Below are 129,158 nucleotides of genomic sequence, written 5' to 3'. Positions count from 1 at the left end.
AACTAATGTGAAACATTGAAACTAAAGTGCTTCAGATGTGCAGATTTACAATACTAAGTGGAAGATGATGTGTGAGGAAGATACAGATCTAGGCTAAGCGAACTATCTCTTCTGCTGAATATCTTCAGAGATGTGGTCCCTGCTGATGAGATGGAAAATGCTAATGTACGTATTGTCCATGAAGAAGTCCTTCATTATTAAGGACATTTTTGAAATTTTTTAAGAAATTAAAGGACTACTCCCTAACCAATTATGAAGTGTGATATAAATAAATATTCATTTATTGCTAATACAGCAGCAAGCCCAGCACAGCACATGGCTAGGGCAGATAATAATACAAAGGAAGTGACATAAAATAATCGAATATATGTACATAACAGATTTCATACAGACATTAACAATGACTAGGACTTATAGTTATGAGTTAAAAAGAATTTGCAGAACAGAACATTTGGCTTTCAGTTGCAATTACTAGGTTGGATTATTTTTTTTCATTTTATCAGAGATATGATGACTCCTGTAGGCTTCAGAGTTGATTAACCTGTTGCAGTCAATGTTGTGATGATTTATGAGGTGAAAGGATGCATTGGGGAACATTCTGTCCATTTGTTTGAGTCTGGAGAGGCTGGATTTGAATCGCTGGTTTCTTGAATTTTCCCTGTTGGGAGCAGCTATTATATTGGCTAAGTTTGGTGAGTCACATGCAGAAGGGATTTAACTTTGCAAGAAGCATGACTCCAGACTCGATCATCTGTTGCAGAGGCTTTGTTTTTAGGTTTTCATAAAGCTGTTGCCTGGATATTGTATGAGAAAACGAAGATTACTATTGAGCCATCTAAGAACCCAATATTCTAGGGCAAGGAATTTCTTTACAATTACTTGAGGAGCACCAGACCAGATTTCAGAAGCATAGGACAGAATGGGAAAGATACATCTTTGAACAGGCTTAATGACTGTTTTTCTGTCTTGAATCACTGCTGTTTCTTGTTTGATTAACCATTTTGCTTTTTGAATTTTTTGAGCAACATATAGTGGGCATTAAAGGAGAGATTTTTATCAAAAACAACTCCAAGGTCTTTGTGAGCATAAACATTTGGCGCCTCCGTAGCCAGGTGGGAAGGAGCAGCAGTGCGTAGCACACGCTTCTTGATTAGACTGGGGTTCGAGCCCGTCACCACCAAATATGGAGGATGCGGAAAGATCAGGGAATGACCACCGCATATCCCCGGAGCAATATGGCTGTAGTTGCTAATGCTCCTAAAAATCAAATAACAACAACAGCATAAATATTTGGGATTGGAACATCTGCAATTTTTATTTCTGTGTGGTTGGATTATTTCTGAAGGGAATAAGTAATTTGAGCAGATTTGCTTGCATTTATAGTCAGATTGAGATCTTTCAGACACTTAATGATTTCACAAATCTGTGAATTCACATCATTGATAACTTTGCGAATATCATCACTGGCTTTGGAGATTATAAATAACTTTAAATCATCGGCATATTCCAGTAGATTTGGATTTTCTTGTAGAAGTGGTTGAAGAGATGCTGAAAATATAGTACTGGAGAGAGAGAGAGAGAGAGAGAACGGCTCCTTGAGGAATGCCTGTTCAAGTTGTGATGAGAATATTGTTAGTACTAGTGGGGAAAAGAAGTCTGCAATTTAGGCTGTATTGAAGATAGGAAATAATCATTGTGTCAACGAGAAAATGATTTTTTAGTATTTCAAAAGCTTTTTTGAGATCTATGTTGTCGAAAGCACCTTTGAGGTCAAAATAAAATACATCGCATTGTGCCTTATCTTGAAATGCAGTTTGGATACGCACAATGGTGTCAGTTAGGCTTGTTGTGGAGCGCCCTCTAGGACCAAAATGCATATTGACAGGTGCATTAGTGAAGATTGCATGTTGAAGATATGGTAGCATGATTTTTTCAATAATTTTAGTAATTATTGACGAAACAGCAATTGGCCGATGGCCGGGATGGTTATTTCTGCAAGCTTTTTTAGGAATCAGCATAATCCTGAAAGTTTTCCACTGTCTTAGAAGGAATGGCTGGGAGATGCACCTGGAAATGATATGCACTAACGAATCAATGATATATATACACTGGACAAACTAATAATAAAACCAGGGATGCCGTCAGGACCTTCATTACTATCAGGGCATAATTGGTTAACTGCACGCTGAACTGTATTCTTGTTCACAAGTTGGTTAATTAGCAGGGCTTGACCCAGAGACACATGTTGCCTGCTTGTTCATAAGAATTAAATGCTATAAATCTCTTTTGTATACCTTCAGAGTAAATGTCAGAATTGCTTGTTTCCATATTGCATCTGATCCATTCAAAAAACTAGATCATGCTGTAAGGTAGCTGTTGTTTTTGTAGAAAGTGCTCTTTTATTTTGCTTTAGCGTGGACATAACATAATTTTTGTATGACTGAATTTTTTTTGTTTTTATATTTTGTGTGCTGATGAAGTGCTGTACTTCTTCCACTGTCTGTGGTATTTTTGCTTATGGTTTCAGGTGGAATTTGAACCAAGGTTTGGAGTGAGAAGATATTCTAACAAGTTTGGATGCTGACTCTGTTTTCAGTTGATTCAGCCATTTTATAAGAAGAAAGGTAGCATCCTGTATAGGAATATTTTTAAGAGAATCCCATGGGTAGTATTTTAAGAGCTGCAAAAACTTTTCTTTCTGAAGGAATTTAATTGATGATATTCTTTTAGAGTTATTTCCAGACGGGGGGGGGGGGGGGATTCTCGCAGCAAATTGTTGCTTGCAGTTCTATACTTTTGTGGTCAGATTTAAATGTAATGTTGCTGCTAAGTTTTTCTTGCAGTGGAAAATTAGAGTATACAAGATCAAGCGCTTGATTACCTCTTGTAACAGGGCTGTTTATTTTTTTAGCTCCTAGAACTAAAAACGAGTCGGACAGCAGCTTCATTTAAATTATGTTTGGGCAGGAGAAGGTTAAAGTCACCCACTATAATGATGTTAGTTTGAGGCTTAAGAACAGTAGTGATCCAGGTTATTACTTCATTAATAATGTCATCAGTAGATCCAGGCGGAATATAAATATTATAAATTTGAAGCAGAGAATCCTTAACTTGGATTAGTAGGGAAATTCCCTCAAAGTTGAAGGTATTAGAGTTGTATGTGTTCAAAACTTTAATACTGGATTTTAAAATTATTGCTGTCCCACCATCTCTACGATTAATTCTTGATGTCATGTAGCTGAGATTCTTCGGCAGTAGGAAAACATCCTGTAGAGATTCTTGCATCCACGTTTCAACTAAACATATGATGTCATGCAATTCTTCAACCATTAATGAAATAAGCATAGACAGTTTATTTTTTATGCTTCTTACATTTTGAAGAAAAATGCTGAGATGGACATGTGTTGAAAGGATGTTTGCAAACAGATGTATTAGGTGGCAGGTTAAATGATGGATTAGGATGAGAATCGGGAATATTATTCTCTAGCTATGCAGAGAGTTCAGCTGATTGAGAATTAGTTGGTACCTTTTCACTAGAGTTGTTGACTGATCCTCCAATAGCTCCATAAAATGGCATGACGAGTAGACCATTTGGCCAGATATCAGGATTTAGATATTGTTGTAGGTCACAATTCTAGCTCAATTCTAAATGATGAATATGTGAGATGTTTGGTTTTTATTTTGAAAGCTCTACCTAGAATTTTTAGCTCTAATAGTAGCTGGTCCATCTGCTGGGTGGTAGTATTGGGGTCTAGCCTGCTAACAAAAATATTACTCCTAAGCGTCGAAATATTTCTGTTTCTAATTTTAATACAAGACTGCATATTTCTTGTTCCTATTATGCTTGCATATCTGTTGTTTCTGCAGGGGAAACTTAAAACTTGGGGGATTTGTAGGCAAGCTATTATGGGAAGCACTTCAGACATTTTGACAGTGCATATACAAATTGCTCGGTTTCTGTTGATTACTAATAGTGGTGGATATCGGTTGTCTGCCTGTGTCAACACATTGCGAGGAAGCACAATTGTGTTCTCGGAAAGAAGCCGAGCTAGAGCTTGATTTTTGGGATCGCGCAGCTGTTTTTTCTGGAACAAATTCTTCAGCATCTGGACTGAGGACTGGAACTGCAGAAGCCTGACGAATAGAAGGGTGAGGCATTGGAGGGCTTTTGACCATAGCCTTTAGTTCGAGAAGCAAGTGGTAGAATTTACATTGCTGATCTTCTATTCGAAAAAGATGCTGTTTAATATCTTCATTTTCTCTAAACTGCTTCCTCAGCATTTGTTCAAGGGAAGCAAATGAGCAATCATTGTTTGGGGCTGTTGAAGGCAAGGGGGGGACGGATAGGAAGAGTCATCTGTTTGGACAGAGACATCTTTAGTTGACTTACTTTCATGGTTTGAGGGCTTAGGGGACTATAGTATATTGACGGGGGGGGGTGAAGGATGGTCAGCGTTGCGAAGATCAGCATCTGTTGGGGTATCCTGGCAATTCAGCTGATGCTGACTAGGAGACTGTAAATTTACACTTCCCTTTTTAGCACTTGCATGAAGGGCATCTGAAATTGTTTTTTAAATTACTTGATTTAGAAAAGTTCTTTATTAATGAACACGCATCACAAAAAACCATACTGCAAATTCTCTTGCAGATAACCCAATTCCATACTGTTTTGTGACATGCATGAAACCGCTGGCATGTTGAAGAGTTGAGAATGGCTTTAAATATCAACAAACAGAATGTAACAAATAAGCAGGTGAGCCATTATTGACACAGCAGGGAATCAAAGAGAAGAGTAGTAAGTCTGAAGAAATAAGACGACAGTTCAGACGTGTGGGAGTGGCTAACTCCATTTTCCTCTAATAAAAGGCAACTTCCATTTCCTTCTACAGGTGTACGAAAGCTATTACAGCTGCACGTGACTTGACGTATTAGTAACGGCAGTACGGTGCAAGGAAGCCTTGGCTTATGCTGCACCAACCAGAAAAAAAAAGAAAGTAAAATGACTAGGGGTGGGGGGCTTCTCCCTCTGCTCGCTTCTTTTGATAAAATAAAATAAAATACAGAAGCTTTCGACTTTGTGTGTATCTCTTTCTCAGCTATAAATACGTTACTATATCTATATAATATCAGTGTAGATACACCATAGACAACTCTTAAAGAAAAATTATTGAGCTTAAAGATCGTAGTGTGAAAGGCATCATTTAATCTGTATCATATTGTGCTCATACTTCATGAGTTACCATGCATTGCACTACCTCAAATAAGTAATGCTTCACTAATAGAGAAGATTATCATCACTTATTCTTGGTGGGTACCACCACCCAGACAGCACCATTTCGAAGCTAGTTGGCTTTTCATCAGTGGGTGCCTTTCACACTACAATCGTAGTTTTTCTTTAAGAGTTGTCTGTGGTGTATCTACACTGATATTATATAGATATAGAATCTTAAATTCTTAAAATATACCTTGTTGCATTTAGTTTATTTAAATAAATACCTTACATATGGAAATCAAGAATGGTACCGCGTAGTCATGTTAGATAAAGTGTGTGATCACGCTTAAACAGAAGTTTGCTTTACCATGGTAAAACAAGCTTCTGTTACGTATTGCCACGTAACGCTCATTTCTCTTCTCCCATTGGCTGAATAAATATCATTAGGAGGAAAATTATTTTAATGTATAGACTGCTGAATGCACCGGTTCTCGTCCGATCACCGAAGTTAAGCAGCATTAGGCCCGGCTAGTACTTGGGAGGGTGCCACCTGGGAATACAGGGTGTAATTGGCTTTTGACCCCAGGGGCTCACATCTGGTGAGTATGGGCTTGGCACACCCAGGGTCCTGAGCTAGATATCATCATTCTTCTCTTGGTGATTCACTTCTATTTCTGACCCCCCCCCTCTCTCTCAGGGTAATTCAGAATTTTTTTTTTGGCTGGTGCAGCATAAGCCTTAGACTTCCTTGCACCATATGGCTAATAATAATAATAAAAGATGAAAATTAAATCAAATAATAAATGATAAAAGGAAATAGACAACCTATGCACTTCCCTCCCATAGGTGATTTAATTTTATTATCTTTCCATACATTAAAATAATTTTCCTTCTAATGATATTTATTCAGCCAATGGGAGAAGAGAAGAGAAATGCGGGTTATGTGGTAATACATAACAAATACAAAAATACGTAACAGAAGCTTGTTTTACTGTGACAAAACAAACTTCTATTTAACTATCCGTGTGACCTCTGAATTTCCCCAAACTGTCAGCCTCAACCACCCATGTACGTATTCCAGTAATTTATAACTTGCTGGCTAAAATAAAACTTCCTGCAATCCAGTCTCCCACCATAACTTGAATTTATGGTCCCTAGTTCTATAGGCGCCTCCGTAGCCAGGTGGGCAGGAACAGCAGTGCGTAGCACATGCTTCTTGATTAGACCTGGGTTCGAGCCCATGACCACCAAATACGGAGGATACGGAAAGGTCAGGGAATGACCACCGCATATCCCCGGAGCAATATGGCCTTAGTTGCTAATGCTCCTAAAAAAAAACCAAATAATAATCTAGTTCTAGAATCATTTATAACCGTGAAAATTTTGTCCTCATTCATTTTACTTTTGCCTCTCAGAGCCTGAAACACCTCGATCAAGTTTCCTCTAAGGTGTCTAGTTTCCAAGCTGTACAACCCACATATTCGAAGTCTTTCCTCATATGGATGCCCTTTTGCCAATCTCATCAGGAGAGTTACCCGTCTTTGGACCCTTTCAAGAAGCTCTATATCTTCTTTATGTGCGGTCTCCACCCTTGAATACAGTATTCCGAGTGTGGTCTAACAATAGCCTTATATATTGGGATTATGATGTCCTTTATATTAAAAATGTTCAATAAATCATAATAGGTGGCCAACAAGACACATACACGTGTACTTGGTCCCTCCATGGGGCAGAGTGTGGGTAACATTGGGGTCCCAGTGGCCAAATGACCAGAGGAACAATGATACACGACACTACACATATACAAGATCCATACACTTTTAAACCTCTGGCATTGACAGTGTTCTGTTTCACACCTGCAATGTATACTACTCGGAGATGGGAGAAACCCGTGCTGTTGTTTGACACTAAACACACTCATCTTACCTTCATTTGAGGTATCTTTAAAAATCATTAAGGAATGTCAGATTATAGTGTTTTTTTCCCATGTTTCAATTCAGTTTTTCCCATTAAAAATTCTGATATTACGGTTACTTTTGTTTTATGAAAAACAACACATCTTATTTAATGTTATTTAAAGATAAATTCAACTAAATGTGGTATTAAAATTTTTATTCTTTTTATAAACCAGAAATATGAACAGAATATTTAAACATAAAAAAGAAAAAGTACTGTTAAAAGTACTTCTTGAAATGTATACAGTTATTTGGATGACAAAGAATCACTTGCATATGTATTATATTCCTACATATAAAAATACATACTAGACAAGCATTTTATACAAGTTTCTAGTATACAGAAACATTATTCTTAAACAATAACATAGTGTGCTCTAACTATAAAATTTTTACCATCCATTGTCATATAACACTAATTACAATTAGGCCCTTTTAGATGCCAGTTTTGAGGTATGCAACAGAAAGTTGTAGAGTAACTTGTGCCATAAGTTAGGATCATCAAGGTAAGCAGGATGGCGGCCCTTGGGAATTTCTGCACATTGACTCCAGGGAATCAAGTTTAACAAGGCAGAGTTGCGACCACGGTCTTTTTCCCCATAAACAATCATGACAGGAACCTAAAAATAAGATCCCACAGTGTGTCAGAAGGTAACTAAATAAATGGGTAGGATTTCTCTGTATGAAACTATACCCTTTGAGAACAATAACATAATAAAACATAAAATAGTGTTATTTATAAATTTTGGAAATAGCATTATCAGAAATGAGTTAGTCTTAACGTAAGGTTTCTAGTTACTAACTAGAAAGGTTATACATATGAATCTGAAGGAGCTGACCTAGTGATGTTGGGGAAGTGCAACACATTCCTGTATGTATAATTTATTTCAATATATTCAACACTAAGAAGTTATCACATATTGGAGAATGCCAGGCTATGCATAAGGTAAGATTGAACTTAAGTTTGTATATTAATCAGCAATGAAATTTGAAAAAAGATAATTCTAAAATCATTCACAGAGGAGCATTTTGTTATTTTGTACACGAAACTTGGAATAAATTAAAAGATGTAATAAATGACTCCCCTCACCACCACAAGCAAGCCACACTTAATTTCTCAAGGCAATATAAATATGTTTGACAAAAATCACTAAATCTTAAACCACATGATTAAGAATTGATTTAATGGAAAAACAGGTATTCATCATTTGGGAAAAAATCGTTACTATTTTTGGAATTCTATGTGCATTCAGCATGAACTGCAAACCTGCCATCCTGAATAATACGCAGAGTATTAGAATAAGAGGTGGAGTAACCAGAAACATGCTGGGGAAAATTGATAAGCACCCTCTTTTTTGTGTGAAAATGTTCTAATTAATAGTGCATGGAAATAGTTTAACTAAATCATACACACAGTGTCTTTGTGTGAATTCTGGTGGAATTTGCTTGGCATCATAGGTAAACATTTATCAGATTTTGTTAATTATATATATATATATAATTTATTATATACTATAAATTATATTATCATAAAATATATATAACATATTTTATTATAAATATGTAGTTTTTTATATTTTATTTCAGCAGAAGCTATGATTAACCAGTAGTGAGAACTGGTAGTTTATAATATCAATTCTATATCTAAAATTGTAGTGAAGGATATGTTAAGATGTATTGAGTACATCACTTTATAATACAATATAGTATATTGAAATATTTTGAAAAGCTATTATACATTATCAAAATTGTTACTGAATATACAATGTTTACGGCCAAAACTTGGTCTCAAGTTTTGCATCTATAAAGATAAATCGGGCAGGTGCGGCAGTGCGTAGCACATGTTTCTTGATTAGACCGGGGTTCAAGCCCGTGACCACCAAATACAGAGGATGCGGAAAGGTCAGAGAATGACCACCGCATATCCCCGGAGCAATATGGCCTTAGTTGCTAATGCTCCTAAAAAAAAAAAAAAAAACCGAAACCAAAAAACAAAGATAAATTGTATATTATTTGAAAAGTCTCAACTAGGAATCAAGATTACAATATTAACCTGGTTGTGATAAGCACTGCACCAGACAGGTGTAGCTTCAAAATAATGATCCTGCATTATCCTTCAATGATTAAAAATCTGAAATTTTTTGTAGCTTCCTAAATATAGACAAACTTTTACTGCAGTAGTTTCTGAAGTGATTTTTTATGGCTTTTGCAGAGTAATTAAATGCACATACCCATCTGGTGCACTGCCAGTGTCTTTGCAATTATTTTGCTTGAAGAGTGGTATGGAGCTAATGGATGAAGATGTTAATAAATTTAGAAATGTGTATTTGTTTACAGTTCAAGGTTACTTGCTTGTTGGTTGCTCACAGCCCACTGTTATTAAGGTGTACAAAGAATGGTACAAGATCACCTCCTGCCAACAGAATTGTAAAGAATTATGCAAGGTGAATGTTGATGGGGACAAAACAGTAGTGTGTTTTATGGACTCAGTGGCAGGTCACTGTACGACACTTGACATTGCAATACAATATCCCAAATGATGCACCACACACTCAGACATATGGGGTTCCACAGCAGATGACCCAAGAAACACCCTTACCTCAATGCTGATCATCATTGATGGCAAATGCTGTAGTTGGAAGACTGGAAACGAGTGTACGGATCAGATTACAGGTGACCCCCGCTTAACGCTGATAATTTGTTCCCGAAAAACAAGAGCACTAAGTGACTCAGCACTACGCAAGTGCCATATTCCCGTAATGTAACATGTATTTGTGAGTTGCGATCTATGCCATAGGATATTTCTTAATCAATAACAAAGTAGCGAAAAGACGCACAAATGTCAGTCAAAATATTTAATATTAAAAATTTGTACATATAAAATATTCTCCATTACATACGTATATAATTATGTGGTAAGTAACTACATTACGTATCAAAATTAAAATGCCAATTAAAATCATGACTTTATTAATCCGATGGCCATGGGCTGTTGAGTTTTCATAACTTTGGTAAATTTTGGGTTGGCCATCTTCCTGGTAAACTAAAAGGGGTTTTACTTTAAAATCACCACAGCATTACCACCCAACAATAAAGTCAACCGATCCTTCACCACTTTGAAGCCTGGCATGTTTTTTTTTTTTTCTTCTTTCGATATGAAACTTCTTTTAGACATTTGTTTCCAAATAAGTCCTGTTTCACATATGTTAAAAAGTTTAACACCACTCTTCGATAATTTTTAGAAGTTCTTTTTTGAAAGTTTCGGCTCCTTCTTGATCTGCACTTGCGGCTTCTACCTGGATTTTAAATCTACTTTACCAGCCCTTTAGCTTTAAATGATTCCACATTTTTTTTTTTTTTTTTTTTTTTTTTAAGGTGAGCTTTCTTCAGATTATCATATAGGCTAATCACTTTTTCTTTAATGATATTTAACTTAACGGAATTGTGCATTAGATATTATCTTCAATAAAATTAAGTAGAAGTCTCTCCATTTCAATTATAATAGCCGGCCTAGTTGCTTGCAGTGGTAAGCTGTCTTTCCCACTGCTAAAATTAATTCTTTATTTTTTATAATTGTTCTTACAGTTGAACCTGCCAGTCCTAAATTATTGCACACATCCACTTGTCGTTGAATGGAATCGTTTTGCTTCAAAATGTATAATTTAATTTTCAAATTTAGTATTTTTCTTACTTTAGTAGGCTTCGTACTGCATCCAGACATTCCTTTTTAATTCTTATTGCCATTATTAATCTTCGAAAATGTAACTGCATTGCATTAATTATGATACAAATGTTCAAGTAAACATTTGTATTATATGATACAAATGTTCAAGTAAACGTTAGACATCGTCCGTTACAGACGATGTCTAACGCTGTACCGAGTGATGACTAGACTTTGGATAAATGCATATAACACAAATATTACAAGCAATATTCTTGATAATTTTTTAAAATGCTGATCTCGGAACTACGTAACGAGTCACCATAGTGCAATTAAATTAGCGTGGGAGAACATTTCACTGAGTGTGGGAAACTTTGCTATTCATTTTCAAGCTATCGACTACATCAAATGAAACGTTTTCATTAAACATGCCAAAAATTCAATCTGTACGCTAGTAAAAGAGTGTTATAGTGAGTTGTGACAGCAGTAGAGTGAGATATGGGCTGTAATATAAGAACAGCATTATAGCGAATCAGCGTAGAACGAACCACGTTATAGCGAATCAGCGTAGAACGAACCACGTTATAGCGAATCAGCGTAGAGCAAACCGCATTATAACGAGAGCCTGCTGTAGTCCAAATACCTTGTGCAACACATCAACAGACACTGTTTTTTTGTGTAGTGCAAGCAATACAAGGCCATGGACTCATCATGCATGGTGCCCACTATCCAGGTAGGTGGCTGTAGTTGCTTTTTTTTAATTTTTATGAAACCACAAACACAAAAGGTATCAAAACCTACAGTACTTAGTACTGTGCATGGGTTGTAGGAAATAGGAAGGGAGGAAATGCTGGAAACCTTGCTCTGGCGACTAAACATGGGTTTCGCCACTTCAGGCCTGCAATAAGCACAGTGGTGGTGGTATTGCACCAGTTGTGAGAGTCATCTACCACCTAGTATTAGTACACATTAGTATTGTATTATTAGTGCTGTTTTATATTAGTAGTGGTACTACTAGCATTGTGCATGAGTTGAGGGAGAGGGGGGATGCCGGAAACTTTGCTCTAGAGACTAGTTGCTTAATATGGGGCATGTTTTGCTGGCAAGAACTAGGATCCCTGGTGTATACGAACCAATATTTCACTGGTGAGGTCTACCAGCAGCCCTTAGGAGGCCATGTTGCATTCTTTTCCAGACAGAAACAGGATCTTCCAAGACAATGTGCCGTGTCATCGGGGCCATGCTGTGCAATAGTGGTTCAAGGAACACATTGAATATACCATCCATCTTGATTGGCCTCCAAATTCACCTAATCTCATCCAAATCCAATTGAACAGCTATGGGATGTTTTGAAATTGGAAGTGAGGCATACGGACATGCAACCATCATCTATTCTGCTTGAAACCCTTGCAGGCAGCATTGACTACAGATCCCTATAAGCATCTTCAGACATCTAGTGGAGTCAATGCCTAGGTGAATAGCAGCTGTTATCAGTGCAAAAAGTGGCCCACCAGAGTATAACCCATTTTAAATACTCAAAACTTTTTTTGCAGACATTAAAAATAAATTTGGACACCCACCACGTTTGCAATATGGGGTATTTGAAAAGTTTGCAGCCTGAGTATGAAGGGGAATCTGGTAACATGTTGCTTTTCCACATAGTCCCCTTTGGAGGTCAATACACTTTTTCCACTGATACTGCAATGCATGTGATTCCAGCTGCAAAGAAAGTTTCCTCTTGGGCCTCCAGGAATGCAGCATTGATGTCAATGTTGGTGGGAAAATGCCAACCTGGTATTTTTTCAAATTAGGAAATAGGTGAATGTCTGATGATGCTAGGTCTGGTAAATATGGTGGATGGACTAATATTTCAAAGCTGTACTCATTCAGTGCAATGACAGTCTTGTGAGCCAGTAAGTTGTCTTAGTGGAACAAGACTGCTTTGCTGAATTTTCCTTAGCATTCATCTTTGATGTTTTCACACAAATGTTTCATAAGGTCTGCACTCCTGCTATTGTCTGGTATTTCTGGAGGCAATCCACTAACAAAACTCCACCAGCATCCCAAAAAACTGTGATGCCATCACTTTGCCAGCAGATGGAAGCAACTTGGCTTTCTTTGGAGAAAGAAAAGGGCCGACCGGGCTAGCCGGGTGGGTAAAGTGCCTGCTTGGCAACCCAAAGGTCGCGGGTTCGAATCCCGCCTTGGGCTTGGATCAAAGTACTGCAAAAACCTTGGGAGGTGCATTATGGCCACAGAAGCCGATGCACCAACAACTACCCAAAAAAAAAAAAAAAAAAAAAAAAAAGGAAGAGAAGAGCTATGTTTTCACCGTTTGGACTGCTCCTTTATCTGTGGCTGAAAGTGTTTAAATTTTGTTGCCCACTTCTTAAATATGGAATAGGAAGGGTTGCCCTCCAACATGTAACCACTCACAAATTGCCTTTGGTATCCCTTTTTTTTTTTTTCCTCCCAAATAGTGGATGAATGCCGTGTGACTGATTTTGTCCATCTTTCCTCATTCACACAACTTTGTTGATTTCAGGACCTTTAAAAAGAATTGTTATAATTTTTATCTTATCTGAATGTTTTTTTTTTATGAAAACCCCAAGAACAAATGGTATTAGAACCTAGAGTACTTATTACCATGTGTGGACTGAAGATACTTGTTAAAATTAGACTTGAATTCGTGTCGAGTTTGAAGTTGGACAGTAAAAGGATGTTGACTGGTTGCAGCATGTGTTCAGAGTGGTTTGGAAGAGAGAATGGTAATTATAGAAGTCTATTCAGAAAAACAGCATTTTTACCTGAAGCAAAAATTAATAATAATGTAAAAATAATATTTTTAAGGGCAGAAAAGCTGGTAATTGTTATAAGTATGATGCTAATGCCATTAAACAGACAATGTGAGATTTTAGTTCATAATAATGAAGATGGTAAGAAACACTGGGTTAGAGCTTAATGTGAAAGTGTATGAAGTTTAGCATAAGAGTCAATCATTTCCAGCCTAGAAAGGCTGTGCAAGGTTTGTGGGGACAAAATTTTTCTCAGAATGACTCACACTTATTGATAAAAAGGGAACATTCTTGAACAGAAGGTGTGTAGGGACATACCTAATGCTACCGAGGTGATGATAAGTGTTTTGGGAACTGCTCATCTGGATCGGAGGGGAGGAAATAGACAGACCAATAATTTTGTCTTAAATCATAAGCAGATTCAATTTTTACACTACTTTGAACTATCCTGGTAATATGGAAAGGAGTAGGATAGTACAGGGTCTAGAGGCTTCTTATAACACTAAATTCATTGAGAGCTAGAACTGGTTATAAGAGTGTAAAGTATTTGATGCCTAACAGCACTAGGGGTTTCCCCCATCTCTGCACTGTGTTTGTGTAACACAGAAACTCTGTGAAGGCCAGAGGTTTTCAAAAAGTGTAAGGAGAATGATTATGTTGTGTAATGTCATGTTATGTTGTTCCTCTGACCTTTTAGCTGTTGGGCCTCTAGTGGGACCCCACACTTTGCCCAGAGAAGGCAGGTCAGGCAGTAGAGGGATTGATCACATTTTATTCTGGCAGGCCCTGCCACCTAGTTTCTGAAGATTTTAGTGGCTAGGGCCTATAAAATAAATTAAAAAAAATAAAAAAAGAAGATTTATTGTTGGGGGTTAAGTTAAGGTGTGGAGTTAAGAAATTTGGATGCTAGTTAAGTTAGGTTATGTTTAGATTAGGGGCATATGCTGTAGGTTTGGTAAGAGTGGGGGAAAGACTGAGGGCTGGGGGAGAAGATAGAAATATGGAGACGATAGGGAAGGCAACCCCAGAATGTCAGTGAGGATGGGCACCACTAGAGAAAAGAGGGGGGCAGAGGGAACAGAAGCCTATCTCCCCCTCTCTGCCTTGGGGTGGGGATTTAAAGTGTACCAGGCAAGAGTACCCAGTATAGATTGCCAATAGCACAGTCGAGTCAGGTTAGTTATCCAATTTGTGTGTTGCCTCTATATTGGTGCATCAATGTCCAGTGTTGTCATTCATGAAGTGCGGCTCCATCCAGCAGGATATCTAGCTCTGCTCAGGTTGGAGTTCCAGGATACTCCTCATCCCTTCTTGTTATGATGCTTAGTGATTGACTTGGGCATTGTTCCCTTGCGGTTGTCTATCATTGTTGCATGAGAATGATCTTCTTGTGAAGAGTTCAGTTGCAAAGCTTCGTATTCCTCCTTGCTATTAGCATTAGCAGAGGCATATGATGCAAGAAAGCAAGCTTATGCAGCATCAGCCAAAAAAAAAAAACCACTCCCATTTCACCCCTCTGTTTGTTCAAAATACCTGTCCAGCTGAACCTTAAATTTATTTAGGCTATCAACTTCCACAACAAGGGATGGAAGTCTGTTCCACCAACCAACTACCCGCTGGCTAAAGGCAAATTTCTGCACATCTATCCTACATCTGTCTTTCCTCAATTTGAATTTATGCCCTCTCAGGTTATTATTCTGAGCAAGAGGAAGAATCCCATCAGTATTGAGCATGCTCAAACCATTCAAGGCTTTATACACCTCTATCAGATCACCTCGCCGGTGCCTAGTCTCCAGACACTGTAATTTGCAAAATTTAAGCCTTTCTTCATAAGAGCAACCCTTTGTTCCATTCACTAATCTTGTTGCCCTTCTCTGTACTCGTTCCAGCAGCTCTACATCCTTCTTGAAATGAGGCCTCCAGACCTGTATACAGTACTCAAGGTGTGGCCTGACCATTGCCTTATCCCTGCTAGAAAAATTCCTGTATATCATTGACTATCTAAAAGGTGGGGTTCTTGCCATTTTGTTAAGTATGCTATTGTGGTGATGAGTCTATTGCGTAGGTTGTCATACAATGTGCAGTGGTGCATGAAGTTATAAAAGTGTAAAGTATTTGATATGGGACCACAGAAAATTAACTACATATTACTGAACAGTTGTTCAACAAGTGCTAAACTAACCAAAGATCCAACTGGAAAGTATTGCCATAAACAACCATATGAGATAGGCTAGGGATGTTATATAAGCAATTTCCTTGCATCATTCCATTTTAACTCTGAGCTGGGTGCAGGCAAGTGATAAGACCACAGACAAATTTCCAGTGATTTGTACTCTTCAGCTACTTCAGCTCTAGCCACACAACTGAAACTCCTAACAGCTGTTTCTGTTGATTTCTCCACTGAAAATTTCAGAAATCTCTAATCAACATGCAAACAGAAAAAAATGCAGGAATCAGGTTATGCCTAATTATGTGAAAGTGTTGAGTAATGTCTGTCACATACAACTACTGACAGCAAGCTGGCTTCATTGATGCACATTCTCCTCCAATTGGTAACACTGTCTTGGGTTTGTGACATTGAAGTATCATCTGGAATCAAATTGTTGACAAGCGTTTTTCATTCTATGCAGCAGTATTTGTTATTGACAGGCAACTGTCAAATTAAATATGTTCATTGAAGTGTGTGGGTTTTTAAATTTGCATTTTGCTGACATGTCTAAAGGGGAGTTTTATTTTCAAAAATTTATTTTAAATGTTTTTAATAAATAAAAAATTTCACAGCTGTGTTCAGAAAAGACTGAAAAAAAAAAAAAGGTGAATTATTTTTTGCTAATTTTTGAAACCATGTGTGGGTTCACTTAAACTACAGCACCAAGAGAAGTAACAATTCTTTGCACAACCAGTTATGCAAAGAAAAACATTGTGATCACTATTTCTGAAATGAATTGCATTGTTAAAGGTAAGCACTAGGTCTCAAACCATAAACTATATATTGGGCCTGCAAGTTACCTGAATTCTAGACTGGTTTATATAAGTGGAGAGGAGAATCTTTCACTTGAAACAAGCTAACTACAGCACCCCCCCCCAAAGTGACAGAAAGTTCTTTCTTTCACTGTAGTTAGCCTCTCCCCCCCCCCTGGAGATTCAGTGTCAGTGTCAAAGCCAGGACTATAAAGGAGGCATTTCTCAAATGACACTGATGTAAACTAATAGCATGAAGATCAAACCAAATTTTTACTTGGGAAGGTTATCAGCCTTGAAAGAAAAGTAAAATAAGTAAATTAGGCAAAATGGAAGAGAGGATTACAATGAAATTAAAAACTCAAATGTAAGAATTTTTGTCATAAAAATACATACTTTTATAGAACTCAAATCTGGTACTGGTAGCTTGAGCAGTCCTTGAAGATTTTCATCTACATCATAAAGATCTCTATCATTTTTTGAAGGTGGTTGTTTATCTAATATATCTATGCCAACAGGAGCTACTGGCACATAACCACCCATTTTGTTCCAGTATTTCAACAGATATGGAAGACTATATGATCCACTCATACTAGGACTTATAATAACAGGATTTTTTAAGTCAAATGATTCAATCAGTCTGTTTAAAAATTCTGCTTTGTCCTTTATCGAAGCAATAGGACTTTGTCCATAACCTATTAAAAAAAAAAAAAGTGAAAGTTTTAGTCTTTCTAATTACTTTATAATTAGAAATCAATTTCTAATTGATTGTTTTATCAATTACCTTTAGTGTAAACTAATCAAAGCAGTCTGGGAGAAGTCATAGTATAGTTCCTTTGCAGCTATCTATCACAAAGGTACTTGCTTTGAGATAATAATATTATAATAAAAACTTACTAATTTTACGTTTCTATAATCAAAGAAGACACCCTTAACTCTTCTTCTTCTTCTTTCCTCTACGTACAGACAATCAAGATGGTCTTTACTATCCCAGGCAGCTAACCAGTCACTAAAACGTGATTACCCAACAGGGAAACTCTACTTTTAATCCACATTAGCAAACTTTTGTTGTCACTTTGAACAATAAATTAAAAATTTCAAATTTTGTTAACAATATTTACAGCCAAAGTGCTATGCGCTTATTTTTACTGGCTCACAAAACAGACTTTTCAATGATCAACGACAAACAAATTACTGTATATAGGTATGTCAAGTTTGACGTCTAAGTTTGCTGATAAAAAGTGGATATGGTATGCCTTAGATATACCTTTTTCTAAGCTGAAAAAGGGAAGGAAGGAAGGCTTAACATTGATAAATGCAAGATACTGCATTTCAGTAGCAATAATTCCAGAACAGCATAAAACCATTTGGGTAGCACCAAACAAGGTAGTTAGTTGATAATGAGAAAGACTTTCATGTCTCAATGCATTATTGTTAGGGTAAATTGCAGCATCTAGAAACTAGACATCAGCATGGTGACCTAACAGAAGTGTTTTAACACTTTCAAAAGGGCTATGTAAACTAAATACTGATGGCATCTTTACTCTTTCTCTAATAACACACATAAGGAAGCAAATTTAAATTGGGAAAAGGATGTTTAGAGAATAAATATGCAGTGCTTTCAGCCAGATGCAACTGACTGCCATCTAGCGATGAGGAAGTCAGTTTGAATAAATGTAAAGAAATGCTGGGTAAATTATTTGAAGAATGAGCAAATGAAGTGGGTAATTATTATTATTTTTTTTTTTTTTTGGCTGAAACTTCATTCGAAATACTTTTAAAATTTAAAGAAATTTGATGGCATAATATAAATAGATCTGCACATAGATCTAGATGCTGCAGTTGGTCTCCAGTTCAACCGTAATTTATCACATTGTAAAGTATAAAATCCAAAATCCTCAGGAGAAAATTAGCTTATACCTGTAATTGCACTGAGTGAATTAATTAGGAAAACCATAATCCTGATATTTGGATAATTGATTCACTGTGTCTTCTTATGACTAAGCAGGCACTTATACCAAAAAAATACCACAACATCTGTAAAGTCTCCAAATAATCCCTGTATGTAGTAGTAGTGGCATGTGATGCAAGAAAGCAAGTGTATGAGCTTATGCAGCATCAGCCAAAAAAAAAAAAAAAAAAAATCACACCATTCCCCCCAAATACCTGTCCAGTTCCTCCTTAAATTTATTCAACCTATCAACTTCCACGACAGATGGAAGTTTGTTCCAGCAATTAACCACCTGCTGGCTAAAGGCAAATTGCAAATTTCTGCACATCTATTCTACATCTGTCTTTTCTTAATTTGAACTTATGTCCCCTTAGGTTTATAATCTGAACAAGTGGAAGGATGCCATCAGAATTCAGCATGCTCAACCCATTCAAGGCCTTATACACCTCAATCAGATCACCGTGCAGGTGCCTAGTCTCCAGCCACTGCAATTTGCAGAATTTAAGCCTCTCTTGGTAAGAGGATCCCTTCATTCCCCTCACCAATCTTGTTGCCCTTCTCTGTACACGCTCAAGCAAATCGACATCCTTCCTAAAATGAGGCCTCCGGTCCTGTCCGCAGTACTCAAGGCATGGCCTGACCATTGCCTTATACAGAGGGGCAATCACCTCCTTTTCCCTGCTAGCAAAATTCCTATGTATCATTGACAAAACCCCCATGACCTGCCCTGGCATCCTGTCTGCATTGCTCAGAAAACTTCATATCTGACTGCACAATTACTCCCAGGTCTTTTTCATTTTCTACCACCTTAAGTGTAGTACCACACAGTTGGTACTTTTCTCTCGGGTTACTTCTACCCATATGCAGTACTTTGCATTTGTCAAGGTTAAACTTCAGTTGCCACTTCTTAGCCCATCTGCCCAAATTATCTAGATTCTGTTGCAGTAGCGCGCTGCCATTAACAACCCTGCCAACCTTCGTATCATCTGCAAACTTCGACACTAAGCCTGATATACCTTCATCAATATCACTGATAAATACAGTCGGTCCTCGTATAACACGTGTTTGTATTACACGAATTCGATCATACACGATTTATAAATAGGGGAACGTTATCTTATATAACACGAACCAAATTCGCTTATACACGATTCGCCTTTGTGTTTACAAGAAATGGCAGTCGAATGCGGAATCACCCCAACTGAACGCAACACGATAGGAACGAAGAAGATTCTGAAAATGTATTTATGTGTTTTATATCAGTGAAGGGGAAACACATTTCACCATAATAACGTAAAAACCCACACAATTCCAGCTATCGATATAATCGCAAATGCAATTAGATGGAGTTTACTACCAGTTTATAACAGATTCCACTAGCAGAAACGCAACTGGAAATTGTTTTTATTGTTTTATGGTAGTAACCCCCAGAAATGTGCTTTAGTAAAATGTCAGGTGTTAATAGTGTATCTCGGCCTTTACGGTGTTGTTTATTCAGTTGCTATACGCGCGCAGCTTTGTTTATGTGTATCAAGCATGCCTCCTCGTTTTGTAATTGTGCTTTATTCCCTAAAAATGAGTAAAATACTTAAAAGGTGTGAAAAGGAAGCGTCCTGGCTAAGACACTGCAGATTCAGAGAGAAAAAAAAAGAAGCAATATCGATAAACAGAGGCGGACTGGGTCAAAAATTCTTACCCGGGAAAATTTGTAGTGGCCTCATACTACGGTTTATGGCCAAAATCACACCGGCCTCCGGCCCACCGTGGTTTCCCCCGTAAGGCTTATGGCCAGTCCACTTCTGTCGATAGAGAAAAAATATGAAATTGTGAAACGCTTTGAGCGAAATGAAAGACCATGTGATATTGCACGTGCTACAGACCTAAATGAGGCAACGCGGAGAATTACAAAGAATGCGGAGAAAATAAAAACAACTTTCATAGCGGGAACAACTCAAAGTGTAATTAAAATCCATTAGATTAAGACACAAAGAATTGGAAGAGATGGAACGGCTGTCATCTCTTTGGATAGAAAATCAAACAAAAAGCAAGTTTGCTTACGATAGAAGCAAAAGCATTAGCAATATTTTATTACGACTTACGTATTATAATTTATACTTATGTATCATAAAATACGTAAGTATTTTATTACGACTATTTTATTTAATATAATAAATTTTTTACGAATAAAATACGTATTTTATCCGTAAAAAATACTTTTTTAGTATTAAAAAATACTAAAAATACTTTATTATAATATAATATTATTTTTATTACGTATTTTAATCGTTATAAAATACGTAAGTATTTTATAACGATTAAAATTACCCGATTATTTATTGTGTTTGGTAATGTTTTGGTTCCAAATGTGTGTTCAATCTTGGGTGGTCGGCACCTAACCCTACTTTTCCCATAGGGGCTGTTGTTTATATTGCACGATTTTGCATTGCACGAGGGTTTCTAGGAACGCAACTATCGTGCTATACGAGGACAGACTGTATACAAAACAACAGTGGACCCAACACCGAACCCTGTGGGACTCCACTAATAACATTAGTCCACGAAGAGCAGCACCCATTGATTACCACCCTCTGTCTTCTCCCACTTAAGCATCCTTTTATTCATTATAGCAACTTACCCTTAATACCATTCTGCTCCAATTTGTACAATAGTCTTCCATGCGCAACAGTGTCAAAAGCTTTCATGAAATCCAAATATATGATATCAAAATTATTTTTTGCATCCAGTTCCTTTGTAACCACATGTGCTTAATGACCTGGTGTATTCATTAAAGTTAAAAACTATGTTTAAGCTTTATTTTATTTTTTGTAGCTATTTATCTCTGTTAACCCTGATGAGTTATCCTCTAGTGGGATCTGCCTTGCCAAACTGTGATAGAGCAATTAAAGAATTTATAAATAGAGTGGTTATAGATCCCAACTCTGCTTGGACGAAATAAACTTAAAATTCTTTCAGAAAAATAATATACTTATTTTGTTCAGATACAGAACTTTAACTGAAATTGCAATTTCAATTGTTTTTGCAACTGAAATTGAAAATTTGTTTTTGCTTTTCAGTTAAATTGAAATTTAACTGAAAAGCAAAAACAATCAAAATGGCCATTCTTTAATGTATGAAATGAATACCAGCATCCTTGTCCCTCAATTTACATTGTCTCAATATCCATCTTTTTTACTTATATATCCATAACCAATTACTTAGAATTCCATGATGCGTAGACATCTGTAGCTGCTGCAAGCGGATAAGTTTACGTTCAAATTTATCGTATTTTTTATTAGTTAACTAACATATTAATTCGTGTTTTACAAATAGATTAAATAGGCTTAGTTGCATGCATTAGCGTATTTTTTAAATTTAGCTAGTGACTTTGTAGGTTACAACTCACTACTCGTACAGCTATCGTGTCGATGTTTTTGGCAGGAATATTGTAGCGTAACCAGTAGTACAGAAGAATAGTAGGGTTTTAATTGTAAAAAAAAAAGTATTTTGAAGGTTTTAATCACTTTTTGGGCATATAGCTTTGTATTTAGCTAAGAATATAACTAATTTAACATTGTGATCATTACGGTATAGTGTAGCTTGATAGTGTATATCTTGAACTTGATAGCTAAGGTAAAACTATATAGTAGAATATGTATTACTGCATTAGCTTAGTATAGTATTGTATAGTCAAGTATAGTACAGTAGATTAATCAAGTAAATTTATTAACCTTATTAATTTTCATTGTTATTTAATTTCATCTTATTTAAGCAGAAATCGTGCCCAACATGTACAAAGTAGAGGGAATGCTGTGGCTCGGGGGAGTACCAAAGGGGACAATTCTCCAAAGCATCACAACTTAAAAAAAATGTGCAACTTGTGAAATGTTTGTGGATCGTTCTGGAACAGGACCATGATCTAGCCAAGGAGGATGTCTTTGTGCATGCTAGGTGCAGAGAGCGTGAAGAAATTAGGCACCATCTCAACGTTCTGATGGGTGTCTATGATAGTTTGACGAGTAGGGTAGATGCCCCCGAAGGAATTGAAATGGCGGGCCCGCCAACTCTCAGCTGCCCAACTTAATGCCAGGGCTCACTCTTATGCATCAGGCAAAACAGTGGCAACCTTTAGGGTGAAATGCACTGGTCCCACAGCAGCAAGTTATTGTCGGTGACTCTATTGTCAGGGAGATAGGAAATATATTGTGCAAAAAAGAATAGAACCAGGGTATGTCTGCAAGGGGCAAAATGTGACATTGTAGAGCAGATATCTCTTAAGGGCACAAAGGGTGATATTGTTGTATATGTTGACACTAATGACGTTAAGGGTAGGAGATCTGCGGACTTACTTAACAAGTACAGTAATACCCCGACTTACGTGAACTCGGAGTTACGCGGTTCTTGATTTTTTCGTTTGGCAACGCTGCCGCCCATTATCTTCAAGGTCGTTTTTTATATGTTATCGATATACGGTGCGACGGCGGAGAATGAGAGCGAAAGATGAACAAAATTCAACTTTGCTGCTTTTATGTTTTTTATATCAGTGAAGGGGAAACACATTTCACCATAATAACGTAAAAACCAACACAATTCCAGTTATCGGTATAATCGCAAATGCAATTAGATCGAGTTTACTACCAGTTTATAACAGATTTCACTAGCAGAAACGCAACTGGATTTTTATTGTTTTATGGTAGTAACCCCTAGAAATGTGAGGTGTTAATAGTGTATCTCTGCCTTTATGGTGTTGTTTATTCAGTTGCTACATGCGCGCAGCTTTGTTTATGCGTATCAAGCGTGCCTCCTCGTTTTGTAATTGTGCTTTATTCCCTAAAAATGAGTAAAATACTTAATTAAAAGGTGTGAAAAGGAAGCGTCCTGGTGAAGACACTGCAGATTCAGAGAGAAAAAGAAAAGCAATTATTGATAAACAGAGGCGGACTGGATCAAAAATTCTTACCCGGGAAAATTTATAGTGGCCTCATACTATGGTTTATGGCCAAAATCACACTGGCCCACCGGGGTTTCCCCGGTAAGGCTTATGGCCAGTCCGCCTCTGTCGATAGAGAAAAAATATAAAATTGTGAAACGCTTTGAGCGAAATGAAAGACCATGTGATATTGCACATGCTACAGGCCTAAACAAAGCAACGGCGAAAAGCACATGATAATTGCAAACTTGACAGGTTGAAAATTGAAAAGGGCTCAATTGTAAAGGGCTTAAAAATTTTAGAAAACATAGACTCCAACGAAGAACGCGTTATAGCTACAAAGCAAGGAATAAAAAAATTATTAGCTTGCTACGAAGAAATTCTGCATGAAAAAAAGAACGTGCTGTGTCGTCAGACAAATTTGTTAGATTTTATGAAGCCATCGACATCGAAATAACTTTTTAACGTAAGTCATTTGTTTTTTAATACATATTTTGTATTAATATGTATAAAGAACTGCAATTTTATTAATATTTTTCTTCTAAACTAGTGTTTTTGTTAGTCCTTGGTCCCAATTAAGCAAAATTTATATGTATTTATATGCAAAGTTGTACCCCGACTTACACGAATTCGACTTACGCGATTTTCGTCGGACCCACCTATCGCGTAACTTCGGGGTATTACTGTACAAGGTAAATGTTGAAAAAAAGTCACAAGTTAGGATTAAATTTGAAAGTGTCTGCGATTCTGCCCACACACGATAGGAGGGAGTATATGATGACACCCTTATCAATCAATTCAGCCCTGGACAGATTGTGCAAGGCTCAAGGGGTAGAATTTTTTTTCAGCATGGTCTGTGCTTGTTAACAAGAGAGATTGTTTCTACAGGGATGGAACACACTTAAATAGAAAGGGTGCAAGAATATTTGGATGCTATCGAGGGTTATGTGGGTCAGAAAACTGATAGCTTGGGGGGGGGATTCAAAGACCAATAGATTAACAGTAGCCACAGGCAGAAGTGAAAGTGATTCTTGCACTACTTCTATTGGAATGAGCAGCAGCCTGAAAAGCGAGGTACTGGGGATTTCAAGTGCTGCTGAGAGTCATCACGGAACAAGTAAATACATGTGTGGTGTTAGGATAACTAAGGGTAAGAACAGGTGCATGTATACTTGCACGTACACCAATGCTAGGAGTTTAGTAAATAAATTTGATGAATTTATCAAATTTGTAAATAAATAAATTTAGTAAATAAATTTGATGAATTTATCAAATTTGATGAATTTGTTGGGATATCAGAGACATGGTGTCACACAGAGATAAGAAATGCAGAATTGGAATTTGGGGGGTACAATGTTGTATAGAAAGAACAGAAGTAGAGGAGGTGTGATGCTGTTAGTTAAGAAACACATAAAATCTAGGAAGTGCATCTAGTTGACATGGGTGGACAGTTCAGTGTTGAGTCAGTTTGGTGGCATAAGCACTGAGAAAACTAAGCTGAGAGTAGGAGTGTGTTACAGGCCTAATGACTCTGATGAGTATAATGAAAAACTGTACAGAGAAATAGTGTGCCAGTAAATTGGATTTGATCTGATTATCAGCAGTGATTCTTCATGCATTAAGAATCTACAGATAAAGGAACCACTTGGTGGCAGGGATCACTGTGTACTGATGTCAGATTTACTTAAAGATGTAACTACCATCAGTGGTAAAGGGAAGGGTTTTTGCTTTCGTAAAGGTGACTACCGTGGTCTCAGACATTTTTTTAAATTCTGTACCAACTGATGATGTTACCAACAGCAAATTCTAAATGGGAAGCATTAAAGGAATTAATCTTGGAGGCTACTAGGCTTTTCATACCGAATAAGGAATAGTGTTCAAGGTTTAGCCCTAAATTGATGTCAGATGGTCTAGTGAGACTTGTGGCAGAGAAGAAAAATGCATATAAATTATCAGGAGACACAGATGCCTATGGTTGATATAAAGCAGTCTTTAATCAAGTCACAAAGGACATTAGACAAGCAAAGCCAGATTACAAGAAATCTTTGGCAGAGGATGCAAAGAAAAACAGCAAAGACTTCTTTAATTATGTAAATTCTAGAAGGAAGGAGATGAATCAGGTTGTTCCACTTGACATCAATGATTCGATTGTTGATGCACCTGCTGAGGTAGCTAACAAACTGAATGAGTATTTTGCATCTTCATTCACACATTAGTTATTAAGGGAGGTGAATGCCATAAGTTTATCAAACTCTGGCAGGGAGCCAAATGATTTTGTAATAACTAAAAACCAACTGGAGGAGAAATTGTTGAAATTGAACATAAGAAAGGCACCTGGCATGGGTGGGATCCATTCAGTTATAAAGGAAGTATGCAAACCCTTAGCCATAATCATGAAAGCTTCCTTGGACTCAGGAGATGTCCCCAAGGTTTTGGTATGGTTATTGGTATTGGTATGGTTATTTCTGGCGCAAGGGCTACTTAGGCCATACTGCGCCTGTAAACGAGATGAGGATTTCACGGTGTCTGTAAAAACAGTTAGAAACAATTATACAGATTTATTCGTTTTAAGAAGTGGAAAAATTCCGGGAGATTTGCATCATTACCTATGAGCTGTTGGAGTGTCAAAGGTTGTTGAAGATTACTGAAAGAAGCTTTTCGGGCATCAGTGTATAAGGTACATTCAATGAGTATGTGCTTTATTGTGAGAACAGAGTTGCAGTGCATACACTGCGGAGGATCGTTTCCTGTAAGAAGAAAAATATGGGTGAGCTGACTGTGCCCGATCCGGGCTCTAGCCAGGATCACTTCTTCCTTTCTGTTTACACAAAAACTGGAAACCCATAACTGTGGTTCAGGTTTTATTTCACGGAGCTTGTTATTCAGTTGAGATTGCCATAGAAATGTCCATTGTTCCTTACATGTATTTCTTATATGGGATCTGTAGTCCATATATGGAACATAGTAATCTGGCGATGCTATGTTGGATGAATGTTTGGCTGCATAGTCTGCTTTTTCATTCCCTGATATCCCAGTGTGACCTGGGATCCAGCAAAAGATGACAACTTGTTGGTGATCATGGATATGCATCAGTTGGGATTTTATAGATTTTATTAAGGGATGCGTTGTTGAGGAGGAATTTTGCAAGGCTAAGATTGAACTCTGTGAGTCACTATATATTACACTTTTTTGGATGGACAGTTGGAGAATGTTTTCTAAGGCAAGCTTGATAGCACATAATTCAGCTGTATAACTGCCGCATTCGGTGGGAAGTGAATCAGAGATAGTGTTAAAGGGAAAGACAGCTGCAGCACCGACTTTACTACCAGACTTTGATCCATCAGTGTATACTTGCGTAAAATTTGGGTAATTTTGTGTGTGAGCAGCATGCAGTTGCTGCATATTGGTATTTGCAAGCAAATGTTTTCCCCAGTTTAAGAAATAGCTGTCACAGGATGCTTTAATAAAAGACCATGGAGGATCTGAACTGTTCAGATCATGGAGGATTTTGTCCAGATGTATTTTCCAAGTTTGTGATAATTCCTGTCATCTGATGCCAGCAGGTCGAACTGCTCTAGGTTTATTTCTGTAGTACATTGGGAACTGTGGATTGTTAAGTATTGGCCAATTGGGGTGAGAAGGCAGACTTTGAATTTTGGCTGCATAGTTCAGAAGTAACATCTTTCTCCTGAGACTGAGTGGAGGTTCATGGGATTCGATATAAAGACTTTGCATTGGCGATGTTCTATAAGTGCCTACAGCAATTCTGAGGGCAGAATGTTGAATAGGGGCAAGACGTGCTAGCACGCTTTCCCTAGCAGAATCATACACCGGGGCGCCATAATCAAGGCGAGATCTGATTAGGGCTCTGTACAAGTGAAGTAAGGTGTGACGATCTGCACCCCATGATGTAGAAGAGATATTCTTAATAAGTTCATTTTTTTCTGGCAAGCAGTCCTTAGATGTGTGATATATTCTAAGAAGTTCAGTTTCTTATCAAAAATTAAACCAAGGAGACGAATGCTATTCACCACTGTGATGGAATGATTTGTTAGTTGTACCTCTGGATCTGGATGCATCTTTCGTTTATTACAAAAGTAAATGACTCTAGATTTCTGATAGGATAATCGGTAACCATTGTGTGTCATCCATAGCTCAATGTTATTTATAGATGTTTGTAGCTGCCTTTCGATAAAGCTCATGTTTTGCGAGCTGCAAGAGACAGTCAAATCATCAGCATAGAGGTAAGAGTTTACAGCTTTTGGAATATTTTTTGTCATCTGATTTATTCTAATTGCAAATAAGGTTGCACTGAGTACAGAGCTCTGCGGGACTCCTTCTTCTTGTATGTATGTTTGCGAAAGTACTTGCCCATAGCGGACTTGAAAGGTCCTGTGTTGTAGGAAATTCTGTATGAAATACGGTAAGTTCCAGGGAATGAAGATCTCTCAGGATACCAAACCGCCAAATGGTGTCAAAGGCCTTTTCTATGTCTAGACATACCATTACTAGATGTTTGTTTTGGATAAACGCATTCCTGATGTCTGTTTCTGCTTTGATCATGAGATCTAGAGATGATCGGTGTTTTCGGAAACCAAATTGATTATCAGAGATAATATTTTGGGAATCAAGATACCACGTTAGTCGACGGTGTATCATTTTTTTCTATGGTTTTACTTAGGCAGCTTGTGAGCGAGGGTCTGTAATTGTTCGGAATAGAATGGTCTTTCCCTGGTTTGGGTATCGCCAGTACAAAAGCATGACGCCAGAAGCTGGGGAAGGAATGCTCCATAAATATGCGATTGTAGAAGGTCAGTAGCGAAGATAATGATTTATTGCCTAGACGTAACATTATGTAGTATATTCCATCCGGGCCAGCAGCACTGTTCTTAGTGGTGGATAAAGCTTCTTGAAGTTCTACCAAAGTAAGTGGTGTATTGTATTGGAAAGAGGATGTAGTTCTAAATTTCGGATGGGATTTTTCTGCTAAAGCTTTAATCTTTTGAAATGATGGATCGTATGCCGTAGAGTCAAACAACTGTGAAAATACCATCCCTAGAGCATTTGCAATCTCTGCAGGAGTAGATAGCTCCTGTCCATTCACAGTGAAAAGTGGGGACGACAAAGGGGGAAATTTACCATTTAATTGTCTTATTTTCCTCCAAATAATTCTTACATCAGTATTTTTATTAATTGTAGTTGTGAATCGAACCCAAGAGTCTCTTTTTGCTTTCTTTCTAATATGACGGGCTTTAGCTCTAATTTTCTTGTAATTTATAAGGTTAGTGGTGGTAGGATGTTTGAGGAATAAATTCCATGCACGGTTTTTTTCTTTTTTTATATTCTTACAGTCCTCGTTCCACCAATAATTTCTGTTTCTACGAGTGCTTGACTTTGACTGTGGGATGGCAGTGGATGCAGCTGCTAGAATCTGTTTTGTAATATGGTCGGCAACTGTGTCAATCGGATGAGATTTGATGATCTGATTGTCAAAGGATACGTTAGTGGTATACTTTGCCCAGTCTGCCTTGGAAAATTTCCATTTTGTGTGAGTTTCTGAAGGTATGCAGTGTGACATTTCAATTTTACATATTATAGGGTAGTGATCACTGTTGAGTGGATCATCCAGAGCTGTCCACTGGATACTAGGAAAAAGGATTGGAGAGCAGAGAGATCTATTGAAGAGACTGTTCCTGTTGGGAGGTGGAGGTAAGTTGGTGAACCAGTATTTAATATGGTTAAATTTCGTCTTTCAATAAGCATTTCAATGATTTTTCCACGTCCATCTGTATTGGAAGAACCCCACAATGGATGGTGTCCATTGAAGTCACCCAATAAGCAGAAAGGGGTTGACAACTGCTGAATGAGATCTTCAAGTTCATGTATGGTACAAGGGCGACTGGGTGGCAGGTAGATTGATGCAAGTGTTAGGGTAACACCACTTCAACAGTGGTTTGCAACTGAATGCGTTTGCAGGGTACTCTTCCATCTATAAGTATCGCTATCCCTCTGTGAGCATTATTAGTAGCAGGTCTGTCTTGCCGAAAGAGAGTGTAATTTTTTATCGAAGTAGACACCTGAGGTGTTAAATATGTCTCTTGTAAACAGATATAACGTTTATATCTTTTATATAAAGTTTATAACGTTTATATAACGTTTATGGTTTATAACGTTTAATTATCTCGTGGATGTCGTCGATATTGCTGCGAAAGCCTCTACAGTTCCATTGGATGATGTTTTTCATTGTTTGGATTTAAATGAAGAAGCTGTGTCTGTCTGTTTTTTGGAAATCTGTTTCTGTCGGTCAATTTTTATTTTGTCTCTCTTTGAAAATATTGGTCTGGCCTCTATTACATCTTCTGGATGAATTTCCAGAATGGTTTCCGTTTCTTCATGAGAGCAAGTCTCATTTGTGTCCACGAAGAAAGGTTCAGCATGCTGCTTGTTACCGGGATCAGAGTTTTCTGTTTGAGTAGATCTTACAGGAGTTGTAAGAGTAACAGGAGGTATCGTGACTGGTGTGTTATTAGATCTATTAGAAGTCTGTTGCTTTGAGGACTGAGGTACAGTAGAGAGTAAAGTTCGAGCCCATTCAGAAATAGAGATGCTTGGCAGGATTGATGTATCTGTTTGAACTGATATTGAGTGAAATTTTTGAGCAGCGTCGGCATATGTACGTTTTGGCATCGGTATTAGTTGCTGTAATTGTTTTCTGGCTTCAGAAAATGAGACTTTCTTTTCTATCTTGTATTTTTGGATTTTCTTCTCATATTTCCACCGATCGCATGTTTTTGAGAAAACTGGGTGATTGCCTTTACTTCGCAGTCCTCACTTTGCCTTTAGGGCAAAGTGAGGACTGCGATTTACAATCGGCTTGGGCATGTTCCTTCAATCCACAGTTAGGGCATACTGCATCACTTCTACAGACAGTTTGGGAATGTCCAAATTTTTGACATTTATAACACCTTAGCGGGTTTGGGATATACGGGCGAATGTGGCAGTTCAAATACCCGGCTTTTACTGATGATGGTAGGTTGGGTGAGCTAAATGTCAGTATGATACTGCGAGTTGGAATAAGTTCGCCATCTTTCTTAATCATAATTCTCTTCGCTTGTATGACCTTCTGATCCTGCAATTCGTTGACAATTTCCTCTTCTGAGACATTCATTAGGTCCCATTCTGAGATAACACCCTTGGAGGTATTGAGTGTTGCGTGTGGGCTTGTTGTGAGCTTGAGAAGGTACTCTGAATGTTTAGAGCTTGTAGTCTCAACCAACAGATCACCAGATTTGAGACGGCGCACCATTTTGGGGGAACCTGCTACATTTTCCAGACACTTTTGTATGAGGAATGGCGATAGATTGTCTAGGGCCTGGTTCCCTAAGGAATGCAGGATCAGGAAACTCGGATGTTCTATTAGGGAATCATCCATCTTCAGTCTCTTTCGGTTGGTTTTGTCATCATTAGGTTGATGCAAATCTTTTGAATTTGGATTTGCTGTCTGAATCGGGGGAAAGTTTTCAAAGTCCATGTTTTGCTCCTTTTGGCCCTGGGGGTTTGCTTTACCACCCAGGTTTCCGGCCCCGCCACGGGGAGGCAGGAGCAGTGCCACAAGGTGACCAAGTGGCTGAGTTAGGAAGTTAGTATTAATATAAAAAGAAACAGATAGGTGGTTTTCCTTCCTAGGCCTTTGCCTACTTCTTGTAGTGCGAAAGAGCTACTTTGATCGAGAAATCCAGAAAAACGGTTGTTGAAACAAAAAATAGAATCTATTCGCTGAAAATCTCTTTAGAAAAAACGCTTTTACAGACGCACTAGAATCGCTTGGCCATGGAACGCATGGCACCCGGGGCCTGTCCCCAAGGATTGGAGATGTGCAAATGTCTCCAATTCACAAAGGAGGATCAAAGGGTGACACGAGTAATTACAGACCTATCAGTTTAACTTCTGTTCCAGGGAAATTAATGGAGGCACTGGTTAAGGAAGTAATGCAGAATCATATAGAAAAAACTACAGTCAGACACAGCATTGGTTTGTTAAGGGTAAGTCTTGGCTGCATGAGTAGCTCATGATGTCTTGTCAACGACAGGAATTTTGCTAGCAAGGATAAGGAGGTAATTGTCCCCTTGTATAAGGCAATGGTCAGGCCATACCTTGAGTACTGTATACAGGTCTAGAGGTCTCATTTTAGGAAAGATGTAGAGCTGCTGGAACCAGTACATAAAAAGGGCAGCGAGATTGGTGTGGAACAAAGGGTTGCCGTTACCAAGATAGGCTTAAGTTCGAAAATTGCAGCTTCTGGAGACTACGCACCTGTGAGGTGATCTAACTGAGGTGTAAAAGGCCTTGAATGGTTTGAGCAAGCTCAATGCTGATGGGATTCTTCCTCTTGCTTAGATTATTCACCTGAGGGGGATAAACTGAAACTGAGGAAAGAATAGATGAGTTGAATAGATGTGTTGAATAGATGAGTGGAAATTTGTTTTTAGCCAGTGGGGTGGTTGATAGTTGGAACAAACTTCCAGCCGTAGCCTAGTGGTCAGGCGCACGGGTGCATAAGTACATGTGCCTTGAGTGACCGGGGTTCAAGCCCGTGACTGCTGAATACGGTGCTGTTTCTTGTATTCTGTCTATCTTGTAAACTCCTCTGATCGTTTGGTCGTCCCGGAGTATAAACAGAAAAAAAAAAAAAATCTGTTGTACTGGAGGTCAACAACTTAAATAAGTTCAAGGTAGAACTAGAAAAACATTTGGAGTGAATGGATGGGTGAATATGGGAAGGATTTTTTTTTTTTTTTTGGCTGATGATGCAAGCTGATATAGCATCAGCCGGATCTTGCTTTTTTGCATCATATGCCAATGCTAATGATAATTATTATAACTAAATCCCCTCTTCCCACATGTCTGTTCTCTCATATACATCCAATGAAACACTGTTTAGTGTGACAATGAATTCCAGCAGGCTAGATCTGTTGTGTCATTACAAACACAATAAACAGCATGTAAGTGGCACACAAATGTGCTATGAAATTATTCACAAAATTCCTCTGAAATTGCTAACAAACTAGTATTGACATACCCATGGAGATTGGGACAATTACATATCGAATAAGCAACGGGTTTTGCTCAATTTCAGTTTTTTAATTTATGCTAAATTGCATAAATTAAACCAGGGGCTCACATTTCGTAAGTATGGGCTTGGCACACCCAGGGTCCTGAGCTGGATATCATCATTCTTCTCTTTATTGGTGATTCTCTTCTACTTCTGACTCTTGTTCTCTCTCACACTCACGGGAGTAACTCAGAATTTTTTTTTTTTTTTTTTGGCTGAGCAAAAGCCTCAGGCTTCTTTGCACCATATGGCTAATTATAATAATAATTATAATGATGAAATTATGATTCAAATGTAGTGTCCTTTCTCTGATGCTGGATGGATGGCACTGCCTGCCTTCCTAGTTGTCTCCAGCTAAAATAGTATTTAGAATCTGTTTGTAGACTAAAATGAGATTGATCAATGAACAGAACTGAACCCGATTTGTCAAGGCTCCAAGTCATGTTCATGGCACCAGTTTCGATGAGCTCTGCAGTGGTTTTGGTTATTGAGATACAAACGACTGGCTTCCTTGCATAGAGTCCACTTGAATTGAGCCTTCTTAACACAGCCCGGAAATGTTTTCACCTGTGGCTGCAGCAACCTCAAGAGACAGTTGATGACAGGACATCATAGGGTTCCACCTTGCTGTTAGAGCCAGATAGCAGTCTGTTATGGTTGACTTAGCCCTCGGGCAACCTGAGGGCTTGTCCAGCTATTCTTGTAATGGTTTCTGTCTCCTGAAACTGCTTCCTTAGTGCTGAAATGACACTGCATGACACATTACGCCAACATGCTACCTCTGCCTGCCTTGGTTTCAAGTTGCCCAACGGCCCGCCATCTCAAGGAGTCAGCTAAACGATGATGACTTGCCATCCCAAGTACTGGAGATGTGGCTTTCCCACTGAGCAAGCGAAAAACACAGGAATGAAGTGATATAGTCAAAACCCGTGTTTTTATAGGCATGAATAACTTGCATAATGTGTGACTTTGTAAGGTAGGTAGATTGATTTCTATGGGATACTCGCAATTTGCATGCCAGGATGCCTATTATATCACATTCACCTTCTGCAACACTATTCACAATGAAATATTCATGAAAAACATTTTGTTCTGTTAATTTTGTCAAACAGTGTAATTAGAATCTGTTACACCTTATTCTGGTACTTGCACTACTGAATAGAACTGAAACTATAAAGTTCAAGAAAATACAGTTAATTATTTTTTTGGTATATTCTGAACCTAGGGTTGCTTCTATCACATATTTACAAATTTTATTTTTAAAGTATGCACAAGGGTTGGCAAACTTTGCTGTTACTGCACTTTTCATTCAAATTGTTATATGGCTTTGTGTTCCATGGCTCGCAATATGATTCCAGATATTTCACAGCCAACTAACTATTCTTGTTACAATTAGGTTTAGAAGCATGTCTTAAATTGAGAACCACAACTAATCCTGAACTTGAATAATGATAATTTTGCAATAATTTCAGTTTAATGTTAACAATTACATAAATGAGCTGAAGTTCTTATTTAACTAGTTGGAGAATGTGTTCAAACAGTGTTGATAATTAATGACAATTTTTTAACAGTTAGTGATAATTTTTTTTTTAACAAGGCTCATTGGCATTTTATTTAATATTAATCAAATACTAATAAAAATAATGATGGCAAACTTCCTATAAAAAGACATTAAAAAAAGCTACAACAGTAAAAAAATACAATTATGCAACAATAAAAAGGTTTGTGACAGCTCTATATCTTTCCACTGTATACAAAATCCTTAAATCACTGGCAATCACATAGATAAACAATATATGAGCTGTTAGGTTCAATTCTGGGGTAAAATTGCCCTGAAGTTGTTCTGCTGTATTCCTTTATAAACATATCTTTTGTGGCATAATATAGAGAAAGAAAATATTAAGACTAATTTTAAAATGGATTTAACTATGTTAGTAAAACAAAGAATTAATTTACAATAAAAACAACTTATATTTACAGCTAAATTATATTTAGCTGTAAAACTAACAAGGAAAAAAAAACATGTTTTACAAACTAAATAAAATTTATTTTTTGCACATTTTAAAACTCGCAATCGGGGTGTGTTCAAAGGGTGGTGATGTGCATTCCATAACCTCTCCTACCCAAATGTCAACCTCACCTTCTCGGGGCGAACTGACCCGTTTCCACAGACGAAGCTCTGGCGACCGAGTCACAGCAATATAACTGTCCCATCACATACAGGGGAAATGCAGTACCTGAAGCCTATCTAGAGGTTATAAGGTGGCAGCCCCACCTTACAGCCTCTAGACTTACCCCATGAATGGCCGGTAACCAATCCGTGGGACATTCTAAATACTCGAAATAAGCTCAAGGGAAAAAAACTGGACGGATCTCAAGGATAACAACCTAGGCAATGGATATAGCACTACGATTAAGGACATTAAAGCAGCACTTGGAATGTTAGGGGAATAAATCACAAATTAGATGAACTGACCATGAAAATAGAAATATTGACATAGCAGTCATTACCAACACAAAAAAGAAGAACAAAGGATCCAAAGAAATAGGTAACTTCATAATGATATACTCAGGCGTACCAAGTGAAATGTGGGCATCATCAGGAGTTGCTGTTATAATAAAGAAAGAAAGAAAGAATGGGAAAACAAAATATTAGACTACTCTTGGATATCACCCAGAATACTGAAATAAATTAAGACTAAAAATTCTATATTATACAATAACAATCATTGCATCTATGCACCAGTAGAAGGCAACATTGATGAAAGCGCAGAATTTTACAACGAATTACAACAGATCATAGACCAAACTAACAAAAACGAATACCTCATACTAGCAGGAGATTTTAATGCAAGGGTTGGTGCTCAATCAGTAGATAAATGTATAGGATCAGAAGGCGAACCCGTGGTCAATAATAATGGAAGATGCGTGATAGACTTCTGCATTTTTAATAAACTTAAAATTACAAATACTTTTTTCAGACACAAGAATATCCATAAATTCACATGGGATTTTTACAAAGTCCATAATAGCTTATATTATCATTAATGAAAATTTAAATGACAAAATTAGAGACATAGAATATTCAGAGGCAGTGAAATTGACAGTGATCACTATCAAGTAGAAAGTGCTTTCAAAAAAAAAAATACAAACAAAAACTACTAATAAATTAAAAACACATTTGTTGGAAGATGAAAGCACTAAATTCCTGTATGAAAGTCGATTGAAAGATAAACTCAAATCAGATTAAAATGATAATGATGAGGAAATCTGGTCAAACATGAAAAAATCAATTCTGGGAGCTGCTGAAGAAAGATTTGGATATAAACCTATAAAAAATAAGAACTTGGAATGAAGAATTGAAACAAACATTCAATGAGAAAAAAAAATACCTATAAACTGTTCCTACAAACTAAAATATAAAAAGCTTAGAGCAGAAGCAGAAAACTAACCAGAAAAATCTGATGAGATGACTGGGATAAATTTGTTAGATCTTTAGAATGTGATATCACAGGCCAACAGAGTTTTAAATTTTTTAAGAAATTACAACTAGACACAAATGATCAAATAAAAACCAACTCCATTTCTCAGGCAGAATGGAAGCAACACTATTCCAAACTATGGTATAACCATAGTTTGGAATAGTGTTGAAAGATGAATCTGTAGTAACCGAAGATGAAGAAAATATAACAATGGAAGAACTAGAGTTAATATTACAAAAATCAAAAAAAACCCCAGGCATAGACAATTTGAATGTAGAACTATTTAAATATGGAGGCACTTTACTGAAAAATGCACTACTAAAACTATTTAACATCATATGGCATAAGCAACAGATACCCAAAGATTGGGAAACAGAAATAGTAAACAATTTACACAAAAAAGGCTACAGATATAACCCTGACAATTACAGAGGGGATAATGCTATCAACTGCTTCAAAGCTATACTCTAATATACTAAAGAATAAACTTAATAAATAGAATTAACATTAGTAGAGGCACATGATGCAAGAAAGCAAGCTTATGTAGCATCAGCCAAAAAAAAAAAAAAAAAACCACTCCCATTTCACCCCTCTGTTTGTTCAAAATAATACCTGTCCAGCTGAACCTTAAATTTATTTAGGCTATCAACTTCCACAACAAGGGATGGAAGTCTGTTCCACCAACCAACTACCCGCTGGCTAAAGGCAAATTTCTGCACATCTATCCTACATCTGTCTTTCCTCAATTTGAATTTATGCCCTCTCAGGTTATTATTCTGAGCAAGATGAAGAATCCCATCAGCATAGAGCATGCTCAAACCATTCAAGGCTTTATACACCTCAATCAGATCACCTTGCAGATGCCTAGTTTCCAGACACTGTAATTTGCAAAATTTAAGCCTTTCTTCATAAGAGCAACCCTTTGTTCCATTCACTAATCTTGTTGCCCTTCTCTGTACTCGTTCCAACAGCTCTACATCCGTCTTGAAACGAGGCCTCCAGACCTGTACAGTACTCAAGGTGTGGCCTGACCATTGCCTTATACAAGGGGATAATCACCTCCCTATCCTTGATAGAAAAATTCCTGTATATCATTGACAAGACACCATAAACTACTCTTGCAGACCATCTGCACTGCTCAGAAAACTTCATATCTGCCTGCACAATTACCCCAGGTCCTTTTCATTCTCTACCACTGTCAGCATATTACCACAGGGTTGATACGTTACTCTGGAGTTACTGCTTCCCATATGTAGTACTTTACATTTGTCAATGTTAAACTTCATTTGCCACCTCTCAACCCATCTGCTCAACTTTTCTAGATCCTGTTACAGCAGCGTACTGTCATTAGTGTCATTAACAACCCTGCCCCAACCTTCGTATCGTCGGCAAACTTGGACATTAAGCTTGATATACCATCATCAACATCATTTATAAATACAGAAAACAACAATGGACCCAACACTGAACCCTGAGGGACTCCACTAATAACATTAGTCCATGGTGAGCAGTGACCATTGATTACCACTCTGTCTTCTCCCACTCAACCATCCCTTTATCCATAGCAGCAATTTGCCTCCAATGCTACACTGCTCCAATTTGTTCAGCAGTCTTCCACATGCAACAGTATGAAAAGCCTTTCTAAGATCCAAATATATGATATCAAAGTTATTCCCTGCATCCAGTTCCTTTGTGACCACATCATATATCCAATCAAATTGGTCGGGCAAGACTTTCCCTTAACAAAATCATGCTGTGTCCGAGCTATAACTGAAGTCTTATCTAGATGATCCTGCAGTGTTTCTTTTACCAGTGCCTCCATTAATTTTCCTGGAACAGAAGTTAAACTAACAGGTCTATAATTACTTGTGTTGTCCTTTGATCCTCCTTTGTGAATCAGGGTCACATTTGCACATCTCCAGTCATGGGTACCTTCCCTGAGTTCAAAGATGGGAAGGTACCCATGACTGGAGTAATTATGGCTAAGGGTTTGCTTACTTCCTTTATTATAACTGGATAGATCCCACCCACCCCAGCTGCCCTTTTTATGTTTATTTTCAACAATTTTTCCTCGACTTTCCTCTCAGTTATTACAAAAATCATCTAGCTCACTGCCATAGTTCAATTCACCTCTGTCATTCCCCTCCCTAAATAATTCCTCATGTGTGAATGTAGATGCAAAATACTCATTTAGTTTGTTAGCCACCTGAGCAGGATCATCAACGATTGAACAATCAATATCCAGTGGACCAATCTGATTCATCCCTTTCCTTCTAGAGTTCACATAGGTAAAGAACTCTTTGCTGTTTTTCTTTGCATCCTTTGTCAAAGATTTCTCATAATCTGCCTTTGTCTGCCTAATCTCTCTTGTGACTTGGTTACAGACCAGCTTATATCTATCATAAGCTTCCATGTCACCCATTAATTTATATGTATCCCATGCATTTTTCTTCTCTGCCATATGTCTCATTAGTTCATCTGACATCCATTTAGACCTAAACCTTGAACAATATTTCTTAGTTGGTATGTAAAGTCTAGTAGCTTCCAAGGTTAATTCTTTGAATGCTTTCCATTTTGAATTTGCTTTTGGTAACATCATCAGTTGGTCCCACCGTATAGAATTTAAATACTGTCTCAGACCACCGTAGTTGCCTTTACGAAAGCAAAAACCCTTCCCTTAACTCCTGATGGTAGTTACCTCTTTGAGTAAATCCCACTTCAGCACACTGTGATCACTGCCACCTAGTGGTTCCTTTATCTGCAGATTCTTACTGCATGAAGAATCACTACTGATAATCAGACCAAGAGTATTACTCCCTCTAGTTGCCTCCCAAACATGCTGATTTGGAAAGCAATCATTCAATAAATCCACAAAAGCCTTGCTAGTGTGTGAGTGACCAACCCACAAATTCCAGTCAATATCTGGGAAATTAAAATCCACCATTATAAGACTCTCTGATTTACTGGCCCACTCTATTTCCTTGTACAGTTTCTTATTATACTCAGCAGAGTCATTAGGCCTATAACACACTCCTACTCTCGAATTTGATCTCCAAATGCTTATGTCAAACCAAACTGACTCGACACTGCACTGTCCAGCGATGTCGACTGGCTTCACTTTCTTGGATTTTATGTTTTTCTTTTTTCTTAACTAATAGCATAACCCCTCCTCCCTTCCTATCCTGTCTATCCTTCCTGTACACATTGTACTCCCCAAATTCCAGTTCTGAATTCCTTATATCTGTGTGACACCACATCTCTGATATCCCCAACAATATCTGCCTTTGATGTTTTGAGCAATACCCCAAATTCATCAAATTTTTTACCAAATGCCTAGCATTGGTGTATACGCAAGTATACATGCACCTGTTCCTATTCTTAGCTACCCTAACACAACAGATGTGTTTACTTGTACCGTAATGACTCCCAGCAGTCTCTGAAATACCTTGCATCTTCTTTTCCAGGCTGCTGCTGCTCATTCCAAGAGAAGCAGTGCAAAAATTGCTTTCACCTCTGCCAGTGGCTACTGTTAAATCTATTAGTCCTTGTATTCCCCCCCCCCCAAGCTAGCAGTTTTCTGACCCACCTAATACTGCCTCGATAGCATCAGCAAATATTCATGCACCTTTCTATTTAAGTGTATTCCATCCCTGTAGAAGCAGTCTCTCCTGTTAACAAGTACAGACCAGCCTGAAAAAAATTCCACCTCTTGAGCCTTGCACTATCCTTCCAGGGCCAAATTGATTGACAAGGCTCTCATCATATACTTCCTCCTATCATTTCGGGGCAGAATTGCAGACTCTTTCAAATTCAACCCTAATTCACTGCTTTTTTTCAACAGTGACCTGTACTTGTTAAGTAATTGTAATTCCACCAGTCTTCTACTCTTTATATCATTAGCGCCAACGTGTACAGAAATATCACCTTTTGTGCACTTAAAAGATGATATCCACTCTACAACGTCATCAATCTTTGCCCCTGGCAGACATACCCTGGTCCTTTTCCACCTATCCTTTTTACATACCAAATTCCCCGTTTCCCTGACAATAGAGTCACCAATAACTACTAGTTCCTGTGGGTCTAGCGCATTCTGCCTTGGGGGTTGCCGCTGGTGTTGCGTGATGATCAAGTGCAAGCTCTGGCATTGATGTGGGCAGCTGAGAGCTTGATGGGCCCCTCAATTTAGATCCTTCGAGGGCATCCACCCTGTCCTTCAAGTTCTCATATAGGCCCATAACAACGCTGAGTTGTCGCCTGATTTCCTTACACTCCTTACATCGCGCGCACACAAAGACATCCCCCATGGCAATATCATGTCCCGTACCCAATTGCTCCACAAACATGCAAGCAGTGCATTTTAAAAGCCTGTGATTCAGAGGGGCAACTGCCTCCCTCAGTTCTTCCCTGAGCCACAGCACTCCGAATAGCCTGAGCCTTTTGCTTTGCTGCTCTGGTCTGAGTCATGATTTCGATTTAATTTCAATAATATTTCAATTTCAGTACAAAATTATAACTCTAAACTTGTATCCCAACACAATTATAACGCTATATATATATATATATATATATATATATATATATATATATATATATATATATATATATATATTTTTCAGTATCGAATATTATCTACAAGTTCCGTTTATATAACTTCCGTATCAAGTTATGTATTAATTAATACATAATTAAACATAATTAATTATGTTTAAATATGTTTCCTCACTGTATGTTTATTTTCTCACTGTATGATGCATTTATACCAAGTTATGATCTTGTTTTGACATCTCATATAAATGTATGATGAGACCTTGTTTATTTAATATAAATGGGACTGAAACTGCCAAAATAACAGAAATCCATTTTTTATTTTTCCGTTTTTTTTTTTTGCTATTTTTATATATGAATTTGGAGTCATTTATTAACTGTACAGTATTTATGACCATGCAAGAATTGCAATAAAAAGTACTTATTAAACAAAACACAATACAGTAGCATGAGTAAAATGTAATGTAGAGTATGCACTAAACTAATAAACTTGTAATTTTATTCTTTCTTATGGAATTTATAAAATTGTTAAAGGCCTACATACACCAGTTTTAAGTTGTTTTTTTAATTATGCACAAAGAATATTGGATTTTACACTTCCCGAAAAAACTGTTTCAAAATATTAAGTTGGTCACTGTTGAGGTTTAAGCAGATTCATAACTCCTTTGACTGTGTGGTCATCCCAAGAGATAAACAGAAAATTTATTCAGTTGTTTTTTTATTTTAATTAATCATGGCATCTGAAAATCAGAACTCATGAATAATATTTGCATTTGTTGGATAAACTTCTGACAAAAAAATATATATATTCAATATTGTTTTTGTTGCCAAATAAGCAGTGGCTGACAGTAAACATGACTCATCAACCCACACAATATCACATAAACAAAAATCTCAGCCCAGTCCTATTTACAGGTGCAAAATCCCTCATTTATAGTTTAGTCATGTATTTGTTTTATAGTTTGAACTTTATCAACTATGTCTTTTTTTTTTTGCCTTGGCTAGCCAGCTCAGTTAGCAAAGACTTTGATCAACAGAAGCTCAGTTAATCAAATTCTGAATGGATTTATCTCAGTGGCCAGTTATGCTAATGGACTATACAAACCAAAAGACTCTATACCTGGTATGTCGATTGCAACTGTACGATATCCCATGGCAGCCAGGAGGCTGATTGTACCTAAATCTAACCAAGTTTTTGATGAAAATGCAGCTCCATGAAGCAGCAGCAGTGTTACATATGGAATAAGTTCACCCTGAGGTGGAATAGCTTCTCTATAAAACACTCTGACATCTTGAGGTACCATGAATGGGGAGTTCTGAAATAAATTGAATTGAAAACATAGATATAATGATTTTAAAATTTATGTAACAATGAAAAACATCACATGTAAAGCACTAACTATCCCATAAGTAAAGTACTATTAAAGATAAATATTAACTTTTTTTTTTTAAATAGCTGCCCAATCTAGCCTAACCCTGCAGTCATGGTGCCCCTAATTGCTACAAACCTGGCATAAATTTTATTTTTAATTTCTGGAAAATGTTTATGGGTTTTTTAATTCTGCTTGGAGTATGCTAATATTTCATCTTTTGTTAATGGATTGCAATACGTAGTGTATGCATTTCTTTAAACCTTTTATTGAAAAAAATAAATAAATATATATATATATATTAATTGTGTTGAAAATTAAAAAAAATTATAGACAAAATATATTTTTTGAAGCCATTAACTTCTTCCATTTTCCAGATTAAAAAACTTTAAATGTGTGAAATACATGCACATATATTTCAACTTATTACATGAATAAAAAAATTTTTAAAATATGTACATATTAGATACCACTATTCACTTCCATTTTCAAAATTTTTCAAATTTTATTTCAAATTTGACATGTCATATAGTGCACAAAATTTAAACATTACTCATGTTGCTAACTCTCTCAAGTGATTATTGCTTTCTGTATTTGTGTATTTATTATTCAAAAATAATAATGAATATTTCAAGTGAATCTTTCAAGAAGTAGTTAACAACACAGTTTATTAGAAACCATTAATAATCATTAGATTATTCAAGAGACTTTTATAACTTGAACTAGATACAAACACATAATTCTAAGCTTTGTAGCATCAATAGGACTCAGTTTCCGACACTAGCATTACTGAGTTAAAAGCAGAACAAAAGTGATGGGCTGTATCTGCTAGGTGCACTCATATTATAACACTGTAAAAATGATAAATAAAAATTCAAAAACTATAACAAGTAAATATTTGTCTACATTTAGGAAGGTATGGAAAACTGATTTTTATCTTCAGCTAACAATTAATGTGGCTTGTTATTTTCAAGTTACACCTCATAGGTGTAGCACCAACACTGCAGAGTTAACAATGAATTAGATAATTATAATAAAAAAAAGTGTGTGTGTGTGTGTGTGCGCGCATGCTACTACAACAATACAAATTGTAGTAAAAACGAGGAATATAAAAATTCATCCTATCCAATTTTGACCAAATATTTGTTGATAACATAAAAATAATATTCTTACATTCCTATGGCACATAAAATGAACAAATATACACAGCTTTAAATCTGAAATTTTAATCTTAATAGGCAGAGAAACTTATGAACAGAATAATATTTTAAAATCTTATCCAACACTTATAATGACTTATGACCAAATATTTCTTCATAGCAAAAAAATATACAGTCAAATTTCATTAATACAAATTTCAAGGGACCTAAAATTTCATGTTTTGTAATAACAAGGTCCCCCAAAAGTGTCAAAATTTTATCTTTTTTTTTGTTTTCTTTTTTGGTACATACTGTATATCTAATAATAATATCCAAAATAAATTAATTTAAATTAATAAAATAAAATAATAAAAATAAATAAAAAAAGCCTTGTCTAACAATCCAGTAATAGGAATTAGACATTTTTTAAAGATTTTATTTTATTTGTAAGATAAACTAAGAAAACAGCAATTAACAGAAATGAAAATATTGTATATATTTTGTTATATAAAATATTTTAGTATCACAGTAAAAAGAATTACAAACTTAATATAAGAGGAGACTGAAATAATAAATTAATCTAATTTAAAGAAAGAATCCAATGTTGTTTGCACAATGTTACTGCAGGCCAACACATTCTCTATTATGTTCAATGCATTTTTGGTATCTTTTTTAGATGGCAGTGTGTGTGCTTCACTTTTGCTGGTAACAAAAATATTTTGTTTGATGCTCAGCAGCTCTTCTGGTGTTGGCATTGCAGTGGTAGCAACTTCATCATCATCCATCTTCACGAACTCTTCAAACTCGCAAACAAAATCAATATGCTCCTTCAAAATTCCTCAATGTAGTAGTAGTAGTGGTGGCATGTGATGCAAGAAAGCAAGTGTATGAGCTTATGCAGCATCAGCCAAAAAAAAAAAAAAAAAAACACACCATTCCCTCCAAATGCCTGTCCAGTTCCTCCTTAAATTTATTCAACCTATCAACTTCCACAACGACAGATGGAAGTTTGTTCCAGCAATTAACCACCCGCTGGCTAAAGGCAAATTTCTGCACATCTATTCTACATCTGTCCTTTCTTAATTTGAATTTATGCCCCCTTAGGTTCGTAATCTGACCAAGTGGAAGGATCCCATCAGAATTCAGCGTGCTCAACCCATTCAAGGCCTTATACACCTCAATCAGATCACCGCGCAGGTGCCTAGTCTCCAGCCACTGCAATTTGCAGAACTTAAGCCTCTCTTGATAAGAGGATCCCTTCATTCCCCTCACCAATCTTGTTGCCCTTCTCTGTACACGCTCAAGTAAATCTACATCCTTCCTAAAATGAGGCCTCCAGACCTGTACGCAGTACTCAAGGCATGGCCTGACCATTGCCTTATACAGAGGGATAATCACCTCCTTTTCCCTGCTAGCAAAATTCCTATATATCATTGACAAAACCCCATGACCTGCCCTGGCAGCCTGTCTGCATTGCTCAGAAAACTTCATATCTGCCTGCACAATTACTCCCAGGTCTTTTTCATTTTCTACCACCTTAAGTGTAATACCACACAGTTGGTACGTTTCTCTGGGGTTACTTCTACCCATATGCAGTACTTTGCATTTGTCAAGGTTAAACTTCAGTTGCCACTTCTTAGCCCATCTACCCAAATTATCCAGATCCTGTTGCAGTAGCACACTGTCATTACTGTCATTAACAACCCTGCCAACCTTTGTATCATCTGCAAACTTCGACATTAAGCCTGATATACCTTCATCAATATCATTGATAAATATACAAAACAACAGTGCACCGAACCCTGTGGGACCTCACTAATAACATTAGTCCAAGAAGAGCAGCACCCATTGATTACCACCCTCTGTCTTCTCCCACTTAACTATCCTTTTATCCATTGTAGCAACTTACTCAATACCATTCTGCTCCAATTTGTACAATAGTCTTCCATGCGCAACAGTGTCAAAAGCTTTCCTGAAATCCAAATATATGATATCAAAATTATTTTTTGCATCCAGTTCCTTTGTAACCACATCATAATATCCTATCAAATTTGTCAGACAAGACTTTTCCTTAACAAACCCATGCTGTGTCTGAATTATTGCTGCAGTCTTGTCTAGATGATCCTGCAATGCATCTTTAACCAGTGACTCCATTATTTTACCAGGAACAGAAGTTAAACTAACTGGTCTGTAATTACTCGTTTCACCCTTCGATCCCCCTTTGTGAATTGGGGATACATTCACAGACACAAGTTCCAAAAAAACACAGACACAAGTTCCATTTAAAGACACAAGTTCCAAAAAAGACATCAGCTCAGATAAAATGGCACAAAAAATAGATTGCTGTATACGGTAGCAAAATGACTCTTTGAACTGGAGTAACAATTACAACTGATCTTAATTCTGTGGAGAGCGAGGGAGTGCATGTAAACAACTTAACAAAACTGTTTATTCTTTTGTTAATTTAACAACTCATCCTTCAGAAAGATGTTTTTCAGAGTGCAACCACAACAAAACTGCTTTTGTTTACACAAAACTAAATTTCTAATAAGTCAGAGCCATCCTTGGAAGCAGGGAGTCGGGTGGCAGAAGCAATAATCGGACAGCTCTGCCAAGATTTGTATTAAACATACAAAATGACAATATTTATTTCTCGTGGGGTGAAAAAGAACTTTGTAATAGACATTAACCGAATTTTGTAATAAACGAATATATTTACATAGAAAAGCCTATCCTTTTTCAGGGGAATGGTATGTGCTTCATACAAATGAGTACTTTGTATAAAACGAGTTTGTATTAACGAGATTTTACTGTATATTTTTTTAGGCACATCAGTGACTTAGGACATATTGTGCCTTATATATTATGTCTGTAAATTGCATGTGTTCTATGGTTAATTTTTTGTCTGTTTGCTGGATGAAAATCCTGAGTTTCTGGGAGAAAAAACCATGCTACCCTCATCTGAGACCAACTAACTCAGTCACAAAGGGCCCATGAAAAAGAGCCCATAAAAATCCTCACATTGATGGGATTCAAACTCTGGTCTTTTCCACCTGGTGTGGGGAGGACAGCGATTCTACTAACTGTGCTACCCATAAGGGCTAAAAATATAATAATATCCTTACATCTATGTGAGAAAATGGAAAAACTTGAATAGCTTTGAAATTGATTTTATTTTAACTTAATTTTAACTTTGATTTTAACTTTATTTTAACTTTGATTTTAACTTAACAAGTGGGGAACTTAGGGTTGGCAATTTTTTTTTTTTATTTATTATTATTTTTTTTTTATGGAGAATTCAAAAAATTGGGATGGTCATGGACCAGAAAAGCCATCACAATAATTTTTGACAGTATTTTTTTAATGTATTAGTAAGACAATCATTATTCAAAGGAAACCAAGTAATTATTCTAAAACCCTATGACTTACTCCCCAGGAGAACAGCCCAACTATAATGTCAGTTATTTCTATATTTTTTTTCCCAGTTTATTTTTAATATGCTGCTATAGTTAGCATAACAATATTCTACTTCTACTGCACTGTATTTAAACCCAATATCCTTTTATTAAAATAACAAACAAACTAATCTTGGGGTGGAGGGGAATCCTTCAAGGTGTTCTGCTCTTATGACTATTCTAATTCAAAAATTAATGCATATATAACTCTGAACCAGTATGAATGAACGTTAGAGATTCTGCATTCTCACAGTATCCATGTCATGCATATTGTACTCTTGATAATGATACGAAAAAGCGACTGTCCTATTTTGGGGAAGATTTTTCAAGTTTCTGTGCACATGTTATTTTCCGATGTGTGCCATCAGACGTCTTTTCCATACCTGTATTATTATCAGCACTGGGATCTCACTCCATGTGCATGACACTTTTACAGACAATCTGGTAATAATGTGCAGATAATGAAATATTTTACTTTTAACCAAGGTATTGAATATAATGTTCTGTTTTTCAGATGTGTATATCTTTTACAAAAAGGAATTTGATGATGGAAGATTGTTCTTCAATGGTGAAATTTGTAATGATTTGGCAGTCTCAAAAACCTTTCTTGTTCACTGTCAATGGCAACTAAACAGTTAAATGACAAAAATTCAAATTATTATTTTAAGGGCACTAGAGTTTGTCACCCATATCTGTAATGTTTAGTCGTCTGTAGAAGTGCATATTCGTGGACCAATATGCACATTGTACAGACTAAAACACACTGAAATAACTCATGGGGAAAGTCCCCTATTCCCTAAAACCTGAGAATGACTAACTACAGCTTTAATTGAAGAGAGCTTTAGAAATTCCTTTAATCATTGACCAAAATCAAACCTAGACTTCTCCATATGGGTGGCAGACAGCTATATATAACATAGTGACCAAAAGGACATGCTATGGACAACATGGGACTTGTATTGACTATTCCTAAGGTCGACTGTAGGGATTACCCTACAATCGACCAACGATATCTGTGTTGTAGCTTCTCTGCATAGCCAACAGTGTTTGTGTGCTTAGACCTGTGTTGTATAACTGGCCTCTCAGCCAGCGAGAAATTTACTTGTTAGCTCCTGTCCCATACCACATGGAAGTGGGCCATCCACTCTATTTACTGAATCTCTGTATTGGGCTGTTTTCTGGGAAGAAATTCCTAATTAAAAAAAAAAAAAGTGATGGAAAGAGGGGAAGTATAGTTTGGGTTAGATTAGAGGTTGAGACAGAGAAAGCAAACTCTAGGAATGGGCAGAGAATTGGAGACCATTAGTAGCTCCTGCATGTGTTGTTTGACATTTGTATGCTGTGAAACAGCTTCTATTTGTCAGTCTCATTTAGAATAAACTACTCTGTACAGCTATCAGCTGTTTAAGTCCACCTATGCTACATAACAGCCATTACTAGACAGATATTAACACGATGCGTAAAGGTAATGTACCCCCCAGAAAGCTGAGGTTAGGCAGGTCCTCACCATTAGGACATATCACGTTTGGGTAGACTGGATTTCCCCCAACTCTCGATAGATACAGACTGGCCATGGTCACTTTTCATCCTTCCTTCCTTCCATGACAGCCTAGTCAACACATTATTACCATCTGCCAGTCATTTTAAGAGATCTGTGTTTGATTCCCATTGACAACTGGAATAAGGTTCTCCCTGCAAGTTCTTCCATATTTTTCAGCCCACACAAAATAAATTGGCCTATAAACAAAAACTTGTACATAATACACTTAAGTTATGAGTGCATGCTTGGGGATTGTTAATAATATTTTATTTTTATTTTTTATTCTTCTTCAGTCCATTAAACACTTTAATCAGATCTCCTCACAGGTGCCTAGTTTCAAAATACTGCAATTTTCAGAACTAAAGTCTAAACTTTTCTCTTCACCCATTCCAGCAGATCCACATCTTTCCTAAAATTGAAACTTCCAAACTTGTATGTAGTAATCAAGATATGGTCTATAGAATAATCATCTCCTTAACCCTGCTGAAAAATTTCTTGAGTGCAGTACACCCAACTGATATGTTATTCTCGGATTATTGCTATCCAAATGCAGCAATAATCCGAGTTATTCTCGGATTATTGCTATCCAAATTTAACTTGAGTGCAGTACACCCAACTGATATGTTATTCTCGGATTATTGCTATCCAAATGCAGTTAATTGAGGACATTACAGAGGGTACAGGTGTAAATGCAGTTTTTCATAGTGCCATAGCTTAGATTAGCCAATCTGGCATTATTTGAGCTGTGGCCAGTTAACATGAAAGTGGTATAACCATCTGGTATAAACTACTGTAAAGCCTTAAAAATTGACATGTGGTATGAATTTCCTGATTATGCTGCCCTTGGTTTTCTGATCCCAATTCATTTTCCTCTGTGTTACATCCATTAAATAGATGAGACTCAGTTTTTTTTTTTTTTTTTATGAAAACCCCAAACACGAAAGGTATCAAAACCTATAGTACTTAGTACCATGCATGGGTTGAAGGAGAAGTATGGGGAGAGGGGGATGCCGGAAACTTTGCTCTAGAGACTAAACATGGGTTTCACCACTTCAAGCCTCCAATAAGCAAAGTGGTGGTATTTCACCGGTTGATGAAAGTCATCTACCACCTGATGGTAGTTGAGTCCCTGGAAAATGACCAGAAAATCAAATGGAAGCCTTTAAGCCGATGGCTGCCGCAAAGGGACAGATGCAGTTTTGCATGTGCGAGTCATTATCAGTAGTATTTGGCATTGGTTTGTAGTTAGTTGGTCCTTGACTTTTACTTGAATTGTTTTTTTTTTTTTTTTTTTTTTTTTTTTTTGTAGCCATATGATGGCTGCATAGCTAACAATGTAATTAGAAACACGAATTTGTAAAAGAGGGCAAGAACTTTGTCTTTATTTGCCCAGTTTTTCCATGTTATCCTAATTACCACATATGTTGGGTGTGGTATAAATGTGAGTTTGCAGTTCAAAGTAACACCCAGACATTTTACTGTAGTGATATGCGGCATGGAACAAATCCCAAGCTTGATTACTGGTGGTACAGTGAGATTTCCTTTCATATATATTATTTTTGTTTTTGCAGAAGATGCAGTAGCTTGGGCACATCACAAGCTATTGTATCTTAAGCACTGTCTGGGTAATTTTTTCCCAGCTGATGTCTAGAGTATCTAGTAATCACAAATATACGAGGTCATTTGTATATGCAGTCACAGAGGCATTCTTAAAATTTTTAGTCAGCCAATCTGTGAGACCTAAGCGGTACGTCACAAAACTAACAAGACTGGTTTTATAAAATGCGAAGGCAGCACTGTGCATGCATACCACATATCAGCATGTAGGTTGACCCCCCCCACACACAACGAGAGCAATAGCATCTTGTTGTGTTTGGTGTGTGGAGTAATCACGAAGTAACCAACCATGTGTTTGTTGACTGTGTTATGAAAAATGGAGTGGAAGAATATCAAGCAATATTACACATCAAATTTTGCGTCAAACTCAATGTAAATGCGGTGAAAACATATATACGTTAAAAAGAGCCTATGGAAATTAAGCTTTATCCCAAGCCTAACTTTTCCAATGCCACAAGCTATTTTTGGAAGGACATAAAGCCAATGAAGGCAAACCAAGTACAGGGAGACCTGTCTCGGCAAACAACAGGGGAGAATATGGAGAGTGTGTTTGACAGACAGTTGACCATAAAATCAATGGCAGATGAGCTGAATATAAGTTACCAAGCCATCCATGACATTTTAACAGAGCATTTGGACATGTGCAAAAATAGTGTAAAAATTCTCACTGTAGAATAGAAGCTAAACCAGAACATTTGCCTCGACCTTCTTTATCATGTTGAAACTGAGCCAGAGTTCCTTCAACAAGTGAAAACAACAACATTAGTAAGCAACAGGTGGGAAATATGTATTTGAGTACACTGATTGGACAGAAATCATGGGATACCTACCTAGTAATGGGTAGACCCACCTTTCACCCAGATAAGGGTAGTCACACAGAAAAGCATTGAGCCCACTAGTTCATAAAAGCGTTCCACAGGTATTTCCATCCAGACTTGCTGCACCGCTGTCCACAATTCCATTGCATTCCTGGGTGGAGAATCCAAAGCTTGAATGGACCTTTCCACAGCATCCCAAAGATGCAGGGTTCATGTCCCGTGAACCGGGAGGCCATTCCATGGTGGTAAAATCTGTGGAATGCTCTTCGAACCATGTTCTAGTCACCACGGCTCTGTGGGGAGGTGCATTGTCCTACTGGAAGAGTCCATTGTCCTGTGGGTGCACGATGACCATGAAGGAATGCAGATGGTCTGCAAGGATGGAAACATAACCTGGATCGTTCAGAGATGCATCTAGATGTACCAGAGGTTGCAACATGTGCCAGTTGAACATGCCCTAGACCATTACCAACCGTCCACCTGCCTGAACAGTTCCTTGTTGACATGATGGGTGCATAGCTTTGTGCGGTTTCCACCAGATTCCACACGCTCCCGTCCCCTTGAAATAACTGGAAATGGGGCTCATCGGACCAGGAGACCCATCTCCAATCATCCAAGGTCCAGTGCCAATGTTCTTTCGCCCAGTTGAGGCATACAATCCTGTGTTGTGGTGCTAGCAATGGGAATCTGGTGGTTCGGCATCCCCATAACCTACTGCAGCTAATGATTGCCTGATGGTCTTGGTGGAGACGTTTCTGGCACCTCCTTCATTGAAGTTTGCAGTGATTTGTACCACTGTCGCACTGTAGTTGGATGAAACAATGCGAGACACATTGATGGCCAAATTCATCTGCCACCCTTCTCTGCCCACAGAGCTGCCCATGATGAGATGTTATTCCGGAAATGGCGTATTCCCGATACACTCTTGATACTGTCAAATGGGGATAGTGCAATTTCTGTACCATCTCCGCGATAGAGTGACCCATGCGTCAGGGATCCACTATCATCTCTCTTTCAAAGTCAGTTGACTTGCAATGTTTATCCATACTGACATCGAAATTACCATCTACATGAATGCAGTGATGAAGTGTACCTATATACCTGCCAAGTGGTGGGTTCATCCACTAGCAAGAGTGGTGAGAGTGTTGCGTTGCCCAGGAACCAGGTATGCCATGAATTCTGTTCTTTCAGTATATGATCCAGAAAAAAAAAAAAAAAAAAAAGGCAGAGTGCAAAAAAGCATGCTGTATATTCACCACGCCCAAAGAAAGTATGAATGAGCAAATCCAGAATCAAATTGATGTTCATCTGTTTATTTGATCAGTGTGGAATTGCGCACAAAGGGGTTTGTGCCTCGAGGTGAAACTGTCAACCAAACTTTTTTTATGTAGAAATTGTTGAATAGCTAAGGAAAAGGGTTCTGTACAAAAAGGCAAAAAACTGGAATTTGCATCATAACAATGAGCGATGCTTGTTATAGAGTTTTCTTCCAAAAACATTCCAGTGCTTTCACATCCACAGTATTCTCCAGCTGTTGCCATGTGACTTTTTTCTTTTTCCAAAGATCAAGAATTGCATGCAAGGACATCATTTTGGGATAATCAACAACATCTAGAATGCCGTAGCCAATGCAATGAAGGACCACATAGAAGAAAACTTCCAGCACTGCTTCTAGGGATGAAAGGAGCACTTGAGGTGATGTGTACCTTCCCAAGGAATCTACTTTGAAGGAGAGAACCTTCAGTTGTAGAAAACTTTACAATAAAATTTTTTATTTTTTATAAAATCACCCTCATTTTGTAATACACCTTGTATGTTTCCAAGAAGTAGATGAGCACAGAGCTTTGGGGGCACCCACTAGTAATGGTTTATCTTCATCTTATGATAAGTTGTTTTTACAGTAATCATTCTGTTGGTGAAGTATTCCTGACTGTCATAGATTTGTTGAGAACAGCTGGCATTAGTATTAGTAGTGGCAAACAATGCAAGAAAGCAAGCTTATACATCATCATCCAAAAAATAAAAAAGTACTTCTAGCATCACCTGTCTATCCCCTCCAATAGTTTGTCTAGTTCTCCCTTGAATTTAACTACCCACTTCCACAACAACGGATGAAAGTTTGGTCCAACGATCAACTACCACTGGCTGAAGGCAAACTTCTGCACATCTCTTCCTACACCCATCCTTCCTAAATTTGAAATTATGCTCCACCATGTGTGTAATCTTAAGCAATAGGAAGGATGCCATCAGCATTGACCATGCTCAATCCATTCAAAGTCTTAAACGCTTCAATCAGATCAACTCGCAGATGTCTAATCTCTAGACACCTGGTTCATTCCATGTCAAGTGGCCTAGGAGTCCCTGCTTGACCATCTTCAATTTTGTTGAAAAACTTGGTGTGGATGTTTAAACAGGTTTCAAATGAAGCTGTGCAAAATTTCACTTCAAAATATAGTATGCTTGAGGCACCAGCACCTTTTTTTCTGTGGAGGTCACTTGTGTTATGCAGAATAAATCACAAAAAATTTTCAAAGTTTTTAAGTGTTACTGTTGCACAACGGTGAGAGGTAGTGCTCTGAAACTTGGTATACCTAGTTAACTTTTAGCAGAGAATGCAAAACGTTTGGTGTCCAGGCTCAAAAAATCTTTACATTTTTTACAATGCAGTCTAAAACTGGCACCAAAAATTTGTCGCAACAAATTTAAGAAGGGCTTTTGAAAGTCATAACTTTGAAATAAAAACCTTTGGTACCTTCCACTTACCAACTGCATGAATTCAGCCTAACTAAATATCAGTTCTTATACTTGTTTTCTGGCTAAGATATTTTCCTTCAAAGATTGACTCAAAATCTGAAAGTCAAATTTGACCTATCTTAAGGGGCAAATATCTTAATGTGGGACACCTGCAATTCTCTTGTTTTTGCCACCACTGGAAAGAGCAGAGTTTCAGCTACAACGATCATCATGGTTTATCTGTTTTGTGTCTTTGCATTTAAGGCCTTAAAATTAAGCTTAAACATCAGGTAGTTTTATGTGCCATATTGTTATTTTGTGAAAACTTTTTTGTTGCAGAATACTTCCTTAATCCTTATCTCTAGGATAATCTAGAGATAGAGTATATTCTAGAATTCTGGAATATTCTAGAAAAATACCCAAGAATTATAGAATATTCTTGAATTCAAAAAAAAAAAAAAAAAAAATGGTGAACATTCTAGACACTGGAATATTCTAGAATCATACAAAAAAAGTATAAATAGCTGATATTTGAACCATGCTGTTATTAATGTGTTTTATCATCATGATTAACAGTTTGTTTATTTTATTCCTCTGTTTTTTATTGTTTGACTGTAATAAAGTTAATTAAGTTTTCATTGCTTGCAGAAACATCCACTTATTAGTCAGCATGAAAACTATGGAATCAGAAGATTTTGCTGGAGATAAGCTGGACTCATGCACCATCAGTCATATGGTTAATTCTAAATGTCATGTGCTATCCTATACATGCAAAACCGGGTTAAAATTATTTAAAGAATTTGAATTTGGAGAACAGCTGATAGGTCAATCTGGTAGATTAAAACTGGGTGAAGAAGACAATTTGTCTACATCATGAAGCTTTGCTTTTGACAGAATTTGAATTTTTGCAGTGTTCATGTTGCAATCCTTTCCAGAAGAAAAATCATATGGTGAAAAAAGTTTACAACCAATTGATTTGTCAATGGCAGACTATCTAAAAGACCTAACAAAGGTAGACATAACACCAGGCAAGAAGCTGTGCCCATCATGCCGAAAAGAGTCTAACAGCCGAAAAGCAGCAACAGGAACATCAACTTCATCTAGATCAGACCACAACGACAAAATGCATGTGACTGAAAGCTTGAACACAAGTTTGATGGCTATTGGTATTTCTCCTCTGAAATTTCAGCGAATGGCTAAGAGAGACTCACAAGGCTATGCCAAAAGGACAGCAAGTCAAGTACAAGATGTAATTGCCAGTAAAATTGCATCTATTAGTGGCTTGGATCCAAATGACATCATGGAGCCAAATGCAAGTCTTCAATGTGGAAACTGCTTAGATTACAATGAACTGCTGAAAGAATTGAAAGAAAAATTTATGGTATCAAGTCTTTCAGAAATACTTCAAATATTAACACTAGCTCCAGTTAGTTGGTCCATAAAGAAAACAATGGAAGTTTAGTGCCTCAGAAAGAATGGTCAAGAAAGCTAGAAAACTTAAAGAAAAAGAAGGAATCATGGACATACATGGAAAAAGGCAAGGAAAAACGCTTTCTGAGCAATTAAAGCAAAAGGTGATGGAATTTTTTGAAGATGATGAATTTAGCAGATATGCCCTGGAAAGAAAGATTACATTTCCATCAGAAATGCAGAAGGAATAAAAATGCAAATGCGAAAGCAACTACTACTCAGCAACTTGAAGGAAATGTTTATAACTTATCGATAAGGAAATGGATCTGACATTGGATTTTCTAAATTTTGTGAACTTCAACCAAGTGGTGCATCACAGTTGGTGCACCAGGAACACATTTTGTATGTGTATGCACAATCCATCAAAATGTCAAGTTAATGCTAGCAGCAAGTCCTGTTGAATGTGATTACAAGGTTCTCATTGGTAAAACAGTCTGTGATTTGGAGTCAAAAGATTGTATGCCTCATCGGTGTGAAAAATGTCCAGGAATAGATGAATTAAAAAAAGTTTCTAGAGAATATTTTTAAAACAACGAACCATAAGATATTATTGGATTCAAGCAATGGGTACACACTGACAGAGATACACCTGGACACAAAGCAATTAACAACAGAAGATTTTATTGAAGAGTTGAGTACAAAGATATTTAACCTTTCCTGGTCATCACTACATTGCTAAACATCAAAGCTACCATTTGAAGCCAACAAAGGAAAGCCTAATGACACACACTTCTAGATGTGTGTCATTAGGCTTTCACTACATTGCTAAACATCAAAGCTACCAGTTGAAGTCAACAAAGGAAAGCTGAAAGGATTCAAACACAGACCTCTCCAAATGAGTGAAAGGGGCAAAACCACAATACTGTCAGGAAGAACCTAACTGGAATGTCTCATTTAGGGATAACATACTAACAAAGGTAATGACAAGCTATAGCATTAGCATTAGTGGTATATGATGCAAGAAAGCAAGCTTATATAGCATCAGCAAAAAAAAAAAAAAAAAATTTACCATTTCACCTATCCATTTACTGCAAATGTTTGTCCAGTTTTTCCTATCTACGAGAGGGTATCAAAGTTTGTACCCTGACCTAGATAAAACATCAGTAGGAAGATGCCGTTTTTAATATAAGTTGTCTACATATTCAATAACCAACATGTGAAATTTTGTTCCCATAGGTGATCGTACACCAGAGGTGGAGCCCAGAATCTGAGGAAGAAAGCTATGGTTGACAAAGTGGAGAATCGAGCAGTGATCAAGTTCCTGAATTTGCAGGGCAAGAAGGTTCAGGAAATTGACAAAGAAATGAAAGCTGTGTATGGGCAGAATTGTCCATCCTATGACACCGTAAAAAAGTGGAAACAGGAGTCCAATGCAGTCATACAAGTGTCTTTGACGAGCAAAGTGAAGGAAGGCCATCAACATCCACAGACAGTGAGACAGTTGCAAAGGTTGAGCAGCTGTGCTGAGTGACAGACGTGTGACAATTCATTTCATTGCAAATGCAGTGGGAATTAGTTATGGGTCTGCTCACAGCATTTTACATGACCATCTGCACATGTCTAAAGCCTCCACACGATGGGTTCCAAGGTTGCTGATGCCTTTGCAGAAACAATGTCGAATGCAATGTTTTAGCCAGCTGTTGGATTTATGTAATGAGGATGTTGAGAACTTATTTTGATCGGTTGATGACAAATGATGAATGCTGGGTGTACCATTATGATCCAGAGACTAAAGACATGTCAAAGCAATGGAAGCACACCTCTGCCCCACCTCCCAAAAAGACAAAGACCACTCCATCTGCAAAGAAGGTGATGCTCTGTGTGTTTTGGGACAGAAAAGCGGTTATCCTGACAGATTATCTACCTCATGGTTCTACACTTACTGGAAAATACCACAGAAATCTTTTGAAAAAGTTCCACGATGCTTTTAAGGTGAAAAGACGTGGAATGTTAACCAAAGGTGTCCTTCTGTCAGACAATGCACCGGCTCACACAGCTATTACCACCATCAACTTTGTTGCCCAGTGCAACTTCAAACGACTTCACCCACCCTATTCTCCTGACCTAGCACCATCACACTTCTTTTGAGAAATGAAGAAACCATTACAAGTTTGATTTGTCTCAGGAAGTCATCAATGAAGTGGAATCGTGGTTTCAGGCAAAAAGTGCAGACTTCTATGATCAAGGCATTAAACAACTGAACCATAGATGGGAGAAATGTGTTACTATACATGGAGAGTACATAGAAAACAAAGTTTCCTGTGAAGTTTCACCTTTCTAGGGCTATTATTTCTAGGTAAGGGTACAAACTTTTTGCTATCCCCTTGTATTTAAGCTATCAACTTCCACAACGACAGATGGAAGTTTGTTCCGGCAATCAACCAGTCGCTGGCTAAAGGCAAATTTTGGCATATCTATTATGCAACCATCTTGCCTCAATTTGAATTTATGCCCCTCAGCTGTGTAATCTGAGCAAGAGGAAGAATCCCAACAGCAGTGAGCTTGCTATGGCCTTATACACCTCAATCAGATCATCTCGCAGGTGCCTAGTTTCCAGATGCAGAAGTCCTGCAACTTGCAGAACTTGTGGCTTTCTTGGTTAAGAGCATCCCTTTGTTCTCCCTGAACAATCTCTCTGCCTTTCTCTGTACTCGTTCCAGCACCTCTACATCCTTCCTAAAATGAGGCTTCCAGACCTGTATGAAGTAGTCAAGTTGTGTGACCTGACCTTTTATACAAAAAGATAATAACCTCCTTATCCCTGCTAGCAAATTTCCTGTATATCATTGACAAGACCCCACGAGCTGCTCTGGCAGCATGTCAGCACTACTATGAAAACTTCATATCCAACAGCACAATTACCCCTAGGTCTTTTTCATTCTCCACTACCCTGAGTGTACTGCACATTTGGTACATTACTCTGGGGTTACTGATACCCATATACAGTACTTTGCATTTGTCAATGTTAAACTTCAGTTGCCACTTCTCAGCCCATCTGTCCAACTTTTCTAGATCCTTTTGCAGCAGCGTACCATCATTACTGTCGTTAACGACCCTTCCAGCCTTTGTATCATCTACAAACTTGGACGTCAAGTCTGATATACCTTCATCAATGATTACAGACTAGTTTATATCTACTATATACTTGATTACAGACTAGCTTATATCTACCATAGGATCCTGTGTCACCTGATAATTTATATGCATCCTATGCATTTTTCTTCTCTGCCACAAGTCTCATTAATTCATCTGACATCCATTTAGGCCTAAACCTTGAACAGTATTTCTTAGGTATGAAAAGCCTAGTAGCTTCCAAGATTAAGTCCTTGAATGTGTCCATTTAGAATTTGCAGTTAGTAACAACATCAGTTGGCCCCACTATACAGAATTTAAAAACTGTGTCAGACCACCATAGTCACCTTTATGAAAGCAAAAAAACCTTCCTTTACCCCTGATGGTAGTTATATCTTTAAGTAAATCCCACAACAGTATACTGTAATCAACTGCCACCTAGTGGTTCCTTTATCTGCAAATTCTTTATGCAAAAATAATCACTGCTGATAATCAGATCAAGAGTATTACTGCCTCTGGAACATGCTGCTGTAGAAAACAGTCATCCAATAAATCCATAAAAGTCTTGCTAGTGTGCGAGTGACCAATCCACAAGTTCCAGTCAATATCTGAAAAGTTAAAATATCCCCCATTATAAGACACTGACTGCTTTTCTGGCCACTTTGTACTCATCAGGGTCATTAGGCCTATAACACACTCTTACTCTCATATTTGTTTTCCCAGTGCTTATGTCACACCAAACTGACTCCACATTGCACTGGCCACTCATGTCAACTGGATGCACTGCCTTACATTTTATGTGTTTCGTGCCTTAGATTTTATGTGATTTCTAACTAATGCAGCATAATCCTTCCTCCCTTCCTATCCTGTTTGTCCTTTCTGTACACATTGTACTCCTCAAATTCTGCATTCCTTATATCTGTGTGACACCACATCTTTGATATTCCAACAACATCCACCTTTGAGGTCTTACCAACACTTCAAATTCAAGTTAAAAATCTAAAATGAAGTGGAACTGAAGTGGAAGTGTTTTTTTTTTTTTTTTTGGCTGATGCTGCATAAGCTTGCTTTCTTGCATCAGGTGCCTCTACTAATGCTAAATCTTATACTTTAAAAATCTAAAATTAATTTTTTTTTGCATTTATTATATTTTTCTGTTTACTGTAAGGTAAACTTTTTTTAAAAGAAAGTAAGGGTTTATAAATAATTAATTCAAACAGAAATGCATTTTTCTATTTTATGATCTCATCCAAATATAAAAATAAAAGGCAAACCTCAATAATGGCTGTTTCCTCGTGGATTTCAATTGCCAGTGCCAAGTGTTTAACTTCATCTGGAATGGCAAATTGGTGTAGGTTTACTTTCCTCCAAAAATTCGCAGTTTCAAGTTCTGAAATACAATAACACAAATAAAATTATGCACCTTATTATATATAATGTATATATACTTATCAAAATAAATAAAAGTATAACTCAAAATTTTACAATAACAGAAATAAAATTATGCACCTTATACATCACAAAATATATACTTTTATCAAAATAAACAAAAGTATAGGTAACTCAAAATTTTGTGATACAATTAAGATTTAATCTGTATGTTGTAATACATAATAGGCATTCCCAGTGGTGGGCTATAGTGGGCTCACTAGAGCCCACTATTATTTTTTTTGAAAATTTGCAAGCCCATCGTTGAGAAGATCATTTATTTTACAAATGAAATTATTGTAATTGATTGAGTATCCAGAGCTGAAACTACAATGGGGCGAGCGTGGGCCCATCCCCAGGATTTTATAGCACAATCGATCAGTTATGTATTTTAAAATTGCTTCATTTTTGATTTAATCGAACTCTGTTTAACCAAAACCAACTTCTTTATAGCGAATTTTTTTTAATTCCCTTTGGTAATTATATTTAAAATAGTTTCTTTGAACGAAGAAAATTTCCATATAACGAACGGATTACGAGAGACAGCTTTGTATGCATTGTTCTCACCTCTGGCCTTTAGTCAATTTAGGTAATTAGAAAGTGCAAAATAAGTGAAAGGGATTACCTTTTCACAATGTTAGTGGTGTCCCTAAAAACCTATGCAGTCATATACCAAGAAGTCGTGCTAGTCAATATGCTTTCCATAGCCAGTCAAAGGATTAAGAAGATTCCCAACATGGATTAAGAAGATTCCCAACACAGATAATAGCCTCTGGTCAACCTGTGTTTTGGTTCCCCTTTACTCCGACAAACAGGCATGTGTTTTTCGGAGAAGTGAGCGATCCATACTTTCCAGTAAATTTCTCCTGTCTATGTTTACATGGTCACAGTAGCTGAATATCCGTGATTCTGCCATTTTGCACAGTATCCAAAGAACTAGTGACAGTAGCAACGTAGGGGGAAGATTGAGGCAACTAAGATATATAAACTTTACAAAGCCGAAATGTTGGCCGATTTTGAAATTTCGTTGAGACTTTCACTGTGTAGAAACGTTCGAAAATAATGGCATACAGGCAATAATTAAAAAAAAAAACTGTATGCATTATATCACCAATCTCCAAAATGCCAGTGTGAATTAAGGATGATTGCTAAAGAACTTGATGTGGAAACTATAAAGATCAGTCGTGTGTTCGGGCCACGATGGGTAGATTGTAGCTTGCGGAATGCAATTGTGGGGTTTTTTTTGTTTTTTTTTAACCCCAAACGAGAAGTATTAGAACCTATAGTACTTAGTACCATGCTTGGGTTGGAGGTTGAGAAGACATTTGTTGACATTAAACTTGAACTTCTGTAGACTGTAATTTTCAGGAAATACGTATGAAGGAAGGTTGTTCAAGAAAACGGCAGTTGAATGAATAAACGAGGAAGATGAAAAGTTGGTTCTGTGAGTTTGAAGTTGGACAGTAAATGGATGTTGGCTGGTGGCGGCACGTGTTCGGATTGTTTTGAAAGAAAGAGCGGGAATTATAGAAGCCAATTCAGAAGAACAGTGCCCGAGGAAGTATCTGTAGAAAAGGCATGCAGCAGAAACAGTATGTCCATGAGACAGCGAGTGGAGAGACTCTGTTAGAGATGAATCATTAATTAACCTAACTGCCCTCTTCTGAATGGAATCAAGAAGACAGAGAGGTTTTGAGGGCACCACCCCAGATGTGGGAACAATATTCCATGGCAGGGCAGATTTGCGATTTATACAGAGTGAGCAGCTGTTTGGAAGAAAAGTAACGCCGAGAGCGAAAGAGAAAACCAAGTTTTTTAGATGCAGAGGAAGCAATATTTGTAATGTGCTTGTGCCAAGAGAGATCAAGTCCAGGTAATCCCCAAAAGAGATATATTATTTTGCCTAGAAATCAGAGTGTCACTAAAGATAAGCATAGGAGCAAAAGAATCCTTTTTGCGAGATATAAGACAAGACTGGGTTTTAGTCCGACCAGGCTAGCCGGGTGGGTAAAGTGCCTGCCTGGCAAACCAAAGGCCGCCTCGGGCTTGGATCAAAGTACTGCAAAAACCTTGGGAGGTGCATTATGGCCACAGAAGCCAATGCGCCAACAACTACCAAAAAAAAAAAAAAAAAACTGAGTTTTAGAAGGGTTGAAATCAACTAAGTTGTCTTTGCCCCACTGGATAATTACTTGAAGACCAGCATTTAAGGAATTGGTAGCAGATTTTCGAAAAGTTGAAGCTGATTGAGCAGGACAAGATTTCTCAAAATGGAAAGTGGAATGCAATGCGCTATCATCAGCAAAACTATGGATAGGATTTCCAGTCAACGGAAGAAGGTCATTAATATACAAGAGGAAAAGAGTGGGGGAAAGAACTGACCTTGGGGGGACACCGGTATTAGTGGAGAAGTCAGAAGACAGAGAGCCATCTACCATCACCCTCAGTGAGCGATCAGAGAGAAAACTGGATAACCAATTACTAAAAACAGTTGGCAAACCATAAGATGGAAGCTTGTTTAGAAGACCTTTATGCCAAACACGATCGAAAGCCTTTGAGATATCAAGAGCAACTACTTGTGTTTCACTGAACCTTTCCATTGAGTTAGTCCATAAATGGGTAACATAAGCCAGAATATCACCAGTGGATCGACACTGACGGAATCCATACTGGCGATCATTGATCAGATGGAAGGTTTCTAGGTAGTTTAAGAGTTGGCGGTTAATTGATTTCTCCATTACTTTAGAAAGAGTAGAAGTAATTGCAATGGGACGATAATTGGATGGGAGGGATTTGTCACCCTTTTAGGAACTGGCTGGATATGAGCAAATTTCCAAGCAGAAGGAAAAACACCTTTGGAATAAGAAAGTGAAAAAAGGCGGCAAAGAATAGGAGTAAGTTCAGGAGCACAGGTTTTGAGAACAAGTGGAGAAATACCATCAGGACCTGGAGCTTTCTTAGCATCAAGATTTGTCAAAATCCTTCTGACATCCTTTTGACGGAAGACCACAGGAGGCATTGAATGGAGCGTGTTGGGAATGGTGGGAGGTGTTTTACCAAGATCATTAATACATGAGTTGGAAGAAAAATGGGATGCTAGCAGGTCAGCTTTATCCTTGGCTGAAGTGACAACAGAGCCATCTGGTTTGGACAGAGGTGGGAGCAGAGATGGGCAAAAGTTGTGGCCAACAGCTTTGGCAAGAGACCAGAATTCTCGGCTACCATTAGGGCAAGAAGCAAGTTTTCTACTCTTAGCCTGTTCAAAGTCTAGTTTGTACTGATTAATAACTGCTTTTCAGTTGTTGCAAGCTTTGGTATAAGCAGAAAATGAAACTGAAGAATTAGAAACAAGCCAATTACGATATGCAATATTCTTTTCTTGAACAGCCTTAGCACATTTATTGGAAAACCAAGGTTTAGATAAAGGATGAGATTTTAAAGTGGAGTGTGGGATAAAGGATTCGATTCCTGCAAGAATAATTTCACTGACACGATCTGAGCAAACCTTGACATCAGAAGTTTCGAAACAGTAATCCGACCAAGGAAAAGAAGAAAAGAAATCTCGCAGGCCATCCCATTTTGCATTCTTGTAATGCCAAACAACATGAGGTTGGGAATAGCCATGAGATAAAGGCTTTATTGGAGAAGAGACAATCACTAAGTTGTAATCTGAAGTGCCTAAAGGACCTCTCACTTCGACCATGTACTTAGAAGGGCTGTCTGTGAGAAAAAGATCAAGCGTGTTGGCTGTGATTAGGATTGTCCGGTATTCTTGTAGGTAAATGAAAAATCTGTGCAAGGTCATTAGTAATTGCAAAAGATTCAGCATCTCGACCAGCTGGGTCAGTGTGACTAGAAAACAGAAGCCAGCTGGAGTTGTGAACATTAAAATCACCAAGGAAAATTACCTCACTGTTAGGAAAGTTGGACTAGAGAAAGTCAAGTTGCAAAGAGAGGAAGTCAAAGAGCTCCAAGTGATTAGTAGAGTTGGGAGAACTGTAGAGACAACAGATGAATTTGACACAATGAAGTAGAGATTTTAAGCCAGAGAAGTTTGAAAAGAGGAGATTCCAAATTACCAAGTCTTTGACAGGGAATATTTGAACGGACATATGCACAAGTACCATCTTTGAGGCGAAAGGAATCATACAGCGAATAATTTGGGCATCTGAGATGAGCAGTAGGTGAATCAACCGATAACTGAGATTCTGTGAGAAAAAGTACATGGGGTTTGGCAGACTGCAAGTGGAAATGGACATCGTTGAGATTAGAATTGAGACCACTATATTTTTGAAATGAATTAAGAAGTGCTTGGGAGGTTTAGATCTTTTCGCAGATAAGCTTGCTCTATTAGTTTGACAATTCATGGTGTATTCAATAGTAAGAAAAAGTGTGTGGGACATGCTGTGTGAAGTAATGAAATTTTTGGATATGGTGTACACATTCTAAGAATATACCCAGATCCTTGACATAACGTGGCCTCGACAATGCTCCCCACATACACACTACTCGGACTCCCTCCAGTCACTATCTGGCAGAGTAGAGGTAGCAAGATTATACACAAGCTGATTGGGAAGCCTCCGAGAGAGTTACCAATAGGTTCGGTCCGGTGTACTAACTAGCAGCCGGCCTGCGAACACCGTTTTAGAGCTGTACCCTCGAAATGTAAGGAATATTGGATCTCGCCACGACGTTCATCATAACCTCAAAAGTAAGTCATCAATCATACTGCATGAGGGAAGAGATAGGATAGGGTTGACCGGAACTTAGCTCTAAAGACTAAACATTGGTTCCACCACTTCAAGCAGGTTGGAGGAATTATCCGGCTTTGTGCAAACATTTTGAATCAGAAGTTAAATATTCCAGATTATTAAATTGAATTTTAAATCTGGAATTTCTTAACCATTTAGCAATAATGATCAACATTCTGCAGGAGCTCTTTTACCTTTCAGAAGCTTTACAGATTCACTATGGTAAAAGTAGATAAATTAATTATTCGAATTATCAATGCTATTGCTTATTTGAAAAATTCTGAAGGAAATTATGAAGCTAAAACTGAGAGCATGTTGAAGTGGAAAGAATTTGGACAAATAAAAATTGAAAGTAAGAACACATTTAAAAAATTATCTCGTGACAAGTTATTAAATGCATTATTTTATTCTTAAAGGATAAGTTATTAATGCAACAGAGTGATTCTAAATTAAATAAAGAAAATAATAATACCATTGATGATGAGGAATTTAAAGAAATTTTAAACATATGCTACCCAAAATTGTGCAACATGAAAGAACTTTCGTCTCGGTGGCAGCAGTGAAAACCGAATAAGAAATTTAAGTTTTCTGATAAAATATGAAATAAAAATTAATGATTTTAGAGATTTTGTCAAAGACAGTTTATCTTTAAGATCGAGTGAAATTCTCTTTTCAATGAAGAAAGCCAGAAATATCTTTGAAACCACTGTGATTAGCAGTGTTGAAGCTGAGCAAGCTTTCAGCATAATGAATAATATTCTGTGAATGAATGAATAATGTTGACAATTAAACACTTTGCAGATTATGATGACCATACATTTAAATGGAAAACCATTGCTTCAATTTGATCCAGATCGTTACGTCAAATCATTCCTCTTTAACCCTGCTCAGCTATTGAGCAAAGCAGAAGATCGAAAACAAATATTAATAAAGAAGTAAATTCTATATGGCAATTTTTAGAATAAATTTTTCTTGAATATTTGTGTAATCATTTTTTTTTTCATGTAATCCGTGATTTTTGTGTACCTTTTCTAGAATAGTTTGTTTTTTATGTAATATCTGTTTTTATATTGTGGAATGTTTTGTGATAGTTTTTATGTTATTTATGATATTGGAAATATTTAGTGTTATTTTTTATTTGCAATATTAAAATTTTATCATGAAAAAAAAATGTATCCATTATATTTTCCTAGTTATTAAAAAAAAGACAAATAAAAAAGCTGCACGTGTGCTGAGCACTCACGGTAGATTAGGTGTTGTGGGCACCTAAAAATGGAATGTAACAAAAATGCGAGATGAAAAAAAGAAATTGTTGACAAATATTTGTATTCTTGCAGTCATGTGATAAATACTTGTATTGTTGTAGTCATATGATAAACACTTGTGTGGTTGCAATCATACTTACTGCTGTAGTAACTTCAGGAAGTATGATTGTGATGTCATACAAAGGGTACTAGGAAAGTTTTGCAATACAGCTTTGTTTATTTAATTTTTTCAAAGTAATTTCCTCTACATTCAATACACCTCTCCATCCTCCGAAACCAATCTTTAAACCAGTTCTGCCAAGTTTCACTAGGGAGTAAAGCACACTCGTTGTCCCAAGCCCGTAGAAGGTCCTCATCACTGGAAAACCGCCTCCCTTTTAGCTTCATTTTCACATGCGGGAACAGTGCAAAGTCGCAGGGAGCAAGGTCTGGACTGTAGGGAGGGTGCTCGAGAAGTTTCAGTCCTGTCGTGGTCAAATATTCGGTGCAGGCTTTGGCGCGGTGAGCTGGAGCATTATCGTGATGGAGGTACCAAGTGTCCATTCTTGACTTTGGCCGCAGGTTCTTCATAGATCCAATGACTTTAGGCAGGCATTGTTCAGTATACCACTTAGCTGTGATTGTCTTCTGCGTATCCAAAACGACACGTTCCACAATTCCACTCGATTTGAAAAATACAGCTATCATTTTCTTCTTTACAGATCGGGATTTTCTGACAATTACGGGTGTGTCGTCATCATCAAAGACCCAAACTTTGTTTTGAGCCTTGGTCGGTAGATCGTAATAGTACAGCCAAGTCTCGTCACCTGTCACGATGTTGTTCACATACCGAGATTGTCCCTTATCAAACTTTTTTAACATCTCCCGGCACCAAGTCACACGTCGTGTCATCTGCTCTTCAGTCAGTTGATGCGGCACCCAGAGAGAACAAAGTTTCTTCACGTGCAAATGATCTTGCAGAATCGAACGAATTGCTGGTGCATGTAGGCCCAAAGTATCCTCTATCTGTTGGTAGGTCACTCGCCTGTTTTCGTCAAGCATTTTCCTCACAGCAGTAACGTTTTCCTCCGTAACTGACGTTCGTGGCCTTCCCGGCCTCTCAGAATCCTCCAGAGTGAAACTTCCCCTTTGGAATTCTCTATATCACCTGAATATCGTTGTACGATGTGGACAATCATCATCTAGTGCAAGAGTCATTTCTTCTAAGCACTGGTCTATGGTTAAACCACGCACGAAATTATACCGCAAAACTGTCCTTATCTCATTTCGTGACCACGATGCCATCGCAAGCACTTTACACTCTCACTACTAATGAATAACTGAGCCCATCAACTTGGCGCGGCGGCTACTATGCATGTATGAACATGTCTCAACATGCAGCAACAAGCAGCTTCCTGTGATTCATTGTTGCGTCATATTGCAAAACTTTCCTAGTACCCTTTGTACTATTCAAAAATTCTAAAAAGTTAGAACTCCATATACTATCGTATCCAGGTATCACCGTAAGGGGAGGCACGACAACCAGGTTTTTAAGTTTTTTTTTTTTTTTTAGATAGACCTAGGAACATTATAAACATGGTTAAGGGGATAATAAGCCCCATCTGTCCACCCCCCCCACTCGAGATATCATACCAGTCACACACTCTAATCCCACTACTAGTAGTGCAAGCGTGGGAAGGCCTCTGGTGGAAGCCATGGATAATGTCACTTCTGTGACCGATCAAATTTTACTCGGTAGATAGTCCAAAAAACTGTGAGCCCATTGTTAAAATATTCACAATTCACCACTGGGCATTCCCTATATTTTCCTAATATAAATCAGATAAATATATCACTTTCAATTAAATGCCAATCTTAGAAAATCGTTATTAAGCATAAGTGTTATGTACAGATCAGCAATATATAATATAAATGATTTCTGTGACTACTATTTTCTTTCAGTTAAATGCCAATCTTTTAAAATCATTATTTGATTAAAGTGTATAAGGCCCTGAGATGGGTTAGTAAAAGAAAAAAGGGAGAATATGCTCATTTGGTAAGACAACAAAGATAAGGAACAACTATAAAATTTTAGCCAAGAACGGTAAACTAGATTTTTAAGTTTACCACTGGGAAATGTGTTGTAGAATGTTAGAAGTTGCATGCAAGTGTGGCTGAAGCAAAGAGTTTAGCAAAATTCAAAAAATTGGATAGGCACATTTTGACAATGGGAGTAATATGAGAATTTTTTTATTTTTTTTTACCCCAGTGGGTGCAAAATAAGTTCATCTCTTCAGCAGATGCAGAAAAAAATAATTATATTGTATTGTACTTGATTACTGATTCCATCTTTATGTCACAACTCAACAAAGAGACAAGTAATTAACAAATACCACTTTCAATGGGGGGGGGGGGAAATAAACCTTACAAAATTGTTCACAAAATAGATAACTGCCAAGGCAGAATATTATAAATTGAATTTTAATACCTTGTAGGTATACAGATATCCTACAAGGCATAGTATAATTTAATCCATTACCGTAACAGTAACTCCTCTAGTTTCTTCAGTGATTAAATTAATAGGCTGCTTGTTTGCCACATTCTAACATAACTCATGGATTTGAGGTGGACTCAAATCCAGTGACCTTTGGAACTGGGAAAATTTACTCAATCCACAACCACACTTGAACCACTCATGAAGAGATATAGCACAATGTGTAGCTGCATCAACATCCTAAAATGGTCATCCCCATCAAAATTAAATTAAAGCATTGCATGAGCATACATGATCTGAAAAAATTTCTTAGATATGCAAAAGCCTGTCCCCCCCCTCTCTCTCTCTCTCTCAGGGTAATTCAGGATTTTTTTTTTTTTTTTTTGTCTGGTGCAGCAAAAGCCTCAAGCTTCCTTGCACCATATGGCTAATAATGATAATAATAATAATAACATTTGGAGTGACCTGATGGGTGAAATGAGAAGGATATAAATATATATATATATATATATATATATATATTTTTTTTTTTTTTTTTTTTTTTTTGGCTGATGCTTTTGCTGTATAAGCTTGCTTTCTTGCATTATGCCTCAACTAATGCTAATGAGGATGGTGAAAGATTTATATAAAGACCAATTCCCAAGAATTGGCCCAGAAATCTGAACAGCTATTGGGAGGTTGGAAGGAGGGAAGAAGCAACTCTTATGACCTCTTAAATGATATTTAAAAACCAGCAAAGAAAACACTCTTAGACATTGCTAAAACTGATGTAATAACAACTTTGTAGAAGACATGCTTCCAGCGGATACAGAGTGGATTGCAACATATTACTGTAGATCTGTTTTCCCCACTCACAATTGGTGATTTTTCCTACCTAAGTAATCAAAAATGGCAGAACTATTGTTGGTTCTAAATCAAAAAAACTCTGGATTGCTGGTCACATGCTAGTTATTGCTATGAGCTAGTTATTTTCAGTGACTCTATTGTCAGGGAGATGGGGAAATATATTATGCAAAAAGGTTAGGTGGAATAGGACCAGGGTTATGTCTGCCAGGGACAAAAGTTGATAAGGTTATAGAGAAGATATCATCTTTTCAGGGCACAAAGGGTGATATTGTTGTACACATTGGCACTAATGAAATTAAGAGTAGAGATCTGCAGACTTACTTAACAAGTACAGGTCAATGTTGAAAAAAAAAGTTGCGAGTTGGGTTAAATTTGAAAGTGACTGCAATTCAGCCAAGACATGATAGGAGGGAGTATATTATGAGAGCCTTGTCAATCAATTCGGCCCTGGAGAGACTGTGCAAGGCTCATGGGGTAGAATTTTTCTCAGTGTGGTCTGTGGTTATTAACAGGAGAGACTGCTTCTACAGGGATGGGATACACTTAAATAGAAAGGGTGCAAGAATATTTGCTGATTCTATTGTGACAGTGTTAGGTGGGTTGGAAAACTGCTAGCTTGGGGGGGATTCACAGACTAATTGATTAACAGAAGCCACAGGCAGAGGTGAAAGTGATTCTTGCACTGCTTCTATTGGAATGAGCAGCAGTCTGGAAAGCAGGGTGCAGGGGATTTCCAGGACTGCTGGTAGTCATCATGGAACAAGTAAATACATGGGCTGTGTTAGGATAACTAAGGGTAAGAACAGGTGCATGTATACTTGCATGTACACCAATGCTAGGAGTTTAATAAATAAATTTGATGAATTTGAAGTTCTGGTCAAGACATCAGAGGCAGATATTGTCAGGATATCAAAGACGGGGTGTCACACAGATATAAGGAATGCAGAATTGGAATTTGGGGAGTACAATGTGTACAGAAAGGATAGACAGGGTAGGAAGGGAGGAGGGGTTATTATGTTCCTTAAAAAACACACAAAATCTAAGCAAATGCATCCAGTTAACATGGGTGGACAATGCCATGTTGAGTCTGTTTTGTGTGACATAAACACTGGGAAAGGGAAAATGAAAGTAGGAGTGTGTTATAGGCCTAATGACACTGATGAGTACAACAAACAGTGCAAAGAAATATTGGACAAGTAAATCAGAAGTTCTTGTAATGGGGGATTTTATCTTTCCAGATATTGACTGCAAATTGTGGGTTAGTCACTTGCACACTAGAAACTTTCGTAGATTAATTGGAGGATTGTTTGTTTTCTACAGCAGCATATTCAAGAGGCAACCAGAGAATACTCTTGATCTGATTATCAGCAGTGACTATTCATGCATTAAGTACCTACAGATTAAAGAACCACTAGGTGGCAGTGATCACAGTGTGCCAATGTGGCATTTGCTTAAAGATGTAACTACCATCAGAGGTAAAGGGAAGGGATTTTGCTTTTGTAAAGGTGACTACAGTGGTCTCAGACAACTTTTAAATTCCATACAAATAGACCAACTGACGATTTTACCAACAGCAAATTCTAAATGGGAAGCATTCAAGGAAGGAATCGTGGAAGCTACTAGGCTTTTTGTTCCAACTAAGAAATACTGTTCAAGGTTTCAGCCTAAATAGACGGCAGATGAACTAATGAGAGAAGAAAAATGCATGGGATGCATATAAATTATCAGGTGACACAGAAGCCTATGGTAGATATAAGCTGGTCTGTAATCAAGTTACAAAGGAGATTAGGCAGGAGAAGGCATTTTACAAAAAATCTTTGGCAGAGGATACAAAGAAAAACAGCAAAGAGTTCTTTACTTGTGTAAACTCTAGAAGGAATGAGGTAAATCAGATTGGTCCACTTGATATTGATGACAACTGTTGATGATCCTGCTCAGGTAGCTGACAAACTGAATGAGTACTTTGCATCTACATTCACGCAAGAGGAATGTCTAGACGGAAGTGAATGCCACAAGCTTATCAAACTCTAGCAGGGAGCTAAATTATTTTGTAATAATTGAGAGCAAAGTGGAGGAGAAATTGTTGAAGTTGAACATAAGAAAGGCACCTGGGGTGGATAAGATCTATCCAATTATATTAAAGGAAGTAAGTAAACCCTTAGCCATAATTATGAAAGTTTCCTTGAACTCAGGGGAGGTCTCCATGGAGTGGAGATGTGTAAATGTGTCCCCAATTCACAAAGGGAATCAAAGAGTGACATGAGTAATTACAGACCTGTTAGTTTAACTTCTGTTACAGGGAAAATAATAGTCACTGGTTAAAGAAGAACTGCATGATCATCTAGATAAGACTGCAGTTATAGTTCAGACACAGCATGGGTTTTTTAAGGGGAAGTCTTGCCTGACAAATTTATTGGATACTATGATGTGGTCATAAAGGAACTGGATGGAAAATAATAATTTTAATATCATATACTTAGATTTTAGTAAAGTTTTTGAAACTGTTACACATGAAGGACTACTGTACAAATTAGACCAGTATGGCATTGCTGCTATGGATAAAAGGATGGTTGAGTGGGAGAAGACAGAGCATGGTAATCAATGGACACTGATCTTCATGGACTAATGTTATTTGTGGAGTCCCCCAGGGTTTGGTGTTGAGTGCCTTGTTGTTTTCTGTACATATTTATCAATGATACTGATGAAGGTATATCAGGGTTAATGTCCAAGTTTACAGACGATACGAGGTTGGCACGGACAGGCTACAAGAGTAGCTCATGGGGTCTTGTCAATGGTATACAGGAATTTTGCTAGCAGGGATGAGGAATTGATTGTTCCTTTGTAAAGGCATTGATCAGGCCACACTTTAGTACTGCATACAGGTCTGGAGGCCTTATTTTAGGAAGGATATCAGGCTGCTGGAACAAGTACAGGGAAGGACAACAAGATTGGTGAACGGAACAAAGGGTCTCTGTTACCAAGAAAGGCTAAAGTTCTGCAAATTGCAGTGTCTGGAGACCAGGCACCTTCAAGGTGATCTAATTGAGGTGTATAAGTCTTTGAATGGTTTGAGCAAACTCAATGCTGGTGGGATTCTTCCTTAGATTATGCACCTGAAAGGGGCATAAATTCAAATTGAGGAAAGACAATTGTAAAATTTATGTGAGGAAATTTGCCTTTAGCCAACAGGTTGTTGACAGTTGGAACAAACTTCCATCTGTTGTAGTGGAGGTCAATAACTTAAATAAGTTCAAAGCAGAACTGGACAAGCATTTGAAGTGAATGGGAGGATGAAATGGGAAGTTCTTTTTTTCTTTTTTTTTGCTGATGCTATATAAGCTTGCTTTTCTTGCATCAATGCTAATGCTATATACAATTTGGTTATACTGCAGGTTATGGGTACACCTCCAGTATCTGTTACAAATTACTGGCATAAACTAACCTCTTCTTTTTTCACTAGCCAAAAATGAATATTTATTAAAAAACCCACACTTCTTTCGCTTGAATCTGTCCCAAATTTGGCCATGCAAGCAACGAAGTGCCAGGCTGTACCTATAATCTAAAGTTCAGCAATTTATAAATTAAATTTTATAAATTCAATTCATAAATTGCTTATTCATTTCATTTCAAGGCAAAATAGTGGATGATACAACAGTTTTAATATCAGCTTTGAGATCGGTGTAGTGGAATTTAACAGAACTACCTATGCCCTTTAAAAGCAAGACAAAAACTTCAAATTTGTTGTACAATAGGAAGTGGGGCTGCCAACCTTTTCAAAACACTGGTCACAAGTTATAACCTTTAAGTTATCTTCTAGAAATTGAATGTGTACCACTAGTCCATAATTGACAAAAATATGAGTTAATGTTGTCAATTAATTTGTTGTATCTCTAACGTGCACTGCTATATTTTAAGTGATGCTCACCAATTATCAGCAATTCAAAAAATTCAATACCTGTTAGGGTATTGAATAATTTAATGTGTTAGGGTAACTAATAATAAGGATACGTATACTTTCATGTATACCAATGCTAGAATAATAGTAAATAAATTTGATGAATTTGAAGTGTTGGTCAAGACATCAAAGGCGGATATTGCTGGGATAGCAGACACTTGGTGTCACACAGATATAAGGAATGCAGAACAGGAATTTGGGGAGTACAATGTGTACAGAAAGGATAGATAGGAAGGGAGGAGGTGTTATGCTGTTGATTAAGAAAAACATAAAATCAAAAGAAGTGCATCCAGTTGATATAGATGAACAGTGCACTGTTGAGTCACTTTGGTGTGACATAGGCACTGTGAAAGCAAAAATAAGAGTAGGAGTGTGTTATAGGGCTAATGACTCGAATGAGTATAATGAACAATTGTATGGAGAAATAGAGTGGGCTAGTAAATCAGAATGTCTTGTAATGAGGGATTTTAACTTCCCAGATATTGACTGGAACTTGTGGATTGGTCACTCACACACTAGTAAGACTTTTGTGGATTTATTGGATGATTGTTTTCTGCAGCAGCATGTTCGAGAGGCAACCAGACAGAGAGGGTAATATTCTTGATCTGGTTATCAGCAGTGATCATTGGTGTATTAAGAATTTGCAGATAAAGGAACCACTAGGTGGCAGTGATCACAGTGTACTGATGTGGGATTTACTTAAAGATATAATTACCATCAGGGGTAAAGGAAAGAGTTTTTGCTTCCGTAAAGGTGAGTACAGTGGTCTCAGACAGTTTTTAAATTCTGTACAGTGGGATAAACTGACGATGTTACCAACAGTAAATTCTAAGTGGGAAGCATTCAAGGAATTAATCGTGGATGCTACTAAAAGTTTCATACCTATTAAGAATAATGCATGGCATGCATATAAATTATCAAGCGACTCAGAAGCCTATGGCAGATATAAGCTAGTCTGTAATCAGGTCACAAAGGAGGTTAGGCAGGCGAAGGCAGATTATGAGAAATCTTTGGCAAAAGATGCTAAGAGAAAAAGAAAGGATTTCTTTACTTATATAAACTCTAAAAGGAAGGGGATGAATCTGATTGGTTCACTTGATATCGATGGTTTGACTGTTGATGATCCTGCTCAGATAGCAAACAAACTGAATGAGTATTTTGCATCTACATTCACACATGAGAAGTTATTAAGGTTTGAAAATGGCAGAAGGTTATCAAATTGTAGCAGGGTGCTTAATGATTTTGTAATAACTGAGAGCAAACTGGAGGAGAAATTGTTGAAGTTAAACATAAGAAAGGCACCTGGGGTGGATGGGATCTATCCAGTTATATTAAAGGAGGCGGCAAAGCAACTAAGCAAACCCTTAGCCATAATTATGAGACCATTCTTGGACTCAGGGGAGGTCCCCATGGATTGGAGATGTGCAAATGTATCCCCAATTCACAAAGGGGGATCAAAGGGTGACATGAGTAATTACAGACCAGTTAGTTTAACTTCTGTTCCGGGTAAAATAATGGAATCACTGGTTAAAGATGAATTGCAGGATCATCTAGACAAGACTGCAGCAATAATTCAGACACAGCATGGGTTTGTTAGGGAAAGTCTTGTCTGACAAATTTGATAGGATATTATGATGTGGTTACAAAGGAACTGGATGCAAAAAATAATTTTGATATCATATATTTGGATTTCAGGAAAGCCTTTGATACTGTTGCGCATGGAAGACTATTGTACAAATTGGAGCAGAATGGTATTAAGGGTAAGTTGCTACAATAGATAAAAGGATGGTTGAGTGGGAGAAGACAGAGGGTGGTAATTAATGGGTGCTGCTCTTCGTGGACTAATGTTATTAGTGGAGTCCCACAGGGTTCGGTGTTGGGTCCTCTGTTGTTTTGTATATTTATCAATGATATTGATGAAGGTATATCAGGTTTAGTGTCAAAGTTTGCAGATGATACAAAGGTTGGCAGGGTTGTTAATGAAAGTAATGACAGTGTGCTACTGCAACAGGATCTAGATAATTTGGGTAGATGGGCTAAGAAGTGGCAAATGAAGTTTAACCTTGACAAATGCAAAGTACTGCATATGGGTAGAAGTAACCCCAGAGAAACGTAACAACTGTGTGGTACTACACTAAGGTGGTAGAAAATGAAAAAGACCTGAGAGTAATTGTGCAGTCAGATATGAAGTTTTCTGAGCAATTCAGATAGGCTGCCAGGGCAGGTCATGGGGTTTTGTCAATGATATATAGGAATTTTGCTGGCAGGGAAAAGGTGATTGTCCCTCTGTATAAGGCAATAGTCAGGCCACACCTTGAGTACTGCATACAGGTCTGGAGGCCTCATTTTAGGAAGTATGTAGATTTGCTTGAGCGTGTACAGAGAAGGGCAACAAGACTGGTGAGGGGAATGAAGGGATCCTCTTACCAAGAGAATCCCTTCATTGCCTAGTCTCCAGCCACTGTTGGCGCCTCCGTAGCCAGGTGGGAAGAAGCAGCAGTGCATAGCACACGCTTCTTGATTAGACCGGGGTTCGAGCCCGTCACCACCAAATACGGAGGATGCGGAAAGGTCAGGGACTGACCACCGCATATCCCGGAGCAATATGGCCTTAGTTGCTAATGCTCCTAAAAACCAAACAACAACAACAAACAACTCCAGCCACTGCAATTTGCAGTGGCTGGAGACTAGGCACCTGTGCGGTGATCTGATTGAGGTGTATAAGGCCTTGAATGGGTCAGCACGCTGAATTTTGATGGGATCCTTCCACTTGTTCAGATTACGAACCTAAGGGGGCATAAATTCAAATTAAGAAAAGACATATAGAATAGATGTGCGGAAATTTGCCTTTAGCCAGCAGGTGGTTAATTGCTGGAACAAACTTCCATCTGCCATTGTGGAAGTTGATAGGTTAAATAAATTTAAGGAGGAACTGGGCAGGCATTTGGAGGGAATGGTGTGATTTTTTTTTTTTTTTTTGGCTGATGCTGCATAAGCTCATACACTTGCTTTCTTGCATCACATGCCACTACTACTACTACCTCGTATTTATTTTATACTAATGGTGTTGACATAAACTATACTTTTTTTTTGTCACACAAAGTATAGTTTCTGCCACTATATGAAATCTGAAAAGACCCAGTACCTAGTGCACATAATGATCGGTGGGGTTACTCTTGATTCCGCAAGTGGTAAATGATTAATCCGTTATCTTTGACAAAATTGTTTTAGACTTACGTGAATCATAATTTTGATTTTTACTGATCAAATTCAATAAATATTGATTTCATTACAAATTGACATTAATATTAGTACAATTTTAATTAATTTAAATCAGTTTTCAGGCGAGCTCTGTTGCTTTCAGGCAACCTAGCAACGAATATTTACAGTACTTAAAATCGGCTCTCTGCTGTGATTTCTCATTTCTTCTCTTTTTTTTTTTTTTTTTTTTTTTTTTTGCATGTAGACATCAAATTAGTTACGTGTAGACATGTAACTGATTTGATGGCTTCTCGAGGTATAAGCGAAGCGTACTATACAAAATATACTGTGAAAATTGCTGGTTAAAAACGAATGACAGAAAAAGCACAATTCCAAAAAACTTTTAAAGTTTATTTTAACTATACAGTATTCGAAATTGCTTACCTGTCATTTTAACTAAATTTGTCTGCAAGCAAAACCTATAACCTTATAAATTTCAAGCCCTTTAACGTAAATTAAAGGTGATAAAATATAACTCTGGAATGATAAACGTTATCAGCAAATACGAAAAAAACTCCATAACCACAACACAGCTACACTAAACACGTGACTACACTCTCATGTAAACAAAAATAAATAAAACTACACTTGTATGTGGAGCGATTTAAAATTACAGGTTGCGCCGTCTAGAATATAAATTTCTATAAATAAAAATTATCTGAAGTGTGTGTGGGGGTGAGCTGGTGAGGAAATGGGGACATCGCGCGAGGCTCTTGTTAAATTTTTGGGAATTATCCGAACTTCTTTGGCAACATGTCAAAGAAGTTCGGCTAATTCCCAAATTCTTTTGGCAACATGCCAAAGAGCCTCCAAAAGACAATAGGAGCACTAGGCTTCCCAAAAAACACTTACATTGTACTCCAGATAGTCGCAATCGAGAACATTTGTAGATAAATAAGATAGTTTCTTGACCAACAGTAATAATAATAATAAGAACAGTAACGGGACACTAGCAACCACCCCATGAACTTGGTCCCAGTACTCGTCAAGGGGAAAAAAAAAAAAAAAAAAATACCATAAATGGCATATTTTTATTATTGTTTCATAATAATGTGCAGTCAAATTATTGTCCTTTAAGTGTGCATTCGATTTTTAGGAACAAGAAATAGTCCAGTCCCGTGGGATAAATCAAGCGAATGAGAAAAGTATTGCAGTTCTACAATCCCGCCCTTTGCTAGAAACTCCTTGATAATCAGTGCAGAATGCATCCTAGTGTCGACATGCAACAGAAACCATTCCCTTTTTTCTCGAAACCGAAGCCTTACTTGACGAATAAATTCTTTTCACCAAACGATACACCCTTGCGCACAATATTATTTCGCTCAAAGTGTGCGCCCTTGTATATTCTTTTCCTATCAAGGAAGTTGACCAAGATCATTTTGTGTTTGATTTTTGAAAACAGCAGCTCTGGTAATATGAGCGGTTCAAAGGTGTAAGAATAAAATAGATAAATAACCTTTTATTGCACACAATCAAATATAGCTGGAAATAAATAGCCATCACAGTCTGTCACATTATGAACCGTTTTCGAGATAATGCACATTTTCTGTTAAGATCTGTCACTGACTATGGGAGCACTAGCTTAGCAAAATGCTGTGAATCCTTTGCTAAGGGTGGTTTTATTAAACATAAGATAATACATTTTTAATTTTTTGTTTCAACACCACAGGATTTTACAGATGTTACATGTTACAGGATGTTCTTTCTAACATCCTTTCCTCAACATCAGGTGTTATGCTTCTGGGCCTACCTGCTCGTACTGCATGTGCGAAGCGCCCATGTTCTCTAAGGCGTTGATGTACCCTGATGAATATGCGCCTGTTGGGCTGCCTTCGGCGGGGAAATGCTTCTTGGTACAATATGCAGTCTCAAGTGCACTGCCGTTGGCTTTACTATACATGAAGGGCATGTCTGCATACTCTTCGTTGCTGTAACCTTTTTCCATGTTGACTATCCTTTGACAAGTACTAGTATGCCTGCTACGTCTCAGAGCATTGAGAGAGGGGAAACGGAGAGAATGAGCATAACCTAACCTAAACAAACAAGTCAGTGGTGAATCCCAACTCTGTACAGTTCACCTTGTCAGTGGTGGATCCCAACTAGAAATGTGCAATATCTCCAAAACGATTCACTTAAAGACCCGTGTTTACTAGGCTTTTTTTTTGCATATTGTAGTCTGTGCAGTTCACCTTTAAATTATTGACCATCACTTTTGAAACATCCTGTATAACAATAAGGAAAGTAATGGGTTATGAACACCTAAATGGAGGTCAGATGAACTGATGAGACTCGTAGCAGCAAAGAAAAATGCATAGATGCATACAAATTTTGTATTACATTTGTATTACATTTGTATTACAAATGCAAGTTAAACAGATTCCAACAGTAGATATAAATTAGTCTGCAATCAAGTGACAAAGGATGTTAGGTAAGTTAAGGGAGATTACAAGTAGTATTCTCTGGGAAAGAATGTAAAGAAAAGCAGTAAAGACTTCTTTACTTACGTAAACATTAGGCGAAAGAGATTGAATCACATTAGCCAACTATACGGGGGGGGGGTCCAAAAGATTTGCATTCACTCAGAAGTAGTTGTGATAGAAGGTTGAAACAAACACTATGTACTACACTTTTTCAACATAGTCACCAGCCAAAATTACACATTTTTGACGTCTCTCAATACACTTCCGCAGACCAGTTTTTTTAGAAGTTCCCTTACTGTCCTTCAAACCACGACTCCGTAAAAGAAATCACGTCTTCATCAGTAGAAAAGTCTGGGAACCAGCCTAGCAGAAACTTTATTCATATTTAACTGTTGATGAATGATATTATCCACAGACCCCTACATTAGTTTGGAACTCTGCAACTAGTTCTTTGACGCTAATAGGACGATCTTTCAGGATTAATGCCTTGATTTTTGAAACACTCTATTCTGTAGGGATAGGGATCCCAGAAGTGAGTCGAATTCTGGCGAGACGTTATCATTATATGATAACTGAGAGGAAAGTGCAGAAGGAATTTTTGGAGCTAAATGTAAAGTTCAGCATCAGTGTTCAGCATCATATCTAAAGGGAGTCAAAGCCTTATTGCCCACCATATAAAGTTTACGTTAAGAGAAAACGTGAAATCCGGCACAATTTTAATTAGGCTCATTGCTCAATATGGCGATGACCGTTTATTCAGTTCCAAGTGCATTATTGTAGCAAAGCTTTCGTCTTCATCATTATTAACCACTTTTAGGAACGTAGGATTAAATAGTCCCGCTTCAGTTGCTGTACGATCTTCAAACAATGTGAAGAGAGAGAGATGAATGCGCTTTCAAAAAACTTGCTAAAAAGCTGTTTTATGTATGCTAAATTGCTTGATAGCATTCTGAACCGCTTTCTACCTGCGATTTTATAATATTTTTACCACGTTTTTCATTCAGTCTGGAACTATTTACCCCGAAACCATCATTGCACTGTCAAAACAGATTTTGTTTCTTGAAAATCTAACATACAAAATATTTTCTCGGCACAGGTACCAATTCTCAATACTAAGGAATACAACTCTACTTAGTGGCATAAATTATCAGTAGGCTACAACCTCCACACCACATTAAAACTCTCTGAGTTCATCTTTCAACTAGTATATACACTGAATGGACAGAAATGCTAGTTGGGGGGGATACAAGGACTAATAGATTAACAGTAGCCACTGGCAGAGGTGAAAGTGATTCTTGCACTGCTTCTATTGGAATGAGCAGAAGCCTGGAAAACAAGATGCAGGATATTTCAGAGACTGCTGGGAGTCATTGAGGTACAAGTAAACACATGGGTTGTGTTAGGGTAGCTAAGAAAAAGAACAGGTGCATGTATACTTGCATGTACACCAATGCTGGGAGTTTGGTGAATAAATTTGATAAATTTGAGGTATTGCTCAAAACATCAAAGGCAGATATTGTTGGGATATCAGAGACGTGGTGTCACACAGATATAAGGAATGCGGAACTGGAATTTGGGGAATACAATGCGTATAGAAAGGATAGACAGGACAGGAGGGGTTATGCTATTAGTTAAGAAACACATAAAGTCCAAGGAAGTGAAGCCAGTCGACATCAATGGACAGGGCAGTGTCGAGTCAGTTTGGTGTGACATAAGCATAGGGAAATCAAATTTGAGAGTAGGAGTGTGCTATAGGCCTAATGACTCTGATGAGTATAATAAGATATTGTACAGGGAAATAAAGTGGACCAGTAAATCAGAGAGTCTTATAATGGGGAATTTTAATTTCCCAGATATTGACTGGAATTTGTGGGTTGGTCACTCACACACTAGCAAGGCTTTTGTGTATTTATTGAATGATTGCTTTCCAAATCAGCATGTTCGGGAGGCAACTAGAGGGAGTAATACTCTTGGTCTGATTATCAGTAGTGATTCTTCATGCAGTAAGAATCTGCAGATAAAGGAACCACTAGGTGGCAGTGATCACAGTGTGTTGAAGTGGGATTTACTCAAGGAGGTAACTACCATCAGAGGTAAAGGGAAGGGTTTTTGTTTTCGTAAAGGCGACTATGATGGTCTGAGACAGTGTTTAAATTCTATACAGTGGGACCAACTGATGATGTTACCAACAGCAAACTCAAAATGGGAAGCATTCAAGGAACTAATCTTGGAGGCTACCAGGCTTTACATACCAACTAAGAAATATTGTTCAAGGTTTAGGCCTAAATGGTTGTCAGATGAACTAATGAGACATGTGGCAGATAAGAAAAATGCATGGGATACATACAAATTAATGGATGACATGGAAGCCTATGATAGATATAAGTTTGTCTGTAACCAAGTCACAAAGGAGATTAGGCAGGCAAAGGCAGACTACGAAAAATCCTTGGCAAAGGATGCAAAGAAAAACAGAAAAGAGCTCTTTTCCTATTTAAACTCAAGAAGGAAAGGAATGAATCAGATTGGTCCACTGGATATTGATGGTTCAACAGTTGAGGATCCTGCTCAGGTGGCTAACAATCTAAACGAGTATTTTGCATCTACATTCACGCATGGGGAGTTATTCAGGAAGGAGAATGATGTAGGTAAAGTAAACATTGGCAGTGAGCTGGATGATTTTGTAATTACTGAGAGGAAAGTGGTGGAGAAATTGTTGAGGATAAACATAAAAAAGGCACCCGGGGTGGATGGGATCTATCCAGTTATATTAAAGGAGGCAGCAAAGGAAGTAAGCAAACCCCTAGCCATAATTATGAGAGCTTCTTTGGACTCAGGGGAGGTACCCATAGAATGGAGATGTGCAAATGTAACCCCAATTCACAAAGGAGGATCAAAGGCTGACACAAGTAATTATAGACCTGTTAGTTAACTACTGTTCCAGGTAAATTAATGGAGGCACTGGTTAAAGAAGCACTGCAGGATCATCTAGACAAGAATTCAGTTATAGCTCAGACGCAGCATGGTTTTGTTAAGGGCAGGTCTTGCCTGACCAATTTGATTGGATACTATGATGTAGTCACAAAAGAACTGGATGCAGGGAATAACTTTGATATTATATATTTGGATCTTAGAAAGGCTTTTGATACTGTTGCACATAGAAGACTGCTGCACAAATTGTAGCAGTGTGGCATTGGAGGCAAATTGCTGCTATGGATAAGGGGATGGTTGAGTGGCAGAAGACAGAGAGTGGTAATCAATAGACACCGCTCATTGTGGACTAATGTTATTAGTGGAGTTCCTCGGGGTTCAGTGTTGGGTCCATTGTTGTTTTCTGTATTTATAAATGATATTGATGATGGTATATCAAGCTTAATGTTCAAGTTTGCAGAGGATACAAAGGTTGGCAGGGTTGTTAAGGACACTACTGATGCTATGCTGCTGCAACAGGATCTGGAAAGATTGAGCAGATGGGCTGAGAGGTGGCAAATGAAGTTTAACATTGACAAATGTAAATACTACATATGGGAAACGGCAACCCCAGAGCAACGTATCAACTCTGTGGTACTACACTGAGAGTGGTAGAGAATGAAAAGGACCTGGGGGTAATTATGCAGGCAGATATGAAGTTCTCTGAGCAGTGCAGACGGGCTGCAAGAGTAGCTCATGGTGTCTTGTCAATTATATACAGGAATTTTTCTAGCAGGGATAAGGAGGTGATTATTCCCTTGTATAAGGCAATGGTCAGGCCACACCTTGAGTACTGTATACAGGTCTGGAGGCCTCATTTCAAGAAGGATGTAGAGCAGCTGGAACGAATACAGAGAAGGGCAACAAGATTAGTGAATGCAACAAAGGGTTGCTCTTACGAAGAAAGGCTTAAGTTTTGCAAATTACAGTGTCTGGAGACTAGGCACTGGCGGGATGATCTGATAGAGGAACATAAAATCTTGAATGGTTTGAGCATGCTCAATGGCGATGGGATTCTTCCTCTTGCTCAGAATAATCACCTGAGAGGGCATAAATTCAGATTGAAGAAAGACAGATGTAGGATAGATGTGCGGAAATTTGCCTCTCGCCAGCTGTTAGTTGGTTGGTGGAACAGACTTCCATCCCTTGTTGATAGCCTGAACAAATTTAAGGCTCAGCTGGACAGGTATTTCGGACGAACGGAGGGGTGAAACGGAAGTGTTTTTTTTTTTTTTTTTTTTTTGTCTGTTGCTGCATAAGCTTGCTTTCTTGCATCGTATGCCTTTACTAATGCTAACACTAAAAACTGGAAATTCTCCATTGTATTTTACAAACAAGTGGAGGACTGGAAATCCTCCAGTATCCAATGTTGGGGCTGCTGTTCCCGAGCTCGCTGTAACCGTACATTCTTTTTTTTTTTTTTTTTTCTAACAGTAATGAAATACAGTTCAATTTTCAGCTGTGCTACTACATCAGTGTGAAGGTAAGACGCTTTGTCCGTTTTGAAATACCTCTTTGTTTACCGTTGTTGTACGTGGTTGTAATTTGACTGAGTGCAGCCTTTCTGTTATCCTGCATAAATCTTGCCAGTCTCCGTTGGCCTCTGACATTAAAGAGTTATTTCTGAGCTCAAGATCACCGTTGGTTGTTATTTGGTTATTGTACCAATCTCGATAATCTGTGACAAAGTGCCTAAGAATCCTAAATGAGCTGCAGCTCCTCAGTTACTCATATGGGTGCGTCTGACGCCGACTATCATGCCATTTTCAAGTCACTTATATTCTCTCACTGAATTGCATATATACAGATCCCTACATAGCTGATCGCCTGCATCATATTGCATGATAAGAACACATGGTGCTGAAGAAGCACTCTGTTTCTTGAAAAAAGATATCTGTGCCTAATAAAGTGATCAGATAACTTTACAAAGCCAATAAAACACAGTTCATTTATTTATGTGGAGTAAAAATATATAAAAAATTGTACCCAAGGGAAACGATCCAATGGATGAGCCCAAATGCAATCCAGTCAGATTCTCGATGTATGTCCATCTGTATAGATAGAAAGAAGGAACTGAAACTGACCCATAACGTCAAAGGAAAGGAACTGCTACAAAGGTAGTTGACTGATGGTCTAGGGGGGACATAGAGTTCAAATTGTATTCGAAGCTCCACATTGTTGAGAGAGAGAGAATCTGTCCATAATCCTTCTCGTTCAGTTTTAGAGGTACAGTACTTTCCCCCTCCCCAAGTATAGTGCAACTAGTGGAGGACTTTCTTCAAGGTGAAGTGAGGTGAAGATATTTTTCGAACAGTGTAGGTCGAAGAGTTTTCCAGACCTCAGTATGTGTGGATGTATGGATAAAGTGTGTGTGTGTGTGTGTGTGTGTGTGTGTGTGTGTGTGTGTGTGTGTGTGTGTGTGTGTGTGTGTGTGTGTGTGTGTGTGTGTGTGTGTGTGTGTGTGTGTGTGTGTGTGTGTGTGTGTGTGTGTGTGTGTGTGGATAAAGTCTCCACTACCTAAAAGTTACGGATCTCCGGACAGAATGTCTAGCTGCCAAGGATAACCATATATCCTATAAGATCTACAACTTCCTTTGCCATTTACCAATTGAGAATAGGAAGTACGCAGAAGTTAGGTCAGAAAGGACAATGTTTTCCCCTAAGTTCACTTATAGTACCATTGCGTTATAAGAGTCCATATAAGTTTAGTACAATAAAGTTTCAAACTATGGAAAGTAATCTGCAAAAGTTACGAGACATTTGCAGTTATAAAAAAAATCATATATTTATTCTAATAAATTAATATATAATGACTCCTTCGATGTATCATGGAACAACAAACAATTACATTTTAGGGTCACCACGAATTTTTCCCAAACACCCATATATGTATTGTGCCTGTAAATTGCATGTGTTCTCTGGTCTATTTGGCTGTTTTGCTGAAAAAAAACCCCTGTTTCTGGGGGGGAGGGAACTTGCTATCTACGCCTGAGACCGACTAACTCAGCCACGGAGTGAAAAAACCCCATTACAATTCCTCGTATCATCGACGCGATTCGAACCCGGGCCTTTTCGACCCGGTCATATATGATGGAAGACTTTTTACCATTTTTTGGTGGAAAAATGGTGTCACCGTGATCCATTCCTCTAAAGCATTTTTGAACCTCATTAACAGAAAAGACTGTCTTAATCTTGACCTAATTCTGCTTTCCAGTTAATACCAAAGACATTAAACGTGCTGAGATCACGCTCTGTGCTGGCCACCTCAACATCCTGATGTTATTCTCTTCCATTTTGTGAGTGGAGTGTTATCGTGCTGGAAAGTGTAAGGGACACTTCTACTAAAGTTCTTCGATGCAGCATTCATGATTTCATGTACTGCGACCAATGGATCTTGTCCAAACCACAAGGAACATCTACAGACACCATGACAACTCCTCCTGCTAACTTCACAAATAGGTTAACACTTCAGGTAGTAGTCATTATCTAGATATTTTGCATATCCAAACACGCCCATCAGAATGGGAGGCATGTTGTCTCTTTTCATTTGGTGATGATAAAACATAAAAAATGAATGGAAGATTGAGAATACAGATGATACACCAACATGGGACTTCAAATGCATGAACTTATCGCTAGATGGAGCTGCGATCCAAAGTTGCGTTTTTCATTTTTATTCAAATTTCTGAATTAGTAATTATTATTAAAATGGAAGACGATTAAAGAAGTAAATCTTATATAACACCTGTAGTAAAAATATATAATAATAATATTATTAAATAAAAAATTAGATAAAATGTTTTATATTTCATCTACTTTTTCCATATATTCCTCATATAATCCCACTTTAAATATACTTAAGCTACCTTCCCCTACAAGAATAGGTGGTAACTTTTTCAAATCTTTGATTGCTCTTAAACTAAAGGAAATTTTTCTTACATTTAGCCAACAATTATTTTTCCTCAATTTGAATCAAGCCCCTTGTTTGTGTCATTCTAAAAAGAGAAAATGCCTCCATCACTTACACATTCCTGGCTTCCATAATTTCATGCTTAAAACCTGATCCCTTCCTGAAAGAATACCTCTTTGCATTGCAACTAGCCCTCTAGTCTTCCTCTTTATCCTTTTAAGTAAGTCGATATCTTTCCTAATTTATTTTTTATTTAATTTAAATTAATCTGAAGTAGGCACCTCTCCCAGAAACGACAGCATAAGCCAAAGGGCAGATGCTTCCAGACTTGTATATTAGTATTCACGATGTGGTCTGATCGTTGATTTGTATAGCGGATTAATTATCTCCGAGATTCGAACTCGAAATAGAAATTCGAGTTCGAATCCCGTCGATGACGCAGGGAACTTTTTTCACTTCGTGGCTGAGTTAGTCGGTCTCAGGTGTAGACAGTAAGGTCCAGCCCCCCAGAAATTTGTATAGCGGATTAATTATCTCCTCATCCGAACTGGAAAAATTCCTGTATATCATTAAAAGTACCTAAAAGGCTGTCCTAACCATGGCCTGTCCCAGGCCCGAGTGCCAGAATTAATGCTGGGGTAAAGGGCAGTGAGATACTCAACCCTTTACCTGTGTTGAGTGTCCTTTATTGGAATTTGGGACCCTTTTTGGTCCGAGACGGGTGCACTACACCCGCTTCCTTTTCCCCCTGAGTACCAGTCCTACTTGTAACCTTAATATTCCTTATATTCCGGCGTATAAGTTCACCATTTATTGCCTTTAGTCATATATATCCACCATTTTTTTATATATATATAAGTCATTCCCTCACTGTTTTTTTTAAAAGTTACTTTCGTATTTATGAAATGATGTTTTAAATAAAATCCGTATTGTCACATTTGATTTTATATTTTCGTTACATTTGATTATATTGTGAACAGTGTCGCTGAAGACGAATATTTGATAAAACAGGCATCATGGTATGCAAATTTAGAGTATTCAATAGAAATCCGAGTAGTTGATTGCTGGAACAAACCCATCTATTTTTGTGGAAGTTGATAGATTAAATAAATTCAAGGCAGAACTGGACAAACATTTGGAATGAATGGATCAGTGAAATGGGAATGGTTGGTATTTTTTTTTTTTTTTGTTTTTTTTTTGTTTTGGACTGATGCTGTATAAGCTTGTTTTCTTGCATCATGTGCCTCTACTAATGCTAAATCGATCTACCACTTTACAGAGCCGCACATTATGCAAATTATTCGTTTCTATAAAAAAACGGATTGACCATATCACTTCATTCCCAATTTTTTTTTGGCTTGCTCAGTGGAATAGCCATATCATTAGCATTATGCTAATGATTTCTCCAGTACTCAGGATCGCCAGCCATCGTCGTTTAGATGATTCTTTGAGATGCGTGGCCGTTGGACGACTTGAACCGGGCAGTCACAGGCGAAGGTGACACATTGGCTTAAAGTGTCACGCAGTGTAGTCTCAGCGCTATGGAACCATTACTGTCTACACCTGGTGGAAAAAGCTCGAGTTCGAATCCCGTCGATGACGCAGGGAACTTTTTTCACTTCGTGGCTGAGTTAGTCGGTCTCAGATGTAGACAGTAAGGTCCAGCCCCCCCCCCACCAGAAACTGGGTTTTTTCATACAACAAACAGGCAAATCGACCAGAGAACATACGCCGCAATTTACAGACAAAATGAATATATGGGTAGATGTACTCATTTATTTACCCGGGCCTTTTCCACCCGGTGTGGGGAGGACGGTGACAATACCACTGTGCTATGCGCGCAGACTAAAGGCTCTAACAGCAAGAGGGGATCCTATGATGTCCTGTCTTCATGTATGTATGTGTGAAAATCATAGATTTGGCGGCACCAGGAACGTTTGTTCACTCCGCCGATGTCCTTTCTTTAACTGGCTGTTGAGGTTGCTGCGGCCACGGGTAAAAAAATTTCCAACCGGACTGTGTTAAGAAAGCTCGATTGTCTTGTGGAGCGGAATCATTATTCAAGGCAACGCATTCTGCCTTGAATACTGCTGCTATACTGCCTGATGCACAGGAGTGAGCGCTGTTGTTGAGTTGGGCAGCTGTGAGCTTGACGGGACCCCTTTTTAATTCCTTCGAGGGAATCTCCCCGACTCCCCAAACTCTCATAGACGCCCAATCAGAACGCCGATTTGGCGCCTAATTTCTTGACATTCTCCACAGCTGGCACACACACACAAAAACATCCTCCTAGGCTAGATTCTGTCCAGTCCAGAAAGATGCGCAACATTTCACATTTTGCACATTTTTTAAACTGTGGTGTGTTGGAGAATCGTCCCCTTCCGGCATGATTTCCGTTTAAGTACAATTTAATTGATTAACAATTAAAAATTAATAAGATTAATTGGCAATACTGTACTGAGTTAACAGATTCGTAATGTTCTGCTACGCATTACGCTATCTGGTTTTACGTTATACCTTACGCTATCAAGTTCGAGATATACGTTACGCTATTCCGTGTCGATCTATTATACTACAACCATGGAGGCAAGTTTCGAAAGGTGCAAGCTTCTACGTATATTAATAGTAACCTACAAAATCTCTAGCTAAATGCAAAGTAAACTAAGGAACATAACTAAGACTATGAAGCACCTTATGGAATAAGATTTAATATGACATTAGGTCAATAAAACGGCAAGAAATTTTCAAAAACTTATCGGATTGCTGTAGCTAAAATATCTTTGAGCAATACCCTGCCTGGATGCATAATCCTGTATGCCTGGTTACCCAGGCATATGCCTCATTTTTCTCAAATACTAGCGTATAAAGATCTCAGCAGAACACACGACAAACAGAAAATACCTGTTTTATTATTTAAATTCTTTCATGTTGTGTTGTCGATATATGGTCGACAATTCACTGCCCAAGTTCCCCGAAGAAGCTTTGGGATTTCGAATAGTGGATCTTAAAGTAGCCAATAACTGGGCTCATCTATCATACACAACCTTGCAGTAACCTCTAGACATCCCCCCCCCCCCTATAAGACTTGTTGTCTTTGACCAGGAAGACACGATCATATCAACATCCGGGACCCATTGAGCTAGAGACAAAACCGTGCAAATGTATCCTGGGCCATGCCGAGAGAATTCCCTAGACAGCACTAAGATTGGAGCAGAGTACCCTCATTACTTAGCTTCTATATGAAGAGACTTTCTACCTCCAAGAGGGATTTTCCCAATATCATACTTAACGTGCTGAACTTCGATGAGGTCTATTTGCACGTGGGCTAGAGATCAGAGCCATCCAAAAGGAAATACGCTGTATGCGATGTACAGGGGCCCCAACACAGAGGGAACCCCAAAAAAGTTTCTTAAACAAAAACTTTCTTAACGTAGATAAACAAAAGAAATGGGACCCTAAAACCAACCATATACCGGTCATGGTGGTTTTTGCAGTGCTGAACAGTAATGCATATCACAAAAAATAAAATTTTCAAGTTGTATCTAGATTTTATACTCAGAATTGGAACGTATATGGGTGGTTTTATGTATGGTATTTATGCATTTTGTAAGATTTATGTGGAAAACTATATAGGAAATCTTAAACTTGTATCCTCCCACTCTCTCTCTCTCTCTCTCTCTCTCTCTCTCTTATTAATGAATGTTATTATTTAAATTATCTGAAAATTAATTTTATCCATGTGAAATAAAAAAAATTAGTTTATTGATATCTAATACGACGTGTTTTGAACCCACTTTGGGACTTTATTCTGAAGTCTGATGAGAAATTCAAAAATTTCTGATGATGAAATTGTGATGAGTGATGTCTTTCACTCAACAAATTATTATTATTATCCAACCACTTGGTATGTAGTCTTGACCTGTACTTTGTCATATCGGTCTCTAGCTTGATTATTTCATAGTCTGTTTGCATGATGAACATATTCAAGCGATGCTCCACTTCATGCGTTGGCGTTTTCTTCCTTCCTGGATGGCCACTAGCGCAGTTGCGCAGGAAACATTTCCAGTTGGTTGGGTTGGATGGTCTTCCCCTTCCCGTGTGGTAGCCATACTGGAGCAGCGCCACTTGCTCCAATATCTTCCTCGGGAGACTGTCTCCGACTTTTCGAAACAACCTCTCTCTGCCTGAAGCCTGAATGCGAGTGACTTTATCCTGCACCACCTGCGCTGTAGCACAGTGGTATCGTCACCGGCCTCCCCACACCGGGTGGAAAAGGCCCGGGTTCGAATCCCGTCGATGACGCAAGGAACTTTAATGGGCTTTTTTCACTCCGAGGCTGAGTTAGTCGGTCTCAGGTGTAGATAGCAAGGTTTTCCCCCTAGAAACTGGGGTTTTCCACCCAGCCAAACAGACAAATCGACCATAGAACACACGCAATTAACAGACATAAGACACAACACAGCATTTTAATTTAATTATTCAGATGGCCTAAAAATAATAGTTTGGTTTTTTTATCCTGCACCACACTCGATGCAGTATGATTGTTACTTCTCTTCGACATCATTACCCATCTATGGATGTGGACCTGTTTAGCTTCGGCTTACGTCCAGTGATAGTGTTAGTTCTTGGGAGCGACACCAAATGGCGCTACCATCTGCCTCAGCCGTCACTTCGACCTTGAGGAGATAGGCCCGCTGATGTGACTTTTGCGACGTTATTATTATTATTATCATTATTATTTAAATTAATATTTAAATCATTATTATTATTTAAATACTGGCACAATATGCAAATTCTAAACAGACTAGGGCATCCACCCACCTGTGTTACCCCCATGGGTCACTCCTTCATAGATTTCACCATGGCCACTAGTTCCCTAAGCAGAAAAGTAACAGAATGGAGAGTTAATATTCAGTGGACCACAAGTGACCACAATGCAATCATAACCAGAATCAAAAGAACCACCCCGGGCCATAGACACCACATAAACAGCTTGTCGAGGTACAAAATTGCAAAAGCAGACTGGGACACATTTAAATCCCAGATTCAACATATAATAACTGAACGTGACCCAAAATGCCTTAGAAGGCTTTCCGCACACCACCAGGCTGAAGAGGTGCAAAACATAATCATACAAGCATCTGAAATATCTTTCCCAAGGAAGAAAAGAAGATCCAACCATGTCCCCTGGTGGACTCACAGCTATGAGAATGCAAACAAGGGCAGCGAGAAGAGATTATCAGAGGGCAAGAAGAGATCACTCTAGGAGTCAAAATGATGTAGCAATCCTTCTGGAGCGTACAGAGATATGAGCGGCTGTATCATCAAGAAATACACAAACAAAAGAGACATATCTGGAAAACCCTAGTACAAACAAGTGGCAACACAGACCCTTGGGGTCTTGTGCACAGACTGGTAACCAAAAAATGCCATCCTGGGGAAATCTTCTTCTCTATCCAAGATGGACAAATTGAAGAAACTACCTCTTGGATGGAGACCGTGAATAGGATCCTTGATGTCATTGTCCACCAAGATGACACAAGCCAGGAGACAACAATGCAAACAACCATGAGAATCTGACTCACAGAGGTACAACTGAAGAAGATCCTTTTACCAGAGAAGAGATTGAAGAGGCCATAATGTCAAGCAAGCAAGCAAGTTGGCGCTTCCGTAGCCAGGTGGGAAGGAGCAGCAGCAGTGCGTAGCACACACTTCTTGATTAGACCGGGGTTCGAGCCCGTCATCACCAAATACGGAGGATGCGGAAAGGTCAGGGAATGACCACCGCATATCCCGGAGCAATATGGCCTTAGTTGCTAATGCTCCTAAAAACCAAATAACTAACTAACTAACTAACTATAATGTCAAGCAAGGCTGGCAAATGCCCTGGCATTGATGGAGTTCAGGTAGAAATCCTCAAACAAGCTTGGAAAGCAATTCCCTCTGTTCTTGAAAATCTCTACAACACATGTCTACAGGAGGGAACCTTCCCTCAGATCTGGAAGAAAGCACTACTCAAAATCCTGATCAAAAGCCCTAACAAGTCTGCACTGGATCCAAACTCGTATCGACTCATTGCCCTGCTGCCAATTTTAGGCAAAATTCTTGAAAACCTTATGGTACAAAGAATACTGACTTATTACCATCACAAACATCTTGCATCCCTTCACAAATATGGGTTCACTAAAGGGTGCTCCGCTGAAGATGCGATGACAGCTCTAGTCTCCACAGCAACAAACACCACCAAGAAGTACTTGCTTGCCCTCCTTGTTGATTTCAAAGAGGCATTTGACGTCTTATGGTGGCAGAGTGTCCTGTAGAGACTCAGGGAGGCTAAAGTCTCGAACTCGCTTTATCTGCTGTTTACCAGCTACTTCTCCGACCGAACACTTCTTGTCAGATCTAACCAACTGGAAGTTCATAGGCCTGTTACCGGAGACTGCCCGCAGGGGTCTATCCTGGGGCTCCTGTGTTGGACAATGGTATTTGATACCTGGCTGAGAAAAGAATACCCAAACACTACCTTCCTGGCATATGCAGATGACCTTACCATGCTGGTAGAGGGAAACTCCATAGCCCAAATAGAACAACAGATTAATACAGTCATGACAAACCTCCAAGACTGAACTACTCAGCATAAGTTACAGATCTCCCCACACAAGACAGTACAGATGCTCGTCGAGGGGAAATTAGACCCAACGAGGCCACCCACTGTTAGGTACAATGGCCAATCCATTAAAAGCGTGGCCAGCATAAAATACCTTGGAATAATCTTTTATTGCAGGCTCTCTTTTCTCCAACATGTCAAGTATGTCAAAGAAAAAGTCAAGACATATATAAGAAGGATTATTAATATTACTAAGAAGGAGTGGGGCAGGCCTTAAACCCCGAACCCTAAATCTTTACTACAATTGTATTGTGCTTCCAATAATAACATATGGAGCAGGGGCATGGGGACACAGAGTCAACATACAGGCTGTGATAAATCAACTACTACAGGCCCAAAGGGCTGCCCTCTTAGCAATGACCAGGACTTGCAGAACAACCTCCACCTTTGCACTCCAGGTCCTTACCAGCAAAATTCCTCTTGATATGGAAGTTGTTTATCACTAGATAAAGTTTCTCTGCAAAAGGAACATACAGGACAATTCTAACAACATCCCGATAGACCTCACCATTCCTGCTAAACAAGATTTCAATAGAATAAGAATGCTGTTAGTCTCCCGATGGCAGAAGAAATGAAACAACACAGCACTGAGCAATCACCCCTAAATGCCTACCAGAGGTAGCTGAGAACAGCAAAAACCACACCAAATGGTTCACTCCAGGACTCCATTCTTGTTAACAGGCCATGATAGCTTCAACGAAAAACTTCACAGCATGGGCCTCACAGACACCTCAGATTGCACCTGTGGAAACAGGGAATCTTAGGGCCACCTGATATATGATTGTCACCTGTACGTTGACATCGGGACAAAACGTGAAATTGAGATTGGCTGCTACACTCAAGATGAAGCGCCGAAATTAATTGCAAATCAGGTTAACTATGCAGCCTTCTGTAGGTATGCTATTGCCCTCTTCAAACGTAGAACTATTACTCAAGAACAGCGCCAACGACATCCTGACGTGTAAACTATAACAAGATCAGATTGATTAGACACATTAATGGGACCAATCTTTCGAGTGTGACACCTAACTTCATTCGTAGTTATATCCAGTGATGGACACTTCACTTCACTTGGTCTACAGAACCACACCTTGGCAGAAAACACTGCAGACCCTGATCTTCCGAGGATGGGAACCTCTGTGCTTACCACTGCCTGGGACAGGATCTATGCTGCTGACCCCCCACCTAGGTTGGGATCTTCACTGCTGACCTCAACTGGAGCGAGATCTTTGCTGCCTGCTGACCCCTACAGAAGGATGAGATCTTTGCCACTGACTTCCACCTAGGGGGGTGGGATCTTTGCTACTGGCCCCCACCTGGGGTGGGATCTTCACTGCCTGCTGACCCCTAAAGAGGGGGTGGGATCCTCACTGCTTGCGAACCCCTACAGCGGGGTGGAATCATTGCTCTGATCCCTGCCTGGGGGTCGGATCAATGCTGCCTGCTGTCGCCACTGAGGGACGGGATCTTTGCTGCTGACTACTGAGGGGTTGGATCTTCGCTGCTGACCCCTACTGAGGGGTGGGATCTTTGCTGCTGACTCCAAACTGAGGTGGAATCTTTGCTGCCTGGTGAACCCTACTGAGGGGTGGGATTTGTGCTGCTGCCCCCAAACACTTCGGCAGTGAAGATCCCACCTAGGGGTGGAATCTTCACTGCCTGCTGACCCCTACTGAGGGGTGGGATTCCTAGACTTACTGTCTAGTGCTCTACTCTATCACTTTAACTAACAACTCCACCTTCCTACTTCTATGCGGATGCCTCTAACTATCATCTCCACCTTTCTATCACTATATTCCTTCCTGTTCCTCCTTCCCCATCTTCTCCCTGCTATACATCCATTCTCCTTTCCTATATTTCCACGGGCTTCCCCAGACCATCAATTCTGGGGACGCCCAGCAGGAGCTAAAAGATGAATCTGGCCTGCCTCTGCGCAGCTAGAGATGTGAGACAGGGGCAATCAAACTGGTGTTTGTTTCCCCCTGGTTGCTAAATCGCCTGACGCCGGCCACTCAACACAAAAAAAAAAAAAAAAAATCACACCTTCACATATTCCAACACTACGCACAAACGGCCGGCGATGGCGCTTCCTCGCCACAAGACGACAAAGTGGCGAATGGGGGGGGGACCCTAGAATCCGCAAAAAAAACACTAATAATAATAATAATAATTATTATTATTATTATTATTTAAAATGCGAAGCAATGTTAATCATACAAAATGTTAATAGAAATTAACGATCTTGCTAATATAACATAGGTTATAAATTGAAATAATCAAAAATAGAATTTCTACAAACAAAATGGAACTCTTTAATTTCAGACTAAGTCATAAGGAGCGTCATTACGAATTATTTAAATTAGATGGAAATCTATGTAAATGCGGTGAACAATTCGAAAACTGTAACAGTCCAATTGCTTTCAATTGTTATCTAAGTTAATTTAATATCATAAGATATGTAAAAATCACCAAATTCATTGAAAATCGAAGCTGGTTGTATGGGGAAAAGAAATGGGAAAATTCAACTCCTACAAACAGAGGAGATTTGAATGCTAGCTTATCCTTCCCTCCTCTCCCCTCAACCCCAATATCCTCACACAGCTCAGGATGTTTGCAATGTGCCAGCTGTTTGAACATGGCTGTCTAATGACGCGTTCTGCAAAACAATAAAAACATAACAAACGAGGTTTCCTGATGTGAACCTCATATTAAGGAGGAGGTAGTTTACACAATACATCGAGTTCAGATTCCAAAAGAGGTTAAAAATATCTCGTGTGACATCTACCGTTGCGGATTCCATAATCTTTCCCGTCGGCTTCCTAAAATAGCGTTCTCCAAAACGTTGGTCAGACGAAAGTGCGTCTCAAAACCAAGTGAACCTATTAGCGTGATTTCGAAAAGAGCAATCGGATACACGTGACCGCCACGCGTGGTTACTCATTCAGACGTCACCCGGCTTGGTCGCCGCTTTTAGGGGCGCACAAAGGCGCACGTGAAAATATACGGTTGTTTCCAGTTGTGCCGAATCTTTCGTCTGCATCGATACTACGTTCGTTTCCGCGTCGTCGTAACGGTGGCCCCTGTTGTATCGATTGTTAGCAGGAAGCTTACTTTATAGGCTGGCAGTTTATGCGTCATGGATGAACGTTAGGTGTCGTTTAAAGGTAGACAAAAGCTTTATTGGGCTGATACCAACTCGGTCTAAAGTATTATTTGGGATTTACGATCTTTGTACACTTTGGTATTATTATGCTAGTCTAGAACTCGCTGCGGTTGGGGTTGTGTCAGCCAAGGAACTTTGATCAGCAGGGGGGTAAGAAGTCGAATACACAGGTGGCCAGGGAAGCGATTGTTATACGTATTACAAAGGCAAGCAAGACGGTAAGTGACCACTAGCTTTTTATAGCAGAGTATTGTAGTCATTCTTACTTCGCTTCAATCTCTCTCTCTTTTGGTGTGCTTCTTCTTTCAGTGCTTTTTCTGTTCTTTTCCTGTTTTTATTTTCTTCATATGCCTTCCTTCATCCAACCGTTTTTCGTACTTTTCGATCATGATTGTTTGCATATTCTGTAGCTGTTACACACAGACGATTCGTAATGCCTATCTCCATGTTATTAAGTCGATGAATCTCTGGTAGATAAAATGGTTGATGGAAGCTGAAATGCGTAAGAAGAAATATTTTCATTAATTATAGTGATTATTTGGATAGTTATGAAATTTCACCGCGAATTTAGCAAAATTATACGTCCTTTATCGTAGGATAGATGTGTGTGTGCTAAGCGCCAAAGCAGCTAAGGCGATGAGGCGTCATAAAACTACACTGCCCTCGCCCATGTTTTGGAAAGAGTCCATAAAAATTCATCGCATTACTGAAGGTATTCGAACACAGGATTTTTTTCATCCGGTCTGGTAGGACGGTAATTACAACCACTTTGCTGCCCTCAGGAACCTATGCGAAACCATTTCTATTTCATTTACTAACAAATTATAAATTTTCTGTTTATATTCCCGGACAACCACACTTTTAATATTTCTTGCACTTGAGAGAATCGCTTTAAAACTTGAATATCACAGAGGTTAAATCTTGATGGTGAAGTAACAGCAAACTGAATCTACAAAACAGGTGGAAATCTGTGTTCCATTTCCGAACCATTCTTGCACGACTCTGGCATAATGCGCTGTTGCATTGTCTTCCATAAATTGGCCGTCACCTTCGGGATAAAAGTGTAACATTGCCGAGGGCAGTACATCTGATACAATATTCAGGTACTCACTGGATGGCATTCGACCTTCCACCGGTATCAATGAATCCAGTCCCTGCTAACAAAACATTCCCAATACCACCTCCAGATGCTTGGGTTGTCTAAATAAGGCAAGCAAGGTCCATCTCTTCTTGAGGTTCTCACTACACCTTCTGCCTACAATCAATGCAAAACAAAGTGTATCGTGATTCGTCTGACTACATGACTTTCTTCCATTGTTTCACTGTTCAACCACAACTTTTCGGCACTAATGCAAGCGGATTTTTCTGGTTTTCTCTGAAAAAAAAAGTGGCTTCCAAAAAGGCTGGTGACTGCCAATACATATTTCATTCAATTCCCTGCGCGTGGTACTGGTTGAAATAGGGCAGTTCTGAACTTGGTTGAATTCAGATATTATTTGCTGCACACTGAAAGTTCTATTTTCAGTTCTAGTTATGTCTTTCGTTTCGTGGCTCCTGCTAAACCTGCACCCACGATATGGCCTTTTTCAAAGTCTGATAGATCACGCAGTTTTTCCATTCTGGCTTCAGATTACTGCAGTCGAACAGCCTGTGCAGTCTTTATACTTAGAGAGAGAGCAAGTCTTAACCCCATGTTACAATTTTCTTTGCATCTATTTTCATTTATTCGCATTTATTTGCATCTCTTCTGTCTGCTACTGTCCTAATATAAATTTTTGGCTGTGTGTATTATGAACCCGCTGTGACGATAAGTTATAAATTAACGTACAATCCTCACTCTCCTACCCATTATTGCCGCACAGTAGTAAGTTACCTAACTAAATTGAGTTAAATGAATAAAAAAATAAAATTGTGGGAGGGATGTATGCCTTGGAACTGCCCCTATTTGCCCCATTTATCCGCATGGTTTCATTTATGCTCCTAAATATCTGTTAATGCAAAAAGTAATTTCGTCAGAATTAAATTATCTTCTGGACAGCAGTCTTCCATGGCATATTTCCGTTTCAACTTCCAGTTTTTTTTAACCATTTGGTACATTTACAGATTTTCTGTTACAGTGTGTTCACAAAATGGCATGCTGTTCTTGGTTTCTAACAATTCAACCCGATGACTAGCTGATTTGGAAAATGTCTTTCTTATTCTTCTTAGTTTGCATATTTTATCCTTGTTTTCTTTCTTAGTTACAATCCAGTGTTTAATAACACTTCATAATTGAGTTGCCGTTCAGAGTTCATTAGATGTAAATCCCAGAGTAACTCTGAGATTTACACTTACTTATATATGAACTGTTTTTTATCCATCCGTATCACGCGGTTTTCAATAATTTTTCTGAAAATATAACTGGGTTTGCTATTGTCGTTATTATTTTAGGTATTTGGCTATTTATAGTGAAACTCTCAGTATATCCGCAAAAGAGTGGTCGATGCTCTGCAGGATGCTCGCTTCAATTTAATATTAATGTATAGAGTAGCTTTTTTTTATGTATGTACAAAGAGAAAAATGAGAGAACAAGAAATGAAAGTGAACATGCTAAAGATAAAAGAAAGTTATTTTGGCATTGCTCCCAAAATGACATTTTATTTATTAAACTAGTTGCTTTTCCACGACTATCACGAATGGGATGATAAATTGCGGAATGTACAAGTTGAACAGAGCCAAAATGAAGAATCCTCGACAACACTCCACCCTTTTCTTCTCAATTTATCTAGAAACTGTGACGGGAATTTTTTAACAGCAAATGTTTTATTTGCTGCTAAACTGGTTAGACAGAATAAGACTAGATACAAATAAAGATATATGCCTTCTCCACGGCAGGACAGCGCACAGATCGCTTTTGCTAGGTCATCAGAGCTTCAAAGGAATCTGAATCCTTGTAAGTGTGTGTATATTACTCTTCTTATATTCTCTACCTTGGCTTAATGCCTCAGTGTGATGCATTGCCGCTATTTTCTCAGCAAGTAAGGCTTCTTATGATCTTTTCAGGTATTTAAATGATCATTAAAGTCATCCATTTTTTGTTTTGAATACTGTGAGCATGAATAGTTACTGGTTTTCTTTTTATTTTTTTTGAAAAATGTGCATACTGCTCTTCTTCCAACCTACATGGAAAGGGTCTGGATTCGAATTCGGTAGAAATGACAGGAACTTTTATAAGCTTTTTGTTTTTCCCCCTCGGAAAATTCGAGTTTTTTATCCTGTATCATTTTTGTTTGCCAAACAAGTTTATGAAAGAGCATGATTTCTAGGATGAAAAAAAACAAAAAAAAAAGTTGTCACTGATCATATTCCATGTTGCCACTACTAGAGTAATTCCTTTGAGACTTGATAGAATTCTTGGAAGCATTTTTAGAGCTCCTATTTTTTGACCCCGTCATTAATGATTAATTAATCTTTTTTGTACGTAAAGATAATAATAATCAGCACGTCCTGCCATTTTTTCATGGATCTCCGAAACTTGAAGAAATCTAGAACTGAAGGATACGGAAAATGAAAGTCCATAGTTATGCTGCCTTTTGTCAGAAATTGTCCAAGAAGAAATTCAAGATACTGTAAGTCCATCGAATCCATGTTAAAAATTCTACGCATATGGAATTTTTAACATGGATACTGGAAGAGGGGCTACAAATATGTTTGAAAAATGGTGTGCTAGCTATAGTAGTTACTGCACACGACCACCTTTGTATTTTTCAGATATCTAACACCCAGTCATTTCTTATTATTCCGAAAACTAAACTTTTAATCAATTCTTGACATTCCTGAGATCCAGGAAAAATCATATACTGTACTGAAAGGATCACAAATAGTCAAAGGGTACTATTTCGATGATAACAAGTTATCGATGATGACCAGTTAGTTTAACTTCTGTTCCGGGTAAAATAATGGAGTCACTGGTTAAAGATGCATTGCAGGATCATCTAGACAAGACTGCAGCAATAATTCAAACACAGCATGGGTTTGTTAAGGGAAAGTCTTGTCTGACAAATTTGATTGGTTATTATGATGTGGTCACAAAGGAACTGGATGCGAAAAATAATTTTGATATCATATACTTGGATTTCAGGAAAGCTTTTGACACTGTTGCGCATGGAAGACTACTGTACAAATTGGAGCAGAATGGTATTAAGGGTAAGTTGCTACAATGGATAAAAGGATGGTTAAGTGGGAGAAGACAGAGGGTGGTAATCAATGGGTGCTGCTCTTCGTGGACTAATGTTATTAGTGGAGTCCCACAGGGTTCGGTGTTGGGTCCACTGTTGTTTTGTGTATTTATCAATGATATTGATGAAGGTATATCAGGCTTAATGTCGAAGTTTGCAGATGACACAAAGGTTGGCAGGGTTGTTAATGACAGTAATGGCAGTGTGCTACTGCAACAGGATCTAGATAATTTGGGCAGATGGGCTAAGAAGTGGCAACTGAAGTTCAACCTTGACAAATGCAAAGTACTGCATATGGGTAGAAGTAACCCCAGAGAAACGTACCAACTGTGTGGTACTACACTTAAGGTGGTAGAAAATGAAAAAGACCTGGGAGTAATTGTGCAGTCAGATATGAAGTTTTCTGAGCAATGCAGACAGGCTGCTAGGGCAGGTCATGGGGTTTTGTCAATGATATATAGGAATTTTGCTAGCAGGGAAAAGGAGGTGATTGTCCCTCTGTATAAGGCAATGGTCAGGCCACGCCTTGAGTATTGCGTACAAGTCTGGAGGCCTCATTTTAGGAAGGATGTAGATTTGCTTGAGCGTGTACAGAGAAGAGCAACACGATTGGTGAGGGGAATGAAGGGATTCTCTTACTAAGAGAGGCTTAAGTTCTGCAAATTGCAGTGGCTGGAGACTAGGCACCTGCGCGGTGATCTGATTGAGGTCTATAAGGCCTTGAATGGGTTGAGCACGCTGAATTCTGATGGGATCCTTCCACTTGTTCAGATTACGAACCTACGGGGACATAAGTTCAAATTAAGAAAGGATAGATGTAGAATAGATGTGCGGAAATTTGCCTTTAGCCAGCGGGTGGTTAATTGCTGGAACAAACTTCCATCTGTCGTTGTGGAAGTTGATAGGTTAAATAAATTTAAGGAGGAACTGGACAGGCATTTGGAGGGAATGGTGTGATGATTTTTTTTTTTTTTTTTTGGCTGATGCTGCATAAGCTCCTACACTTGCTTTCTTGCATCATGTGCCACTACTACTACTACAACATGGAATACCCGATGCCAACTTTTTTTGTTCTTTTTCTTTTTTTTAAAGACAACCTAAAAACTGTTTAATCGCACCTCGAATTATATTCAGTTCTTGAGTGAGGTATTTTACTATATTAATCATACAATGCATACCTAAATAATATTCTTTTTATACTCCAGCACGATTACATAGGTAAATGGGAGTTACACCTAATCATTTTTAAAGGGTAATTACTATTCATCATATTTAGTGGACGTAGGCTTCAACCATGGTCAACTAATACTCGAGTACTACGGCACTCCACTCGGCTACGTCGCGACTCTAATTATGCTGCTTTTTTTTGTGAAGGTCAACATCGAATGCGGTGACAAAAAAATAAGAGTAACTGCTAGAGCACTAGTCACAGCACGGTAAATCTTCATCCAACATTTTCAGCTCTCGTGGGTAGCACAGTTGGTAGTATCACCGTCCTCCCTCTATACCGGGTGGAAAAGATTTAAGTTCGAATCCCTCCGATGACGGGAGGAATTTTTATGGGTTTTTTTCCCAACGTGGCTGAGTTAGTCGGTCTCAGGCAAGGGCAGTATGGTATGGTTTTTCCTCCCCGAAATCGCGTTTTTCTTCGAGCAAAACAGAAAATCGATCTTAGAACACACGGAATTTACAGACAATATAAAAGGAGCAACATGGCTTTATTTGCAGATGTTCCCAAAAAACGCAGCAACAACCACCATTTTCAAATTTTGCTCAGCAATAATTCAGACACAGCATGGGTTTGTTAAGGGAAATTCTTGTCTGACAAATTTGATTGGATACTATGATGTGGTTACAAAGGAACTGGATGCAAAAAAAAATTTTTGATATCATATACTTAGATTTCAGGAAAGCTTTTGACACTGTTGCACATGGAAGACTACTGTACAAATTGGAGCAGAATGGTATTAAGGGTAAGTGTACCATGGATAAAAGGGTGGTTGCGTGGGAGAAGAAAGAGTGGTAATCAATGGACGCTGCTCTTCGTGAAGTAATGTTATTATTGGAGACCCACAGGGTTCGGTGTTGGGCCCACTGTTGTTCTGTATATTTATAAATGATATTGATAAAGGTATATCAGGCTTAGTATCGAAGTTTGCAGATGATACAAAGATTGGCAGGGTTGTTAATGGCAGTAATTGCAGTGTGCTATTGCAACAGGATCTAGAAAATTTGGGCAGATAGACTGAGAAGTGGCAACTGAAGTTTAACATTGACAAATGCAAAGTATTGCATATGGGTAGAAGTAATCCCAGCGGAACATACCAACTGTGTGGTACTACATTTAGGATGGTAGAAAATGAAAACGACTTGGGAGTAATTGTGAAATCAGATACGAAGTTTTCTGAGCAATGCAGACAGGCTGCCAGAGCAGGTCATGGGGTTTTGTCAATGATATACAGGAATTTTGCTAGCAGGGAAAAGGATGTGATTATCCCTTTGTATAAGGCAATGGTCAGGCCACGCTTTGAGTACTGCGTACAGGTCTGGAGGCCTCAGTTTAGGAAGGATGTAGATTTGCTTGAACGTGTACAGAGAAGGGCAAAAGATTGGTGAGGGGAACGAAGTAGTCCTCCTACCAAGAAAGGCTTAAGTTCTGCAAATTGTAGTGGCTGGAGGCTAATCACCTGCGAGGTGATGTGGTTGAAGTATATAAGGTCTTGAATGCGTTGAGCAGGCTGAATTCTGATGGGATTCTTCCGTTTGCTCAGATTACGAACCTAAGGGGGACATGAATTCAAATTGATAAAAGACAGCTGTAGAATAGATGTGAGGAAATTTGCCTTTAGCCAGCAGGTGGTTAATTGCTGGAACAAACTTCCATCTGTCGTTGTGGAAGTTGATAGCTTAAATAAATTCAAGGAGGAACTGGGCAAACTTTTAGGTAACATGGTTGTATGAACTTTTTTTTCTTTTCTTTTTTTGGCTGAGGCTACATAAGCTCATACGCTTGTTTTCTTGTATCACATGCCTCTATTACTAAATTGTTCCAGCATTACTAATTAGGAAAGTATTTAATTGTGTTGTGCCATTAAAGCATACAGCGACACCATAAATTATATAACCGCCGCCTTAAATCTGGTCGCCCACGCACCGTCAGAACTGAAGAAGTTATCAGGGCTGTTAGCAACCGAATTCGTCGAAATTCTCTCGGCGAACAAAAGGCGAAAGTTAAGAGAAATAGAAATGCCACTCAGAAGCATGTCTAAGTTAAATTAAATCGAGAGACGCATACTTTCCGTAGGAAGACAGAGCAGAATTTAACTTCTGCTTTCGAGGAGCAGATGGTTGTGATTAAAAAAACTGACAGCAACGAAAAACACAGAATATTTTCTTCAGAATCAGAATTTTCAGAAATGAATCAAAATTGTCAAAATGATAAAGTTTGATCATTTGATAAAGTTGCTTTGGCGTTTAAACCACGCACTCATCTAACCTAATCATAGTCATTAACAATTTTATACTGTATATTCACACCAGAATATGGTTGAACTAACGTTCAGGAGCTGCCCCATATAAGATACAGGGAGACTCCTGAACAAAAAAAAAAAAAAAACTGGTTAGGGAAAAACATATATTTTTTTCAATATCCATATGACATCTGTGTGTGCAGTAACCTTCTTGGGGAGACCGGAATCTTTCTCGCGATTCCTGAACTAGGACGTCTTGTTCTGGTTCTCAATTGTTGTTCCAAAAGGTATTGAACTGAATTCGAGCATTGTTATAATGATGATACAAATAAGGAACATCTCCGTGTTTGTATCATTTGCATCATTCAGATTAGACAGACTTATTCAAAGGCAAATAGCTATATTCACGATTTCATTGATGGTAACCCTGGACCAAGTCTAAACAACAAAACAGGCCAATATCATCATACTACCACCGCCGAATCTCACTGTTTGTGTAATACAATATGGGTGAATCGTTCTTTGAGTATACCCACACTATGCTGTAACGAAACCACAAATTCGAAGCACGCCCTGTGCTCCTTAACAACCATAAAAAAATCAACCTCCTGGCGCTCTGACTCTTCAGGATTCTCTTCCCCTATGGACCTGGCAGTACTGTAGTTTCCACCGTCCATCTGATAGTGTAACGTGATTCATCACATTTGACCGCTTCTGTCACGGTCAAATTTTCAGTTCTCTGCACTTGGATAGGCGGTGATTTGTACTGCTCGGAGACAGTTTCGGCTTAAGAACAGCTGCGTGATCACGGTATTCAAATCCATAAGGTCTTTTTCTGATGGCTGTTTGTCATGCACTTATTCCAGTTCTGTCGACTCTCGAGTCAACTTAATAAGATTGCCTTCATGATTTTCTCTCACAGTTGATTTTGGGCATCTACTCTTCCTGCTGTGTGGTGAATGCACGTTCACATTTATGATAAAGAGTGCATGTGTAGGGTGTCACAAAGTACTCGTATAAAGAGATCTAAGTGTTTTATATTCATTAAAAAGCACTTAGATCATTATATTCTCTTCTATCTACCTGCCGTATGGCCTTTGGAATTAACAATTAGTTACCAGAGGTAAGGTGTCCCAGCACATCTTGGAAGACGATGTACATTCGCAGCCCTCGCACACAATACAGTGGTTATAATCACAGTTTTCCCTGTACCGTGTGGAAAGGGTTTGAATTCGAATGCTGTCAATGATGCAAGGAATTTTTATGGGCGTTTTTCACAACGTGGCTGAGTTAATTGGTCTTAGGTGAAGGTAGCATGGTTTTTCTCCCGAAAACCGCAGTTTTTCGTCCAGCAAACAGCAAATCGACCATAGAACACACACAATTTACAGACATAAAATAAGCTGCAATACGGTATAACTCGCTATGCGCCTAAAAATTACAATAAGAAACCAATCACAACTTGGCTGAGTTATTCAGTCTCATGCGAGGATTGAATTTTTTTATTTATTTTTGTCTCCAGTTAAAAATAAATCTTTGGTTTTGGCTCAGGCAAACAGAAACCTGGCCGAAGTATGATGCAATTACAGAAACGATGTATAGATGCCTCAGAGCATTGGTTGCTTTGGCTCTTAACACCATTTACCTACCTACCGTATATTAGCCCACAAACTTTAAAATATAATTTTTTATGTTTACAAATTATTTATTTTCCAAAGATATAAAATTGTGGACAACTGATCAATTTCACACAGATATTGTGATCAGCTTCATCGCGAATACCGAGAGTGCATTCAGACTCATGTAATGCAAAGACAACAATTGCTAAAAACTGTGGCTATACAAGGGAAATGTGGTTAAGGATATCGCTTCCTTACATTAAATTAGTCTCTGACATGGTAATAAATGCTATAATAAATGTTAGACTTATTCTAATTATAAGAAACACCGAACATTGCGTTTGTGATTTGTAAAATTGGCATCTTTTAAATCTGTTTTTTTTTTTTTTTTTTTTTGTTAGTTGTTAGCGCATCGGCTTCTGTGGCCATAATGCACCTCCCAAAGTTTTTGCATTTTACTCTGATCCAAGCCCGAGGCGGGATTCGAACCGCGACCTTTGGGTTGCCAGGCAGCACTTTACCAATCTGGCTAGCCCAGTCGGCAAATCTGTCTTGTACCTTCAAAATCTACCTTTACAACTTAGACTTGTCTCCTAATCGGTGTACATACAGTCGATTATTCAAATATTTTCTGTTTAAACTACTGGTCCTTAACACTTATACTCTAGCAAGTAGTGATAGTGAGAAATGTCTTCTGAATTCTCAAAACAAAAAGAAATATTTAAACGAAGCCTACAAACATTTGTAGGCTTCGTTGGTCGTTTACAATTGTTGTTTTTGTGCTTAACTTGGAAGCACTGATCAGTGCCATCCACCTCTTATCAAATAGGCCAATCTTTGCCGCCTTTAGAGAAGTGTACACTTCTGTGGAACATGTAACTACGATCTACTCATCGGGGCGTTGATTTTAGCAATTTCATAAAAACTGTTCAGGGAAAATGTAACCTTATTAAATTCATAATATCAGTAATATCAAATCGTGTAATGCGTTGAATATCAATGACATAAACTTATCAGCGGACAAATTTATCTTCCTGAGATGTTGGAGGATATTAGTATTACAATCCCCAGTAGAAATATTAGAGATAAAGACTTGTTCAGACCGGATCCATTTCAGACTAGTTACACGAAATTAAGTATTATTATAACCGGTATTCCACTCTTGCACAAATACAGATCAAGTTGAGCTTCTTAATGATTTTCTCGATCACTTTTAAAATCCGAAATCTTGCACATTAAGGTGTGATTTATTTACTATGATTTATCGATTATTCATTTATATACACTTATGACCTTTAGACGATAGTTTTGTTTTTAGATAAAATTTAAGAAAACTTTTGCGTATATTAGAACATTGAAGTCGATGTATTTATTGTGAACACAAGTTTACTTTATTTGTATGACAGCTTCGTAAATTAAAGATTTTTTTTCGAGCACAAATAAAAATAATTAAAAAACAAATAATAAAGAGATACGTCACTAATGTTATATCCTCAGATGGCGCTAGTTATTAATGGCTACCTTTTGGCAGTGTTATTCTTTGTGCAGTTAATTGCTTTTGTTTTTATTAAATTCGAACCCACAGTGACACCCTAACACGGTAAGTCTAATATTCGTATGATGTTATCGTTATTAATAACTGAATAGTACTATTATTCAATTTGTTGCTTAGCAGTCATTCCAAAATATCAACAGTGAGTGACACTAGTATTACATCACTCGATGTTTTGTCAGGTTAGATACGATAAAAATCAGCAATATGTACACTGCTTGTTCTTCTCTCATGTTTGCTTGTAAAATATTACAAGCAAACATGAAGGGGAGGGGATGGTCCTGTTGTGGTTTTGTTTTTACACCAAAAGCAACTAAGACTACGAAACATCACTGTGTAATTGCGTATCTAAGTGGCGTGTTTTTTTTTTTTTTTTTTTTCTTTCCTCCTTTCGTAGATTGCATAAAAAATTAATCGAAGTCTTTTTCCAGTACAGCTATTTCGGTATATAGATAATTTTATTAAAATCATGGCAATGTGGGCCAGAAAAAAAAAAAATAATAATAAAATGCCAATTACCTACATATGACTAAAAATATGAACCTTCTGAACAATTCTCATTAATGAACTTAGTATGGTAGTGACTGCATACCCCGAACAAGTTGCCCACAAGTAATAGGCTACGTGACATACAGGCTTTTATAAATATTGGAATAGCAGTTGAAGGAACTGTAACATTGGTAATTTAAAAGAATTATTAGATTACTATCTTCGTTATGTGCATATTTTCAGAGGTGTAAACTTTGTATCAGACAATTTGGTTGCAAACTGTGAATGCGAAGAGTAAAATTACACACGATTACACCCTACTCAGTTTACACTACATTGTGTTGGAATTAAAAAAATAAAAATAATATATATATATATATTCAGAAGTACTTATGAAAGGCAACGAAGTTATTGAAAATTTGTTATTCATTAAGACACAGATTTTTCAAAGCAGTTTGATTTAATCAAACTAGAAGTTAACTGAAGCAGTTGATGGCCTTTAGAGCCTCATATGCCAGAATTTACTAACACGTACGTGATAGTGCAAAAGTATTTTAATATGTTTGCGTTCCTTGTGAATTTACTGCGTATTCAAACTGGAACTTTAATATACTTTTCTTGATTATTGGTGAGTACGTTGGGTGTGATCGTTAAGAAGGTAACTAAGAACATGGGGTATGCATTCTGTGAACAGTTTGAATGTTTCTGCATGATGAAGAACCCGGATTTCCTGTGTGGGGGGAAGGAACATGTAACTTTCATCCATGACTGACTTGGCTACGACGTAAGCGAACTCCATAAAAGTTCATGTCGTCCCAATGGGAAGTGTTTCTCAATTTCTGCCGGTGTTTTTCATAAGATATGAGAGAAAACTGACGGCAACTAGGCACTACCAGCGAGGCAGAGGCGCGTTGTCCTGTAGGTAAGAAAGACACCTGCCTAGGGTCCCGATCAGAGTGGGGCCCAAAATTACTGTTTCGAAAACTCATTGCTGGTTTTTTTACTAATATTTTTAAGTGATTTTTATTGGAAACTGAACTTTATACCTGCCAAGGTCAATGAACTTGAAGATTAATTTGAAAATTGCATTTTTTTTTTAAAAATGGTTTTATCGATTTTGATGAAATTTTATATTTAGTTCATATGTCATATAATTTGTTTGTTTTGTTGTCGCAATAAAATGAAATTGAAAATGTTCTTTATTAGTCTTTTTCTTTAGATGGGGCTCCCAAATTCCAGTTTGTCTTGGGCCCCGTGAAGGTATAATGCGCCACTGCAGCGAGGACCGGCCTAGATATTGGACAAAAATCTGTTAACGTCAAAACCTTTAATAACATCTAATCATCTTTAATAACCAGACAAAAGTTTAGAAACCGAAAGAAACGAACTATTGAACTCGATTGGTATGAGGAACCGTATAGAAAGTAATGCTGATATCGAAGTACGTCACGTCTACTGGTGCGATGCTAATCTAATGAGTTTGTTCGGTCACTTGTAGCACATAACAAATTAGTGAAGCGTTATAAAGGTGAACTGTTAGTTTTAGAACAGGAAATTTTAACAGGAAAAAATTACAAAAAAGTATTCATAGCTTTATCGCATATTATCAGATGCATTAAGTTTTTCCGTTAAGTACTTTTAAACTTGACGTGGCTTTGTTTTATAATAATATGGTGGTTATTCCACCATATTATTAGAAATAATCAGATACCACACTATGGATCTGATTATGCATGGATGCCTGAATAGATGATGAATATTTTTGATTAGCTAAGTATACTGTAGTCACTGAGTGGAAACTAAACTGCTGAACATCTATCAGAAGGGACGAGTTGGTGTGTTGGTAATGACTGTTGTTGAAAGGGATAAAGGAAAATATTAGCGTAACAAACAAAGGGGACCTAAAGCAAGAAAAGGGGCCACAAACAGGAGAAACGATATAAGATCTTTGTCCTTGAGGAACCAGATAAAGATATTTTGAATAGAAGGTTGAGCAGAGAATAAATCCATGAGAAGTGTAAAATTACTGTCTTTCAGGTAATTTATAGCAATAGTGCCAAACACATTTTCTTTGGTGCTCATGAACAGCTGCTAACCCTGACAGGTGTCTGGAAAAGTTACGATTCAGAGTCACCTTCGGGACAGGAGTGATTTTTGAGTTATTTGACGTAGGAACTGAGGGGTCGCAAGAGATCTGCCAATTGCTGGGTTAGACACGCTAAGCACGCCTGTCTTCTCTAAGTGTAATTATTTAAATATGACAAGTTATCTTCCACACAACCGACATAAAGAGTTCTCATTTTTATTCTCTCTTCTTCGAAAGGCGTCAAGCTTAGCAAAAATTTGTGAATTACGTGAGCAGAATCCATACGAAACGTTTTCTTAGTGAATTTAAAAATCGACCTTTTATAAAGTATGATATTTTATGTTTTAATAGGCTTATAGGTAACCACACCCTGGTAACTCCAGCACATTTTTTTGATCTTCATTCCTTCTGTGCTTTATAATAATATCAAGTGTCAAAGTAGTTGTGACTTAGTTTCCTTAAGAACACGCGCCTTCCCACTTATGTACTTTCTTCTATTTTTATCTTTTCTGTGCTTTATTATGTCTGACTTCATCCTCTAATTAGCAATATGTTGACTATCGTCTGTCTCGCTTTCATTATTTCAAAACGACTTATAGAATATTTCTTGGTTTTTTTTTTTTTTTTTTGTAGCTTACTTTCCAAAAGTGGAAGAAAATATTTGAGATCATCAAATCAAAGCTATCAACACACTAATAACTTTTGTATTTGCCGTCCAATTCAAATTAAATTTGTAATAAATGTATTTGGGGGAGGGGGGGAATCGTATAAATCGTAAATTTTCCTGAACGACAAATCTTTCTTGTTAAAAAGTCTCAATAAAATTTGATTTTTCTGAATTGGATATTTTGCCGAAATTAGAACACCACAATTCCCTTTTTATTTAATTAGGAAATTGTTCCCATACGTGATTTCGCTATTTGAATACCATTATTTTTTTTAGCTGCCTCCGTAGCTTGAGTGTTCAGGAGCGGGAGTGCAGTAGCACACGCTCTTTGAGTCGACCGGAGTTCAAGTCCCTGACTTCTAAATACGGTCAGTCTGCCAACCCGCACTGGACCAGCGTGTCAGATTATGGTCCATTTCACTCAACATGAATCGTTGAGGAGGCTTCCATCCTGCGGTGGATTGATAATGGCTGCAGTTTACCATTACTTTATTTATTTTTTTTTAAATTCATTTATTCATATAAATCCCCTCTCCCCCACCCCGAACAGCCTAATGGATACCAGAGTGAGTTCTATTTTCCTATGACTTGAGTAATAGCATCCTGTATATAAAGGATTGTTTAAATGTTTCCATATTTGGAAAGTAAGCTTCATACTATGAGAAGTCACTTCATGAAATACACATATCTAATCGCGAGTAGGTCCACTTTAGCCTTCAGAATAGCCTGGATTCGTGGCGGAACAAATTCATGCCATAGGGTACCGGTACCCAAATGCTTCCAACAGTTGTTGGATAGTTGCGGATCTCTACTGTGAAGAGCTCGTTCCGCTCATCCCACAGGTAATCTGATGACGGGGGAAGCCACTGCAGTACACTAAAGTCACTCTTTATGTTCCCGGAACCAGTTCTGTAATTTTGGTCTTGTGACATGATGCATTATCCTGTTGTAAGGACTCAGTGGCAGATTGATACACTACAGCCATGAAGACATGCCTGTTGTCGGAAACACTTTCCAGATAATCTGTGGCATCAAAATGTTGCTTCACTGGTGTCAAGCCCAGCGTATGAGCTCGTATACTATGAAAACACTCCCCACACCGTTACTTCCTCACCATCATCCTGCATTGCTGGCACCTGGTAAGATGGGTCAATGGACTTAACTGTTTTCGCCATATTCTGGTCCTCAGAGTGAAACAGCAGCGGGAATCGGATTAGACCAGGCACAGTTTTTTTTCCAATCCTCCATTACCCAGTGTCGGTGTTCCAGAGTCCACCGTAACCACACCTTCTTGATTTTTTGCTGATAGGAGTGGAATGCGATTCGGTCATCGGCTGCGGTACCCCATCATTGACAAGGTCCGGCGAGTTGTGCGTTCTGAAACCCCTCTTTGGTTACCACTGTTTTAATTTATTATTTAACTAACTGTGCCTTTCTCTTACCCTGCACAAGTCGTGTTAGCTTCCGTTGGCCTCTGTCATTAACGAGTTATTTCTCAGCGCAGGATCGCCGTTGATTACTATTTGGTTATTGGACTAAGCTTGATAAACCCGAGACACAGCCGTACACGAAAACCCCAGCAAGGGTGCAGTTTCCGAGATAATCATACCAGTGTGCCTATTTCCGATTACAATGTCACTTTTGAAAGTCATTTAAGTCTCTCTCTCACTGAATTGCAAAATATAACATCCGTATGTGTCCTCCTGCTTTATATCGCATGGTACGAACATGTAATGTTTTACTGAAAGAGCACTCCATTTTATGAAAAGGGTACCCAATAAAGTGTCCACTCACTGAATTTAAACGTTACACAAATTTTTATAGTAGAATATCAAAAGTTTTACGTAAAATTCACTTAAAAGTTATTTTAATAGAATTTTTGATACAGATTCACAATGAGTTTTACATTACCTCGCGGCACTAGTGACATCTGATGGCACCGTAAATGTGAAAACATCCTTTTCAGACTGTGCACGTTTAATAAAGTGCTTCGTATGGATGGATCATTTTTATGTTCTTTGCCCCAATCCTTTCTCACTATGAGTTCTTCCGCCTGCGACTCATCAATCAATCCTGACATCAGTTGAGAGAGAAAGTATAGATGTTTCGTGTTGCAATCAATTGTAGCTGAGGAGTGACACTTAGGTTAGCGTTGACTCTTACTTATCGGAAAAGGATTGCCCTCAATTCGGTTTATCCACTGAAACACTAAGTATTCAAGATGAAGGAACTTTTGCATATACGTACGAGTAAGAAGACTATATTTGGTTGCCTAATTGAAATAATGAAAATAGCAATAGACTTTTTTGATTTACTGGGATATTAGCTGTATAGTCCTTATCCCAACCGATTCCCGAAAAATCTCCTTCATGGCAACATAAGTTTTAGTTTGCGAAGTGGTGCTGAAAACTGAGTGCATCATACCATACCATACCATACCATACCACACCACACCACACCACTCCTAGATCCGGGTGGCTGACTTTTCTTAATGGAGAGTCTTTTACTTTACTCATATCTGTATTTATTTCTTTTTCTGTTTTTATGAATTTAGTTTTAGTCCAATGTCAGCTAGGTATTGCTGTATAATATACAGTTTTGAATTAGTTTCTTAATTCACTTCTGACATAACTCAGATTGTATAGAAGTAGAGAAGAATTTGACATCGTTAGTATAAGTAAAAAAAAAAAAAAAAAAAATTCATATTATGCAATAAAGGGTTTTAGTGCCGCAGCGAAAAACAGATGACAAGACTTATCTTCTCTTTGTAGGATTTCCCAAGTAAGGGAATATTCTTGTTTTAAAATCTTGATGCTGGATGAGAGGGTGCCCTGTCAGCCAGACAGATTTAATTATGATTACATGGATACGTTTTCATTCTGTATCAAAATGCTTCAATATTCATGATCATTGCGTATAGGAATGCAAAAATTAATATCTTAATGTACGACGTTAACTTGGACCTTCTCGTGAAGGGTTCTTCGCATCCTAAAAAGCGAATCTAATAAATTCGTTATAGTGGATTTCTTTGATATACGCCGAACAACATGCATATAAGGAGGTCTATGTGCGTAGTAGTGCCAGTAGACGGCTAAGAGAATTGTCTTCTCAATTACCTTAAGCCAAGTTCAACCTATTGAAATGGCCAGAAATCGGAAAGATTTCTGAGGAGTTTTAAGTTTTGTGAGTTGGAAGATTTCAGTTCTTCCACATGATTGGTAGTACTGTACATATGTTTTAGGTGTGCTACCAATCATTGTTATCACCTAACCATTCGGGTACGACTTGCTGTCTTCTTCTGAATATTTAGTATTTATCTGGACCAGCGGTTGCTAATGCGCAAATTATGTTCATTTGGATAACAAAAATATCTGATAAAAATCACGGTGGCCACTAACAATTGCATTTATTAGCTTTTTAAGTGTATTAGTATTATTCAAATTCCATGTCTGGTCTTTGTGTTGAGTCCTATAAAAGCCGTCTCCATTTCTAGTCTTTGAGGTGGATTTGATCCATTTTCTCTTTATGTTTACCTATCTTTTTAGTCAATTTTAAATTATCCGCGATTTAATTGTAGTTTGTAGGTGGTAGATGACTTTCATCAACCGGTGAAATACCACCACTTTGCTTATTGGAGGCTTGAAGTGGTGAAACCCATGTTTAGTCTCTAGAGCAAAGTTTCCGGCATCCCCCTCCCCCCATACTTCTCCAACCCATGCACGGTACTAAGTACTATAGGTTTTGATATCTTTCGTGTTTGGGGTTTTCATAAAAAAAAAAAAAAAAAAAAGTTAGCTTTCTTCTTCACCTTCAAGATATATTTCCCTTTTCTCCATCTAGTTAATTCGGTTCTGTAGGCAACACGCAACCTGACAATTCCTGAAGGAATTTTATTTGGGAATGGAGGTTTTTTTGGAATATATACCAAAGTATAGTCCTATTCGAGATCCTGATCCCTTTAGATGTACCAACAAAAGCGATTTGATGTAACTCTTCCACAAAAATATGATGGCTTTCTCCACAGTTTTCTCATAGATGTACCCGTTAGCCGTATAACTTAAGGTGTCTAGTGTTACTTCTGATTTCATATATTATGGAGAATATTTTCTTGGAGATGTTTTGGTCCATGTTCTCATCAGCATCCCAAACTTGAAATGGCTTTCAAATTAAGTTTCTGCACATATTGTTGAATGTAATGCCAATGTAAATGTGGAACCTTCATTTGTCATATCAGATAAGAATAATTTTTCACTGTGAAAAATTTTGCGAAAATCAAAATTTTGAATTACTGATATTTAGATTGCACAAATTTTGAATCACCTAGTAAAATAGAGGACGATGTGGACATGTGTTGTATGTTAAGTAGGGTGGCTCTTAAACGTTAGTTCAACTCCTCCTCCGTACACTACTGATACAGAACTCTGTAAAATGGCCAGAAATGAGTGAGTGTAGTGCAATGTTTGTGCAGTGCGTGTGTGAATTTAGAATGGGCAATGATAAATACGAGTTTTTGAATGGGCTTTTCAAAGAAGCCATAGATACTTCTTATTTGTTCAGTTATCCTCACCGTCGGTTAGGTAATTGATTAAGAGCGTAATCTAGGGACATTTAAATAGAAATGGTATTCGAAGGACACGTAGCATGGTGTTTTAAGAAAAAATCCTGTTTGTAGGAAGAATTGTTCCCTACATCCATGATGTAGGGAACAATTTCGAGATAGTTTGTTTATTTTACGATTACTGGCAAGATTCTAAGATGGATCGCAAATTGGCTGCTGGGCAGAAGGCATAGGGCTTTGATTAATGAATATTCTTCAGATTGGTGTAAGGTCAGAATGGGTCTCCAATGATCGGTTCTTGGATCACTGTCGTTTCTGATTTTCATAAACAAATCGACGAAGGGATGTCAGCTTTGCAGATAATGTAAAGATTACGAGAGTCGGTAATAAGCAGCATTCCCGTAGAGTGACATGAAGGGTCAGAAAAATGGCAGCTATCTTTTAATGCAGCATATGCATGGTCTTGAAGAGTCAGAAACTTGGAGAATAGCAGCCCAAAAATAACTTATACACTTGGTTGGGTTGAATTAGAAAGAAAAGGATCTGGGAGTTATGATACCGGCGGATATGAAGTTCTCTGAGCAGTTTAAACAGGTGACCAGGGAAGCCCGTGGTGTCCTGTCGATGATTTATCGAACAAAGTACTGTATAAGGCAATTGTAAGACGGCATTGGAATACAGTGTTCAGGTATGGAAAACTCATCTCAAAAAAGACATTGAGCTTCTTGAAAGGGTCCAAAGAACTTGTTTTCTTATCTAGCAAAAGCTTGTGGCTTCCTTGCATTATATGACTACTAATAATACTAATACCAATTCACATTTTAATGTAGCCTTGGACAAAATTAGACTGTAGGACAAACTATTATATTATTATTTTCATAAACGTTTGGAGATTTGACCTTCACTAGAACCTTTTCTTATTTTTCCCCTTTCTGTTATATTTTTAAAGATTATGTAAATTTTGAAAAATTGACACATTTTTAATTTTGAACAACTCTCAAGATTATTTCTGTTTGCTTTTGTGGCTTTCATTCAAGCGTATTTTTATTTTTTATTTGGTCTTTACATCTTATTTCGTGTTATCTAATTTGATAACTCTAAATAAGATATAAGAAGAACTTCGCTTGATGTTCGATTTATTGTTTTTGCGCACCAGCAGCTAAGTCTATGATACATCTTGCCTTTGTTTCTACTCATGTAAATTGCATATATTGTACATTCAGTTCTTTTTTTCCTGGATGAAAAACCAGTTTTCGGGATGGGGCATTACAGACACCTAATATTCGACCACGGTGTGCCAAGTTAGTGATCGCAACTCGTGTGTCACCCGAAAAAGTGTATTCTTCAGGAATATGATGTAAATAAATAAACCTTGAAACAAGATAACCGTTTAGAACTCTTCTTTACAGTCCGATCAAAATTAAAATTGCAGTACATGGGGAAGGAAGGCCCTGTGATGGTTTGAGGAAGGTATTTTTTATTTAGTTTTGATCATCAGTCATCATGTAGAGAAAAGTAAAAAGTAGCCTCTGCACAGCTCGAAGTAGAGTTTTTTTTTTTTTTTTTTTTTCCCCCAATCCTTCTGGGATTATAACACTTAACATCTTTGCAGTCGCTTCACGTAGCTATAAGCTTTTCCAACATTGCGTTCCATTATTTTTCTAATTACAATCCAAATAACAAGAGAAAGCTTTATATTTCTGATGACTGTTGTATAGGGGATAGTTTTAATATTTCTGTAGGCAAATTTATCAATCACCACACCCTCTATGCATAGAGTAGTGAAGCGGATACAATAGACTTCATATTACCTATGAAAGCAAACGCTGATATTTTCTTCGGCACGAGATAATAAACTCAGACCTAACCCAGATAGAGAGTGGAACTGTTCTCTACGTCTACCGTACACATCTTGATCGATGCGCTCTCTTGTATTCGCTGCCATCTACCCTCCTTTATGTTGCATGTGTCGATGATGTTCACTCTCTCTCACAGTATCTCTTTCCTTCTCTCCTTTAGCAACTGCGTAACGGACATAATCGCCGGTGTGAAGATTAGCCTCCCGACGTTGGACGCGCGTTATGCACTATCCTGAAACAGATTTCATTCTGCTCACTTTCATTGAATAGAAATCTCGTCACTCTCCACCACTTGGCACCAAGTGCATGCGACAACGTTACTAAGCAACCATGATTACACACAGCCTCACATGTGCGTGCAACTGTTGTTTGAGAGGACAGTAACCGACGCAACTAAGCTGATGTCATTGAAATAACCCCGAAGAAGCCGAGGTAAGACCTCATTTTTTCTTTTTCTATTGGAAATGAATGCGCAGTATATGACAAAGAATTTCTTTTCTTATATAAAACTTTCCGCATTTTAGTTTCCTTGTTAAAGTCGCAGTGAATATTAAAATGATTGGGTCATCCAAATTTATCGACTACTATGTAATTAACTGTTTTCTTCCGGTCAGACTTACCCAGTAATTATTCGAAGTAAAAAAGTGCAAACGCTATAAATTTCGATGAGCCTCCAGCTCTGTTAAAAGCGATATGCATTATTATTATTTTTTTTTATCTTTGGTCTTGGTATGAATGTAAAAGACTACTTAAGTACAATCATTTTTCATTGCCTATCCAGCCAACGAGTCCAGGTTCGCCAAATGAAATTTTCTGCGCTAATAGAGCAGAGGTTTAGAAAGCATAACACCTTCCTACAAATTTAAATCGGTAATATTCGAGCTATTTAACTCCTCTGACCTAATGTAGTCGCCTTGGAGCATAAACAGAATTTATTTTATTTATTTTTTATACACATATTTATTTCACTTTATTAAATTTACTAAGAATTAGGGATTACGGTTTGAAGTAATCCATAATTCTTAGTAAATTTAAATTAATAATAAAGTAAAGTAAATAAAAAAAAAACAAGTAGTTTATAAAGTAAATTTATAAACTACTTGTTTTTTTTTTGGAAATATTTTAATAAGATGCAATTAGATATTTAAACCGTCAATTAAATGTATAATTGCGTATTATTAAAACATTATTAACAAAAAAAATTATAGCCATAGTTTGATAAAACTCCATAAAAGCTCCTTGGTCTAAATGGTTAACTCTAGCCCTTTCTACCTGGTCTGGAAGAACAACCACGTTAGCTACTATGGTGAAACTCTGACCTCATGGGATAGGCCTCGTTATAAATTTGGAACCCCAGGTCGAGTCTTCATACTTAACAAATACTCGGTCCTCGCTTTTAGCTGGTAGGCGTGTTATTAAAGTGACCAGAAAGGCTCCCTCTGTTCCATTTACAAAGCGGCCGGTTTGGTCCTGACTGACCAGCTGCCCTCTTGGTTAGTGGTTCCAGTTAAAGACGACGAAACCTGACCTCTTTGTGCTTCAAGCTACATAAAGACAACCGTCCAGGTGAAGCAACTAGCCAATCTGATCTCTGCCGTAAATTCTCAACGTTCAAGTACTACACAAACTTCCTCTTCTACCTTTTCATCTGTTATTCGTCCCTTATTTCTGAAATAATGTATTCACTCATTTCGAAAACAGGAATGTTAGATTTAATATCCCTTACCGATATCTATTATCTGTCCAGTCGTTAAAATCTGACACGTGTCTGACCCAACAAATACAGGGAAGGTTAGCACCGTTCAAAGGTTACCAACGGTGTCGTTACGTTTTTCCGAACCCTGTGCAACCGTCCAGGTGCAAACGAAACTGATGCATCCGTTTTCGTCATCGTTAAAATCATCGAAGCATGATGCCCTATTCAAGCTTTGGATCCAATGCAGTAACGCTTGCACACCCGGCTCTGGGAGGTACAGAATAAGTAATGCTTTGGAGATCTGTGATTATTACCGTGTCAGACTCGAAGGGTTTTTTCCACGTCAGGTACGTTGTTTGTGAGGCTATTATCAATTATAAATCTTGCAGGACGGAAAGCAACTTTTGTTTTCTGCTCACTGAAAACTGCTATTATTTCTTGCGGATTACCTAAACGCTGTTGGCGGTATAACAAGGATTCCATATATTTGTTATATGACCCCATATTTTCTTACTAAGCCTTTGGCGGCAAGTTAGGATGACTATTTTTAGAAGAGGAGATTTAACGAGGGGCTGTATTACTTATAATGCTGTAGTTACATTTTTAGTCATACAAAGTGATAATTTGTGCACTTCTACCAATTGATACATAAAACGAATTTTTCAGTGAATATTTTAAAGTAATTATTTAGTTTAAGATATATTATCTAATACAAACACCTTCAACTTCTGGAATGTGCTACCAATTCCTTAAATACTGATGTCCAGGTAATTCTCCAATGGGGTGAAGATAACTTAGTTAATTCCAATCCTTACAAAGTCTCTCCACTCTCTGTTTCATAGACGTTCTGCTGAATGCCGTTTCTTCTGAATTGGCTTCTATAATTACCCCTTTTCTCTTCCAAACCAGTTCGAGCCCGTTCCACAACCACTCAACGTCCTTTTACTATCCAACTTCAAACTCACAGAAGCAGCTGTTTTTCTTCCTCATTTATCCCTTCAATTTCCGTTTTCCGGAGCAACCTCCCGTCACACATTTCCTGAAAATTGCAATCTACAGAAATTCAAGTGTAATGTCAACAAGTATCGTCTCTCATCTTCTCAACCTTCAATCCACCCACGGTACTAGGTTCTAATACTTTTTCGTATTTGGGATTTTCATAAAAAAATCTATATACAGTGTATTTATTTATTATCATTATTAATCAACCAATTAGTGGTTTAAACATAATCAATTCCAGTACTTCTTAAGAATCAAAGAGTTGACATGTCACACAAACAATTTCAAGGTTGACAGTTGAATTTTTTGGTTGACTGTGTACCCTCGTTGACAGCACAATGGTTATAATCATCGTTCTTTCACGTTGGGTGGGAAAGGCTTCAGTTCGAATCCAGTCAATGAAGAGAGGAATTTTATGGGCTTTTCTCACAATGTCGTTAGTCGGGTTCAGACGATGGTTGCGTGCTATTTTATCCAGGAAAGTCACTTTTCGTCCAGTAAACAGCAAACAGACCGAAGCATTAAACCAATTAGAAGCATTAAACAATATACTGATGCCTCAGCGTCTTTGTTGCTTTGGCGCTTAACCTATGCCTAGCCTAAGGTTGACATAAACAATTGAATAAGGCCCAGTTAATTGTTATTAGGTATTAATGTAATAACTGATTTAGAAATGAGCAGAAGTAGTTTGAGAGAAATTCACTAATGAATAGAACACGCTTTTAGAGTTTGAGTATATTGTTCAACGTGATTGGTCACAGACGGTGCTCTTTATTTAATTGAATTTTTTATTGTTTTACAAGGCAGAGTTCCACTAGAACAGTTCTGGGCTTATCGATTAATTTGGTGATTGATTGTCCTTTTGTTAAAAATTTGTAGTCATTCTGTTGCGATGGGTTTTGCTGGTCTTATAGCCATTGTTTGTGCAGTGATTTGATCATCCTGTATATTGTTTAACCAAGAAATGTTTCTTTCTCAATTTTTAGTCTGCTCATGTAGCAGTGGTATCATCACCGTCCTCCCCACACCGGGTAGAAAGTATCCGGGTTCGAATCCCGTTGATGACTCAGGGAACGTTTATGGGCTTTTTTTTCACTCCGTGGCCGAGTTAGTCGGTCTCAGGCGTAGATGGCAAGGTTCCCCCCCCCCCGGAAAAAACTGGAGTTTTTCGTCCAGCAAAGCAGACAAATCGACCAGAGAACACACGCAATTTACGGACACAATACACATGGGTAGCTAAATTGACTTTCTCGGGGACCCTAATATAATGGTTTTCCCCCCTCAATTTTCAAATAGTTTATTCATTACATTATAATACATTACACATCATATAACAGATTATTTAAGAAGTCCCGGATTTTATTTATTTCCCCCCCCCCCAAAATCCAGATCTTTGAGGTTCTACTGCGACCACATTTGCGGAAGGAAAAATTAATTTTCTGTATTTATATCAATTGTGATGCGTAGGGCCCCTAGGCTGCTGCCCCTGTAACCACCTTCTGGGCCAGCTCCGCAATTAGCAGTATGTTTTTCTTGAAGGGTGGAGAGGGAGCGATTGTACATTTTTGACTATTGATAGTTTTTAAATTCTCTAAGGCGTCACTGTATATATTGTCTTTCAAAAATTGCGCAAATTCTGTAATCAGTTTGATGGATAAAAAACCCGAGTCTCTGAAAAAAATCCATGCAACTCTCGCCCGAGATTAATTCGGCCACAATTTGAAGGAGGTCCATAAGAGCTCCTCGTATTGAAACTTCAACTCAGTTCTCTTTTCACATAATATGAAAGGTCGGGCGATCATAACCACTGTGCTGTCTAAGAGGAAAGTGAATAGCAAGGCCACTTGTTGCAAAATGACTGGCTTTTCTTCAAGAAATGGTGGTGCTTTCTTCGTATTGCTGAGTACAAATGCTTCTCCAGAAATGAATTGGAATTTACAGTGTTGAATTGTGGAGCAAAGTGCTGTTCCAGACGATCAAGAAAACACAAGAAAATAGGATTCTATCTCGGCAAAATAAGAATCATTTACGAGACAATTTTCCACGTTATTATCAAAGCGTGCAATGGCTGAACAATACGAGCTTTAAAGATATTTTTTGGTGGAAACATAGCTCACGCAAGATGTCAAGGACAGTGAATTTATCCCACCGGATTTTGATGTTATTCGTACGGATAGACCGGATAAGAAAGGCGGTGGGCTCATAATCATCTGCAAAAAAGAGATTCCCATCTCTAAAATTAAAGTTCCGTTTAATGAAGGTATTTTCCTCCATTTGGGCAGTGGCCAAACTTTGTCGTAAGAATGGCGATGTTATTGCAACCCATAGAGCATATCAAAGACAGATAAATGTCTCAAGGCCTCCCTAGTTGAAGAAGAACAGTATTAAACATTGTAAGGCCTTTCTCAGAAAGCTACTTAACTCCTAAACCTAGAAGTCGTCATCCATCAGCATAACAAAAAAAAAAAAAAAAAAAGTGATTCGAAGAACTAATGAGGTGCAACAACAAAAAACCAGATGAAATTCGTTGGAATTATATGGCCGCCATAGCTGAGTGGTCAAGCGCGAGGATGCATACGTACACGTGTCTTGAGTGAGTGACCGGGATTCAAGCCCGTGACTGCTAAATATGATGCTGTTTCTTGTATTATTGTGAACTCCTCTGAGCGTGTGATCGTCCCGGAATATAAATAGAAAATTTATTTTCATTTAGTACTCGCTATACATCTTGTGTGACTGGTATTAGTATTAGTAATGGCCGTATGGTGCAAGAAAGCCTATGGCTTATGCTGCACCAGCCAAAAAAAAAAAAAAAAAAAAAACCGAATAAAACAATGATAAAAAAAACTAATAATTAATAAAAGAAAAGGAAATTAAACCTATCATCTTATGCGTTTCCCTCACCCGAAGGTACTATCCAGATGACCTTTGAATTTCCCCAAACTGTCAGCCTCTACCACCCATGTAGGCAACTTATTCCAGTAATTTATAACTCGCTGGTTAAAATAAAACTTCCTGCAGTCCAATCCAAACATCTCCCTCTGTAACTTGAATCTATGTCCCCTAGTTCTAGCATCATTTATAATCTTGAAAATTCGTCCTCATTCATTTTACTGATGCCTCTCAGAGCCTTAAACACCTCAATCAAATCTTCTCTAAGGTGTCTAGTTTCCAAACTCTGCAACCCACATATTCGAAGTCTTTCTTCATAAGGGGACGCCCTTTTGCCGATCTCACCAGGCGAGTTACCCGTCTTTCTTTAGGTGCGGTCTCCACACTTGAACACAGTATTCCAAGTGTGGTCTAACAAAAGCCTTATATAATGGGATTATCACGTCCCTATCTCTACTTGCAAAAGTTCGATAGATCATCGATAGGACACCATGGGCCTTCCTTGCAACCTGTTTACAATGCTCAGAGAATTTCATGTCTGACCGTATCGTAACACCCAAAGTCCCTATTCTCTGCCGTAAGGGAAACAGACTCCACCTGTTTCCCTATGAAATCAAACATCTGCATCAGCTGGAACCATAAGACTACCAGAACCATCGCCATTTCGCCCAGTGAATTGACAAGGTTGCACAGAACAGAATGGTTATTTAACGTTCTATGGGCGGTTGAGGCGCTTTTTCACATTGAGGGATCTGTAATAGGCACAAATTGTCCAATTTTGACTATAGAAAACCCGTTATGTGCACTTTGAGGAATCGCCTGTCCGTTAAAAATGTTATTGTATGGTGTGTACTTATGGAACACACCATTATTTTTCCCTTTTTCTTTGAAATCATTAATAATCGAGGACAGTTTGAGACATGCATAATTAAAGGCACACTATATTTTAGCCTATTGAAACCAAAATTATCCTAGAGATTAACGAGCGGACTTACATGGAAACATAATTTTTATGCAAGATGATGCTCCGTCCCACATGCACAATGATTTCAAACAGCCTCTTATGAAAAACCCTAATGGAAGAGTGAATTACCTGGCCTGTAAGATCGTCGAACCTAACTCCAGCAGACTTCTGGCTGTAAGGATATCTAAAATACTATGCTTACAAAAGTTTCCCTTCAACTCTTTCAGATTTGAAGGATGCAATCAGTCGGTAGGTAATGAACATTCCATCGAGATTTTGAAGGTAGCTGTGGAGAACACAATACTCCGTTTTGATTGCTTATTAGAAAATAATGGTGGACACATGAGGATTTGATTGTCAATAAAGATTGGTGAAAATTTTACCTTTGTGTTATTTTTCTAAATTAATCACTTTGCATGCCTTTCCTGTGGTCAAATTTCGAACTAATTTTTTATTGTTTATGAAAATCCTGCATATACATGCGGTTGGTCGTTGTAGAGTTTAGGCGCATCAGCAATTTAGGTTATATTCCGCCGTATATATTATGTTTGTAAATTGCATGTGTTCTGTGGGGGATTTACTCTTCGCCGTGCAAAAACCCAAGTTTTTGGGAGTGTAAAACCATGCTACCCTCGCCTGAGACCGACTAACTCAGCCACGTTGTGATAAAGACCCATAAAAATTCCTCGCGTCATTGACAGAATTCGAACTCGGGTCTTTTCCACCCAGTGTAGGGAGGACGGCGATTCTACCAACTGTGCTACCCAAGAGGGCATATACAATGCAAAAAAAAACAAAAAAAAAAACGTTTTTATACGAACTATAATTTTTGAGTTATTAATTTTTAAGTGGTAAAGAACTTTATAATCACCGATTATAGACGTAAAAATAAAAAATTATAAAATTTAAAATATAATTAATTGAAGTTACATGAGGATTTAATTTATATATTATAGTTAATATTGAAATATACCAGCTCCTAATAGGTCTATTTATCTTCAGCCTCTCATTAAACTTAATCCTGCTTTGGTCATAATTGGATGGAGAATTCTTCTGCTACGAGACATAACTTGTGTAAAAGAGTGAGCAAATCAGGCCTCACTAATTACTACAGCTCTTAAGCTAGACATTCTAGTTATAATTTGATGAGGAGGAGTTTTGTTTCTGCTTCCTGTTTGTAAAGAATAGTTCAGCTCATCGTTAACTGTCATCCTAATTAGTCAAGTGAGCGTCTCTGTACACAGAATGGACTGTTAATTTTTGGCAACAAGTAGCGTCGGAATTATTAAAAATGAAATGTATTGAAGAGAAAAGTCCTTCCACGGGAATCCAAGGTCAGAAAAATATAAAACGAAACTCCTTGTATTAATGATCACTATGATTAGTTTGTGATGATGCATGAAAGGCAATTTGTTTGTACTAGAGCAAATGCCATACTTGTGAAACTTTAATTGACTCAACTGATGGTGAAAAGGCTACGCCTTCTTCCCAATATTAACGGACAATTTTCCTACATCTTCAGAGCAAAGATTGGAGTGGCAGTCACCGAACAGTTTCATTATCCTAAATGCCTTTCTGTAGTAGTAACATCGGTAAAAGACTATTATTGATTAGATGTGTCAATAAGTGAGGCCTGCATCAACAGCAACACTTGGGTAATTATTTAACAAAGGCGAATGCTTTCTAAAACACCATTTCATTATCGCACTTTTGATTGGATAAACAAGCTACTGCTATTCTTGTTTCTCCCTTTTCTTCGAAAGGAAAGACGGAGACATTAAACCCGCAACAGAGACTATGAACTCTTTGTTGGCTTCTATTCTTTCAGGGAATCTTGACTTGAGTAGCTGAACCTTGACAAAACAAGGGGTAATGAGAAGGAAAAAAGTGGTTAAAAAGAAAAGAAAGTCTCTGCAGGAACCGCTTTTTACCACATGCAGTGTTCACGACTTACTCCGAGTGTTCTGGGATAGATTCTCCGGATGGCGAGGTGGGGGAAGGACATTCCTTTGGTACACTCAAAGGAGGAGAGCGGAAACTCTATTCATATTTCCTTCCGCTCATTCTGCAGCAGTGTGTTTACCAAAGAATGTTTGGGATCTAGGAGAGGTCGCCAATGCCCTGTTTCTCGAGGGATGGGACGAAGTAACAGCTGGCTGGCTACCTGTTACAACTGCAGGCGGGCGAGGAGATAGCAAAAACGCAGGTGTCATGACCTCAAATTCCTTCCAACTGCCCCGCTGCTATTATTATGGTTGTGACCAGCTGCTTCTGGTGACGCCGGCATTTGACAAGGAGACGCAGAATAGGGGTGTTGGAACAAAATACGGCCCCTGGCAGTGGAACTCGGAATCGACCTTTGCCTTAATGGGCACACGCCAGGTAGTTTTAATGGACAGGTAATGGTAGTAATTAGAGAGTTTACTTGTACTGGTGACCGTTACGGTGCTCGAGGCTACTCTGATAAGATTATGCAGCAGCGACATCTAGAATCTTAAGACACAGAAATAGGTGGGCAAAATTTGGGCATAATTATACAGTTAGAAGTGGTGGTGGTAATTTGGAAAGAGAAGGAAGGATGAATTTTTTTTTATATATCCACATACCCTCTTACTATATTAGAGAGAGAAAGTGACACCGGACATGCGCTTTGTTGTCATATGCAGTAGTTTCTTGTAGTATTTAGTAGGGTTTCAAAGTCCATTCTGTCTAATTTTACCAATCCTTTCTTTACAAATATTGGATAAGTCCCAGTACTCTCATTCATATTGTAAAACCACTCTGCGTTAAACGTAAACAACAACAACACGAAAATACTACTAAGTTAAGAATCCTGGACATATTGCAGGCTAATGAGACCAGTTCGTACCTCATTTGGGATTTAATTACTTCGAAAAAGAGAACCTTCTAGCAGTGTGAGGGTAATGTGAGATAATTACCGACTGCAAAAATGTTAAACAAGTGCTTTTCTTCAAAACACTTTAGACATCTTTAATAGTCCTTGTATCGATCTGGCCTGGTTCTTGAAAAAATGAGTCTTACTAGCCTTAAAAAAAGCTTTTAGATACTGCGTAAAGTTAAATCCATTGTGAGGTTTTTGTTGATGTGTCTGCCAGCTGTGTATTGGTTTAATGTAAACATGGAAGAATGCCTTTGCCTTATATAAAATCTGCCTATAACTAAGTATTTTCTATTGTTTTTGATCTATTCCTTATCTTCGTGTCTATCTTAATATCTGTACTGTGAAATATTTATGTAACACATTTTTGTAAACAATCTTTGCACACCTAGGAAAAATAATTCTTATTAATACAAACGAGGACTGATTAAGAAAAATAAATAAAATAAACATGTTTTCGTAAAAAGACATAATTATAGAACAATGCCTAAGAACATTAGTGCAGTACTTCTTGATAGTCAAGCACCACATTCACGCACTTGGCCCACCGTGTCACGAGTGCAGTCATATCTCTGTTCTAACTTTCAGGGGCATTCCTATTCAACACGGTTTCAACACACCGGTTGAAACCGTATCGAATAGGAATCATCGTCACCCAGTCTGTCCCCTGCCAGATGTTTTGTCAAAGGCCCGAACAAATAAAAGCCAGAATGAGCAAGGTCGCATATATATGCATGATGGTAAGCCCTTCCTACCGTAACGATGTAATCATTGTCGTGTGCAAACGGCAGTGTGGGGTGTTGCATTGTCATTCAATAAAAGCATCCTTCCTCAAAGGGATCCTTGGCACTAGGTCTGTGCACTGTTCACAGTTACTGATAATGAAAGCAATCCTTTGTTTTTCCGCGTTTCCAGTACGGCAGCCATTCTGGATTCTCACCTGATGTGAAGAGTGTACAGTAACATGAATAAAACAAGTAATATATAAAAAAAAAAAATTTTAAGTCAATTCCTACTTAGGTCAACAAAGAAAAATTTTATTTTAGTTAATTTTTATTAAATAATTACAATTAATATAAATATGTATATACATATAACAGAATCACAATATTAAGTGGCAAAATAGAAAGCGAATTTCCTTGCAATTTTCCATTTTCCTTTCTATATATGGTGTTGGACTATTATTTTTATTCACATGTTTCATTTTCCATTTTGTTCCCTCCTTGACTCAGACTAGAACCCAGAATGAAAAAAGAATCTGCTAAATATCTTATATAAGAGAAATTTTTTTCTCCCATATAAAACTAAAATTAATTAATTAAATTTAATTAATGAATTAATATTTGAAAAAACTGTATTAACATCAAGTGTCATCCACTACAAGTTTAAAAAAATTTATTTGAACTTGAGTGGATGAATAAAAAGTATTTTATTAACGATTGAAAATTTGAACAAGATATATAAATATATATAGGGAGAGTGTGAACTAATAGTAGGAATTGAAAAAACGTTTGTATGCGTGTCACTATTTTGGGGAAGGCACAGTTATCGCCCCAAAACATCCGTTATCTTACATTTTGAGCAACTCTCATAGATCCTACTGTCGAAAAATGGGGTGATGAAAGGTTTAATCATTATACCGTTTGAATTAAAATGAGTTTTGCCTAAATAATTTTAATCATAGAATAATTTTAAATATATTCAGGACCCCATATGAAATTCCTTCGAGGTCCACGGGTTGGAAAATAATTATAATCTTTATTATGGAAAGAAAGAAACCATACAAATCCCTTCACGGCATCGGAATGTCAGGGGTTACAAACTACTTTACACCGTAAGGATCGGTAGGGCAGTAAACAGTATCCCTGCACTCTCTGTTTGTTTGTTTATTTGGTTTTTAGGAGCATTAGCAACTAAGGCCATATTGCTCCGGGATATGCGGTGGTCATTCCCTGATCTTTTCGCATCCTCCATATTTGGTGGTGACGGGCTCTAACCCCGATCTAATCAAGAAGCGTGTGCAACTCTCTCTCTCTCTCTCAACACTGTGTAGAAAAGGTTTTAGGTTGGACTCCTCTTGACAGCTGAAGTTGAGAATACTTCAAATCGCGATGGGCAATGGGAGGAATGAGTTCATTTTTTCTCTTGATACCGTGACCAAGTTAATTCGCCTCATGTTATGGATATATTGCTTTTTATTTATTATTATTTTTTAATTTCTGGAAACTGGGGTTTTCATCCTCAAACCGACGAATTTATTATAGTGAAGATTTTGTCTCTAAATATTGTGAAATTTGAATAATCGCCAATAAATAAAATCAAGAATTAGATAATGGATTAAAACTTTATAATCATTCTATATGTTTACAGTGACAACTTCTAGTTTATTCCATCGAATATTTTCTGGTATTTTATCTTCTTTCTTATTTTTATTATTATTTATTTATTGATTTATTCTTTGCTTCACACAAGATTTTCTGGTTCGGTGTGAAATAACTATTTTAAATTCATTTGATTTCTACTGAGATAAGCATCATAATAGAAATCAAATTCATTTTAAAGCTTTCTTAGTAAATTCGATTGTAACAGATTTCTCTGGCACAGTCTGCATATGAAGCAATGCTGCTTTTTTTTTTTTTTTTTTTTAGAAATAACACAATTAAAGACATAACATTAGCGCTAAATGCCAATTAAAATGAGCGAGTCATCTATGTAAATCCTTCGAAACATTCATATAATAAACTTGATTTTTGTTACTAACATAGACCTACCCTCCGTATTCGCTTGGGTTATGTAGCTAGGATGATCGCAGATAGCGAAATTTGGGAATAAAGTAATGACTCAAACATAGCATATTAATAAATTATATACACTATACAGTGGTGCGAACCTTTAATGAAATTTCAAAATAAAATTCAACTTTAATGCAGGAACTTTCATCAATTTATATGCAGTTGGAAGGTCTGTCTTGCCCTTTCACGTGTGAATGGGCAAGACAAATTAGAATGACTGTCCTGACCTCTCATATTAATTTATCATTTTATTTTATTTTGTGTCTCCACAATCCTCGTAATGCACTGCTTACAAACACATTTGTCCGAAATTTTAAATTTCGGACAAATGTGTTTAAATATAAAATTTAAACCATTATGTTCAAACATAATGGTTTACATTTAATTTCTATTGATTTTTGTCATCTGTATTTGCTGGAAAACCGCTTATGCGCGCAAGTCCACAAAGAGTTGATCCTTAGAAAAGAAAACAAGGCATAATTTCCATTCTTTCTCTTCTGTCTCTAAGTGTTTCAGATTTTGAGTGCACCCACTCTGCCATCCTGCAGCGCACTCTCTTGTGGACTAAAAGGCCGAATTCCAGGTGGTCAGTGGAGAGACAATGTGCGTTGTGTGGTGGAACGATCTGCCTTGCAATCTCCATTGATCTCGCTCGAAGATGCAATGTTATGTTTATTACTACTTCATCAAACGCAATTTTGAGAATTTTATTCTTTAGAAGATGCAACATATAGTAAGTTATTGACACATTCAAAAACTCGCTGGTTAAGTTTATACTAAGCAGTCGATCGGGTATTAAAATTTTTCGAAGTATTGAATGAATTTTTCTTGTAGAAGAAAAGCCGTCAAAATTTATGTAAAATTGTTGAATAACCATTAAATGAAGAGTACTTCCACGTTATGCATAGTGTGCTTGGCATATTCAATAAGAAATTACTAAAACCGAACGTTCCGAAGATTGAATAATAAGTCATGAGTTACTTGTATCAGACGGATCGAAATAGCTAAATTATGCATTCAAAAAAATTTTTTTTCCTTAAGTACTTGCAAAATTTTATCTGATCACAAATTTAATGTGGAGAAATATCATTTAATATGTATTTGATATGTAACAAACGACTAGTGAAAAGCTATCAAAATGGCCGAACCCTTCAATAAATTCAAATGTACGGACTGGATGCTTTTAAGAAGTACACCGATTTGGTGAGAAATATGTAAATATATTATTGATGTGGAATTTCAGATTGGCGAAAATTATTATTTAGTCAGTTTTCTTTGTTTAAAAATTTCATTTAGAAGAGTTGCAAGCAGTGATGATCGGCTTAAGAGATCTTGTTATGGTCAGTGGCCATTTTTTTTTCCCCAGAAGATCCGACGTAATGTAAATACGGCCCTCATGACAATGAACACACAATCGTTAACCGAAGAGTAGACTTCGGAAATTGAAAAATTAATCTGCCTTTCGGTTTAACATTCAG

The 129,158-nt window shown here is 37.8% G+C and overlaps 2 protein-coding genes across 3 annotated transcripts in view; one reads left to right on the top strand and one right to left on the bottom strand.

The window, feature by feature from the left end:
- Positions 1 to 7,515: 7,515 nt before the first annotated feature.
- Positions 7,516 to 76,342, bottom strand: LOC150078189 (putative protein-lysine deacylase ABHD14B). Its single transcript, XM_090384280.1, has 5 exons — positions 76,179 to 76,342; positions 59,090 to 59,205; positions 41,722 to 41,917; positions 16,981 to 17,279; positions 7,516 to 7,787 (listed from the first exon to the last, which is right to left on the bottom strand). The coding sequence occupies exons 1-5, from the start codon at positions 76,183 to 76,185 to the stop codon at positions 7,593 to 7,595; spliced, it is 813 nt and encodes a 270-aa protein (XP_090240406.1). The 5' UTR covers positions 76,186 to 76,342; the 3' UTR covers positions 7,516 to 7,592.
- An 18,424-nt stretch (positions 76,343 to 94,766) lies between these two features.
- LOC150078188 (uncharacterized) overlaps positions 94,767 to 129,158 on the top strand; it is a 125,333-nt gene continuing 90,941 nt past the window's right edge. The window contains exons 1-2 of one of the 2 annotated variants that reach the window (XM_090385271.1): positions 94,767 to 95,139; positions 115,599 to 115,870. The gene's annotated coding sequence lies outside the window, so the exon portion shown is untranslated. The remainder of the gene's footprint in view (positions 95,140 to 115,598; positions 115,871 to 129,158) is intronic. The other variant, XM_090385272.1, reaches the window with a different exon arrangement.

Source organism: Mastigoproctus giganteus, chromosome 11 (assembly GCF_048544385.1).
Source record: "Mastigoproctus giganteus isolate SK-2022 chromosome 11, ASM4854438v1, whole genome shotgun sequence".
In the NCBI taxonomy this organism is placed as follows: Eukaryota; Metazoa; Arthropoda; class Arachnida; order Uropygi; family Thelyphonidae; genus Mastigoproctus; species Mastigoproctus giganteus.
Note: the sequence above shows the minus strand (reverse complement) of the source record. Positions and strands in the feature narration are given on the sequence as shown.

Bases quoted from the DNA above. Each gene is read 5' to 3' on its own strand.
- LOC150078189 (XM_090384280.1), bottom strand. The intron at 41,918-59,089 runs GTTTGCCTTTTA...AATTTATTTCAG, and splicing joins AGGAAACAGCCATTATTGAG to AACTCCCCATTCATGGTACC. The intron at 17,280-41,721 runs GTATAGAGTCTT...TTTTTTTAATAG, and splicing joins AGTTGCAATCGACATACCAG to GTTATGGACAAAGTCCTATT.